The sequence below is a fragment of the Salmo salar genome, chromosome ssa16 (genome assembly GCF_905237065.1).
Source record: "Salmo salar chromosome ssa16, Ssal_v3.1, whole genome shotgun sequence".
Taxonomy (NCBI): Eukaryota; Metazoa; Chordata; class Actinopteri; order Salmoniformes; family Salmonidae; genus Salmo; species Salmo salar.
Genome location: NC_059457.1, coordinates 78,022,213 through 78,142,123, shown reverse-complemented (window position 1 = coordinate 78,142,123; position 119,911 = coordinate 78,022,213). Strand labels below are relative to the sequence as shown.

Here is a 119,911-nt window from a genome sequence, read left to right as displayed (position 1 = left end):
TATTGTCAAGTCTATGTCCCATTCCAGGGATATATAATATTATAACCTTTTCTATCACAATTATACTGTATCATTTGTATACTTATACTTTGAAGAAAGAAACAAACAGAAGACTTAATACTCGAATTTACCCTACACTCTTAGAAAAAAAGGTTCTGGATACAACCAAAAAGGGTTATATGCTTGCTTCATATATGGTACCTCTTATGGTTCTATATAGAACCCGAAATTGGTTCTATATAGAACAGTATATGAAACCCAATGGTTCTATATTACCCAATTTTGGTTCAGGAAGAAGAACCCTACAAAAGGGTTTTATATAGAACCTTTAGGGGTGCCATATATGAAGCAAGCATATAACCCTTTTTGGTTCTATCCAGAACCTTTTTTTCTAAGTGTAGGGTAAATGCGAGTATGAAGTCTTCTGTTTGTTGCTTGTTGCTTTCTTCAAAGTAGAAGTACACAAAGGATACAGTATAATTGGGATAGAAAATGTTATAATATGATCTATCCCTGTAATCATTGGGACATAGTCTGGACAATATGCCATACCCAACACTGACAGCAAAACACATATTCAGGCATATAGCATAATCTATTGGCCAGGCCTATAACCACAGATCTAGGATCACCTGACCCCAAATCAATCCTAAATCTAAGGAATAGAATATAATGGAATTTAATGGAAACAGACTAGAGAGATATACAATACTTGGCGCTGTATCATGAGAAAAACTACCTATTTCGTTTAGAACTGTGCAAAAGGAAGCATCATAATAGCTCAAACCGGGTCCGCGTAATTGGATTGCCGTTATTAATGACAGACAACTCTCCCCTACAGTCCCATGGGAACTAACCCGTGGGGTTATGCCGCTTCATTGCGCTCTACACCGCGATGGATTTCACATGAGCACGATGAATTCACACACAGTAAAGGCATTACATGCGATCGATACGCAGTGGGGAAACGGTTGTTGAATAGATAACGGTTCCTTTCATAAAAAAAAAAAAAAACGTTTTTTCTACCGTCACATAGGCCTAACTAAGAATCACTGTCAACCGAATATGAGGCAACATTGCAATTAGTTGGCCTATGAAGTTAAATCCAAACGTGTCAAATGTTATTAGATTAAATTGTTGACTATAATGAAGTACCTGGAGAATGGACATGTTTAATTTATTCTGAGAATTTACACACCGATGATGAGATGGGCGCGATCCGCGAAGGGGGTGAGTGTCGAAAAAAAGGCAAAGCCCTTGTCAGCAATACTCAGCATCAAAGCCAAACTTGCTATTGACAGTGAGTGCATTTGTAGATTGCTTGTGAACATGCCCTCTGGACCTTTTATGGCACATTGGCTACAGGTCTGGAACTATATGGCACTGCCAGTGCGCTCGACACAGGCCTGTGGTCGCTTGCTCAAGTTCCATTTCCCCTCAGGTACTGTAGGTTTAGGCCTATGGGATTTATAAATCACGCCAGAAAAACGGTGGTGTAATGGTTTGTGTTGCTTTTACATACTAAGGCGAGGCTGTGTATCTTATTTGTCAGTGCATTTGTAATGGCCTACGCATTAAGATTCGTGCGTCATCCTAATGGTTTGTGTCAGACGCTTGTTGATTCTTTCCAATCAACACCTAATGAAGGAACCTGTAGGCTATCCGTGTATTTAGCCCTGGTTACATGTAGGCCTACACGTGTGAGCGCTATCAAAATGTAATATTCCCTTTTTATCAGATGGTGCTCCCTAAAACACTGAGATGACACTGGACCAACATCAAGCGCATGGTAGTGGTAATGCGCTTTGGCACTTCGAGACAGATGGACGCCTTGCAATGGAAAACCGGTCGCAACCCAACACCAGGTTCAAGCGAGCCCGTAATGGTGCAAACCATCTGTGATGGTGCATTACTGCCACCGTCTGGACAGTTGTGTTCATTAAGATTTGGCACACAAAGAAAAGAGCGCAACACCTTAGTCTTTTACCCGTATAGTGGCACTGCTATTACACCGCATCAACATTGTATAATTACTTGCCCCCAATCCCCCCTTCCCCAAAACACGTGTAAATATTGGACTATAAAGTGTGCCTTCCTCTATTATACTTATGCTAAGATGTTTATTCTATTCAACTGAGCCATTTATTTCTTTATTATTCTTGTATTTTCTTATTTCTTATTGTTTTGCATTGTCGAGAAGGAACCTGCAAGTAATCATTTCGTTGGACAGTGTATACTATGTGTATCCGTACACAAGTCTAATACAACTTGAAATAAGTGGCCTAACTGGCCCCTTAATCATAGTGTCTTAGTGCTGATCTGTGATCAGTTTTAGCTTTTGGATGATAATGAACAAGATCACATGGACAGGGAGGACCTGATCCTGGATCAGCACTCCTGCTCGGAGATCCTTTATGAATATGGCCCCTGGAGAGCAGTGGAAAGGGAGAACCCCCAAAGACCCAAGACAGTGACTGAGGGGAAGATGTCACAGGGGGTATTTGGATGAAGCCCAGTAGAGTCCCTGTAGATAGAGCCATTTTCCTGATACGTAGAAACTAGTCTGAAACCTATCCCTAGGCAACACAGTGGTGTGGTTTCAATGAAGGATTCTTTTGGCATAGAGGAAATACGTAGTTCCTCTTTGCCAAAAACGTCTATCGTTGAAACCAGACCCTAGCCACTGTGTTGCCGAGGGTCGGTTTCCAAGACTATGTAGACCCCATAACACCAGGCAGTGTCACACCTTACCTTGCCTGTCACATTCTCCAAGATAGCAGGAAAGGGGTAAGTCAGGCGCAGGAGACTGAGATCCGTTGAACAAACGTTAAATCAAGCCCAGAGCAAATACAGCGACAAGGCAGGGTGCACAGTCAACAAAAAAAAAAGGAAGGAGAATATCTCCAAACTCCAAATAGACGGGGCGCAGCCCGGCAACCCTAATGCCTATCCAAATACGTTGCGTAATACATACGTTTATTGTAGTGGGCAGGATTTATGTAACACGAAACAATCCCGCACGAATCACAAACGAAAACAGACAAACTAAATACCCCCTACTAATGACAAACAAGGAACAGGTGCAGACTAAAACAGACATAACCAACAGACACTGAAACATGTATCGGTGGCAGCTAGTAGGCCGGCGACGACGACCGCCGAGCGCCGCCCGAGGCGGAGGCTGTGGAATCTCTGCATCAGGGCTGGATCCAGAATGTCCCCCACCGGGACCCAGCACCTCTCCTCCGGGCCGTACCCCTCCCAGTCCACGAGGTACTGCAGGCCCCCCACCCGACTGTGTACGCCGGGGCCCCCCCCGATGTCCAGGGGGGGTGGAGGGACCTCCCGCAACTCAGCGCCTGCAGCGGACCAGCTACCACCGGCCTGAGGAGAGACACATGAAACGAGTGGTTAATACGGTAATATGAAGGAAGTTGTAACCTATAACACACCTCGTTTATTCTCCTCAGGACTTTGAACGGCCCCACAAATCGCGAACCCAGCTTCCGGCAGGGCAGGCTAGTAGGGACAGGTTCCGGGTCGAGAGCCAGACTCTGTCCCCCGGTTTGAAAACGGGGGCCTCACTGCGGCGGCGGTCAGCGCTCTCCTTGTGCCGTCCTATAGCTCGTTTAAGGCACTCCTGGACGGCACTCCAGGTCTCCGAGCGCTGGACCCATTCCTCCACCGCAGGAGCCTCTGTCTGGCTCTGATGCCATGGCACCAGGACCGGCTGGTACCCTAACACCACCTGGAAGGGCGACAAGTTAGTAGAGGAGTGGCACAGAGAGTTCTGTGCCATCTCGGCCCATGGCACGAACCTCGCCCACTCCCCTGCCCGGTCCTGGCAATAGGACCACAGAAACCTGCCCACATCCTGGTTGATACGTTCCACCTGCCCATTACTCTCGGGGTGGAAACCCGAAGTCAAACTGACCGAGACCCCCAGCCTCTCCATAAATGACCACCACACCCTGGACGTGAACTGGGGACCCCAATCAGAGACGATGTCCTCGGGCACCCCGTAGTGCCGGAAGACATGCGTAAACAGGGCCTCCGCGGTCTGTAGGGCCGTAGGAAGACCGGGCAAAGGGATCAGACGGCAGGACTTAGAGAACCGATCCACAACGACCAGGATCGTGGTGTTCCCCTGAGAAGGCGGGAGATCCATAAGGAAATCCACCGACAGGTGGGACCACGGTCGCTGTGGAACGGGGAGGGGCTGTAGTTTCCCTCGCGGCAGGTGCCTAAGAGCCTTACACTGGGCGCACACCAAACAGGAAGAGACATAGCGCCTGACATCCTGAACCAAAGTGTGCCACCAGTACTTCCCTTTCAGGCCCCGCACTGTCCGTTCAACACCAGGATGACCCGAGGAGGGTAGAGTGTGCGACCACCGGATCAGATGATCGCGAACACCGAGCGGGACGTACTTCCGACCCGCGGGACACTGAGGTGGAGTGGGTTCAGACTGCCCCGCCCGCTCGATGTCCGCATCCACCTCCCAGACCCCTGGTGCCACCAGACAGGAGGCAGGGAGGATGGGAGTAGGATCGATGGTCCGCTCCTCGGTGTCGTGGAGACGCGACAGTGCGTCGGCCTTCAGGTTCTGGGAACCTGGAATGTACGACAGAGTGAATTGAAACCTTGTAAAAAACATGGCCTACCTGGCTTGACGAGGGTTAAGTCTCCTCGCTGCCCGGATGTACTCCAGGTTACGGTGATCAGTCCAGATGAGGAAAGGGTGTCGTGCCCCCTCAAGCCAATGTCTCCACACCTTCAGGGCCTTGACCACGGCTAACAACTCCCGGTCCCCCACATCATAGTTGCGCTCCGCCGGACTCAGCTTCTTAGAAAAGAACGCATAGGGGCGAAGCTTCGGAGGCTCGCCAGAGCGCTGCGACAGCACCGCTCCTACCCCAGCCTCGGACATGTCCACCTCCACCATGAATGGCAAAGAAGGGTCCGGATGCGCCAGCACCGGGGCGTCGGTAAACAGAGCCTTCAGCCGACTAAAGGCCCTGTCCGCCTCGGCCGACCACCGCAGCCGCACCGGCCCCCCCTTCATCAGTGAGGTAATGGGAGCCGCCACCTGACCAAAGCCCCGGATAAACCTCCGGTAGTAATTGGAAAACCCCAAGAACCGCTGCACCTCCTTCACCGTGGTTGGAGTCGGCCAATTACATACGGCTGTAACACGGTTACCTTCCATCACAACCCCGTTGGTGGAAATGCGATATCCCAGAAAAGAGACGGCTCGTTTGGAGAACTCACATTTCTCAGCCTTGACGTACAGGTCATGCTCCAGCAGCCGCCCAAGCACTTTAGGCACCAGAGACACATGCGCGGCGCGTGTAGAGGAGTAGATCAGAATGTTATCGATGTACACCACCACACCCTGACCGAGCAGGTCTCTGAGAACCTTGTCTACAAAGGATTGGAAGACGGCAGGAGCATTCTTTAACCCATACGGCATGACGAGGTACTCATAATGGCCAGATGTGGTACTAAATGCAGTTTTCCACTCGTCTCCAGCTCGGATACGCACCAGGTTATACGCGCTCCTGAGATCTAGTTTTGTGAAGAAGCGCGCCCCGTGAAAAGACTCCACTGCCGTAGCGATGAGAGGTAGCAGGTAACTGAAACCCACCGTGATGGAATTTAGACCTCTATAATCAATGCACGGGGGCAGACCTCCCTCCTTCTTCTTCACAAAAAAGAAGCTCGAGGAGACGGGTGACTTAGATGGCCGAATGTATCCCTGTCTCAAGGACTCAGCGACATATGTCTCCATAGCCGCTGTCTCCTGAGACAGAGGATACATGTGACTCCTAGGAAAGGCCGCGTCAGCCTGGAGGTTTATCGCACAATCCCCTCGTCGATGAGGGGGTAATTGAGTCGCCTTCGTTTCACTGAAGACGATAGCCAAATCGGCATATTCAGAGGGAATGTGCACGGTGGAGACTGGGTCTGGACTTTCCACCGTGGTCGCACCGATGGAAACTCCTATACACCTGCCTGAGCACTCCCTCGACCACTCCTTAAGAGCCCTCTGCCTCCACGAAATCTTTGGGTTGTGAGTGGCTAGCCAGGGAATTCCCAGTACCACCGGAAACGCCGGGGAATCAATGAGGAACAGGCTGACACATTCCTCATGACCCCCCTGCATCACCATGACCAGTAGCACTGTGACTTCCCTCACTTGGCCGGACCCTAGTGGTCGACTATCTAGGGCGTGCACGGGGAAGGGTTGGTCCAGCTGAACCAGGGGAATCCCTAACTTATTAGCAACCCCACGGTCCATAAAACTCCCACCTGCGCCTGAATCGACTAGTGCCTTATACTGGAAGTGAGGGAAAAACTCAGGAAAACAAACAGAGGTGTACATGTGGTCGACAGGGGCCTCTGGGTGTGGCTGGTGCTGACTCACCTGGGGGGTCGATGTGGTGCTCTGCCTGCCATCTGAACTCCCGGGTGGACCTCTCCAGCACCGGTCCGCAGTGTGTCCTCTACGACCACAGTGGGTGCAGGAGAGGCCCCCCCCCCTCCGGTCCTCCTAGCAGCAGCCCCTCCTATCTCCATGGGCGTTGGAGCAGGAGGGCTGGGAGGTGGAACAAACAGGCCCCGACTGGAACGCCCCCGGGTAGCCAGCAGGTTGTCCAGCCTGATGGACAAATCGATGAGCTGGTCCAGGGTGGTAGTATTGTCCCGGCAAGCCAGCTCCCGGCGGACGTCCTCACGAAGACTACATCTGTAGTGGTCAATCAGGGCCCGCTCATTCCACCCCGATCCTGCGGCGAGAGTCCGGAAATCCAGGGCAAAGTCCTGAGCGCTCCTCGTCTCCTGCCTCAGGTGGAGAATCGGCACTGGTGGGGGTGAGGGAGCGACTCTCTCCCAGCTCTCCAAACGGGTCAGCACCTGATCCATGGCCGTGCCCAGGCGGTGGAGGAGGCTGGCATGTTGGGATAGTTGTTCAGCCATGGATGGTGCTTCGGCTCCTGCTGACTCCATCTGGTTGGTGCAGGATTCTGTCACGTTCTCCAAGATAGCAGGAAAGGGGTAAGTCAGGTGCAGGAGACTGAGGTCCGTTGAACAAACGTTAAATCAAGCCCAGAGCAAATACAGCGACAAGGCAGGGTGCACAGTCAACAAAAAAAAAGGAAGGAGAATATCTCCAAACTCCAAATAGACGGGGCGCAGCCCGGCAACCCTAATGCCTATCCAAATACGTTGCGTAATACATACATAAATCCTGCCCACTACAATAAACGTAACACGAAACAATCCCGCACGAATCCCAAACGAAAACAGAATTAATTAACTACATACCCCCCCACTAATGACAAACAAGGAACAGGTGCAGACTAAAACAGACATAACCAACAGACACTGAAACATGGATCGGTGGCAGCTAGTAGGCCGGCGACGACAACCGCCGAGCGCCGCCCGACCGGGGAGAGGCGCCACCTTCTGTGGACGTTGTGACACTGCCATAACACTGGGTAACTGAAGTGTCATCAAGGACAGACCATTTGAGGAGTTTTGTTAATATCAGGGTGGGGATCAATTCCATTTTAATTCCAGGCAATTCAGAAAGTAAACCAAATTCCAATTCCAAATTTTCCTAATTGAAAAGCATAGAAGATCATTGGAATTTCAGTGCACTTCCTGAATTGACTAGAATGTAATTGGAATTGACCCCAACCCTGGTGAATATTGTGTTAATGGTCCAAAAGCTACGTCTAAATCATTCTGCATGATTTACTCTACACATCTAATAGTGTTCATATCTACAAGGTAGGCCTGTGTTTCTTTGAGTTTAAGACCATGTTGTTAGGAAATCATTCAATATAGAAGTGTATTGCAACAGACAACCTCTTGCCAGACTAATTCTTTCACAAGCATCACTGGAACAAATACTGTTATACAACCACAGCCTGTGACCATTTACATGATCTGTTTATGTGGTGGTGTGGTGTGTTACTTTCCACTGTGCAAGATCTTTCTCACAACTGCTGCTCTACTTTACCTTCAACTGAGTGGCCATGAGTCATACCTTTCTTTTGTTCCTGTGATCTTCACTGCAATTTCATTTAACATTTCCACAGAAGTCACAGAGCTTTAGAACAAAAAGGAAGTTAAGCAGCTGATTACTGTAATCATGACATTTTACTAGAAGATAGTTACACTAATGGATTGACGGTTTATGTATACAATTACACACTAGTCCAGCGTTTCCCAAACTCGGGACCCCAAGGGGTGCATGTTTTGGTTTTTGCCCTAACACTGCACAGCTGATTCAAATCATCAAATATTGATAATTAGTTGATTATTTGAATCAGCTGTGTAGTGCTAGAGCAAAAACCAAAACGTGCACCCTTTGGGGTCCTGAGGACCGAGTTTGGGAAACATTGCACTAGACCTACATCATGCATGTATTTTAGTACAGGGCCTTCCCTGTGGCTCAGTTGGTAGAGCATGGTGTTTGCAACACCAGCATGGTGTGTGCAATGCCAGGGTTGTGGGTTCGATTCCCACGGGGGGCCAGTACAAAAGGAAAAAAAAGAAATGTATGCACTCACTACTGTAAGTCGCTCTGGATAAGAGCGTCTGCTAAATGACTAAAATGTAAATGTAGTACAAATAAATGTCAAAGTAGGGGGAAATGAAGAAAAATATGTATTTATTAATTACTGACTAGTGGTAGAAGGGGTGATAGGATACAGGCATATTCACAAGAGTATTTTAGTAATATGTTCCCGGTAACATTGTCACATGGCTTGCATCATTCTCCAGGAAGTGATTCAAAGAATTGACCTATTGCAGGAGTTGTTAGCTTGCGCTTCTGGAAGCATGCACTATACTGCAATAGTAATTATTGATACAAGTTCAGGATGTAATCCTCTTGGTGGTGCTGTGATCTGTGTCACTGATTTCTGGAAAAAACAATGAATCTTTTACAAAGACCTTACCTACAGACAGTTACATCATGATATGTTGTATGAGTTACAGTATTTGAAACTGTTACATTTAATCAATTGGTGAGGAAGAATCCTGCAGTTGTTCAGGTGGTGTACAACAAGTCTCTTACCTCTGGTCTGCATGTTGAGGTGGTGTTAGTTTTATAAGACAGTTTCTGTTCTGACATGACAAGGCCACGATATGTACTGAAAAATACACCAACAACACAGGATATGTCAATATCAACATTACATAAGCAACATTGGCTACTCAGCAAACATTAAAATGTTAAACTATTTAAAATGTTTACATTTTGATATGATCTAGTATTTCCATTTACACACCCAGGATCATAACGATCAGAATAACATTCAGAACACTGTAAATGGACAGAAGACAGTTCTCCCATGATGACCTGCCGTTGGAGGGCTGGTTTAGATAGTCAGCATAAACCTCTGGGGAAAACAAAACAGATTTACTGCACATACAATGTCATATATCCTGAGTTATTCTTAACCACATCTAAAACTGAAAACCAGTGTTTTACATTATTGGGAAGATACCCAAAAGGTAGCTCATCTGTACACCATACATATCTTAAAGATATTCATAATTTAATTGAATTTCCACTTACCAGTGGTCATGAGTCTGGTGCCATTGCTGAATAGGAGATATTCGTATTCTTTCTTTGCACAACAGTACACTCCACAATCATCTACTGTTACATTCTGTATTAACAATCTATGTCCTGTTTCTAATGAATATTTCTGTCTAAAAGTATTATTGTAATAAAAAGTAGCAGGACTACTACTAGAGAAAGAGCAGAGTAGGGCCAGTGGAGGCTGTGGTTGGTGCGTTTGGTGCTGTATGTACCAGTATGCACTTCCTATGTTAAGAGAACAGTTTATGGTGGCGTTCTGTCCAAGTTCCATCAGTGTCTCTGTCAAGCCATCAGCTCCTAGACAGCATATAAAGAGACCAAGAAACAAAACAGGTCCTTACAGATTTGATTTGTTTCTTAAGTGATTAAGTACATGCAGTAACAAAACAATTGTCTTACACAACAGATGTCCAACAATTCTCAGCATCGTCTTAAATGTGTGTTGTTGATTGGGTTGGTTTCCTGCTTGTGTAGCAGCTGTCTGTTTGAGAGCTCTTTGCTGCTGTACAGACAAACCACACATATTTTTTTAAAGGGTGCTAGAGGTCTAAATCAGACCAATCATAATCATGTCCAATTCACTTTGCCTTCATACTCATTGTAGGGATACATTATTTGCTATCACAAGTTTAAAATTCAAGAACATCATTTCAATTCAAGACCTTCATACAGTAGCCATGTCTAGATTGTCATTTTACTTTCAATTTACCTTACTTGTGGATCAGCTATCAGGACCGTCGTTATTGGCGGGCCTTATTTTCTATGGGCCTGGCCCGCCGTACTGTAACTCCTTGCCCGTCCAAATAAATGTGGATAATTTATTTGACAGAGACGTGCGCCGACAGAAAAACGTGAAACAGTGCCCCTCTGTCTCAGTATGTGTAGACCATGTATCTGATGTTGTCTGGACAAAAATAGCATGACATGTCATGTGCTACATATAGTAAGACAGAGGAGCGCTGTTTGGCTCGTCGGATGTTTTCTCCGGTGATAGTTTCAGCAGTGAGGAAGAGGTCGAAGTGAGAGGGCTCACTCCTCCTTTGGCTGCCTTTCCTTCCAGTTCTCTGCAACTGTACATAGCCCATCTGTAAATAGCCCACCCAACTACCTCATCCCCATATTCTTATTTGTTCCTTTGCACCCCAGTATCTCTACTTGCACATTCATCTTCTGCACATCTATCACTCGTGTTTAATGCTAAATTGTAATTATTTCGCCACTATGGCCTATTTATTGCCTTACCTCCCTAGTCTTACTTCATTTGCACACACCGTATATAGACTTTTCTATTGTGTTATTGACTGTACGTTTGTTTATTCCATGTGTAATTCTGTGTTGTTTGTGTCACGCAGCTTTGCTTTATCTTGGCCAGGTCGTAGTTGTAAATGAGAACTTGTTCTCAACTGGCCTACCTGGTTAAATAAAGGTGAAATCTTTTTTAATTTTTTTTAAACTCGCCAAAATCGATCCAGAATATGCCCAATGCAGACCTAAACTGGTAGCCTGCCTTCCCGCCTTTGGGACAACTCCCACTGTTAGGGTGGAGACACGACAATATCCCATATTGGAAGAAGTACTCAATTGTCATACTTGAGTAAAAGTAAAGATACCTTAATAGAAAATGACTGAAATATAAGTGAAAGTCACCCAGAAAAAAATACTACTTGAGTAAAAGTCTAAAAGTATTTGGTTTTAAATATAGTTAAGTATCAAAAGTAAAAGTATAAATCATTTCAAATTCCTTATATTAAGCAAACTAGACGGCACAATGTTTTTATTTTTATTGATGGATAGCCAGCGGCACACTCCAACACTCAGACATAATTTACAAACAAAACATTTGTGTTTAGTGAGTCCGCCAGATCAGAGGCAGTAACGATTACTAGGGATGTTCTCTTGAAAAGTGTGTGAATTGGACCATTTTCCTGTCAAAATGTAACGAGTACTGTATGGAGTAAAAAGTACATTATTGCCTTTAGGAATGTAGTGAAGTAAAAGTAAAAGTTGCCAAAATTATAAATAGTAAAGTACAGATACCCCCAAAAGCTACTTAAGTAGTACTTGAAAGTATTTTTACTTAAGTACTTTACACCACTGAGCATATCCTCATTATATACAGATCTCTGGTTTCAGCCTCTTGCGAATTGGAAAGGAAAGTTGGCGAGTGCACTGTTCTGATGCTGGTTTCCCCTAAAGTAAATGGATGTTTTTCCAACATTATTTAATTACTTCTGTCTAAATAAAATCATTCAAAAATACTTATCCAGAGAGCATAGGTGAGGGAAGTAGGGGTGCTGAGGGTGCTGCAGCACCCCCTAAAAAAATCGGAATTTTATATATCAGTACCAGTCAAAAGTTTGGATACGCCTACTCATTCAAGGGTTTTTACATTTATTTTTACTATTTTCTAGATTGTAGAATAATAGTAAATACATCAAAACTACGAAATAACACATATGGGATCATGTTGTAATCCAAAAAGTGTTAAACAAATCAAAATATATTTTAGATTCTTCAAAGTAGAAGGGGTGGCAGATAGCCTAGTGGTTAGAGTGTTGATCCAGCAACTCGAATCCCCGAGCTGACAAAGAAAATATCTGACGTTCTGCCCCCGAACAAGACAGTTAACTTGCTTAAAGCTTCCACATGAAGCGCAAGTCTGTGCAAAGAGGAAGTGGTGAGTTTCAATTCGTCTCTTGCTTAGTGACCATTTCTCACTATGCAGAAGGTCAAACATTAAAAAAAATAGAGCAGGAAATTCTATTGAAAAGGGCCTTTTCAAAATATCCCTGGTACTAAAGCTAGAATCCTTACTTGCTACATCCAATTTTTTTACTTTTATATACTGAACAAAAATATAAACGCAACAAGTTACAGTTCATTGAAGGAAATCAGTCAATTTAAATACATTAGCTAGGCCCTAACCAATGGATTTCACATGACTGGGCAGGGGCGCAGCCATGGGTAGGCCTTGGAGGTCATAGGCCCACCCACTTGGGAGCCAGGTCCACCCACAGGGGAGCCAGGCCCAGTCAATCAGAATGAGTTCTTCACACAAAGGGCTTTATTACAGACATAAATACTCCTCAGCACTAAATTTGATAGCCTATATAAGCACAATATATTTACAATAATTAAAACACTTCCCAGACTATTAAAGTTACTGTTAAATCAGTTGGAAAATTAAAGACATAATCACTTACGAAACATCGAACTTGGGTTTGTTGTTTCATTGATGGATTCAAGTCCTGCAGTTTTATGGGAAATATGTGTACCCTACATCCACTTTGAGTTATGGTACATTTCTGTAGCTGTCTTGCACCTTGCTGCGTAAAACATGAACAAAAACACTTTTCAAATGTATCTTGTAGAAAAAATATAGTATATTGATCATTGAATGAAATGTGCCCTTACCAGTTGTCATGAGTCTGGTGCCATTACTGAAAAAGAGACTATCGTTTTCTTTCTTTACACAGTAGTACACTCCACAATCATCTACTGTTATATTCTGTATTAACAATCCATTTCCTAATGAATATTTGTCTAAAAGTATTATTGTAATAAAAAGCAACAATATTACTTTTAGAAAGAGCGGAGTATGACCAGTGGAGGTTGTGGGTGGTGCTGAATGTGCCAATGTACATCAGTTACATTTAGAGAACAGTTCAGGGTTGCATTGTGTCCGAGTTCTACAAGTGTCTCTGTCAAAGCCTCAGTTCCAACACACAGTCTTAAGACACCAAAGAACAGAAGAATCCATGAGCCACTTCATTTATTGTAAAATGAATGTAAAATAAATAGCATAAAAATAAATGGTCAGAACATTACAGAACAGACTGGCAAGAATCCTCAACATCCTCAGAGCTGTGATAAATCTTTGAGACTGAACTGACTTCCTCCTTCTAACAGACATCTGACTGAACACACAGTGCAACCACATGATCAAACCATAGTTTACAAAAAGCTAAAATAAACACTCTTTAATAAAGAGCATTGAGGAAGTGAATATGTTTCCTTTAATAACACTGTGTCAAAGTAAAATACTTTCTAATTGAAAGGTTGACTGAACTAATAAGCTTTTACTGTGGAGCACATGTTCAATCTCAAGATATCAACAAAACGTATGTCATTCGGTAGTACAATATTAATAACGGATCTGGAAATACTTCAATATCTTAGTAAGTAAAGCTGCATCTTGTTGACAGGAGGGGCACATTGACTCAATCCTATTTCAATCCTAGTTCAAATTTGATTTTACAGATGGCCCTGGTTTTTAAAAAACACCATGCATTTAATCAGCAACAAATACTGTATTATAAGTGCATTAAATATAGTTCACAAAAGCAAAGCTAAAATGTTTGGTATTTTACTAGGATCCCCCTTAGGTGTTGCAGCTGTCCTATCAGTAAACACTAACTTTTTTTACTCACCTCTAGGAAGGTGGTTCAAGCACGATATATATTTGCAGTCACTTATTACATACATTAAAGAAAAAAATAAGTATTTCAGCAGTTTAACCACTCAGAACTTGTCAACAGTCTCATAAGCAGTACAATGACCAATTTCTGTGATGTACATCAAAGGAAATGGAGAGCTGGACTGAGGAGGAGAAACAGGAAGGGGCTGAGGTTCTGTCCTTTGATGCTCACGCTGCTGCTCTTTGGACCAACTTTAGGCTCAGGAGTTGGTTTCTCTGTAAAATAAAGAGGGACATTTCCATAGTGTTATCATACTGTATCACCAACTTCTTAAAACTGTTAATGGAAATTCCAAAAGTATAGATAAGAGGCTGTTACACTTGGTTGTAATACAAACCTTGAACAGAAAGTTCCACTTGATGATGAATGTCCTTTGTTGGTATGAAACATGAATAACTCCCACTATCAGAGTCCTTGAGATCAGTCAGTAGGAGAGAGAAGTCGCCGTTTGCCCATTCCTCAGGGAAAATCCTGATTCTGTTTCTGAACTGACGGTCTTGGTCTGTCATGTCTGCTTTTCCACTGACAATATTGTAGACATTACGGTCATCCTTATATCGCCAAAATATGGTGACCTCTTCAGTAGGCATTGCATTGTACCTACATGGTAAAATAACCTCCCCTCTTGTAAAACCTTCAACTCTCTCCTGTGAAGAGACTACAAAACAGAGAAAATGAGCCTCCAATGAATCCATCTGACACTGTCATCAATATGGCATATTGCACATGTAGAATAAGAACAAACAATATAAAGCATGACTGATTAATACCTTGGAGTTCCATCAACAAGATCACACAAACCGGCAACCAGCATCTGTGGAGTAGTGATAGAGCATGTTATGGTTAGGAACGAGACTAGCAGGGTTATAAACACAGTGGCCTGGCAGAATATGAAAGAAAGGCTGAGCAACCAATCATAATACTGATGTGAATGGCCCATACTGGCACTGACAGGTGGGTGCATTCCAAAGGGGTAGAGTCAACCTAAAGGACATGTTGCAACAGATGTGATGTTCCTCCCCATTGCGCATTTTCCATAGGCCTAGTTTTTAATCTGCCTAAGGAACTGATAGGCCTAGTTTTAAATCTGCCTAAGGAACTGATAGGCCTAGTTTTTAATCTACCTAAGGAACTGATAGGCCTAGTTTTAAATCTGCCTAAGGAACTGATAGGCCTAGTTTTTAATCTGCCTAAGGAACTGTTACTTTACTGTACTTGAAATGCCTTCAGACTAGACTGCATCCATATGTAAAAGTATGTGTAAAGCAAAAATGTAGTCTATGTATTAACTAGCCAAAACAAAAGACGCAGTTAAGTGTGTTTTATAGGCTAACCTGTGAGTGTAGGTAACAAATGGTAAGAGGTCTCTGTAGTACAGGTCTATCCACCTTATTTGAGATTGCAGGGACATTCCTCACTACCTAGATAGGTTTACTTGCTACATGTTTAACATTAGGCTACCGAGTTACATTTGTTGAGTGGACTAAGGTCGTGGGAGGGACAACTCAACGCATGTGCCTTGGTTGGGTTGGCAAGCTAGCTAATGATTAATGTTTGCTTAGCCAGGATCCATCTCTGCCTAACAGGCCAAGGTCAGGCTTGTCACAGCCATATGAACTAGTAGCTAGCTAGATAATTGACCACGTTTAGGCTACTTCCGCTAGCTAGCTCCTGGCAATTTAGAATTCGACAGTTATGTTCTTATAGATAAGTTCAGGTGGCCAGTTAACATAGTTAGCCAAAGCTAGCTAACTTACTGTTATTTGCTCAAATAGCTAATTTACATAGATGTAAAATAAAAGCAGGACTAATGATTTTGATAATTTGTTAGCTAGCCTAGATCTACCACTTCTACAAAACTAACTCTTTGTCTTGTAGCCAACGCCTTATCTAGCAACAGCATACGTTTAACTGGTAGGTAACGTTAGCTAGCTACCTACGTCGTTAGTTCACAACACCACTCGTACAAATACATCTACCTTTTATCCATGTCTTCTTAACCTTACGTATATGACACGTTATAGGTGCTTAGCTAGCTAGCAGTTACTAATTGTGATAGCTATTTAATTAGGCTATAGTCGGATACGGAAGTCTTACACAGCGCAATCGCATAACGTACGTCACATTGAACGTATTCTCTTTGGTTGTCCAGTGTACACGTTTGCAATTCATTATCCACTTATATCACCAGAGCTGTTTTTGTGGCTTAATTGGCTTTGCCTACGCCACTTGTAGGCCTATAAATATACCAGACCTGTTTTTCGCACCAAGAGCACAAACAGGTTGGGCGTGAACACGCTTTCTCCAATTTCCTGTTACCACTGGAGTGGGTCATGTGTTCTTTTTCTTCTTCTTTTGGATTTCGTTGGCGGATCGCATCCAACTTTTAGTTGCTTACACCGTCACCTACTGTACTGGTGTGTGAGGCCATTCACGGCCTACCTACATTATATTCTTTGATACAATAATACAACATTGGGGAAAAGGAGAATTGCCCTATCACCTATTAGTCCTAAAAATCCACCACCCATTGTACTATTTAACCCTATCTAGTCCTACTCCAGACCAACGGTCTTAGAGGACATATCACTACCACTCAACACCCCCTGCAGCTGCCACCACAACCTCTATTTTCTGTGACTTTCAATCCATTTCTACAGTACAATGAACAACCATGGTTTTAAATGCTAAAGATCCCACTTTACTGAAGCACATATTATTCCCATCATTCTCTGTTGATCTCTACCTACTCATATGAATCCTCTCAGGATCCCTCACCCTGTACCATCTTCCTCTACCACTCTTAAACTTTAACGTCAATTATCTAAAAACGTGTTCAAAGATATATACATATTTGCAGATGTTTTACCTTAGATCCTATTCCACATCATCTGAGTTTTTGTTGTGTTGTGCCTGCCACGGTTGAGAAAACATGCTCTTGAATACCGGGTGGGTGCTATTTCATTTGGTTGTTAGGTAGCCTAGCGGATAAAGCATTGGGCCTGCAGCAGAAAGGGCGCTGGTTTGAATACCTGAGCAGACAAGTTGAAAAATCTGTAGATGTGTTCTTGAGCAAGGCACTTAACCCTAACTTGCTCAAAGGAGCACCGTTCTACTATGGCTGAACCTGTAAATCAACACATTTCACTGCACCTATCCAGTGTAGTGACAATACAACATAATTGTTTTGAAATGTAAATTGAATTGATTCTTCTAATTACTATCACAAAGATGACCACCGGTCCATCCACTATTGAATATCAACTTAAATGCTAATGTATATTCTATTATCTATATTTCTATGATTTCAATAGGTTTCCTATGGAGGCTTGACAGTATAATTTAAAACAACAGATATTCCCATTCGTGTCACCGTTTTGATGTGTGGACCTCCAACCATCTTTGTGGTTCCATTTTATTTATATTTTAGTAGATTTATCAGCCGAAACATGACACCCACCCTGTATTCAAGAGCCGATGGCGGGCACATCACCAAAACATCAGATGATGTCAAATGCGGTCTAAGCTACAACATGCGTGATTGCGAACATGAAAAGAATCAGAGTTAATTTACATTAAAGGTTCAAATATTTCATTTTTATTTAAAAAAAAAGTTTTATTATAGAACATTTTGACAGCCCGGTTTCTAAGCTTTTCATTTATTTCAATCTCAACCGTTTATCTTTTCCAGTGATTAAGACAAGGTTTCATTCAAATCAAAAGTGGTGCTGTCAAATAAAGATTGAATTCAAGTGGTTTACCCATAGGCATAGCTGGCAAGTATACACTATACCTAAAATACTATACAAGTCCCATCATCATGCTAATGAAACCTTTTGAGTTGGACATTGTCTGTCACACACTCTCCAAAAGTGTGTCCCAAATGGAACACTATTGCCTATAATCACTGCAATTCCTTTGACCAAAGCCCATAGGACTCTGGTCAAAAGTAGGGCACTAAGGGGAATTGGGTGCCATTTGGGACGTAACCCCAGACTCTTCTCTAATTTAAACCTTTATCATTCTCAAGACACGTTAAAAACTGTAGCCTATGGGTTAATAGTTATGCTGAAACAATAGTGTGTGTCATTTATTAGACAAGCTGAACAGGATGGCTCTCTGAATGGACACATCTCCAGAGCAGGGAAACAGAGGTATGTATAGAGATTATCTGTACATGGCTCTGGTCCATAGCGTTCATTGACGTGATGTACTGGACCAGATCTTATTTGTACGTGCTCAAAGACAATGTGCTGCTGGATTATGAATGTCAAATATCTCTCCTAGATAATTTACTTGATATACCGCTTGACTCCCTTGGGAGCATAACGTGTCCACCTCTTTTCTGCGCTAGGGCTTTTGCCTCTTGCCTGGTCTCTGTTGGTTATTTGTTGGGTTGCCAGGATAAAATGTGGGAACACCTGCAGTGCTTACCATTTTCAGCAGATGGTGCTGTTTAACCAGTTAAAATGTAACCGGTCAAAATGTGTTGGACTGTGTGTATCACTGAAAATCATGATGACACATAAGGACTAAGAATTGCAGGTTACATTATACAGATGATATTACCGTTATATTATATTGATGTGATCCTTGAGATGTTATAGAGACTTTGCTGAGATGTTTGTGTACACTGCCTCACCTCAAATCCCTGACTGCAGTTTGTTTGGTTGCATCACACCTAACCAGCCTGAGAGGATGATGTCACAGGGGGTATTTGGAAGCCCAGTAGAGTCTCTGTAGACGGAGCCATTTCCCTGATATGTAGACCCCATAGCACCAGGCCCTGGAACCTGCCTTAACTAACACCTGTACCCTGTCATAACACACACACACACACACCTTGCTCTGCCACATCCAGGAAAATTAAGTGTTGTCAAAGACAGACACTCTGAAGAGTTTTGTGATTATTGTATCATTGGTCCAGAAGCTACACTAAGTTGACTCTGCCTTTAAACAGCTTGGAAAATTCCAGAAAATGATGACTTGGCTTTAGAAGCTTCTGATAGGCTAATTGACATAATTTGAGTCAATTGGAGGTGTACCCGTGGATGTATTTCAAGGCCTACCTTCAAACTCAGTGCCTCTTTGCTTGACATCATGGGAAAATCAAAAGAAATCAGCCAAGACCTCAGAAAAAAAATTGTAGACCTCCACAAGTCTGGTTCATCCTTGGGAGCAATTTCCAAACGCATGAAGGTAACACGTTCATCTGTACAAACAATAGTACGCAAGTATAAACAACATGGGACCATGCAGCTGTCATACCGCTCAGGAAGGAGACGCATTCTGTCTCCTAGAGATGAACTTGCTTTGGTGGGAAAAGTGCAAATCAATCCCAGAACAACAGCAAAGGACCTTGTGAAGATGCTGGAGGAAACAGGTACAAAAGTATCTATATCCACAGTAAAACGAGTCCTATATCGACATAACCTGAAAGGTCGCTCAGCAATGAAGAAGCCACTGCTCCAAAACCGCCATAAAAAAGCCAGACTACAGTTTGCAACTGCACATGGGGACAAAGGCCGTACTTTTTGGAGAAATGTCCTCTGGTCTGATGAAACAAAAAGAGAACTGTTTGGCCATAATGACCATCATTATGTTTGGAGGATAAAGGGGGAGGCTTGCAAGCCAAAGAACACCATCCCAACCGTGAAGCACAGGGTGGCAGCATCATGTTGTGGGGGTGCTTTGCTGCAGGAGGGACTGGTGCACTTCACAAAATAGATGGCATCATGAGGGAGGAAAATGATGTGGATATATTGAAGCAACATCTCAAGACATCAGTCAGGAAGTTAAAGCTTGGTCGCAAATGGGTCTTCCAAATGGACAATGACCCCAAGCATACTTCCAAAGTTGTGTCAAAACGGCTTAAGGACAACAAAGTCAAGGTATTGGAGTGGCCATCACAAAGCCCTGACCTCAATCTTATAGAAAATGTGTGGTTAGAACTGAAAAAGCGTGTGCGAGCAAGGAGGCCTACAAATCTGACTCAGTTACACCAGCTCTGTCAGGAGGAATGAGCCAAAATTCACCCAACTTATTGTGGGAAGCTTGTGGAAGGCTACCCGACACGTTTGACCCAAGTTAAACAATTTAAAGGCAATGCTACCAAATACTAATTGAGTGTATGTAAACTTCTGACCCACTGGGAATATGATGATAGAAATAAAAGCTGAAATAAATAATTCTCTCAACTATTATTCTGACATTTCACATTCTTAAAATAAAGTGCTGATCCTAACTGACCTAAGACAGGGAATTTTTACTAGGATTAAATGTAAGGAATTGTGAAAAACTGAGTTTAAATGTATTTGGCTAAGGTGTATGTAAACTTCCGACTTCAACTGTATATAATAACGCACTAGGACTAGCTGGTGGTGTTAGCTTGCACTTGTGGAACCATGCACTATTTTGCAATATGTAATTATTGATTCCATTTCAGGATGTAATCCTCTTGGTGGTGCTGTGATCTGTCATTCATTTAATAAAAAAAGACCATACCTACAGTGAAAGTCACGTCATGACATGTTGTATGCTTTTCAGTATTTGATACTGTTAAGTCATTTGGTCCGTGAGAATGCTGCAACTGTTCAGGTGGTGTACAACAAGTCTCTTACCTCTGGTCTGCATCTTGAGGTGGTCTTAGTTTTTAGAGACAGTTTCTGTTCTGACATGACAAGGTCACGATATGTACTGAAATATAAACCAACATCATAGGAAAAGTCTATATCAATTTTACACAAGCAACATCTACATTCTCAGCATACAACATTCAAATGTTAAACTACTTAAAACGTTTACATTTTGATATTATCAAGTATTTTTATTCACTCAACCAGGGTTATAACGATCAGAATAACATTCAGAACACTGTAAATGGACAGAAGACAGTTCTCCCATGATGACCTGCCGTTGGAGCGCTGGTTTAGATAGTCAGCATAAACCTCTGGGGAAAACATAACAGATTTACTGCACAGCCAATGTTATATGTCCTGAGTTATTCTAAACCATCTTTACATTTACAAGACATCATACATTTGTAACAGAATAAGGAAGACAGTAATAAACAGAGGAAGTTAAAATTGGTCTGCATCCCACATTGGTGGGAAATTGGTCTGAATCCCACATTGGTGGGAAATTGGTCTGGATCCCACATTGGTGGGAAATTGGTCTGAATCCCACATTCAACATATGTTGTGAGGATAAATCCTCAAAATGTGATATATATAAAGATGTATATGTTGATGAATTATATTGGTAATGAGTCTGGTGCCATTGCTGAATAGTAGACCCTTGTCTTCTTTCTGTGAACAGTAGAAACCTCCACAATCATCTACTGTGACATTCCAGAGGTCAGACCAATCATAGTCATGCCCACTTTTCCTATAGACTTACTCATTGCAGGGACACATTATTTCCTTTGACAGTTGTTAAATCCAATAACTGAATTTCAATTCAAGTCCCGAATTGAATAGCAATTTATTTGATTTACCCTCCCCCCCTTCATATAGGCATGTCTTTATGGTCAGTTAGCTTTCAGCTTACATTACTAGTGGAACACCTAACTTAAGTAGTCAAGTTAAGATAAAACTAAAAACACAAACATAACGATGTGGAAGGTCATTGTTAACTTGCTTAAAAGTTTCCACATGAAGAGCAAGTCTGTGCAAAGTGCGAAGAGGAAGCGGTGAGTGTCAATTCGTCTCTCATCTAACGACCACATTCTCATTATGCAGAAGGTCAAATCTAAAAATATACAGAGCAGGAAATTCTGTTGAAAAAGAACCTCTACCTGGTATTAAAGCTACAATCCTTTATTGCCACATCCATTTTGGGACATTTATTATAAATGACCGGTAATGACATACCCATTGATGATTGAGGAATATAACTTACAAATTCCTCATGAGCTTGTTCAACTTTCCTACCCCATCAGAACTCAAAATATAAACAAATACTGTGTAGCCTCAAAGCATGGTTAAAACTATAATGTTGGATGAACTGACAATAGTTCTGTCTACGAATGTGAGTGGTTACATTCTCCAGGCTCATCCCTCAGCTTATTAGGAAAATTGAGGCGGGGTGTCCACTTTGTTACTGTTTCAATTAAGGATTCTAACTTTAAGACACCTTGTGACCTTGATGACCATTTAGTGACAGGTGACTGGTACCACTGCCATTACAACATGCTGTTTATAAATGCTTTGTTTTGTGCACACTCTTACTTTGAAGGCAATGTAGGTAGAGTACCTCAGATAAGAGATGGTTGATTCCAAATAGAGATTTTATGTTTTATTTTCCATGAAGAGTGAACACTGAAATAATGTGCAATACACTGACATTACCTTTCTTACAGTGGTCTGAACTTAAACAACTAAAATATACAAACCACTACCTTCTACTCAGAAATACACAAAACTCTTCCTAGCTGCTTCACAAAAAAAGAACTTTCAAGACTGGCACAAATGAACTTATTTCCAGCAATGAACAATAAAAAACATGAATCAAGACACAAAGTAACAATTTCCTTAAAATATATTGCTAACTGGTATATAGACGATAGTGACGAAGAGCAGCGTTATACATAGAATACAAATATATGAACATTCAGAGTGGATTCACATGATCTACCAAAGTCATATTGTGGTTCACATTATCCACCAGTCATATCTATTATCACAATAGCCAAGGTATGTTAAAACAGATTGAAGAGGAAGGGTAGATACAGATGTGGCACCTTATTAAGCAGTAGTTGTGAGTTCAGGATTTGGAAACTGGACTCTGGAGTAAATGGTTGGGGCTATGCGGTCGGGCCTTGGTCCTCTTGGTGTCTGAACCAGCTGTATCACTTCATACTGAAAAACAGTGTGGATATGAGTGAAAACATCCCTCATAAAGATAAGTATGATATAATATTCATATACTGTATATATATATATCCATATTCCCACTACAGATACTGACCTCTGGCCTGTCTGCCCTTTCAGGTGGTTCAGGGGTTGGAGGAGAGTCATGGTTCTTCTGGCAAGCAGCTCTCTTCCACAGCACTGAAATGGCTAAGATGACCCATTCAGATGGAATTAGTATAGACTATTATGATCACACAACACTGAGTAACATCTTACGTATTGCATTGGGTTTTGGGCCTGCACGCAGACAGAACTACAGCAACAGAAAGACCTAACATTGCATGTAAAGGCAGAGAAGGTTTGCCTGGTATCCAGTCTAAAGAAAAGTTTTAGTAAGATAAAAAATATTATAACAATATGCCATTTAGCAGAAGCTTTTATCCAAAGTAACTTACAGTTATGCGTGCATACAGTTTACATATTGGTGGCACGGGGAATCAAACCCACAACCCTGGCAGTGCAAGTGCCATGTTCTACCAACTGAGCCTCACAGTACCACCCAGATGTTACTAGGTTACTAAAAAACGTATTTTAAGAGTGTAGAAACACACCTGACAGCAATAAAATGAGCACTGCATTTAAGACCCCGGATCCAATGAGAAGACCCTTTAGCCATGTTGTGTTGAAGTCTCTGGGTTGCTCTGAAGCTTTAGGATCAACTGAAATTGGCAAATGTATTTATTTAACATTTCTGCATTTTATTTCAACAAACTGTGATAGCCTAAATAAACACAATGTGTTTAAAATCATTAAAATACTTTCCAGATTATTAAAGTCACTATTAAATCAGTTGAAAAATTACAAACACATAATCACTTACGGAGCTTCAAACTTGTGTTTGTTGTTTCATTGATTGATTCAAGACCTGCAGGGTTAAGGAAAACATGTATAGCCAACATTCACTTTAGGTTATGTTACTCAAAGTGGATGTAACATTTCTGTAGTGGTTTTGCACCTAGCTGTGTTAAACGTAAACAAAAACACTTTTCAAAAGTATCTTTTAAACAAAATATAGCATGTTGATCATTGAATGAAATGTTCACTTACCGGTTGTCATGAGTCTGGTGCCGTTACTGAAAAGGACAAATTCCTTTTCTTTCTTTGTACAGTAGTACACTCCACAATCATCTACTGTTACATTCTGTATTAACAATCTATTTCCTGTTTCTAATGAATATTTCTGTCTAAAAGTATTATTGTAATAAAAAGCAATAGGACTACTACTAATGAAAGAGCGGAGTAGGACCAGTGGAGGCTGTGGGTGGTGCTGAATGTACCAATGTACATCAGTTACATTTAGAGAACAGTTCAGGGTTGCATTGTGTCCAAGTTCTACCAGTGTCTCTGTCAAAGCCTCAGTTCCAATACAGAGTTCTAAAACACCTAAGAAGAAAAGAAGAAGAATCCAATAAATAAGATAAGAATAAGAAAAGGTCTTACAGAACAGACAGGAAACAATCCTCGACATCCTCAGAGCTGTGATAAATCTTTGAGACTGAACTGACTTCCTCCTTCTAACAGACATCTGACTGAACACACAGTGCAACCACATGATCAAACCATAGTTTACAAAAAGCTAAAATAAACACTCTAATAAAGAGCATTAAGGAAGTGAAAATGTTTCCTTTAATAACACTGTGGTGTCAAAGTAAAATTGTTTCTAATTGTAAGGCTGACTGAAATAACTACGTTTTTACTGTGGAGCACATGTTCAATCTCAAGTTCTCAAAAAAACGTCTGTCATTTTCTAGTACAATATTAATAACTGATCTGGAAATACTTCAATATTTTAGTAAGTAAAGCTGCATCTTGTTGACAACCAATCATAATAGTGATGTGAATGGCCCATATTGGCACTGACAGGTGGGTGCATTCCAAAGGGGTAGAGTCAACCTAAAGGACATGTTGCAACAGATGTGATGTTCCTCCCCATTGCGCATTTTACATAGGCCTAGTTTTTAATCTGCCTAAGGAACTGATAGGCCTAGTTTTTAATCTGTTTAAGGAATTGATAGGCCTAGTTTTTAATCTGCCTAAGGAATTGTTACTTTACTTGAAATGCCTTCAGACTAGACTGCATCCATATGTAAAAATGTATTTATTTATATAAAGTTTGTTTATTTTAGCTAACCCTAACCCATTTCCTAACCTTAACCTACTTCTCCTAACCTGCTATGCTAATTATCCTAACCTGCTGCATAAGTTCTCCTAAACTTGCTGCAAAAAGTCACTTTTGACAAAGCTGTATCCCTTCTAGACAAACCCTAGGTAATGAATGACATAAGGAAGAAAAGCTAAGAATGCATGAAGATATATACCCTAGTACCGGTTAGTTAAAAACAAATCTTTGGTAATAATGTATGTGTGATTCTGGAAAGTCACTGGATGCTGAATTCACCATGTCTGAAATAACGAGGGCTTTGGATGGGGTGTGTTGTCCTGCTCCAGGTGAGAATTGATTATGCTACATTATGTTTAAACATCTGCCTGCAGAAGTTTTGGGAAAGATAGAGTTTATTTAACAAAATATGGAGGACAGGAGCGCTGCCATGATGGAAAAGTGCTGTGGTGTTGCCTTTTGTGAAGCCTGCTAAAGATCCGTCAAGTCCTGCTAGCTTTCGACCTATTGCACTTACATGAAATCTCTGTAAACGAAAGGAAAAGTTAATTGTAGGTAGATTAATGTATTGTCTGGAATATAAGGGTCTATTAAGTCCATACCAGAGTGGATTCAGAAAAGGAAGGACAACCCTTGATACATTGGTTTCAGTTAGTAGTGAGGTGACCAAAGCTTTGGCAAGGAAGTGATGTCAATAGTATATTTTGACATTTAAAAAGCATATGATACAATGTGACGGGAAGGTTTACTGATTACATTGAATGGGTATTAAGATGGCGCTGAAGAGGATGGCTGACGTTTTACATGCCCATAACCAATTGTGCTTTTTTGTTAGTTTTTTTGCATTGTTTGTAACTTAGCTTTTTACTTATTTTGTACATAATGTTGCTGCTACCGTCTCTTATGACCGAAAATAACTTCTGGACATGTCACAGTTGTCGTAGGAAGGAGGAGCGGACCAAAGTGCAGCATGTGTGTCGTTCCACATTTTATTTACACTATGAAACTATGCAATACATAAACTAAAGAACAAAACAACAAACCATGACGCAGCGTTGAAACATACACCACTCAAAAAACAATCTCCCACAAACCCAGGTGGGACAAACACCAACTTAAACTTGACCTCCAATTAGAGACAACGATGACCAGCTGCCTCTAATTGGAGATCACCTCAAACAAAGCCTAACATAGAAATACAAAAACTAGAACAACCCAACATAGAAATACAAAACTAGAACATAACATAGAAAAACTAAACTAGAAAACCCCCCTGTCACGCCCTGACCTACTCTACCATAAATAACAACTTACTATGGTCAGGACGTGACAGGACATCGGAACTGGGATTACTCACCACGAATTGAAGAAGCTTTTTCCTTCAATGAGTCCGACGAGAAAGATATACTGCTCTCCTGGGAACAGGCCCAGATCCCCGTCATTTGTGTGAAGAGAAGACGGAGGAAAAGAGGACGCAGACTGGGTTGCCTTCTGAGAATCCGTAGGCGAGCTCTCACTGCCATCAATTATACTTGCTAACATGCACTCATTGGAAAATAAAATTGATGACCTACGATTATGATAATCCTACCAACGGGACATTAAGAACTGTAATATCTTATGTTTCACTGAGTCGTGGCTGAACGACGACAAGGAAAATATAGAGCTGGAGGGATTTTCAATGCACCGACAGAACAGAGAAGCTACGTCTGGTAAGACGAGGAGTGGGGGTGTGTGTCTTTTTGTCAATAACAGCTGGTCCACAATGTCTAATATTAAAGAAGTCTCGAGGTATTGCTCGCCTGAGGTAGAGTACCTTATGATAAGCTGTAGACCACACTATCTACCAAGAGAGTTTATTTACCACCACAGACCGATGCTGGCACTAAGACCACACTCGACCAACTCTATAAGGCCATAAGGAAAAAATAATGTGTCCATTCTCTCTGAATGGACACATCTCCAGAACTGGGAAAAAGAGGTACGTATAGGAGAGGTATGTATTGAGATTAGTTGTACATAGCTCTGGTCTATAGTGTTGAAGTGCCATTTTTACTTGCTGACTAGACCGGGCGAGAATGTTGATTTTGTCCATCCACACCAGACGCGATCAGGAAACACAGGTTGAAATATCAAAATAAACTCTGAACCAATTATATTAATTTGGGGACAGGTCGAAAAGCATTAAAAATTCATGGAAATTTAGCTAGGTAGCTTTCTGTTGCTAGCTAATCTGTCCTGGGATATAAACATTGGGTTGTTATTTTACCTGAAATGCACAAGGTCCTCTACTCCGACAATTAATCCACAGATATAAGGGTAAACCCAATTTGTTTCTAGTAATCTCTCCTCCTTCGGGCTTCTTCGTCTTTATATGGCGGTTGGCAACCAACTTTAAGGTGCAGTACCACAACCAATTGGACTGGAGTGTTGACCGCAGTTTGTCTTTCAATCACCCACGTGGTTATATGCTCCTTAAAACCAATGAGGAGATGGGAGAGGCGGGACTTGCAGTGCATCACGGGTCACAAATAGAACCAAGTTATATTTTAGCACCTGGCTATGCAGACACGCACAAGCAGTTTGGATGCAATGGTTGAATAACATGTACATTTATTTTGCAACGAGTGGAGTGGTCAGCATGCCATGAACAGGATCAGCAAGTGACGTGACGCAACGCACAGGACCAGAGTTTATTTGTACAGTGTTGAAAGAAAATGTGCTGCTGGATTAAGAATGTCAATAATCTCTCCTAGATAATTTACTTGATATACCTCTTGACTCCCTTGGGAGCATAACGTGTCCACCTCTTTTCTGTGCTAGGGCTTTTGCTTTTTGTCTAGTTTCTGTTGGGTTATTTTGTTGGGTTGCCAGGATGCATTGTGTGAACACATGCAGTGCTTACTATTTTCAGCAGATGGTGCTGTTCAACCAGTTAAAATGTAGCCGGTCAAACTGTGTAGGACTGTGTGTATCACTGAAAATCATGACGACACAAAGACTAAAAAGTGCAGGTTACATTATACAGATGATATTACCGTTATATTATATTGATGTGATCCTTGAGATGTTATAGAGACTTTGCTGAGATGTTTGTGTACACTGCCTCACCTCAAATCCCTGACTGCAGTTTGTTTGGTTGCATCACACCTAACCAGCCTGAGAGGATGATGTCACAGGGGGTATTTGGAAGCCCAGTAGAGTCTCTGTAGACGGAGCCATTTCCCTGATATGTAGACCCCATAGCACCAGGCCCTGGAACCTGCCTTAACTAACACCTGTACCCTGTCATAACACACACACACACACACACCTTGCTCTGCCACAACCAGGAAAATGAAGTGTCATCAAGGACAGACCATCTGAAGAGTTTTAGGAATATTGCATCATTGGTCCAGAAGCTATGGCTAAATCATTATACATTATTTACTGGACATGTGTAGGCTATACCTTATCTCAAAGTATATTTTTTCATTGTTACTGTTTAAGATAACTTTGTTAAGGTAGGGTAACAACCCCTGTGAAGGTGCTCATTACAAAACTGTATTGCAACAGACAAATTCTTGCACAAGCATCACCGGCAAAAATACCATTGTAAAACCACAGCCTGTGACCATTTACATTAGCTATTTGTGTTGTGGTGAAATGTGTTACTTTCCACTGTGCAAGATCTTTCTCACAACTCCTGCTGAGTGGGTCATGAGTCATACATTTCTTTTGTTCCTGTGATCTTCACTGCAATTTCAATTACCATTTCCACAGAAGTGACAGAGCTTTAGAACAAAAAGGAAGTTAAGCAGCTGATTACAGTAATCATTAAATTTTACTAGAAGATAGTTACACTAATGGATTGACCATTCATGTATACAAAAACACACTAGGACGAGCTGGAGTTGTTAGCTTGCACATGTGGAACCATGCATTATACTGCAATAGTAATTCTTGATATAAGTTCAGGATGTAATCCTCCTGGTGGTGCTGGGATCTGTGTCACTGATTTTATGATAAAACACCTACATGTCGTGATATGTTGTATGCTTTTCAGTATTTGATACTGTTAAGTCTAATCAATTTGTGAGGAAGAATGCTGCAACTGTTCAGGTGGTCTACAACAAGTCTCTTACCTCTGGTCTGCATCTTGAGGTGGTCTTAGTTTTGAACGACAGTTTCTGTTCTGACATGCCAAGGTCACGATATGTACTGAAATATAAACCAACATCATAGGAAAAGTCTATATCAATTTTACACAAGCAACATCTACATTCTCAGCATACAACATTAAACTATTTAAAACGTTCACATTATTTATCTATTTTTTTATTCACTCAACCAGGATCATAACGATCAGAATAACATTCAGAACACTGTAAATGGACAGAAGACAGTTCTCCAATGATGACCTGCAGTTGGAGGGCTGGTTTAGATAGTCAGCATAAACCTCTGGGGAAAACAAAATAGATTTACTGCACAGCCAATGTGTCACACTTGTCATCGGTAATGGAGGACCAAAACGCAGCAGGTATGTGTATGCTCATCTTGAGATTTATTAACTTCCAAAATGAACGTACAAAATAACAAAACAAGTCACCGAACGAAATACAGACAGTCTGGTAAGGCACAAGGCTAAACTCAGAACAATCACCCACAAATCACACACACAAACACACCCTAATATATGGGACTCTCAATCAAAGGCAGATAGACAACACCTGCCTTCAACTGAGAGTCCCAACCCCAATTAACCAAACATAGAAACACACACACCAGACTAACCATAGAATACAAACACATAGACCATCAACCAAAAACCCGGAAATACTAAATCAAACACCCTTTACACAAACACACCACCCCGAACCACATAAAACAAATACCCTCTGCCACGTCCTGACCAAACTACAAAAACAATTAACCTTATACTGGCCAGGACGTGACACAATGTGTTACATCTGCTCCTGCCACACCCTCTATTGGTCTGTCTGGTCTGGTCTTGTCTTGTCTTGTCTTGTCGGAGACAGGTGTGCTGTAGTTAGGGCAGATTCCCACCAGCTGCAACCTGTTCCATAATCAAGACCTCTACAAATACTCAGCGCTGCCAGCTTGTAATCTCTGCTCAGTCAGTCTACGCTTCTAGCCATTTGTTACTGTTAGATCATGTTGTGCCTGTTTTCCTTGCCTGACTCTGTTTTCCTCTCCGCTACAGTTTCTCCCGCTCTGACTCTGGTCCCTGTCTCCAGTTCCACGTCTCGTCATCTTGCTACTCTGTAATGGATTCTCCACTCTAGTACTCCCTTGGATTCCCCTTCGGACCTGCTTACCCTGTCCCAACCCCTCTCGCTCCAGCCTCAGCCTCCGCACCTGGTTTCCTGCAACCCACCCGAGCTTCCCCTGGCCTGCACTCCATCTTCCCCCTGTGTTTCAATAAATACCTTGCTTACTTCATCCCAGTCTCCTCGTCTGAGTCTGCTCTTGGGTTCCCCAAGAGCTTCCCCTACTCCGCGTAACACAATGTTATATATCCTGAGTTATTCTTATCCACATTTGTAACAGAACAAGGAAGACCGTAATAAACAGGATGTTAAAATTGTTTTGCATCCCACATTCAACATATGTTGTGACAGGTTTAATACTCAAAATGTGATATTTAAATAAAGATGTATATTTTGATGAAATATATTTGTAATTTAATTGAATCTGCACTGGTGGTCATGAGTCTGGTGCCATTGCTGAATAGTAGACCCTTGTCTTCTTTCTGTGAACAGTAGAAACCTCCACAATCATCTACTGTGACATTCCAGAGGTCAGACCAATCATAGTCATGCCCACTTTTCCTATAGAGTTACTCATTGCAGGGACACATTATTTCCTTTGACAGTTGTTAAATCCAATAACTGAATTTCAATTCAAGTCCCGAATTGAATAGCAATTTCTTTGATTTACCCCCCTCCCCTATGTCTTTATGGTCAGTTAGCTTTCAGCTTACATTACTAGTGGAATACCTAACTTAAGTAGTCAAGTTAACTAAGTTAAAACTTAGTTAAAATGATGTGTAAGGTCATTGTTAACTTGCTTAAAGTTTCCACATGAAGCGCAAGTCTATGCAAAGTGGTTACATATCTCCAGGCCCATCCCTCAGCTTTTTACCAACATTGAGGCGGGGTATCCACTTTGTTACTGCTTCCATTAAGGTTTCTAGTTTTAAGACACCTTGTGACCTTTATGACCATTTAGTGATCGGTGACTGGTACCACTGCCATTACAACATGCTGTTTATAAATGCTTTGTTTTGTGGACACTCTTACTTTGAAGGCAATGTAGGTAGAGTACCTGAGATAAGAGATGGTTGATTCCAAAACAGAGATTTTATTTCCATGAAGAGTAAACACTGAGATAATGTTTGAAAAAAGTGCAATACACTGACATTATCTTTTTTACAGTGGTCTGAACTTAAACAACAAAAATATACAAACCACTACATTCTACTCACAAAGGTGTTATGGGGCACATGCAGTAGGCTTTTTAATGAACTTCAAATTCAAAACTGTAGTTTAATGTTTGAAAAAGTCATTATTAAAAAAGGTAAATTGTACAGTAATTGGGACATGCGTGCTGCTCAGTAAGCTTTAAGCTCTCATACAGGATGTGTGGTTGATGCTGCATCAATACACTACAAAATGCTTGGGGGCTTTTTCTACAGAAATACACAAACCTCTTCCTAACTGCTTCACAAAAAAAAGCAACAATTTACTTTCAAGACAGGCACTAACGAACATGTATTTCCAGCAATGAACAATGAAAAACATGAAACAAGACACAAAGGTAACAAGTTCCTTCAAAGATATTGCTGACTGGAATATAGACGATAGTGACGAAGAGCAGCATTATACACATTATACAAATATAGGAATATTCAGAGTAGATTCACATTATCCACCAAAGTCAAGATGTGGCACCTTATTAAGCAGTAGTTGAGAGTTCAGGATTTGGAAATTGGACTCTGGAGTAAATGGTTGAGGCTATGTGGTTGGGCCTTGGTCCTCTTGGTGTCTGAACCAGCTGTATCACTTCATACTGAAAAACAATGTGGATATGAGTGAAAACATCCCTCATAAAGATAAGTATGATATAATATTCATATACTGTATATATATATATCCATATTCCCACTACAGATACTGACCTCTGGCCTGTCTGCCCTTTCAGGTGGTTCAGGGGTTGGAGGAGAGTCATGGTTCTTCTGGCAAGCAGCTCTCTTCCACAGCACTGAAATGGCTAAGATGACCCATTCAGATGGAATTAGTATAGACTATTATGATCACACAACACTGAGTAACATCTTACGTATTGCATTGGGTTTTGGGCCTGCACGCAGTCAAAAGTACAGTAACAGAAAGACCTAACATTGCATGTAAAGGCAGAGAAGGTTTGCCTGGTATCCAGTCTAAAGAAAAGTTTTAGTAAGATACAAAATATTATAACAATATGCCATTTAGCAGAAGCTTTTATCCAAAGTAACTTACAGTTATGCGTGCATACAGTTTACATATTGGTGGCACGGGGAATCAAACCCACAACCCTGGCAGTGCAAGTGCCATGTTCTACCAACTGAACCACACAGTACCACCAAGATGTTACTAGGTTACTAAAAAACGTATTTTAAGAGTGTAGAAACACACCTGACAGCAATAAAATGAGCACTGCATTTAAGACCCCGGATCCAATGAGAAGACCCTTTAGCCATGTTGTGTTGAAGTCTCTGGGTTGCTCTGAAGCTTTAGGATCAACTGAAATTGGCAAATGTACTTATTTAACATTTCTGCATTTTATTTCAACAAAATTTGATAGCCTAAATAAACACAATATGTTTACAATCATTAAAAGACTTTCCAGATTATTAAAGTCACTATTAAATCAGTTGAAAAATTACAAACACATAATCACTTACGGAGCTTCAAACTTGTGTTTGTTGTTTCATTGATTGATTCAAGACCTGCAGGGTTAAGGAAAACATGTATAGCCAACATTCACTTTAGGTTATGTTACTCAAAGTGGATGTAACATTTCTGTAGTGGTTTTGCACCTAGCTGTGTTAAACGTAAACAAAAACACTTTTCAAAAGTATCTTTTAAACAAAATATAGCATGTTGATCATTGAATGAAATGTTCACTTACCAGTTGTCATGAGTCTGGTGCCGTTACTGAAAAGGATAAAATCCTTTTCTTTCTTTGTACAGTAGTACACTCCACAATCATCTACTGTTACATTCTGTATTAACAATCTATTTCCTGTTTCTAATGAATATTTCTGTCTAAAAGTAGTATTATTATTATAATAAAAAGCAAAAGGACTACCACTAATGAAAGAGCGGAGTAGGACCAGTGGAGGCTGTGGGTGGTGCTGAATGTACCAATGTACATTAGTTACATTTAGAGAACAGTTCAGGGTTGCATTGTGTCCGAGTTCTACCAGTGTCTCTGTCAAAGCCTCAGTTCCAACACACAGTCTTAAGACACCTAAGAACAGAATAATTCATGAGACACTTCATTTATTGTCAAATGACAGTAAAATATTTAAGATAAGAAAAATAAATGGTCTTACAGAACAGACAGGAAACAATCCTCGACATCCTCAGAGCTGTGATAAATCTTTGAGACTGAACTGACTTCCTCCTTCTAACAGACATCTGACTGAACACAGTGCGACCACATGATCAAACCATAGTTTACAAAAAGCTAAAAGAAACACTCTTTAATAAAGAGCATTGAGGAAGTGAATGTTTTCTTTAATAACACTGTTGTGTCCAAGTAAAATACTTTCTATTTGAAAGGTTGACTCAAATAACAATGTTCTTCCTGTGCAGCACATGTTCAATCTCAAGATATCAACAAAACATGTAATTTGGTAGTACAATATTAATAACTGATCAGGAATAACTAGTTTTGTAGCACCTAGACTACTTTTCAGTAGTGTGGTCATGTGCCACAAAGAGGGACTTTGGAAAATTGCAGTTGGCTCAGAACAGGGCAGCACGGCTGGCCCTTAAAAGTACACGGAGAGCTAACAATGATATGTATGTCAATCTCTCCTGGCTCAAAGTGGAAGAGAAATTGACATCATCACTACTTGTTTTTGTAAGAGGTGTTGACAAGCTGAATGTACCGAGCTGTCTGTTTAAAATACTAGGACACCCATGCATACCCCACAAGACATGCCACCAGAGGTCTCTTCACAATCCCCAAGTCCAGAACAGACTATGGGAGGCGCACAGTACTAAATAGAGTCATGACTACATGGAACTCTATTCCACATCAGGTAACTGATGCAAGCAGTAAAATCAGATAAAACAGATACAAATACACCTTACGGAACAGCGGGGACTGTGAAGAGACAAACACAAAGGTACAGACACACGCATACGTTGTAATATTGTTGTATGGCGGTACTATACATTTTGTATTGTAAGTGTTTTATTTTAGATATGTAGTGGGGTAATAGTGTTATATTATGTCATGTTTTATTTTTTGTTTTATATGCAATGTAAGTGCTTTAATGTGTTTGGATCCCAAGAAGCTGTTAGGGTTCGTTTCCTTGGTCCTTGTAAATCATTGGCTCATTGGTGAAATTAGCATTATGACTATATCTTTAATTAAATCATTCAAAAACCTTTATTAATGCAATTGCAGACAGAAGTTGACAATCAGGAACATAGCACGCATGTTTCCGAGTAAGTTCTGCATCAAAGAAAAGGTCCCATAACCCCTCCCCTTCTATTAATACAACATAAGCATAATCAATTATTCTAATACATCAATCATTTGGTACAGCCCCAATCATGACCCCTAGGTGAACCTCTAACAAAGCGTAGCTGCTGCCTTTGCAGTAGCTAATGGAGATCCCTAAAAAATACAAATATGTATTTTTTAAGAATACAACTTCTTACAAATATTTTAAGAATACAACTTCTTAAAACTGTTAATGGAAAGTCCAATACTGTTTAGACAAGCAAAGGCTGAATCATGACCATTCTCTTTGAATTGTCTGTTACACTTCGTTGTAATGGAAGCCTTGAACAGAAAGTTCCACTTGATGATGAATGTCCTTTGTTGGTATGAAACATGAATAACTCCCACTATCAGAGTCCTTGAGATCAGTCAGTAGGAGAGAGAAGTCGCCGTTTGCCCATTCCTCAGGGAAAATCCTGATTCTGTTTCTGAACTGACGGTCTTGGTCTGTCATGTCTGCTTTTCCACTGACAATATTGTAGACATTAAGGTCATCCTTATATCGCCAAAATATGGTGACCTCTTCAGCAGGCATTGCATTGTACCTACATGGTAAAATAACCTCCCCTCTTGTAAAACCTTCAACTCTCTCCTGTGAAGAGACTACAAAACAGAGAAAATGAGCCTCCAATGAATCCATCTGACACTGTCATCAATATGGCATATTGCACATGTAGAATAAGAACAAACAATATAAAGCATGACTGATTAATACCTTGGAGTTCCATCAACAAGATCACACAAACCGGCAACCAGCATCTGTGGAGTAGTGATAGAGCATGTTATGGTTAGGAACGAGACTAGCAGGGTTATAAATACAGTGGCCTGGCTGAATATGAATGAAAAGCTGAGCAACCAATCATAATACTGATGTGAATGGCCCATATTGGCACTGACAGGTGGGTGCATTCCAAAGGGGTAGAGTCAACCTAAAGGACATGTTGCAACAGATGTGATGTTCCTCCCCATTACGCATTTTACATAGGCCTAGTTTTTAATCTGCCTAAGGAACTGATAGGCCTAGTTTTTAATCTGCCTAAGGAACTGATAGGCCTAGTTTTTAATCTGTCTAAGGAACTGATAGGCCTAGTTTTTAATCTGCCTAAGGAACTGATAGGCCTAGTTTTTCATCTGCCTAAGGAACTGTTACTTTACTGTACTTGAAATGCCTTCAGACTAGACTGCATCCATATGTAAAAGTATGTGTAAAGCAACAATGTCGTCTACAGTATGTATTAACTAGCAAGGCTAACACGTGAGTGCAGGTAACAAACGATAAGGTCTCTGTAGTACAGGCCTATCCACCTTATTAGAGATAACAGGGACCTTCCTCACTACCTAGATAGGCCTACTTGATACATATTGAACGTTAGGCTACCTAGCTACATTTGTTGATGGGACTAATGTCGTGGGAGGGGCTCCTGAGTGGCGCAGTGGTCTAAGGCACTGCATCTCAGTGCTAGAGGCGTCACTACAGACACCCTGGTTTGAATCCAGGCTGTATCGCAACTGGCCGTGATTGGGAGTCCCATAGGGCGGCGCACTATTGGCCCAGCGTCGTCCGGATTTGGCCGGTGTAGGCTGTCATTGTAAATAAGAATTTGTTCTTAACTGACTTGCCTAGTTAAATAAAAGGTTACACACACAACAATCAAAGCATGTGCCTTGGTTGGGTTGGCAACTTAGCTAATGATTAACGTTAATGTTTGGTTATGTGGTATCCCAGGAGGTCAACCCCGGGGGATGGTAATAGAGGGGAGATATGTGAGGTGACGTTGGCTCCCTCTGATGGGAATACGAGAGCTGGGCAGGTGGAGGTAATTAGAGGAAAGTGCCAACCAGCCGTGGAGGCCAAATAAAAGGAGCACGGTGGCACACCAGGAGAGAGAACAGGGAGAGACCAACACCAAGTGAAAAGAGAGAAGAAGGACCAAGCCAAACCTCAGTGATTTTCTTTGTTATGTTCATTTTCTGTCTTAGTAAAGTTGTTTTTGCGGAATAAAGCCTCCCTGTCTCTATGTCAATCTGCACGCTCAACCCAACACCCCACAGTTTACCAGTTAGCTATGATCCATCTTTGGCTAACAGGCCAAGGTCATGCTTCTCACAGCCATATGAACTAGTAGCTAGCTAGATAATTGACCACGTTTAGGCTACTTCAGCTAGCTAGCTCCTGACAATTTAGAATTCTACATAGTTATGTTCTTATAGATAAGTTCAGGTGGCCAGTTAACTAAGTTAGCCAATGCTAGCTAACTTACTGTTAGTTGCTCAAGTAGCTAATTTACATATCCAATTTAAAATAAAAGCAGGCTTAATGATTGATAATTTGGTAGCTAGCCTAGATCTAACACTTCTGCAAAGCTAACTTGGGTCTTGCTTTTTTTCCCCACACCTTTATTTAACCAGGTAGGCCAGTTGAGAACAAGTTCTCATTTACAACTGCGACCTGGCCAAGATAAAGCAAAGCAGTGCGACACAAACAACACAGAGTTACACATAGGATAAACAAATGTACAGTCAATAACACAATAGAAAAAATCTATATACCGTGTGTGCAAATGTAGTAAGATTAGGGAGGTAAGGCAATAAATAGGCCATTGTGGCAAAATAATTACAATTTAGCAATTAAATACTGGAGTGATAGATGTGCAGATGATGAATGTGCAAGTAGAGATACTGGGGTCCAAAGGAGAAAAAAAAAATAACAATATGGTGATGAGGTAGTTGGGTGGGCTATTTACAGATGGGCTGTGTACAGGTGCAATGATTGGTAAGCTGCTCTGACAGCTGATGCTTAAAGTTAGTGAGGGAGATATAAAATTCCAGCTTCAGTGATTTTTTTGCAATTCGTTCCAGTCATTGGCAGCAGAGAATTGGAAGGAAAGGTGGCCAAAGGAGGAATTGGCTTTGGGGTGACCAGTGAAATATACCTGCTGGAGCGCGTGCTACGGGTGGGTGCTGCTATGGTGACCAGTGAGCTGAGATAAGGCGGGGCTTTACCTAGCAAAGACTTATAGATGACCTGGAGCCAGTGGGTTTGGCAACGAATATGAAGCGAGGGCCAGCCAACGAGAGCATACAGGTTGCAGTGGTGGGTAGTATATGGGGCTTTGGTGACAAAATGGATGGCACTGTGATAGACTACAACCAATTTGCTGAATAGAGTGTTGGAGGCTATTTTGTAAGTCAAGGATCGGTAGGATAGTCAGTTTTACGAGGGTATGGTTGGCAGCATGAGTGAAGGATGCTTTGTTGCGAAATAGGAAGCTGTAGCGTCTTGTCTGTGGTGTGGCGGAAAGAAGCGCAGGAAGCAGCGAACACTGTGTGGTAATTTTAATTAAGAACCACCCGTACAAAATAAGAGGTCTCCCAACAACAGGGAAAAATACAATGGACAAGCACAGTCAACAAACGCAGTTGACATACAGAAAAACAATCCCGCACAATAGGGTGCGGGCCAGCTGAACTAAATAGCCCTCTTAATTACCTAACTCAGGGCAGGTGAGAAAACATAAAAAAAGGGAAAAAACAAAAAGGGAATCGGTGGTAGCTAATAGGCCGGTGACGACGACCGCCGAGCGCCACCCGAGCAGGAGGGGCGCCACCGTCGGTAGGAATCGTGACAGTACCCCCCTCCTGACGCGCGGCCCCTGCAGCGCGCCGACACCGGCCTCGAGGCCGACCCGGGGACGAGGCGCAGGGCGATCCGGACGGAGGCGGTGGAACTCCTTCAACATGGATGGGTCCAAGACGTCCTCCGCCGGCACCCAGCACCTCTCCTCCGGACCGTACCCCTCCCAGTCCACAAGGTACTGCAGGCCCCCGCCCGGCGTCTCGAGTCCAGAATGGCCCTTACGCTGTACGCCGGGGACCCCCCGATGTCCAGGGGGGTGGAGGGACCTCCGGCACCTCATCTTCTTGTAGGGGACCAGCCACCACCGGCCTGAGGAGAGACACATGAAACGAGGGGTTAATACGGTAATAGGAAGGGAGTTGCAACCGATAACACACCTCGTTTATCCTCCTCAGGACTTTGAAGGGCCCCACACACTGCGGCCCCAGCTTCCGGCAGGGCACGCGGAGAGACAGGTTCCGGGTCGAGAGCCAGACCCTGTCACCCGGTGCGAACACCGGCGCCTCACTGCGGTGGCGGTCAGCACTCCTTTTCTGCCTAGCACTGGCCTCCTTCAGTGAGTCCTGTACTGCTTTCCAGGTCTCCTTGGAGTGCTGAACCCAGTCCTCCACCGCAGGAGCCTCGGTCTGGCTCTGGTGCCATGGGGCCAGGACCGGCTGGTACCCTAGCACACACTGGAAGGGTGACATGTTAGTAGAGGAGTGGCGAAGTGAGTTCTGGGCTAACTCTGCCCAAGGAATATACCTCGCCCACTCCCCTGGCCGGTCCCGGCAATACGACCTCAGGAACCTGCCCACCTCCTGGTTCACCCTCTCCGCCTGCCCATTGCTCTCGGGGTGATAAGCGGAGGTTAAACTGACCGAGACCCCCAGCCGCTCCATAAACGCCTTCCAGACCCTGGATGTGAACTGGGAACCCCGATCAGAGACAATATCCTCCGGCACCCCGTAGTGCCGGAAGACGTGGGTAAATAGGGCCTCCGCAGTCTGCAGGGCCGTAGGGAGACCGGGCAAGGGGAGGAGACGGCAGGACTTAGAAAACCGATCCACAACCACCAGAATCGCAGTGTTCCCCTGAGAGGGGGAAGATCTGTCAGGAAGTCGATAGACAGGTGCGACCATGGCCGTTGCGGAACGGGGAGGGGCTGTAACTTCCCTCTCGGTAAATGCCTAGGAGCCTTACTCTGGGCACAGACCGAACAGGAAGAGACATATGACCTCACGTCCTTAGCCAAGGTGGGCCACCAATACTTCCCCCTTAGACTCCGCCCTGTCCTCTCTACACCAGGATGACCCGCCGCAGGTAGCGTGTGCGCCCACCGAATCAACCGATCGCGAACATCGAGCGGCACATACATGCGCCCCACGGGCACCTGCGCAGGCGCAGGATCCAACACCAGTGCCCGCTCGATGTCCGCGTCCACCTCCCACACCACTGGTGCCACCAGCCTAGACGCTGGAATGATGGGAGTTGGATCGATGGGGCGGTCATCCGTGTCATACAGACGGGACAGCGCGTCGGCTTTAGTATTAAGGGAACCCGGTCTATATGAGATGGTAAACCTAAACCGGGCGAAGAACATGGCCCACCTTGCCTGACGTGGATTCAGTCTCCTCGCTGCCCGGATGTACTCCAGGTTTCGGTGGTCGGTCCAGATGAGAAAGGGGTGCTTAGCCCCCTCAAGCCAGTGTCGCCACACCCTCAAGGCTTTGACTACCGCTAGCAACTCCCTGTCCCCCACATCGTAGTTACGCTCCGCCGAACTGAGCTTCCCTGAGAAGAAAGCGCAGGGGCGGAGTTTCGGTGGCGCACCCGAGCGCTGTGATAGCACGGCACCCACCCCAGCCTCGGATGCGTCCACCTCTACTACGAACGCTAAAGATGGGTCCGGGTGCGCCAACACGGGCGCGTCGGTGAACAGGGTCTTCAACTTCTTGAAGGCTCCGTCCGCCTCCGTCGACCATCTCAAACGCGCCGGCCCCCCTTCAGCAGTGAGGTAATGGGAGCCGCTACCTGGCCAAACCCCCGGATAAACCTCCGGTAGTAGTTGGCAAAGCCCAAGAACCGCTGCACTTCCTTCACCGTGGTTGGAGTCGGACAATTACGCACGGCCTTAACGCGGTCACACTCCATCACCACCCCCATGGTGGAAATGCGATAACCCAGAAAGGAGACGGCTCGTTTGAAAAACTCACACTTCTCAGCCTTAACGTATAGGTCATGCTCCAGCAGTCTACCAAGCACCCTGCGCACCAGGGACACATGCGCGGAGCGGGTGGCGGAATATATCAGAATGTCATCGATATAGACAATCACGCCCTGCCCGTGCAGGTCCCTGAGAATCTCGTCAACAAAGGATTGAAAGACGGCTGGAGCATTTTTCAACCCATACGGCATGACGAGGTACTCATAATGGCCTGATGTGGTACTAAAGGCGGTTTTCCACTCGTCTCCCTTCTTGATACGCACCAGGTTATACGCGCTCCTGAGATCCAATTTTGTGAAGAACTGTGCTCCGTGAAATGATTCCACCGCCGTAGCGATAAGAGGTAGTGGGTAACTAAACCCCACCGTGATCGCGTTTAGACCTCTATAATCAATGCACGGACGCAGACCTCCCTCCTTTTTCTTCACAAAAAAGAAACTCGAGGAAGCGGGTGAGATGGAGGGCCGAATGTACCCCTGTCCCAAGGATTCCGTGACGTATGTCTCCATAGCCGCCGTCTCCTCTTGTGACAAGGGGTACACGTGACTCCTGGGAAGCGCAGCGTTAACCTGGAGATCTATCGCACAATCCCCTTGTCGATGAGGTGGTAATTTAGTCGCTCTCTTTTTACAAAAGCGATCGCCAAATCGGCGTATTCAGGGGGAATGCGCACGGTGGACACCTGGTCTGGACTCTCCACCGACGTGGCACCTATGGAAACTCCTAGGCATTTCCCTGAACACTCCTCCGACCACCCCTGGAGAACCCCCTGTTTCCATGAAATGAGGGGATTGTGACCAGCCAGCCAGGGGACCCCCAGCACCACTGGAAACGCAGGTGAATCAATAAGGAAAAAGTTAATGCTTTCCCTATGATTCCCCAGCGTTACCATGTCCAGCGGCACCGTAGACTCCCTGACTAGCCCTGACCCTAATGGTCGGCTATCTAAGGAGTGCACGGGGAAGGGGGAATCTATCGGCACCCGTGGAATGCCCAGCTTAATGGCAAGTCCACGGTCCATAAAGTTCCCAGCTGCGCCTGAATCGACTAGCGCCCTATGCTGGGAAGAGGGAAAATTTTTTGAAAATGAAACAGGCAAAAACACATGACCAACAGGGGGTTCTGGGCGAATCTGGTGCTGACTCACCTGAGGTGACCGAGAAGTGTTCTGCCTGCCTTCTCGACTCCCAGACTGGCTCCTCCAGCACCGGTCGGCCGTGTGTCCTCTCCGACCACAGCTGGTGCAGGAGGAGCCACCTCCTCCGGTGCCCCTTGGCACGGCCCCCCCTACCTCCATAGGGGTAGGGGCGGGGGTGCACGGGGGTGGAACGGGCAGGACCCTCTCCGAACGCCCGCGGGCAGCCAGCAAATTGTCCAACCGTATGGACATGTCAATGAGTTCGTCCAGGGATAGATTGGTGTCCCTACAGGCCAGCTCCCCTGCGGACGTCCGCCCGGAGACTACACCGGTAGTGGTCTATGAGGGCCCTGTCATTCCACCCCGCTCCAGCAGCCAAGGTCCTAAACTCCAGCGCGAAGTCTTGAGCGCTCCTCGTCTCCTGCCTGAGGTGGAACAGCCGTTCACCCGCCGCTTTACCTTCGGGGGGGTGGTCGAAAACAGCCCGAAAGCAGCGGGTGAACTCTGGGTAGTGGTCCCTCGCCGAGTCTGGAGCGTTCCAGACCGCATTAGCCCACTCCAGAGCTCGGCCCGTCAGGCAGGAAACGAGGGCACTTACGCTCTCCTCTCCTGTAGGAGCAGGTCTGACGGTGGCCAGGTACAACTCTAGCTGGAGAAGAAACCCCTTGCACCCAGCCGCCGTCCCATCGTACTCCCTCGGGAGTGCCAGGCGAAGCGCGCCAGAGCCAGACGTCGTAGGAGGACGAGATGGTTGTATTGGGGGGGGTGTAGGTGGAGAGAGGATACCACTCCTCTCCCATCGTTCCATCCTCTCCATCATCTGGTCCATGGCGGATCCGATGCGATGCAGGACCGATGTATTGTGCTGGACACGTTCCTCCATGGAGGGTAGTGGAGTGCCCGCTGCTCCCGCTGATTCCATGCTCCTTCTGGTGGTGCGGGATTCTGTAGCGTCTTGTCTGTGGTGTGGCGGAAAGAAGCGCAGGAAGCAGCGAACACTGTGTGGTAATTTTAATTAAGAACCACCCGTACAAAATAAGAGGTCTCCCAACAACAGGGAAAAATACAATGGACAAGCACAGTCAACAAACGCAGTTGACATACAGAAAAACAATCCCGCACAATAGGGTGCGGGCCAGCTGAACTAAATAGCCCTCTTAATTACCTAACTCAGGGCAGGTGAGAAAACATAAAAAAAGGGAAAAAACAAAAAGGGAATCGGTGGTAGCTAATAGGCCGGTGACGACGACCGCCGAGCGCCACCCGAGCAGGAGGGGGCGCCACCGTCGGTAGGAATCGTGACAGAAGCCGATTCTAGATTTAATTTTGGATTGGAGATGCTTAATGTGAGTCTGGAAGGAGAGTTTACAGTCTAACCAGACACCTAGGTTTTTGTAGTTGTCCACATATTCTAAGTCAGAACCGTCCAGAGTAGTGATGCTAGACGGGCGGGCGGGTGTGGGCAGCAATCGGTTGAAGAGCATGCATTTAGTTTTACTTGCATTTAAGAGCAGTTGGAGGCCACGGAAGGAGTGATGTATGGCATTGAAGCTCGTCTGGAGGTTAGTTAACACAGTGTCCAAAGAAGGGCCAGAAGTATACAGAATGGTGTCATCTGCGTAGAGGTGGATCAGAGAATCACCAGCAGCAAGAGCGACATTATTGATTTATACAGAGAAAAGAGTCGGCCCGAGAATTGAACCCTGTGACACCCCCATAGAGACTGCCCCGGGCTGAGGAGCGTCGCTGGAGGCTCCGGACTGGAGAGCGTCGCTGGAGGCTCCGGACTGGAGAGCGTCTCTGTAGGTTCCGGACTAGGGACGTTCGCTGCAGTCTCCGTGCCATGGATCATCACTACTGGTTCCGTGCCATGGATCATCACTGGAGGCTTTGTGCCATGGATCATCACTGGAGGCTCCGGGCCATGGGTTATCACTGGAGGCTTCGTGCCATGGACCATCCCTACAGGCTCCGGGCCATGGGTTATCACTGGAGGCTTCGTGCCATGGACCATCCCTACAGGCCCCCGGGCCATGGATCATCACTGGAGGCTTCATGCCATGGATCATCCCTACAGGCTCCGGGCCATGGATTATCGCTGGAGGCTTCGGACCGTTGATCATTACTGGAGGCTTCCTACGGGGAGCTGGAACCGGTCTCACCAGACTGGGGAGACGCACAGGAGACTGGGTGCGCAGAGCAGGCACAAGGCACACTGGGCCGTGGAGGCGCACCGGAGGTCTGGAGCTCAGGGCTGGCACACCCCGTCCTGGCTGGATGGTCACTGTAGCCCGGCACGGGCGGAGCGCTGGCACAGGGCGAACTGGGCTGTGCTGGGGAATGAGGGCTGCCGTGCGTAGAGCAGGCGCAGGATAAACTGGGCCGAGGAGACACACTGGCGGCCAGATGCGTTGAGCCGACGCACTTCTTCCTGGCTGCCGGCCAACTCTCGCCTGGCAATGCTGCAGAGCCCGTACCAACCGCACCGGACTGTACGTGCGGATGGGCGAGATAGTGCGCATCACCCCGTAATGCATTTTTCGCCCCTCTGCACGCCCGCTCCGCAGTGCCCTCTCTGCTAGTACCATTTCCCGGAATCTCAGGGCTCCCCCTGACCTAGCCAAACTAGAGGAAGGGTAGATACAGATGTGGCACCTTATTAAGTAGTAGTTGTGAGTTCAGGATTTGAAAACTGGACTCTGAAGTAAATAGTTGAGGCTATGTAGTCAGGCCTTGGTCCTCTTGCTATATCGCGCCATACTGAAAAACAATATGGAAATGAGTGAAAACCACCTGTCTCTACTATAGTGTACACGTTTTTCTCAATGTATACAATTTCTTGTCACTACAATTTCAATGTTTTATAACATTTATGTCGCCGCATCATCAACCCTTACAAAAAAAGATCGCACTTTTGAAACTGTAGTAACTGCAGTCCTCTGTGGTATTTCAGACCCAGTAATTGCAGAATATAATGCACTCTAACTGCAGTTACTCTACAAAACTACTGCAGTAAAAAAAAAACAGTGTTATTTTGGATGCAGTATTTGCAGCATACTGCAGTTATACTGCACTCTGACTGCAGTCCTTGCTGGTTTGTGTGCATAATAAACATGATAAAGGGCCTATTAAAAATATATTACAGACAAAATGTTATCATTGAATACTATGTGCGCTTACTAATGGTGATGAGTCTGTTGCCATTGTTGAACAGGAACTGTTGTTTTTCTTTCATTGCACAGTAGTACTCTCCACAATCATCTTCTGTCACATTCTGTATGACCACTCTAAATTCTGTTGGGAATAAATATGTTGGTTTTAACATAATGTATCATGGAAATAAGTACCATGAGAACTCACACAGAATACGGCCAGTGGAGGCTGTGGCTGCCGCTGTATGTACCAGTATGTATTTTCTGCACTAGTGGGTGGAAAAGTACAATTTATAGTTATTGTGTCCAAGTTCCACCAGTGTGTCTGTCAAAGCCTCAGCTCCAACAGTTTTAAGACACCTAAGGACAGAAGAATCCATGAAACACTTCACTTAATATGTTAAATGAACAAGTCAATCCACATAAAAAGTAAAGATCTTACAGAACACACTGGCAACAATATGTAATATCCTCAGAGCTGTGATATTTGAGACAGAACTGACTTCCTCCTAAGGCAGACGTCTGACTGAACACACTGTGCAAGTGCTAACCACATGATCTAACCACTGATTATGGATGTGTAACATGTGTGTGTCTGATTGACACTTGTGTGACCTTTGTACAGTATGTGGGGGTGCATGAAGAATGACAAAATGCAATGTCAGAGCTCTAGTGCTAAATACTTTAAAATACTTATATGAAACAATAAATAACGAAGGTGGGAGTTCAAAAAGTGTGGCACTAACAAATGCGTTAACAATGGAACAATGCCATTTTCAGATGCATGTACTGTAGCTTACTTGATTCCTATGATACAGTGTATGTGTCGCAGGAGGGATCTGAATCCTGGTCTCCAACGTCTTGACCATTAGACCAAGAGGAGGGCTCTCACATCACCAGAACTTGAACCAGACTCATGTCTGCTACATATGTATTGCTCAAGGAATGATATTGCACTTCTTCTAAACATTTATGCAGAAACAGAGTGCTCCTTTTGCTTTATTTGTTGAAGTTTGTTGAAGTGCCAAATCCAATCAAATCAAATATTATTTGTCATATGCACAGGATACAGCAGGGTGTAAACCATGATTAAAAAAACGATCTATAAAGAAAATGTAGGAAGCGGGATAAAGTGGGATAAGGGGAAGCTCGCATTCTGTCCAGAACTGGGCAGGAAATAGTTGTATTTGTAGTTTATTTGAAAATACCAACTTTTCACTAGAGTTTTAAAAACATATATTTTCTTTGATATTCAAATACGTCTCAGAAAACCAAATAATATTTGAATATATTTTGAATACCTCTCAGAAAACAAAATAATATTTTAAGTTATTTGAAAGCCAAAAAATATTAATTTGATGGCTGCCAAATATTTTATGAAGTTAGCTAGTTTCTCAAGTCCATATCAGATGAAAACAAAAGCAGGCCTAATGATTTTGATAATTAGCTAGCTAGCCTAGATCTAACACTAAGCCAGCTAGCTGCTAGCAACAGCGTCTGTTTAACTGGTAGCTAATGGTACGTGGTTAGTTCAACACCAACGGTTGATCGCACAAATACATTCAAATGTTATCAATTTCTTCTTGGCCTTTAGTATACGACACATTCTAGGTGCTAAATTGTTTGGTAGTTACTAAATGTGATAGAAAGTTATTTGTTGTAACGTTATTTACAGTAGATAGCTAGATACGGAAGTCTTGCACTGCGCAACCGTAGCATTACGCCGTCCCACTAGTAGTATATTTAAATGTGCAATGTACCCATTTGCAATTCATAAACCTCTTATGTATCACCAGAGCTGATCCATAAATAATGATTTTGTGGCTTAATTGTCTTTGCCTACACATGACACACCAATTTTAGGTCTAGTAATAAACCTACCAGACCTGTTTTGGGCTGTAATAAGAGTGCAAAAACAGGTTGCGCGTGAAAATGCTTTCAACAACTTCCTGTTAACGCTAGAGGCGCCTCTGTTGTTGATGGCTTACTGCTGCTAGATTGATGTAGCATTTTACTAGAAGCAGTCATCCCTTGCTTGCTAGCCAATATGATAACATTTAATTGGTTGCAAATGACAACGTAATGGCGTCTTTACAATGATTCTTGTTTTCGTTCTTTAGCCATCTTTCCGTCTGATTCAGCACCATTGACAGTTAAGTAAGTTGGCTTGTTGGCTAACTATGTTGGCTAACCAAAGGTTTTTCATATTACAGGTAGCTAGCTTACTAGATAGCTACCTAACCGTGTCACGTCTTTCTGAACATAATCTGTGCATTGTTGTTCAGGCTAACTTGATTAGGAGGTGTTGGAAAATAGTTAGATCTGGTCCAGTAACGTTAGTGGACGGATGCGCACTAACGGCCTGGACCAGAGCTACAGCATAGTTAGCTACAAGCAGGTCAGCGTAAGTGGCACCTCCGTAATACAGTAATTCTTCATTTCAGATGGCAGTTCCCTTCAAAATCCCCAAGAGAAAACAGCCACCCGAAGCTGACAACATGCACATGCAGTCCCCTCTCTCACGTCTCCAGGATACCTCCAGCCCATTCGAGGTATCCCATATAATTTCCATTTGAAGTGGACATAACCCCAATGAACTGCATATTCACACGGTGACTCATTATTTGTGAATGAATGTTGTGCTTATATTTACTCATGGTGATAAGTGAGATCGGCATAGCTAGAAGGTATACACTGGGTGTACAAAACATTAGGAACACCTGCTCTTTCCATGACAGACTGACCGTGTGACTCCAGTTGAAAGCTATAATCCCTTATTGATGTCACTTGTTAAATCCACTTCAGTGTAGATGAAAGGGAGGAGACAGGGTAAAGAAGGATTTTTAAGCCTTGAGACATGGGCCAGCACCCCTGTGGAACACTTGACACCTTGTAGAGTCCATGCCTCAACGAATTGAGGCTGTTCAGAGGGCAAAAGAGGGTGCAACTCAATATTAGGTGTTCTTAATAAAATACTACATAAGTCATGCTAATGAAACCTCCCAAAGTGCTTCCCAAATAACTCTACATGTACATATTACCTCAATTACCTTGACTAACCGGTGCCCCCGCACATTGACTCTGTACCGGTACCCCCTGTATATAGTCTTGCTATTGTTATTTTACTGCTGCTCTTTAATTACTTGTTCCTTTTTATTTCTTATTCATATTTTTTAAACTGCATTGTTGGTTATGGGCTTGTAAATAAGCATTTCACTGTAAGGTCTACACCTGTTGTATTCGGCGCATGTGACTAATACAATTTGATTTGATTTTGAAATGGCACCCTATTTCCTATATAATCAATGCACTACTTTTGACCAAAACCCACATGGTGGCTAGTGCACAACAGGGACAATGGCAGAGGAGGCTGGTGGGAGGAGCTATAGGAGGATGGGCTCATTTTAATGGCTGGAATGGAATTAATGGAACGGTATCAAACATATGAAAACTACATTTGACTCGGTTCTATTAATTCCATTCCAGCCATTGCAAGGCGCCCATCCTCCTATAGTGCCTCCAACCAGCCTCCTCTGGAATAGGGTGCCATTTGCGACCCAACCCCAGACTAATTTAAACCTATCACTCTCAAGACACTTTAAAAGATGTAGGTCAATGTACTATGTAGCCTATGGGTTAATAGTTAAGCTGAAACAACACTGTGTGTCATTTCAGACAAGCTGGTGCAATGGTTCTTCAAATGGAAAAAGGCCTGAACAGGATGGCTCTCTGAATGGACACATCTCCAGAGCAGGGAAACAGAGGTATGTAAAGAGATTATCTGTACATAGCTCTGGTCCATAGCATTCATGCTGCTGAGAATAATGAACAGCATCAACAAGTGACGTGACGCACTGGACCAGAGCTTATTTGGACAGTGCTGCTGGATTAAGAATGTCAATTATCTCTCCTAGATGACTTACTTGACTTACCTCTTGACCTCGTTGGGAGTGTAACGTGTCAACCATGACACTCTCTCCACCACTTTTCTGTGCTTTCGCCTCGTGCCTGGTTTTTGTTGGTTATTTTGTTGCCAGGATGCAGTGGTCATGGATATCTGCAGTGCTGACTATTTTCAGTAGATGGTGCTCTTCAACCAGTTAAATGTACCTGGTCAAAATGTCTAGTACAGTGTGTATAGCTGGAAATCATGATGACAAAAAAAGTGCAGGTTATATTACACAGATGATATTACCGTTACAGTTGAAGTCGGAAGTTTACGTACACCATAGCCAAATACATTTAAACTCAGTTTTTCACAATTCCTGACATTTAATTCTAGTAAAAATTCCCTGTCTAAGGTCAGTTAGGATCACCACTTTATTTTAAGAATGTGAAATGTCAGAATAATAGTAGAGAGAATGATTTACTTCAGCTTTTATTTCTTTCATCACATTCCCAGTGGGTCAGAAGTTTACATACACTCAATTAGTATTTGGTAGCATTGCCTTTAAATTGTTTAACTTGGGTCAAACGTTTCGGGTAGCCTTCCACAAGCTTCCCACAATAAGTCTTTTGAATTTTGTCCCATTCTTCCTGACAGAGTTGGTGTAACTGAGTCCGCTTTGTAGGCCTCCTTGCTCGCACATGCTTTTTCAGTTCTTCCCACAAATGTTCTATGGGATTGAGGTCAGGGCTTTGTGATGGCCACTCCAATACCTTGACTTTGTTGTCCTTAAGCCATTTTGCCACAACTTTGGAAGTATGCTTGGGGTCATTGTCCATTTGGAATACCCATTTGCGACCAAGCTCTAACCTCCTGACTGATGTCTTGATGTTGCTTCAATATATCCACATAATTTTCCTGCCTCATGATGCCATCTATTTTGTGAAGTGCACCAGTCCCTCCTGCAGCAAAGCACCCCCAGAACATGATGCTGCCACCCACGTGCTTCAGGTTTGGGATGGTGTTCTTCGGCTTGCAAGCCTCCCCCTTTTTCCTCCTAACATAACGATGGTCATTATGTCCAAACAGTTCTATTTTTGTTTCATCAGACCAGAGGACATTTCTCCAAAAAGTCCGATCTTTGTCCCCATGTGCAGTTGCAAACCGTAGTCTGGCTTTTTTATGGCGGTTTTGGAGCAGTTGCTTCTTCATTGCTGAGCGGCCTTTCAGGTTATGTCGATATAGGACTCATTTTACTGTGGATATAGATACTTTTGTACCCGTTTCCTCCAGCATCTTCACACGGTCCTTTGCTGTTGTTCTGGGATTGATTTGCACTTTTCCCACCAAAGCAAGTTCATCTCTAGGAGACAGAATGCGTCTCCTTCCTGAGCGGTATGACGGCTGCGTGGTCCCATGGTGTTTATACTTGCGTACTATTGTTTGTACAGATGAATGTGGTACCTTCAGGCGTTTGGAAATTGCTCCCAAGGAGGAACCAGATTTGTGGAGGTCTACAATTTTTTTTCTGACGTCTTGGCTGATTTCTTTTGATTTTCCCATGATGTCAAGCAAAGAGGCACTGAGTTTGAAGGTAGGCCTTGACTCAAATTATGTCAATTAGCCTATTAGAAGCTTCTAAAGCCATGACATCATTTTCTGGAGTTTTCCAAGCTGTTTAACGGCACGGTCAACTTAGTGTATGTAAACTTCTGACCCACTGGAATTGTGATACAGTGAATTATAAGTTAAATAATATGTCTGTAAACAATTTTGGGAAAAATTAGATAATGTTCTTACCGACTTGCCAAAACTATAGTTTGTTAAGAAGAAATTTGTTGAGTGGTTGAAAAACGAGTTTTAATTACTCCAACCTAAACTTCCAACTTCAACTGTATATGGTATTGATGTAGTTCCTGAGATGTTAGATAGACATTGCTGAGACTTTGGAACTCCAGCCAGTCAACAGGCTTCCAGAGACCAGCTCAGACCCCAGAACACCGTCCAGTTGCCAGCCAGAGAGGGAATTCCCCAGAGCACAGCAAATGGAGAGAGACCCACATGCCCAGCACACTGTGGAGATCATCCCCTCGCTGTCAGCTAGCAGTCAACGGAACACCTAGGAAGCAGACAGAGTCTCTGACTCATAAGAAGCCACCTCACATCCAATCAAGCCCTGTGACATCATCAACACACAAAGCTGAACAAAGACTCCCAGCAGCCTCTCCTCCCTGCTTCAAAAATGGGTATGTCATCAGGGCGGCACGTAGCCTAGCAGTTAAGAGCGTTGGGCAAGTAACCGAAAGGTTTCTGGTTCGAATCCCCGAGCCGACTAGGCGGAAAATCTGCCAATGTGCCCTTGAGCAAGGCACCTAACCCTAATTGCTCCTGTAAGTCGATATGGATAAATGTAAATAAAATTACAACGTAATAGATCTTGAAACACAGATAACTTTAAGTCTAGGAATTAGAACGTAGTTGATATTTTAAATGTGAATTCACGTGTGATTCTGCTTGTTCGGTTCACACTTGGTGTCTGTCACTCTGTCAGAACTAGAAGTGACACGACCATAGAAATCTGCTTGGAATCATTTGAACTGACTGTACCATTGTCCTCCACTAGATGGCGCCCTAAGAGGGCATCAGACACACTGTGCCGGGACAACAATCAAGAGACCGGGTGTGTATCGCCACTGCTCAAGACGCAACGTGCAGAGTTCAGTGGTTAGTGTCTCTCTCACTCACACACACACACACACACACACACACACACACAGAGAGAGAGTTCATTGAGGTGAAATCCTAGCCAACCATTCAATCTTTCTCACACAGTCCAAAACAATCCCTAGACAATGTGCTCAGCTTAGGGAGGCCTGATGAAGACAATCTACACTTGTGGATGCTACGCTATTTTTGTGAAAATGTATTATTTGTCTAAAAACATTTGTCTTTAATCTTGGTGTAGATCCACTGCAGTTAGAGGCTGCTTATATCTACATAGGCCTAACCAATTAAGGTTCAAACATACTTGTGTAATCAGGAGTTTTCCTCGTTAAGTGTTTTGTTGGTGTTTCATGGAGCAGTGGGGGTTAACATTTAGCAGGTGTTGCTGTGTGTAACCTAACCTCCCCCTGCGTTTCCCTCTTCTTCTATATTGTGTTGGCAAGCCTGACCATTTTCCTGGTTGGATAAACAAATGCTTAACTTTATGGCCTTGTTAAAAATGCCTGCAGTAAACAATCTCTTGCCGTTAGACTGCTTTTCTTTTAACTCTTTCTCGTTCAGGAGACGTCACATTTAGCTGTGTGCTCGCTGTCATGTCATACATGTAGACACCCAGGCTACTGTCTCTTCAACAAGGGTGAAAATGGAACTGTTGTGTTTTACTAGCTTATTTCATTGTTTCGGTTCCCGCTGGGGCCACCCATACAAAAACGTTTATCAAAGTCACTTTGGGTAAAAGTGTCTGCTAAATGGCATATATTTTATTCCTTTTCTGTTTTAAATCTTCCCCAGAAGATTCCCAAATGTCTGTGAGATGCAGCCCAGTGGAGTTGGAGCAGGATTCTGCATCAGAACCGTCTCCAGGAAGAGAGGTGGACACTTCCTCAAAGACGGACGACAGGCGCTCTGTCTCCCCGGGAGACTCAACATGGAGGAGACGTGACACTGGGATGAATGGATCTCCTCCACAAAACACAGAGGTAGCATTATGGTTGTCTCAAGTGGGACCCTATTCCCTAGATAGTGCACTATAGTTAATAGGATGCCATATGGGACACATACAGTTGACTGGCCTCAGGACTCACATAAAGATGTCTAGTAGAAAACAATTGCTTATACTTACTAGTCTGGTCCATAGTTATTGGTCGTAACCATACTTGTTAGCTAGCTAGGTTGAGCGTTGGCTAGCTTTTTCAGGCATTGTTTGTTAGTGTTGGCTAACTCAGTGTTGCTAGGTCTATTCCTCACAGTGAAATGACAACAATGACCAGACAAGTTGATTAACTTCCACCCTATACAGATAGTCCTAATTCAGCTGAGTTGGTAGCTCCATATCTTGCTACAGGATAACACCCCAGGGTAGCTTGGTCTATAGAATAGTATTGAGTCTTGTAAAGTGTGGCCGTTGAAAACAAAGTGTAGGGAATTATATGAGAACAAGCTGGTTAGTGTAGGGGCATATGCAGGCTCATATGTTTTCTTTTAGGATTTATTTTGTATTTTTCTAGTTGATCGTAATCATTTCTAGGGGAATTTCTGTTCGGTTAACCCCTGTGACTAGTAGTCCTACCTGGTGTGCTTTCAGAAGGAGAGGAAGGGGAGCTCAGGATCACTGCAGAACCAGATCAAGAGGACTAGTGGTTCACCAGGGACGGGCCCCAGGGGAAGTGTCCCAGTCCCAGCAGGCCACCGAAGCCAGAGCCCAGATAGTGACGACCCTCCCGACCGCCCCTTGACGTCAGGGGCCAGAGGTGCATCCACAGGGTCCCCGAGACACCCCCTCTCCGCTGTGGCTTCAGTGACCCAGGCCACACAGGAGAAGCGTTTTTCCTTTAGCAGGCCTCCCCTCCGAGCTAACCTCACAGACAGAGAGAGGAGACCTCCAACCAAGTGTCTCTCCCTCCATCTCAGGCTGAGGCGGCCCAAGCCCACCTCCACAGAACCTAGTAAGTTGACCCACTGTTGAACCCTTCATAGCATATTGATCAGAACATACCACATCACGCACAGACTGGCGGTTTGACGTCACATACTACTCTGTAATATGAGTGTTGTTACGCTGAACCAACATTCTAAACGAAGCAAAATGCCCTCCTCACCCAGTGGCGTCAGTATAGAATATCATCCGACACCAATGGATGAACAGGCGAGGAAGCGGTTTCAGCTGTATGTCTTAGTGGGGTTCAGGGCCATTACATAACAGGCTGGCTAGTATCACCATACTCGATACTAAAACGTTACCACAACAACAACAGAAAGAAGGCCTATTAGCCAAATTCCCAGAATGTCACTTGATCCAGACAGATAAACTCAGCTACTATTATGCAATCAGTTTGACTTTGTTTTTACTAGTCTAAGTACCAAACAACATAATGGTCATTTATTTCAATGGTAAATCTGCGTTGATAAACCGGGTAAATCAAGATGTAGCCTAGGTCTAGTCACAATACAGGTGAATGCATATTATTCAACAGGAGTGTGTGCCTGCAGTGAGTTATTGAGCTTGTTTTAGCTGATATTATGGGGCTACAGATGATAAACAATCCTTTCTATTTAGGACTTATTTGATTGGCAACTGTTAGAACATATTTTATTGTACTCATCAACATTTGCATAGAAGAAGCAATATATTTTATCAAAGTGTGCGGTGTCTCTTTAAGAAAGTAATGAGGTCATTTGCAAGGCAGAATGTGTCTGTGGAATCTGACTTGGTGGCTATGCAAACCAGACTGGAGGTGAGGGAGACTAAGGGTGCGTTCGTAAATTCACTCTGGCTAGAGCAGATTTAAAAACGGATGAATTTACAAACGCGCAACACCTGTTGAATATTACCGGTGTCAGTGAACGTTGGCAAAAAAACACAACTAAATTGTTGCCAGCAGCACAGTTACAGTCACCAACGCTCTAGATAACATGAAAACAGCCTAACCAGCTCTGCTAGGGTGAGTAACATGGTCAGAGTGAGGTGTTCTCTCATTTATGTCTGGAAGTAGCTAGCATGCTACAGAACGCTCGGATCAACCTTTCTCCTCGGCCAGAGCGTCCGGTGTACAATCTGAACGCTCCCGAGAGCGAAACACTCTGAGTTTACGAACAACCCAGAGCACATTCTGACACACTGGAAGCAATTTACAGGGAAGCTCCCTCTGTTGGCAAGGTGCACCACCACCGTGGCGTTAGAATGGATCCTCTGGAAGGACCTAAGCTCCACCCCTATAACCAACACTAACCTTAACTTCTAGGCAACTAAGCCACGCCCATAGCCACTGATTGGATCTGTGGTGAGCTGCATCCTTAGCGAGGACCTGTCCTAGCAGAGACCCATGGGCTTCCTCTCTCTAGTGGAGTCTTGGCCCTTCAAATCCCCAGTGATTAGGTAGTAACGAGTACAGGAGCCTTCATAATGATGACGACATGGGGACCTGGGGAGCCAAGAAGCAGTTGGAAGAGAGAGGAAACTCAAGCTTGGGTTTGTAATTTTTGGTACAGGCAATATTTGCCATTAAAATATATTTTTGTCAACATGGGGCTGGGGCATCACCAGGGGAATGATGAGGACACAACATCCGATGAGGATCCTCATCTGGTCTGCATTTGTTCTCTCTTCTAATGGGTCCTAGTTCCAGCTTTACAAGCTCTTTGTGTTCAGAGATGTGTAGCCAGAGGGGGGCATGGGAAACCATCAGCTGTCAGCGGTGCTGAGAGATTAATGCCTGGCTCCACCACAGAGGGGTGGCTCACTGTTTTTGAGGTGTGTGTGTTTGAAGATGTGTGTGTCTTAACGTGCACTCAAAGTGCTGACAAGGAAAAGACCATAGTGATAACGAGAGCAGACTTGGTTATTCTCAGTCCCCTTTGTCCCTCCATGTTAATGTACCATGAATAATGGTGGTGGAGAGAGAGGGAGAGAGAGGGAGAGAGAGGGAGAGAGAGGGTGAGAGAGAGGGTGAGAGAGAGGGTGAGAGAGAGGGTGAGAGAGAGAGATGGATGTAGGGCCCGTGTGGATCAGTTGGTAGAGCATGGCGCTGCAACACCAGGGTTGTGGGGAATATGTAGGTCCCGTGTGGATCAGTTGGTAGAGCATGGTGCTGCAACACCAGGGTTGTGAGGAATATGTAGGTCCCGTGTGGATCAGTTGGTAGAGCATGGTGCTGCAACACCAGGGTTGTGGGGAGGAGGTAGAGGAATATGTAGGTCCCGTGTGGATCAGTTGGTAGAGCATGGCGCTGCAACACCAGGGTTGTGGGGAATATGTAGGTCCCGTGTGGATCAGTTGGTAGAGCATGGCGCTGCAACACCAGGGTTGTGGGGAATATGTAGGTCCCGTGTGGATCAGTTGGTAGAGCATGGTGCTGCAACACCAGGGTTGTGAGGAATATGTAGGTCCCGTGTGGATCAGTTGGTAGAGCATGGCGCTGCAACACCAGGGTTGTGGGAGGAGTGAGGAATATGTAGGTCCCGTGTGGATCAGTTGGTAGAGCATGGTGCTGCAACACCAGGGTTGTGGGGAGGAGGTAGAGGAATATGTAGGTCCCGTGTGGATCAGTTGGTAGAGCATGGTGCTGCAACACCAGGGTTGTGGGGAGGAGGTAGAGGAATATGTAGGTCCCGTGTGGATCAGTTGGTAGAGCGTGGTGCTGCAACACCAGGGTTGTGGGGAGGTAGAGGAATATGTAGGTCCCGTGTGGATCAGTTGGTAGAGCGTGGTGCTGCAACACCAGGGTTGTGAGGAATATGTAGGTCCCGTGTGGATCAGTTGGTAGAGCATGGTGCTGCAACACCAGGGTTGTGGGGAATATGTAGGTCCCGTGTGGATCAGTTGGTAGAGCATGGTGCTGCAACACCAGGGTTGTGAGGAATATGTAGGTCCCGTGTGGATCAGTTGGTAGAGCATGGTGCTGCAACACCAGGGTTGTGAGGAATATGTAGGTCCCGTGTGGATCAGTTGGTAGAGCATGGTGCTGCAACACCAGGGTTGTGGGGAGGAGGAAGAGGAATATGTAGGTCCCGTGTGGATCAGTTGGTAGAGCATGGTGCTGCAACACCAGGGTTGTGGGGAGGAGGTAGAGGGAGACAAGTAGTCAGCCAGATTACTGTGGATAGCCAAAGCTCCCTATAAAGCCCATTAGTCCTGTGTCTGTCTACTGGCACTTGACCCTCACTGACCCAATCCCCTTCCCCCCTCCGACTCTGGGTCCTTCCGCTGCTCCCAGGAGCTTCTAGTCCCCCTTTAAATTAACCCATTGACTTTGCGTGAGCAGCTAACAGCCATCTCCAGCTAGTTCTGTGGTCCTATGTCAGGACCTGGACAATGTAGGCTAATCTGTATTTATGTCAAAGGTATTGGTGAACAACAGGATATAGGCTAATGTTGCGTACTTCATCATAATCAATGTGATATATTAAAAGGGGAGGTGCAGTTTAAAAATGTGATTATTCTTAAAAAATGATGATGCTATCACTGAAATTATGATAATTATGATAATGCCCTTTTTGTGTAAGAGATGTTAGAAAACAATGCCTTGAATTTCAGCTTGTTCAGGTGGGATGGAACTTTTGGCCCACATCATGACATCACAATGTGATCTGATTAAAATAGACCAATGACTGTTCATCTGGGTAAGGGGATGGACTCTAGACCATCCTATCAGCCAATCAGGGCTGTCTATGTAAATGTCTTCACATTTGTTTCCTAACGCCCACACGATCAGACAGTGTTTGAAGGGCGAACGGAGGCTCAGGGACATGCACTCAGTTCCTGATGTTTGGTCTACTCAGTGTAAATTATAAAAAAATATATGTTGCAGTTCTTTTCATTAAATAAACAGACAGTGGTTTATTAGACATACAGTGACTTAAAAATAAAATTACAAAGACTGCTTGGGGGCTTTAAAAATCGTGATAATGGCTAATCATTCATCTAAGTAGTCATCATGAATACAAATAGATACCACTCCAATCCTCTTACACTGACTGTTAGTGTGCCAGCATCTGACACACTCATTAACACACTGACTTGAAAGTGACAGTCTCAGTCGGTGGTAGAGCACAGAAAGGACCTCCTGCTCTCAACTTCAGTGACAGCCAGTGTGCCAGCAGCTCCTTCGTGAAGCCACCCCATTGACACACTAACTAACGGTGTCAGTGTCACTTCAAGGTGCCAGTCTCAATAGGTGGCACCATAGATGTACAACAGTTATGGGTGGTACAGCAGGACAAGGTGCTCCAGTTCTGGCTAGCTCAGTGCTGAGCGTCACACTCCAGATTACTCCCTGGCAAGCCTATTACCCTGGGCCCACCAACCCCAGCCTTTGCATGGACCAGCCTTAGTGTGTGTAGGCACCTTAGTATATACAGTACAATCCCCTCACCTACAGACTGGTGTATACACCTGTCTCTCTCTCTGTCTCTCTCTCTCTCTGTCTCTCTCTCTCTGTCTCTCTCTCTCTGTCTCTCTCTCTCTCTCTGTCTCTCTCTCTCTGTCTCTCTCTCTCTCTGTCTCTCTCTCTCTCTGTCTCTCTCTCTCTCGTCTCTCTCTGTCTCTCTCTGTCTCTCTCTCTCTCTGTCTCTCTCTCTCTCTGTCTCTCTCTCTCTCTGTCTCTCTCTCTCTCTGTCTCTCTCTCTCTCTGTCTCTCTCTCTCTCTGTCTCTCTCTGTCTCTCTCTCTCTCTGTCTCTCTCTCTGTCTCTCTCTCTCTCTCTGTCTCTCTCTCTGTCTCTCTCTCTCTCTCTGTCTCTCTCTCTCTCTCTCTCTCTCTCTGTCTCTCTCTGTCTCTCTCTCTGTCTCTCTCTCTGTCTCTCTCTCTGTCTCTCTCTCTGTCTCTCTCTCTGTCTCTCTCTCTGTCTCCTCTCTCTCTCTGTCTCGCTCTCTCTGTCTGTCTCGCTCTCTCTGTCTGTCTCGCTCTCTCTGTCTGTCTCGCTCTCTCTGTCTGTCTCGCTCTCTCTGTCTGTCTCGCTCTCTCTGTCTCTCTTCCCTCATTTAGAAAAAAAGGCTGGTATATTCTGGGTGTAGCTACCTTCCGCTTATCATTTAAGCCCAACTTTTTTACGCCCAGCTGCTGCAACAGACCGCTGGCCTGTAATATTATCAGTTCCCGTTGTTTGTATAACGACAGTGTATAATCACCATACTAAGTTGAGTGTGTCTGTGTGTCAGTTGTGCTTTCCAGTGAGGATGAGGAGGACATGAATGATGAAGAAGAGTGCCCCAGGCTGAAGACCCCACAACAGAGCCCCAGGCAAGGCCAACCCACCCCAGAGGAACAGGTAGGAGGGATGAGGAGGGGGCATGTGTTTCTAATGATCATGGTACCTCATCACATGTCAGAGGCCTATTCACTTTAAGTGAGTAGAATTCTAATGATATGGTTCTAATTCTATGGTTGCCTGGACAAATAACATATTGTCTGGTTTTGAAAAATATTATAGCATTTGACAGTCAGAGCATCAAATCAAGCAAACAAATCAAGACGGACTTTTTTATATGCAGTACTCAGAGAAGACAGTGCTCAGAGAAGCCAGCTATTTCAGACTTGGATTGAGAGGTCAGACTTGGAGAAGACAACATTGTAGCCTATATCACGACTGAGGTGAGGTTTGCCAGCTGTTGTCAGCTAACTGCCTGTCTGTAACACATGTAGAGGTTCAGCTAGCAGACAGTGGGGACTGGGAATGTGTAAGTAATAAAAGAAACTAGTCTGGTGCTGTGAGATAATTAGTAGTAGAAAGCCTCCCCAGTGGATGTTTTAGAAGAAGCAGGTAACTCTGGTTAAGATCCAACATGTTTGTTATTGTGTTTTGAGACGCTGAGCAGGAACAGATGTAACCCCTGTTGTTGAGCATCTTGAACAGAGCTTCCCATCTCTGTTGTAGGATTTCTATGTTGCTCAGTGCAGTGTCTCTTCTACCATTACTGTAGCTGGAGGGGCCTAGCTGAAGGGCCTCCACCTTAAACTCCATCCACTGTTACTTGTTGCAACTAAAAGACAAGACATCACCAATTGAAAACATTCTAGGAAATCGTGGTCGATTTAAAGCATTTGCTTCCAGGAAAGCCGTTGTTTCATGCCTGGGAAGAAATCTATTTAAGCAGTTGAGGTAAATATGAGGTTTTATGCAATATTGTGAATTATTTCCATGTGTGCCGGTGCCCCTGTGTTGTAATTGGCAGGCTGTGGTTGGAGAGAAGGTCACGGGGTTACAGAGCGTATCGCAGCACCAACCTGGCAGCACACAGCCACTGCCTCCTATCATGGAACTGTCCTTCTCTACACTGCACGCTGGGGTGGTCCGAGCACAGGCCAATGGAAACCTGGTGGTAAGACACTTTGGCTAGTGGTGTGTGTGTGTAGGTCACTCTTTCTTTGTGTACACACAGGCACGTGGTTGTGCTCCACATTCGAAATTAGCTGAGCATAATACCTGTGCGTTCCAAATTTGTGTCTCAGTTGAAGCCTGTATGAATGTAAGACAGAAACAACCAGGTTCTTTCCCCACTGTCCTGATTTCACATCAATATTTGCCCAGCTTCTTTCTCTCTTTCTTTCCATGCTCTCTTCCAGATAGCTTCCCCCTTAATGTGATTGGCCCATCACTAGTTTTTGTTCCTGGTTTAGATTTTAATAAAGGACATGTGTTGTCCAGCGTCTTAATGGGCCAGCCCTCACAAAATAGGGCTTACATATTACACTGATGGGACGGATGGAGAGAGCTGTAATAAAACAGAAGATCAAGTATGTGTCGCTACTTTGAACACTTCGAACACAACCTTGACTGGCAGTCTCACAAACCCACATGCCAGTCTCTTGCTGGAACAATGACATGATAAGCAACTCAAGACCATAACTGGCGAAACATCGGCAGTTTATCACCAGGTGTTCTCCAAACTCCCATCAAGTCCATTCCAGGGCCATAAAATCCTTTAACAAGCAATTAAGAAATAGTGTGGTGCTAATGACAGAGTCCCGGGGTGAATTAAACCGTGGTCAGTGAGTCTGGAGCAGTTGCCTTGTGGTCAAAAGATTACTGTGTCAAACTCCTGTTGTTTTCCACTGTGAGATCAGCAAAACAACATTGCCTATTTTATTTATTGATTTATTTAGCTGCTTTTGTCATGTCTGGAAACTTTCCTTCTGTTGTTGAACGAGGTCTTTTTTTTATTGACAACCCTTTTAAACAGAATATGTATTATTCTGTTATGATTGGTATTGTTTCCATAGCAACCATGCTAAATATGTCCAATGTGAATACCTATCCAATCCTTTCAGATCTACACAAGTGCATCTGGTCTGGCCTAGGGGAGTAAGGGCCTAGGGGAGTAAGGGCCTAGGGGAGTAAGGGCCTAGGGGAGTAAGGGCCTAGGGGAGTAAGGGCCTAGGGGAGTAAGGGCCTAGGGGAGTAAGGGCCTAGGGGAGTAAGGGCCTAGGGGAGTAAGGGCCTAGGGGAGTAAGGGCCTAGGGGAGTAAGGGCCTAGGGGAGTAAGGGCCTAGGGGAGTAAGGGCCTAGGGGAGTAAGGGCCTAGGGGAGTAAGGGCCTAGGGGAGTAAGGGCCTAGGGGAGTAAGGGCCTAGGGGAATAAGGGTCTAGGGGTTGGTCAAGACTGAGCATCAGGGTCAGGGGTCAGTCTACCCTCCTTAATATAAAAACCCAACAGGATGCTTTATAATATCCCTCCACCTGTCTTCAATCTCTTCTCCTTTACCTCTTCTCTAATTAGCTATTTTATTCATCCTCCCTCTTATTATATACCGTAATGATAACATGTCAGCATTTTCCTCCTGCTAATATATTTCATCTCCCTCCTCTTTTTATAGGTAACAGATGATGGCATCACTCTACCGCTGAAAGGTAATCACTGACAGCTTGACATTGCAGCTGTGTGTGTGGTGTGTGGTGGAGTATGACCTAGCCTAATGATCAGATGGGGAAAGATGATAAAAAGGTCTCAATAAGCCTCAGAGGGTGAAGTCACTGTGTGTTTTAGTCTTTACTGCAACACATGCAGGGTCCTTCCCTTCCCCAGGGGGATCATATGGGCTCCATAGCCTCCCTGATCCACCATCTTCCTGCTGGCGTCATAGATTGCGGCCTCAGTGTCTTTGTGATGAGACTTAGGTCAAGGTATACAGATGAGGAGGGCAGATGAGTGGCAGTCTGTTTGTGCCATCGTGCCAACTCCTTGGCCCTAATTGTCATGCTAAACATGTTTGGCTTGACAATGAGCAAATGAGTTGGCAAGAGCACAAACAGATCTGGAACCAGGCTAGTGAAGTCAGACTGGCAAACACACTTCTGTTCTGAAAGTGTAGTGCTGAAATCCATTGTCCAGGAAGGAAAGGTAGGCGGCCAGTACGATGCAAAAAACCTGTAGTTAATGATTTACAGGTATTATATACATGTAGAAGGATCAGATCAGCCTATTCTATATTTAAGCAATAAGGCCCGAGGGGGTGTGGTATATGGCCAAACAACTGTATACCCCGGCTAAGTGCTGTTCTTGAGCACGACGCAACGCGGAGTGCCTGTATACAGCCCTTAGCCCTGGTATATTGGCCATATACCACAACCCCCTGAGGTGCCTTATTGCTATTATAAACTGGTTACCAATGTAATTAGAGCAGTAAAAATAAATGTTTTGTTATACCCGTGGTATATGGTGAAATATACCACGGCTGTCAGCCAATCAGCATTCAGGGTTCGACCCACCCAGTTTGTAATATTAATTATGTGTAATGATTTAATTCCAGCCTGACGTTCCCTTAGATAACCCATCTTTAATCCTTTATATAAATCTCATTATGGTTACTCTTGTTATTGTCCCATGGCTTACCCTGTTGTTTACTGTAGGTGAGCATGTAACGACCCTGGTCAACTGTCTGTGACCCTGTGAGGGTCACACACGTGCCCCCATTCACACACTTACACCTGAACACACACACACACCTCTACACACTTACCTGTTTTTCTCTGGACTGGGTTAGGGTTAAGAAGCTCAGCTTAGGGTTCTATTTACGTTTGGCGACGGTAGGCCATACTGGTTTGCACGACTTTTTCACCCCACTTGACTCTGGGTGCATCTGTGGATCTTACTAGTGTCCTAAGACGCTTATGTTGAGCAGGAGGTGGTCAGTTAGTGAGAGCATGGTGCTAGTAACTCCAGGGTCTTGGAGTCGTAACCCCTGATAGTCAGTGTATTAGACAGTCTTTCTGCCTTCTCCAAAATACTGTATAAGACCCTTAAATAAATGATAGAAATAATCCAACAAAAAAGATTTCCCTGTCATCAGATATCCAGTATGATCAAAACAGAATTATTACACCTCGCCACCCCCCCCATCCTATCTTATCCAACAGATTCCAGGGTGTCATCCGAGGAGGAGGGGGGGGTGTCGGTGAGCCTGGTGGCGTCCCAGCTCAGGGGGTACGCGGTGTGGGACGGGGGTCTAGCCCAAGACGGGAGTCTCTTCCAGGGTTGTCCCGGCCGAGCGGCCCCCTCCCTGCTCTTCCTCTGGGTGTCTGAGGCCCAGGCCAACCTGGTGCAGACAGAGCTCTCAGCCCTCCACCCCGTTACCCTGCCTGGTAAGACTACCGTACCAACTGGGAGAATTAAGACAGAGAAATTCATTACAATGTTAGTTGAGACTTGAGAGTCCATGTTAGCTTTAAAAGAGCAGCCTTGTAAAAGAGATGTCAATCTCAGTGTGACGTCCCTGGTTAAATGGAGGATAAATAAATCTATAGTAATGTGAATAGTGGGTCAACATATTTTCACCAGATGCAGAGAATTTGATGCATGAGGCGGGATAAATTGGGACTGGTGTTCTGTCCGATCCAGAGGTGGATTAATTGAGTTAAAGGTTCAATCAAGCTGTGAAGGTCAACAGGAAAACAAACTTCTCAAGATTCTGCCTCCAAAACCTAAAGAAAGACAAGGAAGTGTAGAAGTGGTGTGTTGTCCTTAATGTGGGCCAGTTACTGAGTGTTAGTGGGCGGATCACAACGCAGCACACCGTCATGACTCAACCACACTTTCTAGAAGAAAGTATGTCATCACCTGCCAACGTGTGGAACAGTGTGTGTCTCTGTGTGTGCATCTGTCCGTGTGTTAATGTGTGTGTGTGTGTTCCCTCCTATTGTGGCTATATAGGTCAGGCCTGTCCATTCCTCCTCCTGGTCCTAAGAGAACAGCTGGGTGATCTGCAGGCTGCTCTGCTAGCCTCCATGCTGGATGTAGAGGCCTTCCGTCAGGGCCGCTCCTACGACCTGAAGAGCCCCCTGTCCTGGGCAGACGGCCTGGCACTGATACACAGCTGTCCCCAGGACGCCCACCTCCTCACCCTGCTGGGGCAGAGCCTGGTGGCAGACCCCGGCCTGGGGACAGCAAAGGTCAGTATAGTCACTCAGGAGCTCAGAACTGTGTGAATATATCTGTCTGTGTGTCTGTCTGTGTGTCTATATGCTTGACAGTGTGTATACCTCTGTGCTCTTTCGTCCCCTGTCCCCCTCAACTCTCCATCCCTCTAACTTAAGATGCAGGCTCGGCCTCAGAGGTATAAATTGAAAAACCTGTTATAATAATGTCTGTGTTATTCAATCCACTGTGAGGTCTGGGTGCTCAACATAACAGCAGGTTCTATGAAGGCCAGTTAGCAGCGCCAGCTAGAAGAAGTGGCCCTGTCAGCACGCACACACACAGTGTGAGTGGCCCCTGACTCAGTTTTGATGAAGTGGCAGTGTCCAGTGAGGGGAGAGATGGGGATTGAGGGATGAAGATGTGGAGATGGGGAGACTGAGGGGTGGAGATGGGGAGACTGAGGGGTGGAGATGGGGAGACTGAGGGGTGGAGATGGGGAGACTGAGGGGTGGAGATGGCTTGTTGGACAGAGTTAGGTGGGGTTGGGATCACACCCAACCAGCAGCAGAAGTGAGCTTGGTCTCTACTCCCTCACAGGTCCTAGAAGGATGGAGGAATTACACAGGCAGTAAGAAGGGATCTGGGTGGGCGAAGGTGTGTGTGTGTGGTGGGGATGATGAGTACGGCAGGTGTGTGTGTGTCCAGGGAGGGCCCAGGAACGTCAGGGTTTTTGGGGCCAGCTGGCATAGACCAAAGTAGGCCACCTCGTTGGGGTCTTTATGAGCTGGCTCCCTTGACCTCATCTGTGGACGTAGCAACATGCACGCATTTTGCGTACCAACTATGCAATTCTCTGTCCGTGTATGCAGGTAGAAGATCCGAGTTAAAAGTACGAATAAATGAATGGGCCTGATTTTTTTTTTTTTATTTTTTTTACATTTTAATAAAAATAAGTCCACTGAGTAAATCTAACATCCCGATTCTCGAGCTGCAACACACAGACGGAGTTTGTGTCAACGGACATGGAGATTATTCGACGCAGCTACCCGGTGTCTGCCCTCCTATTTGTTGTGATGATGAGTTATCCGACTGTCAGCTGTAGGTAAACACATGGACAAATCCCTTTTCAACTCCGTGTGTCGTGGAAAGGTAAACACGAATTGTTTCAAGCTAACGTTAGCGAACACAAGATGGACATTCAGTGGGCTCTAAAGTGCCAGCAGTTCACTCGCATTTCCTAGTGAAAGAAATTAAATGCAAATACGAAAAATAACTGGTCGCATTTGTGCGATTGTGCTATACATTTAATTCTGCGTCCCATTAGTTGTATTTTCCACGTAACATTACGAGGATCACGCAACCTGATTAGACTGTAACTGTAATTATGATCCACGTCACAAAAAGCAGTACAAAAGTATAATAAAAAATAAATATGAATATCTTGGCATTAAATGGAGTCGGGAGTTTAGAAGACTGCACGATGAGGAATGAATGAGTGTCCTGTATCAGCTATAGAGGCAATGCTTCTAAAATGCCTTTGCACTAGATTTGAGATTTTATAAATTTCGATAATCTGAAATGATGTATGCGCTGCAAAGAAATCCAATAGGCACCTTTACCTAGGCTGAAACAGCGGACTCTTCTAGCGAACAGCGTTCAGATTCCCTTTGAGGTAGCCTACTGAAGCTTTGTGTAGCCAGTTTGCGGTCTGTGTCGATGCGATCATTTGTTTTTATGTTTTCAAAATGATTTTGCTTTTAGTGTTGATTAGGAACGGTGTCTAAAAAGCCACTACTTGTGAGCTGGCCTTTGTGATTGGCCCTGTTTGAGAGGTGACCAACGTTCCTATACTATAGAGACTAAATTTGAGCGCATGTGCTAAGAAAAACGTTATAGATACAAATGTTTTATCGTTGATAGGACATTTGTACATTTTGTACCTAAACAAATAACCTGTTATTATTTGTTTAATAAAATAAAAACACTCCAAGAATAAAGGCCCTTTGTGTGTTTTTTCTAATTACATCTTGTTAGTGACTTTTACCATGTGTGTAAATGGAATGCTGTGAAGAAAGTATTCCAACCTTTTTATAGACTTGATTTGGTACAATTCTATAATTGCGATCAGACTCACAAACCGCGCGCGTGAGGGTGAAAAAAAAAACTAAACAATTCGGCTGTGCTATGCTCGCCAGTTGAATCTCCAATTTGCCGCGTGCGTCTGGTACTCTAAAAAGTTGGACAGAGTTGGCAGGTCTGCAGCATGTCTGGCCAACACACACACAGTGAGTGCCGTCATCCTCTTCCTCTCTGCTGTTCATCATCAGAGCAGACCTTGACTTTATCATCTCCATCCCCCTCATTCTCATCACTCACCAAAACGTTGAATTTGATCACCTGTTCCCCTTGTCCAAAATACATTTAAGGAAAATCCCCCATGCAGTCAGATGAATCTGTCGAGTAAAGTCTGAGGTGTTTGACTGGGGTGATGACTTCTGACGGGTGATTCTGTAATGTTTTTCTGTTCTGTTCTTGTTCCGATCAGGGGAGCCCCAGTCGGACCAGAGGGAACCACAGAAGCAGAGAGCCTTACTCCAGACTCAAGGGCCTGCTGCCCACCAGGTGAGGGCAGTACATCCTGCTGCTCACCAGTTTATTGTTATGGATGGTTTTCAATGTAGAATATACTACCTGTTAGTATTAGTTGTTGTTGTTTACACATGAACTATTGGATCTCTTCATCATCAGGTTGATCCAGTACCCACCCCTCCCTTCTAAAGGAGGAATCACCGTGACAACAGAGGACCTAGACTGTCTGGACAGTGGTCAGTTCCTCAATGATGTCATCATCGACTTCTACCTTAAGTGAGTTCTAGTGATCTGCCTGTGGACCAATGTTTTTCTCCTGTCATGTGAACATCTTAGCCAGCTGGCAGACGTGTAACCGGTGATTATACAACGGGTGGGTCTAATCCTGAATGCTGATTGGTTCAAACCACAACTAAGTACAATGAAGCAGGACTAAGTGGACATTTCCGACCAGCATTCCATTGACAGGCTGACCACCCAAAACCTAAAACTGACCATTATCATAACCAAACCCTAACATTAGCTTCATTTAACATATATGGAAATCAGCCACGTCCCCTTAGTTTAGCCCAGCCACACAGCATGTGACAGTACAGCAAAACCTCAGCATCTTCCTGTCCCCTCAGGTATCTTCTCCTGGAGCGGGCCCCGGGGCCCCTGGCAGAGAGATGTCATGTCTTCAGCAGCTTCTTCTACAAGCAGCTGACCCGCCGGGACACGTCCCTGGAGGAGGAGGCTGCCATCCCGTAAGGAGATCAGCACTCAGCGTCTTTTAACGGCTTAGTGGGTGGCTCGGCCGCGCGTCACATGGCGCCCCGCGGGGGGCTCATGTTTGGCCTTAGGCTCCTGGCGGCGTGCTCTACGTGTGCTGTTGGCTTAGTCACATGCTAACGATGTTAATGATGGTATTGACAGAGAAGTTAAGGAGCATTTTACTCTTGTTAAGAGTATTGTTAAGAGATATTCTACCTGGATTGTGATGGAAGGAGTAGTATGTGTTGCTGTGAAGTGTTTCCCCTCTCCTTCCTCTCAGGGCCCGGGACAGGAGACACCAGAGGGTGAGGACGTGGACCCGCCATGTTGACATCTTCAACAAGGACTACCTGTTTGTGCCTGTCAATCACAAGTGAGTGAGAATGATAGACACGCATGCACACACACACACACACACACACACACACACACACACACACACACACACACACACACAGAGAGAGGGTAGAGCCAAGACTTGGACCAATAACGGCACCATTTCTGTCGTCCTCGCAAAGTGGAACAGAATATTTCCTGAGGAGATGCGTGTGCCCAATTAGCCCATGGTGGTCCAGCACTGCACTACACTATAGAACCCTACTCTACTCAACACTACACTACACTACACTGTACTACACTATACTACACCACAATATACAACCCTATACTATACAACCCTACATTATACTATTCTACACTATACTATACTCCACTATACTACTCTACACTATACTACACTGCCCTACTATACACTACACTATACAACACTACACTGCCCTACACTACTCTACTGTACACTACATTACTCTATACTACACTACTCTATACTACACTACTCTATACTACACTATTCTATACTACACTACTCTATACTACACTACTCTACTCTGCTGTACACCACATGTCATGACATGACACCACACTCCCTTGATTGGGGAAAACAGTGCTCTTTTCTTCATCCTTCCCTCTAGCTGTCATGGCTCTGACAAGGAGACATGAAAACAGGGACATTAAACTGGAGCGGAGGCAGTGTCCAGGCAGGGCAGGCCTCCAGCATAGTGGAGATGTGGCCTGAGCTGTAGTCTGTCTGTCTGTGGGTGTGTGTACTAGTCTCAAGGCTGCACTGGTGTTGAAACAGCCTCTGTCACGCCTGACAGAGACAGGGCCGGATGTGCGTACCTTCATTCATATGGCTGTGGGTTGATGACGGCCTGGATGGAGTGCTGCACAGCGTCATGTTCCCTGTTCCCTCAACTCCCCACTTCACTTTAGGACCACAGTAGAAGGCTTTCAGTCCGTGGAGTGTGGCTCTTGCAATGCCAAGTGCTGTAGGTTCAATTCAATACACTAAGTCACTTTGGATATCAGTGTCTGCGAAATGGCATATACACTGCTCAAAAAATAAAGGGAACACTAAAATAACACATCCTAGATCTGAATGAATTAAATAATCTTATTAAATACTTTTTTCTTTACATAGTTGAATGTGCTGACAACAAAATCACACAAAAATAATCAATGGAAATCCAATTTATCAACCCATGGAGGTCTGGATTTGGAGTCACACTCAAAATGAAATTGGAAAACCACACTACAGGCTGATCCAACTTTGATGTAATGTCCTTAAAACAAGTCAAAATGAGGCTCAGTAGTGTGTGTGGCCTCCACGTGCCTGTATGACCTCCCTACAACGCCTGGGCATGCTCCTGACGAGGTGGCAGATGGTCTCCTGAGGGATCTCCTCCCAGACCTGGACTAAAGCATCCGCCAACTCCTGGACAGTCTGTGGTGCAACGTGGCGTTGTGGGATGGATGATGTCCCAGATGTGCTCAATTGGATTCAGGTCTGGGGAACGGGTGGTCCATAGCATCAATGCCTTCCTCTTGCAGGAACTGCTGACACACTCCAGCCACGAGGTCTAGCATTGTCTTGCATTAGGAGGAACCCAGGGCCAACCGCACCAGCATATGGTCTCACAAGGGGTCTGAGGATCTCATCTCGGTACCTAATGGCAGTCAGGCTACCTCTGGCGAGCACATGGAGGGCTGTGCGGCCTCCCAAAGAAATGCCACCCCACACCATGACTGACCCACCGCCAAACCGGTCATGCTGGAGGATGTTGCAGGCAGCAGAACGTTCTCCACGGCGTCTCCAGAATCTGTCACGTGCTCAGTGTGAACCTGCTTTCATCTGTGAAGTGCACAGGGCGCCAGTGGCGAATTTGCCAATCTTGGTGTTCTCTGGCAAATGCCAAACGTCCTGCACGGTGTTGGGCTGTAAGCACAACCCCCACCTGTGGACGTCGGGCCCTCATACCACCCTCATGGAGTCTGTTTCTGACCGTTTGAGCAGACACATGCACATTTGTGGCCTGCTGGAGGTCATTTTGCAGGGCTCTGGCAGTGCTCCTCCTGCTCCTCCTTGCACAAAGGCGGAGGTAGCGGTCCTGCTGCTGGGTTGTTGCCCTCCTACGGCCTCCTCCACGTCTCCTGATGTACTGGCCTGTCTCCTGGTAGCGCCTCCATGCTCTGGACACTACGCTGACAGACACAGCAAACCTTCTTGCCACAGCTCGCATTGATGTGCCATCCTGGATGAGCTGCACTACCTGAGCCACTTGTGTGGATTGTAGACTCCATCTCATGCTACCACTAGAGTGAAAGCACCGCCAGCATTCAAAAGTGACCAAAACATCAGCCAGGAAGCATAGGAACTGAGAAGTAGTCTGTGGTCACCACCTGCAGAACCACTCCTTTATTGGGGGTGTCTTGCTAATTGCCTATAATTTCACCCTGTTGTCTATTCCATTTGCACAACAGCATGTGAAATTTGTCAATCAGTGTTGCTTCCTAAGTGGACAGTTTGATTTCACAGAAGTGTGATTGACTTGGAGTTACATTGTGTTGTTTAAGTGTTCCCTTTATTTTTTTGAGCAGTGTATTATGATATACAACTGCAGACCTATTGTACATATCTTAATGGGTTTTCAATAGAAAAGCATCAATGACAATACCTCCCGACTGACGTGTAGCTGGAAAATGGGCTAAGCTCCAGATACGGATTTATATTCTGACACGGTATGTTCCAGTATGTTCCAATACAAGACAATCAGGCCAGGCTAGGACATGGGCCATGGCCAGGCTAGGACAGGGGCCACGGCCAGGCTAGGACAGGGGCCACGGCCAGGCTAGGACAGGGGCCACGGCCAGGCTAGGACAGGGGCCACGGCCAGGCTAGGACAGGGGCCACGGCCAGGCTAGGACAGGGGCCACGGCCAGGCTAGGACAGGGGCCACGGCCAGGCTAGGACAGGGGCCACGGCCAGGCTAGGACAGGGGCCAGGACAGGGGCCACGGCCAGGCTAGGACAGGGGCCACGCCCAGGCTAGGACAGGGGTCACGGCTGTTCCCGCTAGTGTCTTGTGAATGCCATTTACTCCACTAGACTGACAGGTTTCTATCTTTACACATTGAAACAACACATACTGCCGGTTGCTCTGTATTGCCATGATCAAATCCATCTAGATATCTAGATGAGAATGTAGATATGGTAACACAGATCTCTGTATCTCCAGTCCATTACGCTTTCTCTCCTAGGATAGGATGAACTGTAATGTCCCCGAGGGAAAGATTGTCTTAGACACAGTACTGCTGTATACAAAATAGACACTGTACATTACACACTGTACATAATATATACGTTACCCTTATCATACACATTGAACACTTCTCATATAGCCACACACATGATACATTGCACATTCCCTTGTCTGATTCCCTTGTGTCTGATTCCCCAGAGCCCACTGGTACCTTGTGGTGATCTGTTTCCCTGGCCTGGAGCAGGCCCAGCATGAGGAGTGGTCCGGCCCAGATCGAGTGGAGGCCAACGGGGGGAAGAGGAAATGCCAGCCCCAGGCTTCAACTGGGCCTTCTCCAGAGGCCAGCAACCCCAAACTGCAGAACGGAGCAGGTGCGTTGGACAGCGCCGATGCATTGTGTGTTTGTGATATTTACCTTGGCAGAATCTCACTTCTCTCACCAGGGCCCTGTAACAGCGTTTCTAATCCGCCTGGGTTGCATTCACACGCTTTGTTTAACTTTAATGATCAAATTAACGTTGGGTTAGATCGTTTTTATTTTGCCTCGATATTGTTGGAAGGTAGCTAGGGCGCTGTTTAGGCAGCGATGTCAGTCCCTAACTACCCGTTAAAACCCTATGTTAGGGTTATGTTGTTATATACAACTGCAGACCTCTGAAAATGAGGTCTCTCTAAAACAAACTGTTCTAGCCATACCTGGATGTGATGTTTGTGTTATGTGTGCATGTTCATGCGTGTGTGTAATTGAATCCCAACTGCAGATGGAATTATTTGGTTGGCCTGGTGGCTATAGCGCAGGTCTAGCGTGCCCTCCATACCCAGCCAAGAAACACTGAGAAACGGAGCATGCACATTTGGCCACAACGCCACAGAACAAAATCAAAGTAACTAAACATTTGCTGCTGATTTAAAAGGTGTGTGTGTGTGTGTGTGTGTGTGTGTGTGTGTGTGTGTGTGTGTGTGTGTGTGTGTGTGTGTGTACATGCATACGTACTTCAGGTGGAACAGGGGGAGCCAGTGGGAAACCTACATTGAGGCCCCACAACCCACCAGTAAATATCACCCTCTTTTGTAAAATAACCAAAAATATCAGATGTTTTGAGCATGTGTGCAACATTATAAATGACATTATCTCAATTTTGAAGGCGTGTACCCAAGATGGATGTCAGAGGGAGACCATCATTAAGAAGTGAGTGCATTAACTGTGAGTTAACTGGCTGTACTTCCTCCATCTATAAGTGTGTGTAATGCCACAGGGTTGTCTTCTCTCTGTAGACCCTGCATTCTCATCATGGACTCCCTGAAGATCTCTTACCATGAGAGCATCTATAAGCTCTTGCGGGAGTGAGTACTCTCTGTGTGTGTCTGTCGCGCTTGCATTGTTTTGTGTGTGTGTGTGGTTCATATATGTGTAGACTAGTTTCAATCTCTCCCGTCTGTCCTCTCCAGTTACCTACATGTAGAGTGGGAGGTGCGTAGAGGAACACGCAGAGACTTCACTGTAGACAGTATGAAGGCTTCCCACTGTACAGTCCCTCTACAGGACAACAGCAGCGACTGTGGCCTCTACCTCCTGCAGTACGTGGAGAGCTTTCTGCAGGTACGGCCCTCCCCCTCTAACCTCCCACGCTTAACAACAAGCTGACATCAACCATCCATTTCATTGGCATTTTTTTGACTCCACTACACTTGTCTAAAACGCTTGATCTGAAATGATAACTGCCTGTCCCATGCATGACATCACACCTTAATCCGAACCTCTGGTTGGCTCACTGACTTTCTCCAGAACCCAGTGGTGCACTTTGACCTCCCCCTGCGTTTGGAGCGCTGGTTTCCACGGCAACAGGTGTGGAGGAAGAGGGAGGAGATCCGGAGCCTGGTGATGGAGCTGCACGGTCATCATGGCAACGGCGGGAGCAGCTGCAGGTAGCCAAGGTACCTGATCAGCAATGCACTACTACTACAATACCCCCAAACTGTGAAGGACTTTTATTTTTCAAATGTACAATAAATGTAATATTTATACTATTTTTGTATTCCAATTTTTTTTATAGAATGTCACAGGATGTTTGTTTCTCACTTGTATGTAATGTGAATGTACAAAGTAATAGGATCGTAAAATTGAATAAAATTGTTCATTTGTAATGTTTAGTTTTTATGTAATGTTATAGAAGAGAGCATTTAGAATGGACATTATTACACAAGGATATGAGTGAACACGCATCTAGTTTGCTGAGCAAAAGCATAACTCATGTACTCAGAACAGGTTTCTTTTTCAAATGTCCTTATGACTCACACATAAAACCACTATAAATATTAAGTCAATATTACTCAGTTATTCCTGTTTCAGGCTGTTGTTTCTGACCATCAGTCATAGAGGTCTCAATATGCACATGATTGTTTGCAGCTGCTAAACAATCGTGTTATCACTACAGACAAGTCCACATGTTGGCAGTGTTTTAGTTTTGGCTCCTCATGTTGTAGCTGCTTAGTTCGTAAGAAAAACCCAATGTTCCAGTGGGGAACACCGAGTAAGCCTACACAATGACCGCTTATAATATGATGATTAGAACAGCACCTCTCCCCTGTTCTGTTTACAGGCAGAACTAAATCCCCCTCGAAGTTTGTGCTGTATGAAAGTCTAGGGACCTGACTCACTCTGTCATAAGAAACAGAAATAACATTCTCCCCATACAGTAACGGTTTCCATTTGGGTTTCTGTTTGTTTTCATGGTGTAAACATAGATTTTTTTTTAATGGCATGTTTATAATGATGTATTTATAATGTGGTATATTCCTGGATTAAAGATGCCCCCAAAGTCTACCTAGCAACAGCTGGACAGAACTCTCTTCTGTCACCATCACAATATTGTAGAGCGAGAATTCCAGATATTACCTTTAAGTTGTTATTGTGTTTTTTTCACACGGGCACGGTTAATAGGTTTTACAGTTTGGGTCGTTAACACTAAGTCTGATAGGATATGTGCTTAACCATATGTACTTAATTGGGTTAAGTTGGTAGAATGAGCGTTTTTGGATAATTGGAGTCTTTGGTGCAGCCTCTCACAGCATGTGGTCCCCAGACAGAGCCCTCTTAGACAGGACAGAGCCCTCCTCCTCCACCCCTACTGCTTTTGGAAGGGTAAAGGTCACCCTCCTACACCTCCCAAATCAGTTGGGCTACCACTTTCCTATTCGCCCCATCCAAATCTCTACTCCATTGATTTAGCCACTGTCAGAAAATGGCCCTGCTACTACAGTATAAAAACTAGTGTTTATCAATTCTTCCATATTGTTATCCTAATACTATAATTATGTTGGCTTTAATTCTGTCTTATAGTTCAGTAAAAGCCGTATAGTCAAATGCAGTAGCCGGTTTGAAGGTTTAAATTGTGCTGTTAAGGTAGCCATAGGTTGACTGGTTCACTATGGCTGGGCTTTACGGCTGGGTTCAAGGGTTCCGTAGAATGAACCAAGGACATCCATACTGCTTAACTCGTCTTATACCTTCCAGCCTACAACTACTGATGCATTGGTTTAGGGTCTGGAGATCAGGACTGAGATCAATGTCCTTCCAATAGACCGGTCCAGATAGTCAACAGGTAGTCTGGAGATCAGGACTGAGATCAATAGACCGGTCCAGATAGTCAACAGGTAGTCTGGAGATCAGGACTGAGATCAATAGACCGGTCCAGATAGTCAACAGGTAGTCTGGAGATCAGGACTGAGATCAATAGACCGGTCCAGATAGTCAACAGGTAGTCTGGAGATCAGGACTGAGATCAATAGACCGGTCCAGATAGTCAACAGGTAGTCTAGAGATCAGGACTGAGATCAATAGACCGGTCCAGATAGTCAACAGGTAGTCTGGAGATCAGGACTGAGATCAATAGACCGGTCCAGATAGTCAACAGGTAGTCTGGAGATCAGGACTGAGATCAATAGACCGGTCCAGATAGTCAACAGGTAGTCTGGAGATCAGGACTGAGATCAATAGACCGGTCCAGATAGTCAACAGGTAGTCTGGAGATCAGGACTGAGATCAATAGACCGGTCCAGATAGTCAACAGGTAGTCTGGAGATCAGGACTGAGATCAATAGACCGGTCCAGATAGTCAACAGGTAGTCTGGAGACGTGTTTATAGAGAATCGTGTTAAAGAAGTTTGAAGTTTTGTTTTAATTTACAGATAGCCCATTTAAATGAGTTAAACTAACATCAAATCTACTTTGTAATGACAATAAAGAAACTCCATCAAGTGACTGAGTGAAAGTCTTCATTGTGAACAATAATTGTTAACTTGCATGTTTAGATGAAAACACAATGCCGTGTTGGACAAAAGAACCATGTATCTTGTCATCTTGGCCACCTCAGCAGGTGGTCAAGGTCAAAGGTTATTGGGTTGCTGTAGAAGACGTTTAACCCCAGATATCTCTGAAAGGGGGTGGTCGTCTGCTGCTGTTATTTTCCCGAGGTCAGGACGTCGGGGGTGCGACCACGTGGGGAGAACAGCCGGGAACCTACTAACCATGTCAACAAAGACGGGAAACACCGAGCATATGGGATCTCTGATGGCAAGAGGATTTGGGGACTGAGGAGCTCTGCTGTTGGCTCTGGCCTTCATTCATTTGGCCGGCTTCCTAAATTGCACCCTATTCCCTAGGCCGTGCACTACTCTTGACCAGAGCCCTATGTGCCCTGGTCAATAGTAGTGCACTATCAAGGGAATAGGGTGCCATTTGGAACACACAGCTGGAGGGCGTCTGCTGAAATGCGTTGGCTGAAGGAGAGGTTCATCCCCAGGTAATTAGCAGGGTCCCTGCTGGGGCCAAGCAGGAGTACAGGTCATTGCCTGTATAAGAATGCTACTCATTTCATTAGATGGTGGGTCAGTGGGGTCGTTTGCTGAAAGGAAGTGTTCATTAAGAGGATTTTGTACAGTAAATTGTAGCCTATGTTGAAAAGAATAGAAGCACAATTTAATTGTGTTTAGTTTTCAAATGACTTGTGGCGCCTTGCCGGCATCAATGACGTTCATTTGATTGATAAGTATATATTTGACTTGAGCTGCTGTTATTTAGTATTAACGACAGCATTGTTATGATGAGTATGCCTCACACTCTCAACTGTATCCTTGCTTACTGTGAGTCACCATAGTTACAGACTGAATGGAATGGAGGTTGTGTCTGGGGCCGGTAGGATTGGGCACATTTCCGTTAATCACTGTTGACGTGTAGTAGTCCAGTTCTCTGGGCTTGGCCTTGTCTGTCTGCCTGTTTGCGTCCCAAATGGCACCCTATTCCCTATATAGTACACTACTTTTGACCAGAGCACTATATAGGGAATAGGGTACCATTTGGGATGCATGCTCTGTCTTGTAGGCTAGGCCATGATGAGGTAGCTGTGCTCCACTAGGGGCCACAGGAAAGCTAATCTGAGCCGGACTGCTGGATTAGACAGATTTAGCTAGTTCTTTGGACACGATGCCCCCTCCTCCCGTTCTTCTGTAGTCTCTTCATAGAAAACCAGCTTCTAATCCCAGCATTTCTGCAGGGGTCCAGACTCGTTGACCTTCGGCAACTTTATCATTCGCCTGACTACATTATAGTATTTGTCAAAGGCTGCTGGTAATTCAGTATTCACACGGTGAGAGACACCTTTTGATTAGGTCCACCCTGTCCATTCATTATAATCTACAAGGCAGAACTGATCCTAGATCAGCACTCCAATAATATGTGCCATGGTGTGTTGTAATCCTGTATGTTTATGTTTGACTTTGTCCTTACATGTCCTTATTGGTTCCATTAACTCATTGACCGGTGTGAATATCTCATTGTGAGGTTAGTATTACAGGTCTAATCAGAGGGTGTTGTTTTTCTTTGCCTTGCAGGACAGTGGTATCATCTTGATATCTGGACAGGAGCCCAGACCTAACGAAGACACTGGCCCATCTGCTGATCACATTATCCAATAAACCATGTTACCATTGTTGATTCACCGTTGCCGTAACGTCACCGTCATCAGCTGAGTGAATGTCCAACTGTAGTCTGGCAAGAGACTAATGGCAAGACAACGAAAAGCAACAGATTATTTCATTCTAGCATATATTCTGTGTATACTGTTTAAGTATAATTAGTTTGTTGGCTACCTACCTCTGTTTTTAAATGTATTTCCTATTCCCTGATCTGTTGATAATATGTCACCTGACTATAATGTGAAACAACAAAGTTAGCCATGTGACACAGAGAGATCTCAACTGTATACAGGTACTTGGAGAAAGCTAAGTCAATTCAAAAACAGCGATTCATTTCAATATCTGAAATGTATTGAGTTGAGATTGAATTGACCCCAAGCCCTATTATAGACAGCCTGAAGTTTTATTGAATCAGTGAAAATGACTGAAGCTGGCAACATAAGCACTCCAGGGAGAGTTTTGGGGTGAGAGTGAGTAGATGAAGGTGAGGTCATAAAGGCAGCCCTCTGAGCCTTTGTCCTTTTAAGACTCCACCTACCCTTCTAGTGGTAACTTCCAAACAAGCCTCAGTCTGTCAATCAGGCCTCACCAGAGAGAGAGACCACCTGGCTGCTTTGTTATTCCTTAGTCTCAGCCACCTCACCTCAGAAACCACCTACTCTGCTCTCTGAGAAGGCATGCAAGGCAGTTATCCACTAATGACCGGACGTGTGACAGGTCTCGACCCGATCCCAAGCCCAGCGACATGCACATCCTTATTGACCTGTTCACCGGATGTGCTACCTGTCCCAGACCTGCTGTTTTCAACTCTCTAGAGACAGCAGGAGCAGTAGAGATACTCTGAATGATCGGCTATGAAAAGCCAACTGACATTTACTCCTGAGGTGCTGACCTGTTGCACCCTTGACAACCACTGTGATTATTATTATTTGACCCTGCTGGTCATCTATGAACATTGAACATCTTGGCCATGTTGTGTTATAATCTCCACCCGGCACAGCCAGAAGAGGACTGGCCACCCCTCATAGCCTGGTTCCTCTCTAGGTTTCTTCCTAGGTTCTGGCCTTTCTAGGGAGTTTTTCCTAGCCACCGTGCTTCTACACCTGCATTGCTTGCTGTTTGGGGTTTTAGGCTGGGTTTCTGTACAGCACTTTGTGACATCAGCTGATGTAAGAAGGGCTTTATAAATACATTTGATTGATACTGGAATGAATCCAATGCTCTATTCCAAACACTTGCCCTTATTTGAAGTCCTATTTACAGATGTCAATTGTCTGCCACAACAATGTTACACGTTGTGAATACATTAGACAGACGGACAATTCCGTTTGCTGTTCTGATTTCCTCGGTCCTGAAGGGAATAAGCACCTTTCCTGTCAGAAAGGATGAGTAGCATCTAGTCACCTTGGTCTTCCCCCCTGAGCTGCACTGTCCTGCTACAGGTCAGACGAGCTTATTGGCAGCAATGTTCATTACTCACCACCAAATCAGCCTCCCGGGAAGATTGTATGTCTGTGTTGTGGTACAGCAGGTTCAACAAACACTGACCTCTACTGACTCACCTACACATACAGATGTCATATCTTAATTTGAGCCAGTTTGCCACAGCAGGAAAATAATCCTGGAGAAACAGGACATTTTAATTATGTGGATTATAATGAATGGACATTTCTTCTAGGGTTTGATACATTTTAAAGTGGAAATTACGAACTTTAGAAGCCTTTTTAAAACTTGAAAACACTACAAGTTTGCATTCCCTGCTGTGCGGGAAAATTCTCAGCAACAAAAGAGTGATCAAATTAAGACCTACATCTTTACTCACCTGAATTTATACTGACCTACCTATACTTACTGCTGTGTGTATTGGCATTGGGCAGAGAGGTTTCAAGATTGCCCTGAAAGACAGAGACAAAGGACACATTCACAGACTCTCTCTAGCTTAAATGAAGGCCACAATCAATTTGTGGTGATTTTGAATGCATTTCACATTTAGTTGATAATGTCACCGTGAGAATCACATTTCACATTGTGAATCTCTACAATACTGTAAATATAAAAGGAATGAGTAAGTAATGAATTAATGTTTTAATCATTTAATAAACAGACCAAGCCAATCATATCACTTACATTAGCAACTTATAGGATATAAAGTGTGTCCAAGTAAGATAAGTTGTTATTGCATGTTTTGCAACTGTGAAAATATGCAATTATGTAAAAAATAAAATGACCATCACTATCCCTATTCCACACATTGGCCTACACAGATTATTCACAAGTTAAACAACCATGCACTGTTAGACTAAAGTCTTGCAGAGGCACCACTAAAGCTTATCAAATAGGATTAGGAAGGAGAAAAAAATCTCTCGCCAAAGTCCCATCTGCTTACCTGAGTAAGGCTGGGGAGCTGTCTTCAGCACTGTAACCACATCCCGTTACACTGGGGGGATAGCCTAGCCCCACGAGGAATAACCAGAGGAATAGCCCTATTTTTACACAATGCTATCAAGTGGATGGACAGCACACAAAACCCTCTTGTTGATGACCTGAGAAGGATTGAGAAGATTTAATCTAGACTGGGGCTGCATCTTGGATCTTGGCTCTTTCAGAAATGCCGGGGCTAATGAGGAACTGTGTTTTTTGGGTTGTGTCTGCCATCCTTCTGACAGGATACTTTGACACAGGTAGGTACAGTAGAGGATTTAATGATGACTGTTTGACTTCTGATCACATATATAACTGTCTCATGTACTTTTACAGATGCGTCGCATGGGGATGCTATGGATAGTGGTTTGGTAGTGAAACACTTGAAATCTCAAGACCCCTCTGGGATTTCAAGCCAACTGGAGTCAGATGGAGGTCTGGAGGCTTTGACCCACAAGACATACAAAGGAAAGGGTGCTATTTCTAGAAGAAAGCGGAATATTCTTTTTCCCAGTGGAGTGAAGCTTTGTTCTCAAGAGACTGTAGACCAAGCGATAGAAAACCATCTGAAGTACTTTCACCAGCGAGGTAAGCTTTTTCTGTATCTCATGGGCGCTGGGGATTCATTATGACCTGGATTCTATTCACCTACAATCTTTGTTGTTCAGCCAGATGAATTGAATTCCTGTGATGCGTACACTCTTATGCAAAAAGATCTTCGGGTGTCCCCATAGAATAACCCTTTTGTTTCCAGGTAAAACCCTTTTGGGTTCCAGGTAGAACCCTTTTGGCTTCCATGTAGAACCCTCTGTGGAAAGGATTTTACATGGAACCCAGAAGGGTTCTACCTGGAACCAAGAAGGGTTCCTCAAAAGGTTCTCCTATGGGGACAGCCGAAGAACCCTTTAAGGTTCTAGATAGAACCTTTTTTTTCTAAGAGTATGTAACAGTAGGCTACGCTCACTCCTTTTATCATATGGCCGGCTATGACTTATTACAGATTTATAAGCATTTAATGTAATAACACAACCATTATATACCATCAAAGTGAGTACAACTTCCTGTGATGATCTCATATTTAATTGGGAATGGACAAGTGGGGAAGATAAATAGATGTTTGTCATGTAAATGTGTGCTCTTGAATCACCTCCAACATGAACCATGCAGTAACCAGTACTTTTCCAGCCTCTTTATTAAAGCCCTATGGTCATCCACGTGCATGACTTCAGCCGTTGAAATACAGCCCTGTGTTATCAGTCGTTTGTTTGAAACAATGGTTCAGAACCTTGTTGCAACTCAAGGGAAATTACTAGAAGTCAATCAACAACAGTAACTAATCTATCATGATTCAAGGGCTATAGTTATAGTAGTCAGTCATGGAGGCTGAGAAACGTTTAAGGTCAAACGTCCAACCTCATTTTGGTATAGACTGATTGATACAGGTAAGGGACAGATTTCAGATGAGGCCAGGCAGAGAGCCTGGCACCAGACAGCCTTGCACCAGGATGCCCTTCTGTCAGTTCAACCCGAACACGTGGTGCTCCACCTGGGGAAGCTTAGAGAGAAAGCCCCAGTCCTCGGTCTGAACCCTGCCTCGCTACCGAAATAGTAGTCCTCTAGACATTGATCAGATGAGCCATGCTGCCAGGAAAATATGAGAGCCCTCAGGCCTGCTCCTCTACCAAGGGATTTCTGGTTGTCCTCAGCCTCCAAACCTGAAATGTAGCCTACAGATGTGGCCGCAGATTGAGAGAAAAAAAAAGGGGGTAAACGTTTTTTGCCAGCTTTTTTTGTTCCAAAGCAGAGGTACTGGTACATTGTGAAAATTACGTGCAATACCACATGTCTTGAACTGAGAAGTAATTTCAATGTCAGCAGTGGTGGTGAAATGGTGATGCTGTCTGGAACGTGGGAGTGTATGTGTGTATGGATCAAAAAATGACCTCACATTTCCCTGATTGCCTTCATTTTTCATAGCTGTCCATTGGAGAGATTTTTCCTGTCAGGATCGCTGGCTAAATGTCAGCTAAATGACAATGTTTGTTTTGGTTTCCATGTCCTTGTACTACACGGTATTATTTAAATCTAGATTGAATATTCATATACGTAAAGCGGGTCTTCTTCTACATCCATCTGTGTCGCAGAGTGCGACCTCTGTGTCACATGTCTCTGTGTCAATCAGGGTTGGGATCAATTCCATTTCAATTCTGTCCAATCAGGAAGTACACCAAAAAAGTCTGGGTGTGAACGCTAGTCTCTGACCCAGTCCTGTGTCTGTGTGCTGCCAGTGTGTCAGGAGACGGTGTGGGAGGCGTTCAAGATCTTCTGGGACCGTCTACCTGAGAGAGACGAGTACCAGGCCTGGGTTAACTTATGTCAGGATGGAGCCGTCAGCGTGATGGAGATCGGCAGCAACTTCAGCCGATCAGAGGAGCACGTCTCTCTTGTTAGGGCTGTGAGTGAGAATTTTGCACAATTTGATATGTAAAACATTACGGATATTGATGTGTGTGCGTGTGTGTGTACAAGTGTGTGTAGTTCATTGGTATGTGATTGAGAAGCTTTATTTATCAATGGATTCTGTTTTTATTTCAGAGAGTGGTGATGACTGCTGCTCCGAATAGGTGAGCTCCAAACTATGCAATGTCTCTGTGAGATACTAGCACTTGCATTCTGTCACAATGCAAAATAAGTACATGCCTGGGTCACGTTCAGCAGGGTGCAACGTTACAGAACGTTCAGATCACTTAGAGCAGACGTACAGAATGTTGCATCCCGCTGATCGTCACTCAACCTCAACCCCTCATCAACCACATTGTATTTACACCACTTCCATGTTCTCCTCATCCCCATCCCATCCACGTCAGCGAGCCCACAAGCTCAGGGTCCAAAGTGTGCAGGTAGGCCTGTACACAACACTAAAGCCTGCTGTCTTGGTGCCCACACAGCTCTATAGAAACACTGCTTTGTTGTATGCTATCCATAACAGTGATGTAGTCCCGTGTAGCTCAGTTGGTAGAGCATGGCGCTTGCAACACCAGGGTTGTGGGTTCGATTCCCACGGGGACTAGTATGAAAATGTATATAAGTCGCTCTGGATAAGAGTCTGCTAAATGATGAAAATGTAAATGTGACGTGACGGCAGCCTCTGTGCACCACACAGCTCTGCAGCCTGCTCAACCTTTCCCCCCTCGCTTCAACCAGCTTCATACAACTGCTACATTGTTGTATGATCATAGCCACTGCTGTAGACAGCTTGCTGTGCCTGTAAGCTACATGCATGTAGACAGTAACAGCAAAGTATTATAGCAGGTCTGCTTTTGTAATACCTGGTAGTTCCATACAGAGGTACAGTGTAACAACATGTAATACCTGGTAGTTCCATACAGACGTACAGTGTAATACCTGGTAGTTCCGTACAGGGGTACAGTGTAACACCTGGTAGTTCCATACAGAGGTACAGTGTAATACCTGGTAGTTCCATACAGGGGTACAGTGTAACACCTGGTAGTTCCATACAGAGGTACAGTGTAATACCTGGTAGTTACATAGAGGGGTACAGTGTAATACCTGGTAGTTCCATACAGGGGTACAGTGTAACACCTGGTAGTTCCATACAGGGGTACAGTGTAATACCTGGTAGTTCCATACAGGGGTACAGTGTAATACCTGGTAGTTCCATACAGGGGTACAGTGTAATACCTGGTAGTTACATACAGGGGTACAGTGTAATACCTGGTAGTTACATACAGGGGTACAGTGTAATACCTGGTAGTTACATACAGGGGTACAGTGTAATACCTGGTAGTTACATACAGGGTTACAGTGTAACAACATGTAATACCTGGTAGTTCCATACAGGGGTACAGTGTAACAACATGTAATACCATGTTTTGATTTGCAAAATGTTAAAGATTTGCAAATGACATCACAATAGCATGAAAGCCATTTGAACAGGTATTACTAGTTTTAAGTACTATGTAATTATTGTAATGACGCTGTACATTCCTGCGTAACTGCCATTTTATTACACAGGTATGAGGGGTGCTTATTGTAAAGTGGGAGCTTTACAACCTACAATCTTTTGTATCACATGTGGAAGTTACTGATTGATTGTCTCTCTTTTACACAGTCCAACATGTTGAAGTTACTGATTGATTGTCTCTCTTTCACACAGTCCAACATGTTGAAGTTACTGATTGATTGTCTCTCTTTCACACAGTCCAACCGCGGCAACTCCACCAGAATTGGCCACCACCCAAAAAGGTTTACCTCTTAACCTCAATTCAGTGTCTGGGCAAAATTCATCTGTCTTTTATGCCATCTGTTGATCAGTGATAGTATAGCTAGACTATTAGCCCCTGTCTGTAGTGTAGTACTGTCTTGAGGTTATTGTGGGTGCTGCATAGGACTACTGTAGCCTGATCAAGACACACGTTGCTCCCAGAATAGGCCTTTAATCCTTCTTAATGACACACCACGTTGTCAATGGACAGTGGATAGAGGGACCGTTAGACTTTCCTAAGAGATTGTCTGAACCGCTTGTCTGAACACACTACTTTTCAATTTCAGTGCCAGACATATTCAGTAGCAATTCATTGATGTCATGTAGAATGTTTTTATTATAAATGTATTCTGTGTCACGTATAATACACCCTCTTTTTATTTATACTTATATATTCTTTGTTTCTGGGTCCCTTCTTGTTTTCTTCTGTAGATAATGAAGTCATTGTCGTACAGCCAGACACCTTCCCAACCTTGCGAGGAGATGTTGACGTCATTCCTGTCACTACTGCAGAGCCAGCTGAGGAGGTCACAGAGATGGTCCCGCCAGGAACTACTGACTATGTGACTGAAGATGCTGACATCGACGTCACCTCAGAGACCGACGAGACAATACAGGAGATAGGAGAGGACGCCACTACCGAAGCTGCCTTTGACGTCAACTCCGAAACAGCAGTTGAAGTCATTGCTGAGACTGGTGATGAGGCTGTCCAGGAGGTTAATATGGCTGCTGTTGAGGAAACGTCCGATGCTACCTCAGATGACACTGTGGAGATCACACCTGAACCTATTGTCACTGTCATCCACGAGCCCATTGATGAGGTAATTGAGAAAATGGTTGAGGAAGTAATCTCAGATACCACACACAATACTGTGGAGGAGGCAGAAGAGGCCGCTGCAGAGGTCCCACCAAAAGCTGACATTCAGATCCCTATAGAGGTCCCATCAGAGGCTGCCATTGAGATCCCTGCAGAGGTCCCTTCAGAAGCTGCCATCGAGATGCCTGTTGGGTCCACAGACAAGGATATCCCAGAACCTGAAATAAAATTTATTCCAGAAACTTCTTTGGAGGACATTTCTGAAACCACTTCTGAAGCGCCTTCGGAGGCTGCCACAGAAATCACTTCAGATACCATAGACAAGGAGATCACAGAGGGTGCTACAGAAATCACTTCAGATACCATAGACAAGGAGATCACAGAGGGTACTACAGAAATCACTTCAGATACCGTAGACAAGGAGATCACAGAGGGCGCTACAGAAATCACATCAGATACCATAGGCAAGGAGATCACAGAGGGTGCTACAGAAATCACTTCAGATACCATAGACAAAGAGATCACAGAGGGTGCTACAGAAATCACATCAGATACCATAGACAAGGAGATCACAGAGGGTGCTACAGAAATCACTTCAGATACCATAGACAAAGAGATCACAGAGGGTGCTACAGAAATCACATCAGATACCATAGACAAGGGGATCACAGAGGGTGCTACAGAAATCACATCAGATACCATAGATGAGGAGATTAAAGAGGCTGCCATAGAGGTCACTTCAGATACCACAGATGAGGAGATTAAAGAGGCTGCCATAGAGGTCACTTCAGATACCACAGATGAGGAGATCACAGAGGCTGTGGTAGAAGAAAACGTCACTTTGGAGACCACTTCAGACATTGCTACCAAGGCAACGTCAGAAGATACTACAGATGAGGATATTCCAGAGGATGCAGCAGAATTAACTCCAGATATTTCTCCAGAGGACACTTCTGAGACTACAGATGAGGAAGCTGCAGCAGAGTTGATTCCAGAAGTTTCTCCAGAGGACACTTCAGAGCCTGAAGCTGCCATGGAGATCCCTTCAGAGGGTTCAGATGGAGATGTTCAGGAGCTCCCTATGGAGGTCACCTCAGAGGATTCAGATGGAGACGTTCAGGAGCTCCCTGTGGAGGTCACCTCAGAGGATTCAGATGGAGGCGTTCAGGAGCTCCCTGTAGAGATCACCTCAGAGGATTCAGATGGAGGCGTTCAGGAGCTCCCTGTGGAGTTCACCTCAGAGGATTCAGATGGAGGTGTTCAGGAGCTCCCTGTGGAGTTCACCTCAGAGGATTCAGATGGAGGTGTTCAGGAGCTCCCTGTGGAGTTTACCTCAGAGGATTCAGATGGAGGTGTTCAGAAGCTCCCTGTGGAGTTCACCTCAGAGGATTCAGATGGAGGCGTTCAGGAGCTCCCTGTAGAGATCACCTCAGAGGATTCAGATGGAGGTGTTCAGGAGCTCCCTGTGGAGTTCACCTCAGAGGATTCAGATGGAGGCGTTCAGAAGCTCCCTGTGGAGTTCACCTCAGAGGATTCAGATGGAGGCATTCAGGAGCTCCCTGTGGAGGTCACCTCAGAGGCTACAGTGAATGTTGCCCCAGAAGACACTGAAGAGGAGACCCCTGAGATTTTAGAGGACGTTATCTCAGACGCCACAACGCATTTGATACTTGAAGCTACGGAGGAGATCACTCCAGAGACTGTACTAGAGGATACATTGGCCACTACTACTAATGAAGTGGTAATAGAGATTGGTCCTGAGGAAGAAGTCACTCCAGAAACTTCAGTAAAGGCCATTCCAGAGGATGTATCAGAGATCACCTCAGAAGCAACAATAAAGGCTGAAGTCACTCCTGAGGCTGAAGTAGAGATGAAGGAAGTTATGGTGGAGGTCACCTCAGAAGCCACTTTGGAGGTCACTCCTGAGGTTGAAGTAGAGGTAACTCCAGAATATGTAGTGGAGGAACCTCCAGAGGCTGAGGAGATTACAGAAGAAACTGCAGTAGAGGACAATCCCGAGGTGGAGATAGAGGTAACTCCGGAGTCTACTGAAGAAGTTCCTGAGGAAGCAGAAGAGGTCCCTTTGGAGACTGCAGTGGAAGACACTTCAGAGGCTGTAGAAGAAATCACCCCAGAGACTGTAGAGATAACTCTGGAAGCTGCTGAAGAAGACACAATAGAAACTGTAGAAAAGATCGTTTCAGTGACTCCAGAAGAGATAACACAAAAAACTTCAGAGGAGGAAATTCCAGAAACTTCAGAGGAGGAAATTCCAGAAACTTCAGAGGAGGAAATTCCAGAAACTTCAGAGAGGGAAATTCCAGAAACTTCAGAAGAGGTCCCATCTGAGGCAGTAGACGAGATCATTCCAGAAGCTCCAGAAGAGGCTTCCAAAAAGATAATTCCAGAAACTACAGAAGAGGCTTCCGAAGAGATCATTCTAGAGCCTTCAGAAGTTGCAGCGGAGATAACCACAGAGGCTGCAGGTGAGTCCACTCCAGAGGCGACACCGGAGGCTGCCGTGGAGATTACTCATGAGGTCACCACTGAAACTGGAATTTTTGTGGGCATAGAGGAGAACAATAATGGCGATCGTTATAGGGATGCAGAGGAGAACAATAACGGTGATCGTTATAGGGTCACAGAAGAACCAGAAGAAACAAATGATGACTTCCTAGGGATTCAAGATATCATAACAGAGGTGGAAAACGCGGTAAGCAATGAGGTTATTATTATTGCAATCAATGAAATACAGAATCAATAATCAAATTGTTACATCATAAAGGATAGAAGCCTTCTTAAACACACAATAAGAGAGGTGCATCAGCTATAGATTAAAGACACTGAAATGAATGAGAGTGAAGTGATATTGTAATGATGTGAGCTGTTTGTGAACTGTTTTTGTGTCCTGTGTTTAGCTGGGCAATGAGATCGAGGACATCATGACGAGGCCGTCCACACCCATGAAGGAGCATGTGGTGGAACTCAGCATCCAGCTGAAGGGAGAGAACTACAACGACGCCCTGAGAGACCCCTCTAGCTTCTACTACCAACGCGTGGCCAAACATTTCACCCATAAGGTACAGTAGAGTTGGTATTCTACTGTCCCCGTGCAGGCTCTTGATAAAAGCAATTGTTTGGTCCCGTCCTTTTTGACACCCGCTTTTGTTTTTGTTTCCTTACTTTTGACATACAGGATGTACACTGAGTGTACAAAACATTAGGAACACTTTCCTAATATTGAGTTGCACCTCCGTTTGCCCTCAGAACAGCCTCAATTCGTCAGGGCATGGACTCTACAAGGTGTCGAAAACGTTCCACAGGGATGCTGGCCCATGTTGGCTCCAATACTTTCCAGTTGTGTCAAGTTGGCTGGATGTCCTTTGGGTGGTGGACCATTCTAGATACACACAGGAAATTGTTACGTTGCAGTTCTTGAAACACTCAAACCGGTGCGCCTGGCACCTGCTATCATACCCCGTTCAAAGGCACTAAAATAATTTGTCTTGCCCATTCACCTTCTGAATGGCACACATACCCACTCCATGTCTCAATTGTCTCCAGGCTTAAAAATCCTTTAACCTGTCTTCTCCCCTTCATCTATGCTGACTGAAGTGGATTTAACAGGTGACATCAATAAGAGATCCATCTGTCATGGAAAGCAGGTGTTCCTAATGTTTTGTTTGTACAGTGTATTTTACATGATTAACTTTTGCGTGTACAGAGTACAAACAGAAAGTTCGGAAGAGGTTGAAAGATATATATGTATTCTACTGTATCTATTTTCTGTAATCAGCTTTCGAATGTTGTACTGGTTGTCCGGGCTTGCCAGCTATATACTGTATTCACTACAGAGCGAACAGGAAGAAAGCTGCCTGGAAAAATCAGAGGTACACCAGTCAGTGTGACAGCTCTGGAAACATGTCCTCTGCTGGGAATGTCAGGGATTTCTTCGTCGGAGGACGATATAACAAAATCATCGTCGGAAAAAGATGACCAATACGCAGCAGAGTCGATATAGTTCATTTTGAACATTTAATAAACTCAAGATGGATATACAAAATAACAAAAACAAACTCACGATAAACTGACAGTCCTGTTAGGCTTGACGCTATACACGGAACAATCACCCACAAATAACAAACACAAACACACCCTAATATATGGTACTCTCAATCAAAGGCAGATAGAGAACACCTGCCTTCAACTGAGAGTCCCAACCCCAATTAACCCAACATAGAACCAGACATACTAGACTAAACATAGAATACATGGAAACCAAACAGTGCCCAAAAACCCCGGAATACTAAATCAAATGCCCCTTCAACAAACACACCACACCGAACCACATAAAATGAATACCCTCTGCCACGTCCTGACCAAACTACAATACTAATTAACCTTTATACTGGCCAGGACGTGACAGTACCCCCCCCTTAAAGGTGCTAACCCCGGAAGCACCTTAAAACAAAAAACCAAAAAAAAACAACCCCAAACAACAAAACCAAAATTCCCCCCTACTAAAGGGAGGGAAGGGAGGGTGGCTGCCGTCAACGACAGCACTGTGCTACACCCCCCCTCCCCAACCCACCTATATCTGGCGGTGGCTCTGGTTCCGGCCGTTCCAGGCTGTCGGGCCACTCTGGCATCGCCGGGGGGCAGTCGGGGCAGTCTGGCAACTCGGGACAGTCTGGGCAGTCTGGCAACTCGGGACAGTCTGGGCAGTCTGGCAACTCGGGACAGTCTGGGCAGTCTGGCAACTCGGGACAGTCTGGGCAGTCTGGCAACTCGGGACAGTCTGGGCAGTCTGGCAACTCGGGACAGTCTGGGCAGTCTGGCAACTCGGGACAGTCTGGGCAGTCTGGCAACTCGGGGCAGTTCAGGGCAGTCTGGCCATTCCGGCAGTTCAGGGCAGTCTGGCCACTCCGGCAGTTCAGGGCAGTCTGGCCACTCCGGCAGTTCAGGGCAGTCTGGCCACTCCGGCAGTTCAGGGCAGTCTGGGCCACTCCGGCAGTTCAGCGCAGTCTGGCCACTCCGGCAGTTCAGCGCAGTCTGGCCACTCCGGCAGTTCAGCGCAGTCTGGCCACTCCGGCAGTTCAGCGCAGTCTGGCCACTCCGGCAGTTCAGCGCAGTCTGGCCACTCCGGCAGTTCAGCGCAGTCTGGCCACTCCGACGACTGTTGACTGGCGGGCAGCTCCGACGCCTGTTGACTGGCGGGCAGCTCTGATGACGACTGTTGACTGGCGGGCAGCTCTGATGACGACTGTTGACTGGCGGGCAGCTCTGATGACGACTGTTGACTGGCGGGCAGCTCTGATGACGACTGTTGACTGGCGGGCAGCTCTGATGACGACTGTTGACTGGCGGGCAGCTCTGATGACGACTGTTGACTGGCGGGCAGCTCTGGTGACTGTTGACTGGCGTGGCTGGGTTGACGCACTTGAAGGCTAGTGCGGGGAGCAGGAACAGGACGAGTCGGACTGGGTTGACGCACTTCCGGGTCCGCACGAGAGACAGGAGCTGGAAACCCAGGGCTATGGAGGCGCACAGTCGGTCTTGATCTTACCTCCTGCACAACCCGTCTTGGCTGGATGGAACTAGTAGCCCTGTACGAGCGGGGTGCTGGTACAGGGCAGACTGGGCTGTGCAGGGGCCTGATGGTAGCTGTGCGTAGAGCGGGAGTTGGGTAGCCTGGTCCTCGGAGGCGTACCGGCGACCAGATGCGCTGCGCAGGCATCCTCCTACCAGGCTGGATGCCCGCTCTAGCACGGCACCTGCGAGGGGCTGGAATAACGCGCACCGGACTGTGCGTGCGTATGGGTGAGATAGTGCGCTCCTCAGCGAAACATAGCACTCTCCACCCCATACGCTCCTCCATATAACCACGGGTAGCTGGCTTCCGGCTCTTCCTACGCCTAGCCAAACTACCCGTGTGCCCCCCCCAAAAAAATTATTGGGGGTGCCTCTCGTGCTTCAACGCCAGTCTTGATCCTCGTAAACGTTCCCGGTCCTTACCAGCCATACTCCATGGGCCTTCTCCGGCCATAACCTGCTCCCATGTCCATCTCTCCACATAGTCCGTATCCTGAGCGTGCTGCTCCTTTCTCCGCTGCTTGGTCTTGGTTTGGTGGGTGATTCTGTCAGGGATTTCTTCGTCGGAGGACGATATAACGAAATCATCGTCGTAAAAAGATGACCAATACGCAGCAGAGTCGATATAGTTCATTTTGAACATTTAATAAACTCAAGATGGATATACAAAATAACAAAAACAAACTCACGATAAACTGACAGTCCTGTTAGGCTTGACGCTATACACGGAACAATCACCCACAAATAACAAACACAAACACACCCTAATATATGGGACTCTCAATCAAAGGCAGATAGAGAACACCTGCCTTCAACTGAGAGTCCCAACCCCAATTAACCCAACATAGAACCAGACATACTAGACTAAACATAGAATACATGGAAACCAAACAGTGCCCAAAAACCCCGGAATACTAAATCAAATGCCCCTTCAACAAACACACCACCCCGAACCACATAAAACGAATACCCTCTGCCACGTCCTGACCAAACTACAATACTAATTAACCTTTATACTGGCCAGGACATGACAGGGAACCCACAGTGACGGACGGTGTATTCCCATCGATGGATGTTGCCACCTCACATTTTGGCCTTTTCTCCAGCAGAGCCAGAGTTTATGTCAGAGCAGAGGCCATTAGTTATAGACATGGGCTGTGTCCCAAATGGCCGCCTATTTCCCAATATAGTGCTGTGCTTTTGACCAGGACCTGATCAGAGCCCCTTGGGGCCGGGTCAAAAGTAGTGCACTAAATAGGGAATAGGGTGCCATTTGAGATGCAGAGAGGATGAATAAGTAAGAGGACAGAGCCTTACTGCTCCTGGCCAAGAGGGGAAAGAAGGGAGGTGGCACAGATCCTAGAGGATAGCTTTAGCACACAGACAGCACGACACAGACTTGGACAGGGGACTGACTTGATTTTTGTCTATACTGCAGTAATTGATCATACTATGTGGTCCTGGACTGAGAATGATATTACTAACTAGTGGCGTAAAGGATTCACAGTACTGCTGTAGACCCAGGCATGACTGGCGAACATTCATTCTCTTGAGAAAAACATTCATTCTCTTGAGAAAAACTCCAACTTGACGTGGTAATTAACTAAGTGTGTTTTCTTTTCATCATTCTCATCTAGATTGAAGATGCATTTGAAAGGTTACCAGGATTCAAGAAGGTCTTTGTAGTTGAATTCAGGTAAGCGTCATTAACAGCTATACATCCATTGATCTACTACCTATAAATCATACTATTTAATTGAACAGGCAATATGCTATTTCAATATCAAGTTCTAATATTTCTTTGTCTTTTCCAAATGTGTCCAGGCCTCAGAAGGACCTCCAAAGGTAAGCATATTTTCTTTCTTCTGACCCAAATAACGGTCTCACAAGGTTTACATCCAATTGGCTACAGATGTTCATGCGAATACTCTAAAATCTGCATAAAAACCACATGCTTGGTGAGGATAAAACGCTGTGCGTGATGATGTAGTGCACATGGAAATAACTTTTGCGGTTAAATTCCCATGTACTGAATAAAAAATCCAAGTTAAATGGGTTTCCCTCACACAATGATGTTTTTTTCACCACAAATAGTGAATTATATAGTGAATGTGCCCACTATGGTTTTGGCATGTGCGCTCTAGCCAACAGATAGCATATACAGCAGGCTACTTTAATGATGAGATTGTTATGATAATCATTTTTATTTGTCAAACGGCAGCCAGCCAAGCATCGATCATCATGTCTCCAGAATAAGACCCTCAATATTTATCAATATATGCACATAAAGGGGTTTCCGCCGCCATATCTCGCATAATTAATTCCCACCTTGTCTAGCGGATTTGTTTTGTCGCCAGATTTGCTGTTCCCATCAGGCCTGTCGTGACATTTTTAAATCCAACATGTACTTTACTCTCATAAAAAGGATGGCTGGAAACCTGGTTACTGTTAATGCATTCACATGTCAGGATTTATGGCTCCTTAATCCATGACAACGACCACTGACACGCACATTACAGTTGATGACGTCCTGGATAGTGCTGTAATAACAGGCTAGATACCTGTGTGAAAGTGCACTGGAGCATGATAAATCCATCTCATTGCGATGCTATCACTCCAAGTTCAACCATTATGACTGCACAGTTGAGCTAAACCAAATCCCACTGAGTCTATCTCACATGTATATCTACTAATGGGATATGCATGTGTATCTGTGTCTGGCTGAGCCAAAGAACCAAGCCTTTACTGTACTTACTGCATGGTTAGATGTTTTCTGCTTGCTTGCCACAGTCTTCAGGTCAGTTGTTACACACTATGTTTACCAGCATTACAAGCATACTTCCAATGCCTGTCAATCATTATAGCTCAGTGCATCGGCACCATTGCAGACACAAAATTTCAGGCGGTCTTTTCAAACAGCTCTTATACTTAAAGGGCATTATCATCATTTTCACAATTTCACAGTAAAATTCCAACCTCATTGTGTGGAAATATCTATAAAACACAGGAAAATCACATTTTTGACTGCACTGTGCCTAAACTAGGACCTCTTTAAGCTAGGACCTCTGTAATAATTAAGCTAGGACCTCTTTAAGCTAGGACCTCTGTAATAATTAAGCTAGGACCTCTTTAAGCTAGGACCTCTGTAATAATTAAGCTAGGACCTCTTTAAGCTAGGACCTCTGTAATAATTAAGCTAGGACCTCTTTAAGCTAGGACCTCTGTAATAATTAAGCTAGGACCTCTTTAAGCTAGGACCGGTTTAACCAACCCTGGTGGGTAAACTCACACAATCACTAATTATGTTTTCACAGCACTTTCCCTAATTTGTATGTCTTGTTTTAAGTGTTTTTTCAGCTCTTATAATGTTTTATTACGTCCAACATGACATGTCTTACTATTTGGCATCTATTCATCAGACTGGGAATCACTTGTGATCCCTATGAGAGCATTATGACTGCATTATAATTCGTTATACCTGTGGGCTCAAAGTAAAGTGTAACAATCATTTCTACTTGAGACATTTGAGCAATGCAACCTTATCCAAGATGAGGGCACCCCTCTCTGTTCCACAATGTGTCTCTCGGTTCCTTATTGTATCTCTCTGTTCCTCAATGTGTCTCTCTGTTCCTTATTGTGTCTCTCTGTTCCTCAATGTGTCTCTCTGTTCCTCAATGTGTCTCTCTGTTCCTTATTGTGTCTCTCTGTTCCTCAATGTGTCTCTCTGTTCCTTATTGTGTCTCTCTGTTCCTCAATGTGTCTCTCTGTTCCTCAATGTGTCTCTCTGTTCCTTATTGTGTCTCTCTGTTCCTCAATGTGTCTCTCTGTTCCTTATTGTGTCTCTCTGTTCCTCAATGTGTCTCTCTGTTCCTTATTGTGTCTCTCTGTTCCTCAATGTGTCTCTGTTCCTCAATGTGTCTCTCTGTTCCTTATTGTGTCTCTCTGTTCCTCAATGTGTCTCTCTGTTCCTTATTGTGTCTCTCTGTTCCTCAATGTGTCTCTCTGTTCCTTATTGTGTTTCTCTGTTCCTCAATGTGTCTCTCTGTTCCTCAATGTGTCTCTCTGTTCCTCATTGTGTCTCTCTGTTCCTCATGTGTTTCTCTCTGTTCCTCAATGTGTCTCTCTGTTCCTCACTGTGTCTCTCTGTTCCTCAATGTGTCTCTCTGTTCCTCAATGTGTCTCTCTGTTCCTCAATGTGTCTCTCTGTTCCTCACTGTGTCGCTCTGTTCCTCACTGTGTCTCTCTGTTCCTCAATGTGTCTCTCTGTTCCTCAATGTGTCTCTCTCTGTTCCTCAATGTGTCTCTCTGTTCCTCAATGTGTCTCTCTCTGTTCCTCAATGTGTCTCTCTGTTCCTCAATGTGTCTCTCTGTTCCTCAATGTGTCTCTCTCTGTTCCTCAATGTGTCTCTCTGTTCCTTATTGTGTCTCTCTGTTCCTCAATGTGTCTCTCTGTTCCTCAATGTGTCTCTCTGTTCCTTATTGTGTCTCTCTGTTCCTCAAAGCGTTTCTCTCTGGTCCTCAATGTGTCTCTCTGTTCCTTATTGTGTCTCTCTGTTCCTTATTGTGTCTCTCTGTTCCTTATTGTGTCTCTCTGTTCCTTATTGTGTCTCTCTGTTCCTCAATGTGTCTCTCTGTTCCTCAATGTGTCTCTCTGTTCCTCAATGTGTCTCTCTGTTCCTCAATTTGTCTCTCTCTGGTCCTCAATGTGTCTCTCTGTTCCTCAATGTGTCTCTCTGTTCCTTATTGTGTCTCTCTGTTCCTCAATGTGTCTCTGTTCCTCAATGTGTCTCTCTGTTCCTCAATGTGTCTCTCTCTGTTCCTCAATGTGTCTCTCTCTGTTCCTCAATGTGTCTTTCTCTGTTCCTCAATGTGTCTCTCTCTGTTCCTCAACTTGTGTCTCTCTGTTCCTCAATGTGTCTCTGTTCCTTAATGTGTCTCTCTCTCTGTTCCTCAATGTGTGTCTCTCTCTCTGTTCCTCAATGTGTGTCTCTCTGTTCCTCAATGTGTCTCTCTCTCTGTTCCTCAATGTGTCTCTCTGTTCCCCAATATGTGTCTCTGTCTGTTCCTCAATGTGTTTCTCTGTTCCCCAATATGTGTCTCTCTGTTCCTCAATGTGTCTCTCTCTTTGTTCCTCAATGTGTTTCTCTCTGTTACTCAATGTGTCTCTCTCTCTGTTCCTCAATGTGTGTCTCACCCTGTTCCTCAATGTGTCTCTCTGTTCCTCAATGTGTGTCTCTCTCTCTATCAAATGAATGTTGTTCCTCTAGGGGTATGTTGTCTGTGGTAGTCCACTACGCAGTGACTCTGGAGGTGGACGGGGCAGGCATCAGTAACGAGACCATGGACTACATCAACCTCCAGTCCAACGTGGTGGAGAAGTCTTACCGTGACGCCGTTGAACGCCCCACCGTGGTCTACACCATAACAGACTTCCGAAACTACATCACTGAAGCCCTGCACAAGGAGAACTTCATGAGCAACACCACTCTGGATGTAGACCCTGACTCACTGCAGCTAGAGCGAGGTAGGTCTACAGACCGGCTGAACTGTACAACAGGGGGTCATGAACTTTGATCCTAGAGAGAGCTACATTATGAGAAGGCTTTTATTCCAGCACAGAACTAACACACCTAACCAGACTAGTAATAGTATTGAGGATTAGTTGATCTAGTACTAGCTATATATCTAGTTATATCTAGTTAAGTGTGTTAGTGCTGAAACAAAAGCTTGCTCAGAGAGGAGTGCTCCAGGAACAGGGGTGGCGACCACTGCTAAATAAGGGTTTAGTCCTGGGATTTGTGTGAAAAGGGTTCTCCAGTTGATTTGTGTATGACTGTTTTATTTTCCAGTTGATCACTTGTTTCTGGGAGGGAGACCCACCACCAAACCAGAAGAGTCCAATGACATGATGGTGAGTGAGTGTCAGTTCACTGCTCCACATTGTCCTGAGGAACATTGTGTATCGCATCCGTTTAACAATATAGTCAACTGAATATGTAGATGATGACATTGCTAGTTCAATGTGTGTTGGTGTGGAGGCTACACTAAAATGAATGCAATGAAAGTCATTTGTTGCTAAAGTTGCTTTGGAAAATGGAATTCATACCCAGCTGTCTCAGTTCAGTAAAAGTCTGTAAAAATAGTCAAGTCCATTTTCCACAAAACTAGTCTCAAGACGCAAGTCAGCATGCCATATTAAGCAAACAGTTGTGTTCAATCACTAAGAAATATAGAAAGAAATCTGGTTTGAGTGGAAATATGACATGAATTTATTACGCCGAATGATCCGCTTTTCTCATAGACGGCACTGTAATTACAAAGACACATTTGACTGGAAACAAACTTAATAATCTCAGAATTTACTCCCTCATTTTTTTCCTATTTTTTCTCATCCTTTTATTAAACTGATTTACAATCTTGTTTTGGCTGAATGGCGTTGTCCAATTTGTCTTGACTACCATATGTTCTCTCTCATTCTCTCAGGTAATGGCAAGCTTCCTAGGGTCTAACACAGGCACAAGGCAGTTACTGGTAGTTAAAGATAAGCACATATGAAGTCCATTCGTCATTAAATGGGTCCACTTTGACCAAACAGAACTTTATTGTTGTCCTTAGGGCATAACACAACATTTTGTTTATCCTGTGGTGAAAGACAATGACGCTTTGCTCATTTGTGTGAACACAACCCGGTTTGACGGTCTCACTGAGTAACATGGCTGTTTGCAGGAAGCCCACTTTCATTGTGGAAGATGAAGTGTGTGTGTGTGTGTGTGTGTGTGTGTGTGTGTGTGTTTCTCTGTCCCTTGAGCAGGAGATACTAATACAGAACATATGGTGAGGTTAAAAGGCCTGTGCTGTTGCATTCATTCATATAGGGCATCTGTTGCTAGCGATGTATATGTGAATTTCACTCAGATTTAGTTTATCGTGAGGTATTTTGTGTTTCTGAATATTTACTTTGTGAAGTACACATATCAAGGGCAACATCTGTATCTGTTACAACTCAACCTTGTGAGAGAGAAAAACACAACTAATCTGCAGCTGCAGCTAGGGAGGCACAGAGGGCTGGCTTTCGTGTCCAAATGTATCTTCTGCGTGCCAGTGCAATTTCTTTCCACTGAAGTTAGTCCGGATAGAAGAAGGATGAATTTCCACTGTAATTCATTGAAGATGTTGAGGATCATTTTTTTTCTCCACTTTGACTTCTATAAGGACTGTTGAATGTATGCGTGATCATGTCTGTCATCCTATGCATGTGCTTTTTGATCTGTGCATGGGAAATTTATGTATTTTTGAATTTATGTATGCATGGGTGGTGTAGGTCTATGTAGGTCTATGTAAGTCTATGTACTGTAGTTGCGTGTGTCCATCCTTGGGGCATGGCCAGCCCAGGTGTATCGTCTGGACAATTCCTGTATAGATAGAGGATTTAGGATTATCTTTCCTCTAGCCAGCCTAATCCAGGTATATTCTTGGCATTTTCTATGTCTGCCGTGTCTGCCAGCCTCCCGTTTGGGCTAAAGGTAGACAACAATACACTTGGACGTTAATTTAAGTGTGAGTTACTAGACATACATTTCTCATACGTTAGTAGAATGTAAGAATAATGTCATTGCACTTTTATCAACCTTTGTCTTTTCTTCCTGGTGTGTCAGGACAATGTTCTGGCTGCTGAGAAACCACCAGATGCTCCTGGCCAAGACTTGGATGTCAGCAACATCTTTCTGAAGAAGGATGATTTCCTGTTTCCTGTGGACCCTTTGAAGGGCTCCGGGAGCATTGTGGCCAGTGAAAATGATGTGTTCGTTCTGGATGAAACCACCTTGCCACCCAGCACCACTGCTGTCCCTGCAGAGAGTGAGCAGTCCGGTTTCTACCTCCTAAATCACGACACGACATTCACATCACCTTGTATACTGTCAACCACACAGTAACAAACAACACAAAAAAACACATTCAAATCTGATTTAATAGAGTTTTGAAACCATTTATCCATTGTTAATCTCATGGATTCTCCTCTATTCTGTGTTTCACCCTGTTTACCTTCACTGAAGAGAAGGGAGATTCCATGTTCCAGTAACAAACCATGTGTTTTTCCTGTTTTTCTAGATAATGGAAATATTGAAGAAGAGGGATTTCTTCTCAGCAACACCCAGCAAGACTCTCATACTCCCGATGGGGATGGTGTGGTCGGTGCTGGAGGCTTCTCTACCTCCTCCCCTTCACAACCACAGACCACAGAGGCCCCGGTCCCGGCACTTCCCAGAGTAGACCCAGATTTGGATGCTGGCTCTGGCTCCGGCTTCTCTGGGGATGACCAAGGGGCTGACGTCTTCCCATGGTTTCCCGTGACAACTGAGGAGACGGACTACATAGAGGAGGAGGAGGAGGAGGAGGAGGATTCTGTGGTGGGGGAGGTGCATTTACCAGATCCAGAAGTGGAACCGAAGGAGGAAGAGAAGAAGGAGGAGGAGAAGGGGGAAGAGATCACCGAATCTGTCCCGACTGAATCTCCAGAGGACATGGGTCCTTTTGAGTCCCATCCAGAATCAGCCCCAGTTGAGGATGAGCCACAACGGCCTTTCTTGGACAGACTGCCTGTGACCCAAGACATTAGTACCCGACCTGACTACACGACCACCGCTGAAGCCCCTGTGTTCTGGACTGCAGAGACCCTGACCGTGGAGCTCTCCATACAGACGCTGGAGGCCTCTGGGATGTATGACGATTATTACCCAAGCGAACCATTCACCATCATAGCACCAGTCACTGATCATCCCTATCCTCAGTTTTACACCACTGAGGCCCTCGTGTTGGAAGGGCCAGCAGCTGAGACCCATGGTTCTGTTGAGGAGCTGTCGGAGCAAACCAGTCCAATAGAGGTTGAACTCCCCACAGTCACAGAGTCACCTACCTTCATAGACATGGAGCTGTTCACAGTCAAGGAGTCCATCTTCGATATGATCACCGCCAAACCACCAGAGATCGAAGCCTTCACCGACAGACCTTTGCTCTTGGTGCCCGATCCTGAGGATGAAGACGGAGAGGTGGAGATCTTGGAGGAACAGGGGGCGAAGGTCACAGAGCCCTTGGCCACACAACTCCCAGCCCTTGACATCTCAGAGGAGGACCTAGCTGAAGATGAAATATTTGTTGTGGCTGCAGGTACAGCAGCCCCGGAAGTCATAGAGTCTCATAGCATCGTATCCCCCGAGAAGGAATCTCCCTTCACTCGTATATCGGACTCTGTACCGGAAGAGGAGGAAGCCACACACCATCCAGCCACCACCGAAATAGCCCCACATGATGACATTGACATCTCTGAGACACCTGAAATTGCCCCAATGATCCTACCTCCATTCTTCCAGCCAACATTCAGACCCACAGAAAACCTGCTTGAGGCAGCAGAAGAGTCAGATGTTAGCATTGAAGAAGGAGATGTTAGCATGGCGCTAGCACCCCCTTCCCCAGCTCACGACACATACGAACTAGAAATCGGCACTTCAATCCAAGCGGTTGGAGACTACGCACCGGACTCCCCCATGCCGGAAATTGACCTCACCTTCGATGTGTATGGCGGGGACAGCAGCGGGTACTCCAGCATCGCCCACGGATCAGACGTGGGCAGCATCGCCATGGCGATGAGCCCTGGCAAGGATCTGATGGTGTTCTTCAGCCTGAGGGTGACCAACATGATGTTCTCTGAGGACCTCTTCAACAAGAGTTCCACAGAGTACAAAGCCCTGGAGCAGAGGTTCCTCGAACTGGTAAAGGATATATGGGGTTAGCTGCAGTAACATTGGGGTATGGGGGCCATAAATTAATGTTCAGTATGCATAGAGACGGCCTACTCAAGTCCATTTTACCATTTTCATTGCGGTGAATATTGTAATATGTTGCTTATAATGGATTCTGTAGTAGAACTTTCTAATGAACTGTTTCCATTGTTATTGGATTTGTCACAAGTCGTACAGTACCTGTGGGATACAGTATATCTCGGTATTTTGGGAAGCATAAAGTAACAATGTCTCTTTCTGTAGCTTGTCCCTTACCTGCAGTCCAACCTCAGCAACTTCCAGAACCTGGAGATCCTGAATTTCCGTAACGGCAGCATCGTGGTGAACAGCAGGATGAAGTTCGGGAAGCCCGTCTCTCGGGGGGTCACCAACACTGTCTACCTTATCCTAGAGGACTTCGCTAACTCAGCCTTCCAAACCATGAACCTCTCCATAGACAAATACTCACTGGATGTGGAATCAGGTAAACCTCAGCTGCAAACAAGTCATACTTGAGTCTTGAGTGATGTTATTCTGCAGTGAGAGTAGGAAATGTATGAAATCATGTCAACAAGTGCTCATTGTTGTGAAGCATTTCCTGACAGTAATGTCCGTTTGGTGGATGATCTTCTATAGCTGAGGTTTCATTATTGGATCTTGAAAGATGTGAAAGTCGACAACAGAAGCAATGGCACGCTGACCTAACACAAACTTCTCACATTAACACATCAGCAGGAGATTGCTGTATTGATTGAGTCATTGAAGATGACTCTCTGGTTATGAATCATGTTGTTTTCGCAACACTTTGTAACTCAAAGAGCCCACGAAAATAACATAACAATTTCAATGTGTCAATGGCTTTGATACTGTGGCCCCGTGGATGGTGATCTCATGTGGTTGACACTTCTGTTTGTGCTAGGGTTGCAAAATTCTGGGAACTTTCAATAAATTCCTTGGTTTTACCAATATCCCCATTGTTTAGGATTCCAGGAATCAGGAGGGATTAAGCAGGAAATCCAGAATCCTCCAACCAGGTCTTCTGGGAATTTTGCAACCCTCGTCTGGGCAGACGTAAAATGTGACCAGCAACAGTACTGTACAGTATGTGTGATAATGAGGATGAGTCACCATGGTGTTATTCTTTAAGGCCGGCTGGGTCGTTACAGTATAATCTGTGTTGTAATCTGTCTGAGCCAATCATAATCATCTACTGTAACACTGATGCTTAATCATGTCACACATTACTGTAAGGTCTCCACAGGGCGTCGGATTAGAAAAAGACAAAGGTATTTGTTAAGGGTTAAGGTTAGAGTTAGAGAGTTAAGGTTGGAGTCAAAGTTAGGGTTAGAATACTTCGCTCTTTTCTCGAATGGTCCGATAGTGACAACTAAAGTGCTCTGGGCACATCATCATCAGCCAATTTACGACTAAAGTCTGAAACATTCTAACATATATTTTTTGTGGTGTATTTATGTGTTATTTTAGAATTAGTGGGCTTCAACCAGTCAAACCCCCATCCCTGAGTCACCATGTTCTCTGATGGTGAAACTGAGGTCTCACACAACACTTTTGTTTATGTTTTATTTGTTGTTGCCAGGCAACCAGGCAAACCCCTGCAAGTTCCAAGCGTGTAATGAGTATTCAATGTGCACGGTGAACCGCTGGTCCGGGGAGGCGGAGTGTGTGTGTGACGCGGGTTACTTCAGTGTGGACGGACTGCCGTGCCAGAGTATCTGTGACCTGCAGGAGGACTTCTGTCTCAACGATGGGAAGTGTGATATCATCCCCGGCAAGGGAGCCATCTGCAGGTGGGTGGGAGTTTAGTTAAGGACACTGACATGATTAATTCACTATAGGGTTGTGTGTGTGTGTATGTGTGTGTTTGAGATGCATATGGTTCTAATTCTGTTCTGTGTGGTTCTAGATGTCGTGTAGGAGAGAATTGGTGGTACCGCGGGGAACACTGTGAGGAGTATGTGTCAGAACCTCTGGTGGTGGGCATCGCCATAGCGTCGGTGGCTGGCTTCCTATTGGTGGCTTCTGGGGCAATCTTCTTCCTGGCCAGGACTCTAAGGGACGGTTATGACAAGGAGGATTCAGAGGATCCTCTACGGTAAGCAGCAGACTCATAAACCCAGAGGGAGAAGGAGTAAATCAGATTATTTACCTGACCTCTTGTATATACAGATGAATTACGATGTGTAATGGTTATTTAAGATATCACTGCAATGTTGCTTGTAGAGTAATGTTATCTGATAATATTTTGGCTTGCCTAATAACTGTAGTACCAGTCAAAAGTTTGGACACACCTACTTATTCAAGGGTTTTTCTTTATTTTTACTATTTTCTACATTGAAGAATAGTAGTGAAGACGTCAACACTATGAAATAACACATATGGAATCATGTAGTAACCAAAAAAGTGTTAAACAAATCAAAATATGTTTTATATTTGAGATTCTTCAAATAGCCACCCTTTGCTTTGATGACAGTTTTGCATACACTTGGCATTCTCTCAACCAGCTTCACCTGGAATGCTTTTCCAACAGTCTTTGAAGGAGTTCCCACATATGCTGAGCACTTGTTGGCTTTTTCCTTCACTCTGTGGTCCAACTCATCCCAAACCATCTCAATTGGGTTGAGGTCAGGTGATTGTGGAGGCCAGGTCATCTGATGCTGCACTCCATCACTCTCCTTCTTGGTCAAATAGCCCTTACACAGCTTGTCAGATGGGATGGCATATCACTGCAGAATGCTGTGGTAGCCATGCTGGTTAAGTGTGCCTTGAATTCTAAATAAATCACTGACAGTGTCACCAGCAAAGCACCCCCACACCATCACACCTCCTCCTCTATACTTCATGGTGGGAACCACACATGCGGAGATCATCCGTTCACCTACTCTGCGTCTCACAAAGACACGGCGGTTGGAACCAAAAATCTCAAATTTGAACTCATCAGACCAAAGAACAGGTTTCCACCGGTCTAATGTCCATTGCTCGTGTTTCTTGGCCCAGGCAAGTCTCTTCTTCTTTTTGGTGTCCTTTAGTAGTAGTTTCTTTGCAGCAATTCGACCATGAAGGCCTAATTCACGCAGTCTCTGAACAGTTGATGTTGAGATGTGTCTGTTACTTGAACTCTGTGAAGCATTTATTTCGGCTTCAATTTCTGAGGCTGGTAACTCTAATGAACTTATCCTCTGCAGCAGAAGTAACTCTGGGTCTTCCTTTCCTGTGGCGGTCCTCATGAGAGCCAGTTTCATCATAGCGCTCGATGGTTTTTGCGACTGCACTTGAAGAAACTTTCTTGAAATGTTGCATTTTGACTGACCTTCATGTCTTTTAGTAATGATGGACTGTTGTTTCTCTTTGCTTATTTGAGCTGTTCTTGCCATAATATTTGCTTGGTCTTTTACCAAATAGGGCTGTCTTCTGTATACCAACCCTACCTTCTCACAATACAACTGATTGTCTCAAACGCATGAAGAAGGAAAGAAATTCCACAAATGAACTTTTAAGAAGACACACCTGTTAATTGAAATGCATTCTTGGTGACTATCTCATGAAGCTGGTTGAGAGAAAAGCTATCATCAATTGAAAGGGTGGCTACTTTGTAGAACCTCAAATATAAAATATATTTTGATTTCTTAACCTCTATGTGCTAGGTGGGACGCTAGCGTGCCACCCGTGGTGCACTCCATCAACAGCAGGTGCATTTCAAGAGCGGCAAATTTGAATCCAAATAAATGTCAAAATTCAAATTTTTCAAACATACAACTATTTTACACCCTTTGAAAGATAAACATCTCCTTAATCTAACCACGTTTTACGATTTCAAAAAGGTTTTACGGCGAAAGCATAAATTTAGAGTATGTTAGGACAGTACATTTACAAGAGTTGTGTGTAATGTTTTGTCAATTCAAAGACAGGGTAACCAAAACCATAAAACCAGCTAAAATGATGCACTAACCTTTTACAATCTCCATCAGATGACACTCCTAGGACATTATGTTAGACAATGCATGCATTTTTAGTTCTATCAAGTTCATATTTATATCCAAAAACAGCGTTTTACTATGGCATTGATGTTGAGGAAATCGTTTCCCTCCAATAACCGGCAGTCAAGTCAGCGTCACAAATTAAATAATTAAAATTAGAAAACATTGGTAAAATATTATATTGTCATTTAAAGAATTATAGATTTACATCTCTTGAACGCAATCAACTTGCCAGATTTAAAAATAACCTTACTGGGAAATCACACTTTGCAATAATCTGAGCACTGCGCCCAGAAAAATACGCGTTGCGATACAGACTAGACGTCATGTTGGGGAGATCTAAAATCGAAAATACTAGGTAAATAATCCATTACCTTTGATTCTCTTCATCAGATGTCACTTCCAGGTATCACAGGTCCATAACGAATGTAGTTTTGTTCAAAAAAGCTCATCATTTATGTCCAAAAATCTCCGTCTTGTTAGCACATGATCTAAGCCAGCCGGACTTCTCGTCATGAACGAGGGGAAAAATATATATTTACGTTCGTTCAAACATGTCAAACGTTGTATAGCATAAATCATTAGGGCCTTTTTTAACCAGAACATGAATAATATTCAAGGTGGACGAATGCATACTCTTTTATAACGTATTGGAACGAGGGTACCCAACATGAACTCGCGCGCCAGGTGTCGAATGGGCCATCATCGTTCCATGGCTGTTGTTCGGTCAGATCTCCCTCCAGAAGACTCAAAACACTTTGTAAAGGCTGGTGACATCTAGTGGAAGCAATAGGAAGTGCCAAAATATTCCTCAGCCCCTGTGTTTTTCAATGGGATAGGTTTAAAGGCAATACAACACATCAGGTATCCACTTCCTGTCAGAAAATGTCTCAGGGTTTTGCCTGCCAAATGAGTTCTGTTATACTCACAGACACCATTCAAACAGTTTTAGAAAATTTAGGGTGTTTTCTATCCATATGTAATAAGTATATGCATATTCTAGTTACTGGGTAGGAGTGGTAACCAGATTAAATCGGGTATGTTTTTTTATCCAGCCGTGTCAATACTGCCCCCTAGCCCTAACAGGTTAAAAACTTTTTTGGTTACTACATGATTCCATATGTGTTATTTCATAGTTTTGATGTCTTCACTATTTTTCTACAATGTAGAAAATAGTACAAATAAAGAAAAACCCTTGAATGAGTAGGTGCGTCCACACTTTTGACTGGTACTGTATGTAGTAGTACTTAATTGGGTTACGAAATACTATACTGGTGTGTAGACAGACACTAAATGTTGATGGTTGTCCTAAAATGTTTTGGTTAAGTGAAGCTTTGTGCAATGTTAACGGGGTTCTTGACCGAGAATCTGTCTGAGAGAAAGAACTATGAGAGCGTGATCAGACTTCCTTGGCAGCCATGTTGTTTTTGATTAACCAATCAGGACATGTTTATTGAGAAGTATCAAAACAGTGCTGATTGTATTTAGAAGCCCCGAGTTGCAGTATCAACAGTGTGTGTGTGTGTGTGTGTGTGTGTGTGTGTGTGTGTGTGTGTGTGTGTGTGTGTGTGTGTGTGTGTGTGTGTGTGTGTGCATGTGCATGCATGTGTGCATGTGCATGCATGCATGCATGCATCCATGTGTAGGCCTGTGTGAATGTGTGTGTGATTGTTTTATGAATCAGTGTGTGCCTCGGCAGCTGCCCTGAATTTAGCCTGCCTGCTTCTAGTGACACAAGGCCTGGTCTCGACAGATAGACCTTGGGCAAATGCCCATGTTAGCACCATGGGCCCTTCTAGCAGCCCCGCCCTGCAGTCTCCCACTGTTACCAATAAACTGTCCACAGACTGCTAGATTGGACTCCTGACCAGTTCAGTGTGTTTCTCATATGAGTGTTTAGCTCATGGAACATGGCATACTGTATAATGTAAAGACTGTATCTGATGGAGCTGCAGTCCACAACACTTCCTGTTCAAAGGTTGGAATGTATAGTTAACAAAACATTTCCAAAAGGGAAATTACATTCATGTTTGTGCTGAAGGTTTTTTATTTAGTACAGCGCAGATTGTCAGATGTTGTTTATTACAGATATGGAGCAGCAGCTGGAGTGAGCTACAGGCAGTGGGGAACTCACAATGGAACTTCATCTGTGGTAGGAATGTGAGAGAGGGAGAGAGAAATAAAGAGAGATAAAGAGGGAGAGAGAGAAATAAAGAGAGAGGGAGAGAGAGAAATAAAGGGAGATAAAGAGGAAGAGAGAGAGAGAAATAAAGGGAGAGAGAGAAATAAAGAGAGGGAGAGAGAGAAATAAAGAGAGGGAGAGAGAAATAAAGAGAGGGAGAGAGAGAAATAAAGAGAGAGAGAAAAATAAAGGGAGGGAGAGAGGGGGAGAGGGAGAGGGGGAGGGAGAGGGAGGGAGAGAGAGATCGTTAGGTACAGAATAACATGCCAACGTAGGTTGATATCAGGTTGACATCCTGTTTAGAGTGGACAGGACACATTGTCACTTCCCACCCACTGGCATAGGTCATCACGTATCATGCCAACCCCATACGGCTGTGTTTGTATGTGTGACTCACTTGGCCGCACCGCAGGTACAGGCTGAAATGTTATTGTTCATCATTATTACCGGTAAGTAGACAGAACACATCATTCTCAGTGGTGTGACATCAGCCACCTTTCTATTGAACCAGAGAAAATGTTCCAGCTTCCATCGTTTTCAACAAACATATTTTTTTAACATTTATTTTATTTCACCTTTATTTAACCTCTCTGGGCTAGGCAGGACGAATTCGTCCCACCTACCTAACAGCCACTTTAAGCCTGTGGCGCGATTTTCAAAACCTTCAAAATCCTATTACTTCAATTTCTCAAACATATGACTATTTTACAGCTATTTAAAGACAAGACTCTCGTTAATCTAACCACACTGTCCGATTTCAAAAAGGCTTTACAACGAAAGCAAAACATTAGATTATGTCAGCAGAGTACCAAGCCAGAAATAATCAGACACCCATTTTTCAAGCCAGCATATAATGTCACCAAAACCCAGAAGACAGCTAAATGCAGCACTCACCTTTGATGATCTTCATCAGATGACAACCCTAGGACATTATGTTATACAATACATGCATGTTTTGTTCAATCAAGTTCATATTTATATCAAAAACCAGCTTTTTACATTAGCATGTGACGTTCAGAACTAGCATACCCCCGCAAACTTCCGGGGAATTCGCTAACATTTTACTAAATTACTCACGATAAACGTTCACAAAAAGCATAACAATTATTTTAAGAATTATAGATACAGACCTCCTCTATGCACTCGATATGTCCGATTTTAAAATAGCTTTTGGTGAAAGCACATTTTGCAATATTCTAAGTACATAGCCCAGGCATCACGGGCTAGCTATTTAGACACCCGGCAAGTTTAGCACTCACCATAATCATATTTACTATTATAAAAGTTTGATTACCTTTTGTTGTCTTCGTCAGAATGCACTCCCAGGACTGCTACTTCAATAACAAATGTTGGTTTGGTCCAAAATAATCCATCGTTATATCCGAATAGCGGCGTTTTGTTCGTGCGTCCCAGACACTATCCGAAATGGTAAAGAAGGGTCGTGCGCATGGCGCAATTCGTGACAAAAAAATTCTAAATATTCCATTACCGTACTTCGAAGCATGTCAACCGCTGTTTAAAATAAATTTTTATGCCATTTTTCTCGTAGAAAAGCGATAATATTCCGACCGGGAATCTCCTTTTCGGCAAACAGAGGAAAAAATCACAAAGACGGGGGCGGTCAGGTCACACGCCTAAGCCCACAGTCCCTTGATCGGCCACTTGAGAAAGGCGATAATGTGTTTCAGCCTGGGGCTGGGATGACGACATTCAGGTTTTTCCCGGGCTCTGAGCGCCTATGGACGACGTAGGAAGTGTTACGTTAGAGCAGAGATCCTTAGTAAAAGATAGAGATGGCAAAGAAGTTCCAGAAATGGTCAGACATGCCACTTCCTGTAAAGGAATCTCTCAGGTTTTGACCTGCCATTTGAGTTCTGTTATACTCACAGACACCATTCAAACAGTTTTAGAAACTTTAGGGTGTTTTCTGTCCATATATAATAAGTATATGCATATTCTAGTTACTGGGTAGGATTAGTAACCAGATTAATTCGGGTACGTTTTTTATCCAGCCGTGAAAATACTGCCCCCTAGCCATAAGAGGTTAAGAGCAGTTGGAGGCCACGGAAGGAGTGTTGTATGGCATTGAAGCTCATTTGGAGGTTTATTAACACAGTGTCCAAAGAAGGGCCAGATGTATACAGAATGGTGTCGTCTGCGTAGAGGTGGATCAAAGATTCACCCGCAGCAAGAGCAACATCACTGATGTATACAGAGAAAAGAGTTGGCCCGAGAATTGAACCCTGTGGCACCCCCCATAGAGACTGCCAGAGGTCCGGACAACAGGCCCTCCGATTTGACACACTGAACTCTATCAGAGAAGTAGTTGGTAAACCAGGCGAGGCAGTCATTAGAGAAAACAAGGCTGTTGAGTCTGCTGATAAGAATATGGTGATTGACAGAGTCGAAAGCCTTGGCCAGGTCGATAAAGACAGCTGCACAGTACTGTCTTTTATCGATGGTGGTTATGATATCGTTTAGGACCTTGAGCGTGGCTGAGGTGCACCCGTGACCAGCTTGGAAACCGGATTGCATAGCGGAGAAGGTACGGTGGGATTCGAAGTGGACGGTGATCTGTTTGTTCACTTGGCTTTCGAAGACTTTAGAAAGGCAGGGCAGGATGGATATAGGTCTGTAACAGTTTGGGTCTAGAGTGTCTCCCCCTTTGTAGAGGGGGATGACCGCGGCCGCTTTCGAATCTTTAGGAATCTCAGACGATACGAAAGAGAGGTTGAACAGACTAGTAATAGGGGTTGCGACAATGGCGGCACATACATTTAGGAAGAGAGGGTCCAGATTGTCTAGCCCAGCTGATATGTAGGGATCCAGATTTTGCAGCTCTTTCAGGACATCAGCTGTCTGGATTTGGGTGAAGGAGAAGCGGGGGGGGGGGGCTTGGGCCAGTTGCTGCGGGGGGTGCAGAGCTGTTGGCCGGGTTGGGGTAGCCAGGTGGAAAGCATGGCCAGCCGTAGAGGAATGCTTATTGAAATTCTCGATTATTGTGGATTTATCGGTGGTGACAGTGTTTCCTAGTGGGCAGCTGAGAGAAGTGGGCAGCTGAGAGGAGGTGCTCTTATTCTCCATGGACTTTACAGTGTCCCAAAACCTTTTGGAATTAGTGCTGCAGGATGCACATTTCTGTTTGAAAAAGCTAGCCTTCACTTTCCTAACTGACTGTGTATATTGGTTCCTGACTTCCCTGAAAAGTTGCGTATCACGGGGACAATTCGAAGCTAGTGCAGTGCGCCACAGGATGTTTTTGTGCTGGTCAAGGGCAGTCAAGTCTGGAGTGAACCAAAGGCTAAATCTGTTATTAGTTCTACATTTTTGAAAGGGGCCTGCTTAATAACGATGCCCCTCTCCTACCTGTTTCACAGAGATCGGGACAGTTTGCCATCCTTAGAGAGAGCCACCAAGTTCAACCCCATGTATGAGAGTGATGTGGCCACAGCAGAGTACTACAGGCGGTACGAAGACGACGTGCCGCACCACAGTACAGGCAGCGCAGACACCTCTGTGGACTTCTGCAGTGACGAGATACTCCAAATCTACGACAACTCCGAGCTCACCAGAGAGGTACGTAGAGGCTGTCTGAGTGGTTGACTGCTGGGAGGACTGTAAGAGAGAGACAGAGACAGTTGGCAACAGACTGGCTCTCTGGGGGATTTCTAGAGACATCATTCCAGATCATTCCAAGGGTCTTAACATTGTTAAAGATCTTTTTCAAGTAAATACAAGAAGGTTAGAGCTAAAGTGTAAAGTACTGTGAAACTGTTAGTACTCATATGGTAATTATACACTGGAGTACATTATACATACATGTAGTATTGCGGCATAGGACCTAGGTAACATGAAGTGTTACCAGAGAGCTTTATCAACAATCAACTTTAGGTCTAAATAAGGCACCGTAACACGTGTGTATGAGATTCTATTTTCACCCTGAGTCTTTAGCCTCAGTGCTTATGGTGGAAGAGGAGTGCTAGCCCAGACAACAGCATTGGGCAGGCAGTATGGAAACCATCACAAATCCATCCGGCCTTACATCAACCCCTAATGTTACATAACCGTCTCTCTCTCTCTCTCTCTCTCTCCTCTCTCTCACACACCTCTCTCCTTTCTCTCTCTTTCACTCTCTCTCTTACCTCTCTCTCTCACACACCTCTCTCCCACCTCTCTCTTTCACTCTCTCTCTTACCTCTCTCTCTTCTCTCTCTCACACCTCTCTCCCCTCTCTCTTTCACTCTCTTTCCTCCCACATTATTCTCTCTCTCTACCCCCACATCTCTTTCTTTCTTTCTTTCTTTCTTTCTTTCTTTCTTTCTTTCTTTCTTTCTTTCTTTCTTTCTTTCTTTCTTTCTTTCTTTCTTTCTTTCTCATTCCCTCTCCCTCTCTCATAGCAAATTCAGGACCGCCTAAGGATAATTGAGCTGTGTGCCAAAGACCGTCAGTTTGCAGACTTTGTACGGCAGCATCAAGTGTGAGTTGCTGCTGCTGTATTCTTAATGTCTGTCTGTGTGAATTCTGTCTGTCTGTCTGTCTGTCTGTCTGTCTGTCTGTCTGTCTGTCTGTCTGTCTGTCTGTCTGTCTGTCTGTCTGTCTGTCTGTCTGTCTGTCTGTCTGTCTGTCTGTCTGTCTGTCTGTCAGACAGACAGACAGACAGACAGACAGACAGACAGACAGACAGACAGACAGACAGACAGACAGACAGACAGACAGACAGACAGACAGACAGATGGTAAATTGAAGTGGGTATAGCCAGACTACAGTAGGCTGGCCCACCTGATACACTAAACCTCCTGCTAGCTGGAGATTATGTACTTTCAGCGTAGTGCTGAGTGGTTAGTGCTGAGCGGTGAGCCAGGGTTCAGACTGTCAAATCTCTCCTTACCTTGGGGCTGGGAGGACAAGACAGGACACACGTCCTCTGTATGGTCATGGTCACCCCAGACCTTGGAAAGGGAACAGAGCAGACTAGAACGCAGCAGACTACAGGAGACCTTTCTGTCTGGCCTGGCCTGTCTGTTTGCCTGTGGTGTGACTGGAGCAGGATACACACTTCACACAGTATGAGAACCTCTATACAGGAAACGTCTCCAGTCCAGACTACCTGTTCCAAAACCATTAGTGGAGCTATTTAGACATTCAGTTGTAGTGTTTCTGTTTCACTGGCCTTGTGTCAGCTCACATGGTCTGCATCCCATATAGTACACTATCCCTACAAAGTGCACTATTTTTGTCCAGAGCCCTATGGACCCCAGTCTATAGTGGTGCACTTTATAAGGAATAGGGTGCTATTTGAGATGCAGACCATAGTCTGTCTCTTTCTATGGAATGTTCTAGATTATGGAAGGTTCTAGAGTATGGAAGGTTCTAGAGTGGTCAGTAAGTCAGAGACACAAGCAGCTGGGGCCGTGGGGGCGTCAGTCATTCACCTGTTCCAGGTATCAAGTTCCAGACAAAAACACCACTGCAGGATGGCCAAATACTCAAATCAAATGACATTTTATTTGTCACATACACATGTTTAGCAGATGTTGTTGCGGGTGTAGCGAAATGCTTGTGTTTCTAGCTCCAACAGTGCAGTAGTATCTAACAATTCACAACAATACACACAAATCTAAAAGTGAAAGAATGGAATTAAAGGAATATATAAATATTAGGATGAGCAATGTTGGAGTGGCATAGACTAAAATCCTGTAGAATAGAATACAGAATATGAGATTAGTAAAGTAAAAATATGTAAACATTATTAAAGTGACTAGTGTTCCATTATTAAAGTGGCCAGTAATTTGAAGTCTATGTATATGGGGCAGCAGCCTCTAAGGTGCAGAGTTATGTAACCGGATGGAAGCTGCCTTGTGATGGCTATTTAACAGTCTGATGGGCTTGAGATAGAAGCTGTTTTTCAGTCTCTCGGTCTCAGCTTTGATACTAGTTAAGTTCCTTCCCAGCTGTAAACAGTGGAAAAGGAGAAGAGTTGGGCCAGTCAGAACCGGGACAGCTAGGACGGTCAGTTCAGGTACACTTCTGATCTAGAGATACTACGTCCAGTCTGCTGTACAAAGAGAATAGACAGAGTCTTTGTGAAAGGCAGATGGAAGGAAACCCAGTAAGGATAATAGTCTCTGGGCCTGTGTAGAGCCAGTCAGAGGAGGCAAACAGACCAAGAGAAGGGAGTGGGTTGGAGACGGTTCATAGGCCGCATCAAACATCCCTCTTCGAGGCAGAAAAATAAAATTTTAAAGTTGACAGGCATCCCCAGGGTTTAAGTGTTGGGTGGTTTAAGTGTGGTTTGTGTGCAATTTTGAGCCACATCGGTCACTGTCAAAAGCCTCAATCTAATCTACTCCTGTTGTGTGTGCTGACAGAGCGCTGGACAGAAGAGCGAGCTCTGAAACATAGGAATGCTGGAGAGCCAGCTGATCACTGTGAACCTCAAGGTACTTTCTCTTTGATTCCTGACATGTCTAGAATGGTCATAGAATAGGCCTAACCTTAGCTTGTCTTAAATATACTTTTATACTATATTGTCATTGATAGGCAATGTGTAGTTGTTGCGATATTGGCTGTAGATGGTATTAAGCCACAGTGTGCTGTCATAACTGGGTTTGATAGCTACAAACCACCTACATTTAAATTGTAAACCTCCCTTCTGATACACTACAAACTATCTACATTTAAACTGTAAAACTCCCTTCTGATAGATTACAAACTATCTGCATTTAAGCTGTAAACCTCCCTTCTCTCTTTCCATTCAGAAACATGCCTTTGTCTTTGACTTGAGAAAGAGGAAAGTGTCTTTTGTTGCCATGGTGCTTCTGATGGACTCTGCAGAATGACCAGATGAAGAGGATGGATATTTAAAAGTCTTCTCTATGAGGCGTGATGTGTTGTACTGTTGCAACGTCTCACTGACTCTGTTTCTATGACCTAATATTTTTCTAAAGGTGTAAATACTTTTATTTTTGTTGTTTAATTTTTTTCTTCTGTTATCACAGCCATCACCTTATCCTATGAGCTAGCCTCCTGCTCAGCTAGCCATCAAACATCTAGATACAGTTACTGTCAAAAAGGTTTGCTGCATTGCACCTCTTACTTGCACAAATCTGTGAACAAACAACAAACAGACTTCAATTGTTGTGTCCTTAGTTAGTTTGGACGTGTGGGTCCCTTCCTGCTCTGTTCTCCCTAAACATGGTCTTCCTCAGTGCCTTCACTTGGTTTCAGTTAGCATTGTGGGGTGTTGTGTCCTGAAACGTAACGCGGCTGCTGGCAGGACCCTTGAAGTTCACTGGATGTCACTGGAAGGCTACTGTCCTGCATGGAAACTAACTAACTACTGGTTTAATCAACTTTGTTTCCACGTAATTTCAACGCCCAAATTCAATGTGATGAAGTTGAACTGTTTGGAGTAGAAAAGAGAAATCAACGTAAGAGAATTTCTGATTTTTTCACCTAACTTTTAACCTAAATCCAATGACTTGGTGACATTTTTTGTTGATTTCACATTGAATTCACGTTAGTTGACAACTCAACCAAATGTAAATCAAAACTATACGTAGAACTGACATCTGTGCCCAGTGGGTACTGACTGGTTGGCACAGGCTAACGCTATATAGCCTCCACTGAAATGACCAAATATCCTGGTTGCTGTACTTACTTGAACATGATTTTGGCAAAAAGTTGTAGATTATCAATTGTGTAGACATGAATTGATAGTGTATTTAACTGTTGGAATGAGTATAGATTGATATACTGGAATTGTGATTGTTAGTAACCCCTTTTGGCCCTAGCCAATAGCCCATGAAGACATGTTTCTCTGAGTTTTCTCATTTCTGAAATCTGATATCTGCTGGTTAGTCCACGTATCCATGACGATCCCAAGCAACCATGACGATCCCAAGCCTTTGTATATATCAGGAGTCGACTATATTCATCCATATGTTTTGATGAACCAAATGTCCTCAACCCATTGAAAAAGGGGTTAAATGTGTACGTTGTCTCTGTTGATGTGTTTTCTATGTTTTCTCATAGTTCAGAGATTAACAAGACACTGGAGTTATGATCTGTGTTGTGTATGTTAGACTTACTGGTTGAAAGCCAACAGACACTTTTTGTAATAAAATGTCAATATTTTTTACAATATTATAATGCATGTCATTTTATCAAGCAAATCTATACAGTGAGGGAAAAAAGTATTTGATCCCCTGCTGATTTTGTACGTTTGCCCACTGACAAAGAAATTATCAGTCTATAATTTTAATGGTAGGTTTATTTGAACAGTGAGAGACAGAATAACAACAATAAAATCCAGAAAAACGCATGTCAAAAATGTTATAAATTGATTTGCATTTTAATGAGGGAAATAAGTATTTGATTCCTCTGCAAAACATGACTTAGTACTTGGTGGCAAAACCCTTGTTGGCAATCACAGAGGTCAGACGTTTCTTGTAGTTGGCCACCAGGTTTGCACATATCTCAGGAGGGATTTTGTCCCACTCCTCTTTGCAGATCTTCTCCAAGTCATTAAGGTTTCGAGGCTGACGTTTGGCAACTCGAACCTTCAGCTCCCTCCACAGATTTTCTATGGAATTAAGGTCTGGAGACTGGCTAGGCCACTCCAGGACCTTAATGTGCTTCCTCTTGAGCCACTCCTTTGTTGTCTTGGCCGTGTGTTTTGGGTCATTGTCATGCTGGAATACCCATCCATGACCCATTTTCAATGCCCTGGCTGAGGGAAGGAGGTTCTCACCCAAGATTTGACGGTACATGGCCCTGTCCATCGTCCCTTTGATGCGGTGAAGTTGTCCTGTCCCCTTAGCAGAAAAACACCCCCAAAGCATAATGTTTCCACCTCCATGTTTGACGGTGGGGATGGTGTTCTTGGGGTCATGGGCTGCATTCCTCCTCCTCCAAACACGGCGAGTTGAGTTGATGCCAAAGAGCTCCATTTTGGTCTCATCTGACCACAACACTTTCACCCAGTTGTGCTCTGAATCATTCAGATGTTCATTGGCAAACTTCAGACGGGCATGTATATGTGCTTTCTTGAGCAGGGGGACCTTGCGGGCGCTGCAGGATTTCAGTCCTTCACGGCGTAGTGTGTTGTTTTCTTTGTGACTATGGTCCCAGCTGCCTTGAGATCATTGACAAGATCCTCCCGTGTAGTTCTGGGCTGATTCCTCACCGTTCTCAGCCTTCCCTGTAGCTCAGTTGGTAGAGCATGGTGTTTGCAACGCCAGGGTTGTGGGTTCGATTCCCACGGGGGGCCAGCAAAAAAAAAAATCTATGAAATTGTATGAAATGTATGCATTCACTACTGTAAGTTGCTCTGGATAAGAGCGTCTGCTAAATGACTAAAATGTAAAAATGTAAAAAATGTTCTCATGATCATTGCAACTCCACGAGGTGAGATCTTGCATGGAGCCAAGGAGACAGTTCTTTTGTGTTTCTTCCATTTGAGAATAATCGCACCAACTGTTGTCACCTTCTCACCAAGCTGCTTGGCATTGGTCTTGTAGCCCATTCCAGCCTTGTGTAGGTCTACAATCTTGTTCCTGACATCCTTGGAGAGCTCTTTGGTCTTGGCCATGGTAGAGAGTTTGGAATCTGATTGATTGCTTCTGTGGACAGGTGTCTTTTATTTACATTTTAGTCATTCAGCAGACACGCTTATCCAGAGCGACTTAAAGTAGTGAATGCATACATTTCATACATGTTTTATTTTTGTACTGGCCCCCCGTGGGAATCAAACCCACAACCCTGGCGTTGCACACACCATGCTGGCGTTGCAAACACCATGCTCTACCAACTGAGCCACAGGGAAGACCTTTAAGAGTGTGCTCCTAATCTCAGCTCGTTACCTGTATAAAAGACACCTGGGAGCCAGAAATCTTTCTGATTGAGAGGGGGTCAAATACTTATTTCCCTCATTAAAATGCAAATCAATTTATACAATTTTTGACATGGGTTTTTCTGGATTTTTTTGTTGTTATTCTGTCTCTCACTGTTCAAATAAACCTACCATTAAAATTATAGACTGATCATTTCTTTGTCAGTGGGCAAATGTACAAACTCAGCAGGGGATCAAATACTTTTTTCCCTCACTGTATTTATCAAGCCTTCATATCACTGAGTATACCAAACACTAGGAACACCTTCCTAATATTGAGTTGCTGTACAGTACAGTATTGGTTTGTTCTGGGATGAAAGTAAAGTGGCCAATGTCAATAACATTCCTTTGTTTGCACCTCAAATATACAGAGAAAAAGCATTCTTGGCACACAGATCGCTCCATGCTGAATGAAGTTGACGTTTAGGTAATCTTTGAGATTGGCAGTCTGCCTGCGTTGGACACAGCCAGTAGCTCACTTAAATACAGAGTGACAAGTAACCTTACCACACAGCTAAGGTCACACTTAAGAAAGATATTTGCTCAGTGTAGAGGCTTACAATGATTTAAAGTAACAATGACTTACAGTGATTAAAGTCCAACGTTGTTGGTGTTTTTGGACAAAACATGTCTATCCCTAGCCTAACCCTTGCATGGAACACCCATATCCCCTCTGAGATGTTTCAGTGGTTTTACTCCACCCCCCTGGAAACAAGGATAACCCTCTGATTTCTCCTTCTTCTCTGTACAACTCCACTATTGGGTGTCAACTTCTTGTCTAGATAATTTATGGAACCTTCAAACAAGTGAACCCATGCGTGGACGGGAAAATTACGGCATATTCAATGGACTCTCCAATGACATAGAACATGACTTCCACTGGATGATTTGCTAGCTATGCCATTCTACTTCCAAAACCACAATGGCTTTAATAACAGCTCTCCCCCACGCATAGTCTCTAAGTATCCATAGCACCGATAGAAAACAGTGCTATCAAGTCTTACTAAGGGGTCCCAGTTGGGACACAGTCGAGTCACTGAACTACATGCACGTCAGTTGTGTTACCATGCAAAGAGGAGATTTATCAACCAGCTGTGCATTTGCTTGGGATTCAGGACTAATGGAAAGGTCATCGGGTGTAGCTCAAATCTGATCATGTAGTACTTCTCCAATGATGTGAATGCTATGACGCCAATAGATAAGTGAATCATCCCTTTGATGGGCCAGATCACTTCCTGTTTTCTTCTCCTTGTGTTTTGAAACACAGGAAGACATAGTGGAGTGACTAGAGTTCTTTATAATAAAGAAGTGTTAGCTTAAAGTTGCACTATGCAGAAATCGCTCCATTTCCTTGTTGCTAAAGTTCTAATAGTTTGCCTAATTTCAGTTTATGTGACAAAACAAGCAAGTATAGTGTAGAGAATCATTGTACCATCTAAACCGCTGTTGAAATATATTTTCCATAACCAAAAATATTGTATTTTCAGCTGTTCGAAGCTGGTGTGCAAAACCGAAAGTAAAAGATGCAAAACCTAAACTTAAGAATAGGAAGCATAGAAATAGCGCACACAAAACAGACCTACCACTTCTTAGACTTTCTTTCAATGAGAATGACGGATCTATAACTCATTTATATGTGAATTTGGTTGTGTCGCCCACAAACTTACATATTGCAGCTTTAAGTGTCTCACTCCCTTGAAATAATGCCATACCTTTAATTTAAAGCAATATCCTGATGACCGTGGCCACATAAAAGGTGTTCCCTTGTCACAATTCATTTTGACCCAATTCCCTTTTTGCTTGTCCTACCCAAAGTGATATTGAGTGGTGTAGCATCCTTGCTTGCTTTGACGGTGCTGAGGTTTAAGAGTGGATCGGTGTTAGAAGCACCGCTCAGAGCCTCTACCCATGGCTAATCACATCCTGGCTCTAGGCCTGCCCAACATCATCATCAAAGTACTTCCCTGTAGCTCAGTTGGTAGAGCATGGTGTTTGCAACACATGGTGTTTGCAACGCCAGGGTTGTGGGTTCGATTCCCACAGGGGGCCAGCGCAAAAAAATATATATATATATGAAATGTATGCATTCACTACTGTAAGTCGCTCTGGATATGAGCGTCTGCTAAATGACTAAAATGTAGATGTCCATAGAAGTTGTACACACGCACAGACACACAATGTAAAGACAAGTCCTTGCAGTGGATTTCCAAATTGTGACGCTATAATCACAAACATTGTCTATGTATTATCCTTAAAAGGAGGAAGCACAGTCAGAGAGGAATGTTTAGTATTCATTTATTCAGGATAATGTAAAGCACACTCAGAGAGGAATGTTTATTATTCATTTATTAAGGATAACGTAAAGCACACTTAGAGAGGAACGTTTATTATTCATGTATTCCGGATAATGTTTGAAGTAAAGATACAAATGTGTTCTCTGTGAGCATTCCCCTTTCAAGGATTTGGCCACGAGTGTGGAGGTGCTGAAGGAGATGGTCCACTCTTACAGCACTGCTGCACAGTGTCCTCTGAAGTACATCCTTCTCTTCCTCCTCCTCCTCCTCCCGAGTCTCCCGTGGGCAGATTCTCCTCTAAAATTGTCAAATAAACTACATATCTCACAATGGATGTTACTGACCTTTGACAACTGACCCATGTCGTGGAATATTCTAATCAAGTAAGAGAGACTTTGTAATTTCTTCAAACAATCATCTTTATTCAATATCGATTAATTATTGCAATAATGAAACCGTCAACCCAACAGTCTTGACTTGGGCCGAGAGCCTAACTGAAAATGAATCTTATATAGGACCTAAAAATGCTTAGTCAGACTGGTTCCAACCTTCCTTTAAGCCACCTTGGTCCATCACCTGGTTATCTGCACGGGATGTTGTTTTACTTCCAACCCGGCTTAGTTTCCCAGATGCCAGGATGATGAGACAATGAGGCATTGTTCTAAACTCTTCCAAGCTATCTCTATCTCGGGTCACACACACACACCACATCTTGTCTAAGGAATGCCAACTTTAGGTTTTTATCACCAAGTCATTGTCAGCTCAAGCTATCTCTAGCAAAAGCCATTTTTTCTTGATCATATGCCCAGACTAACTGCAGGAAGCTAGAGTGGAAACCATCTCTTTACAGAAACACAGAATTAAACAGAACAGAAATGTCTTCCTATTTGTTAAGTATTAATTGTTAACTATTAATATCAAACAAACCAGCTAAATACGCAATTTTTCTATCACACCCATGCTACTTCTTAATCACAAAGATTTGAAAACAAATCTGACCCTGGATGTAGAGTCATACACTACATGACCAAACAACACATCCTAGATCTGAATGAAATAAATAATCTTATTAAATACTTTTTTCTTTACATAGTTGAATGTGCTGACAACAAAATCACACAAAAATAATCAATAGAAATCCAATTTATCAACCCATGGAGGTCTGGATTTGGAGTCACACTCAAAATTAAAGTGGAAAACCACACTACAGGCTGATCCAACTTTGATGTAATGTCCTTAAAACAAGTCAAAATGAGGCTCAGTAGTGTGTGTGGCCTCCACGTGCCTGTATGACCTCCCTACAATGCCTGGGCATGCTCCTGATGAGGTGGCGGATGGTCTCCTGAGGGATCTCCTCCCAGACCTGGACTAAAGCATCCGCCAACTCCTGGACAGTCTGTGGTGCAACGTGGCGTTGGTGGATGGAGCGAGACATGATGTCCCAGATGTGCTCAATTGGATTCAGGTCTGGGGAACGGGCGGGCCAGTCCATAGCATCAATGCCTTCCTCTTGCAGGAACTGCTGACACACTCCAGCCACGAGGTCTAGCATTGTCTTGCATTAGGAGGAACCCAGGGCCAACCGCACCAGCATAAGGTCTCACAAGGGGTCTGAGGATCTCATCTCGGTACCTAATGGCAGTCAGGCTACCTCTGGCGAGCACATGGAGGGCTGTGCGGCCCCCCAAAGAAATGCCACCCCACACCATGACTGACCCACCGCCAAACCGGTCATGCTAGA

The 119,911-nt window shown here is 44.3% G+C and overlaps 2 protein-coding genes and 4 long non-coding RNA genes across 15 annotated transcripts; 2 read left to right on the top strand and 4 right to left on the bottom strand.

The window, feature by feature from the left end:
- Positions 1 to 13,374: 13,374 nt before the first annotated feature.
- Positions 13,375 to 16,362, bottom strand: LOC106574691 (uncharacterized). The gene is made up of 4 exons (XR_001321572.2): positions 16,077 to 16,362; positions 14,868 to 14,911; positions 14,435 to 14,755; positions 13,375 to 14,312 (listed from the first exon to the last, which is right to left on the bottom strand). It is a non-coding gene; the product is annotated as an uncharacterized lncRNA (long non-coding RNA).
- A 4,573-nt stretch (positions 16,363 to 20,935) lies between these two features.
- On the bottom strand, positions 20,936 to 24,620 carry LOC106574728 (uncharacterized). 3 transcript variants are annotated; one of them, XR_006759843.1, is made up of 6 exons: positions 24,450 to 24,620; positions 24,057 to 24,082; positions 23,830 to 23,874; positions 23,561 to 23,668; positions 23,065 to 23,156; positions 20,936 to 22,955 (listed from the first exon to the last, which is right to left on the bottom strand). It is a non-coding gene; the product is annotated as an uncharacterized lncRNA (long non-coding RNA). The 3 variants fall into 3 exon arrangements; XR_006759842.1 differs by having other exon boundaries at positions 24,057 to 24,620; XR_006759841.1 differs by having other exon boundaries at positions 23,830 to 24,619.
- A 6,851-nt stretch (positions 24,621 to 31,471) lies between these two features.
- On the bottom strand, positions 31,472 to 33,854 carry LOC123727883 (uncharacterized). Its single transcript, XR_006759840.1, has 6 exons — positions 33,728 to 33,854; positions 33,301 to 33,642; positions 33,074 to 33,118; positions 32,805 to 32,912; positions 32,309 to 32,400; positions 31,472 to 32,199 (listed from the first exon to the last, which is right to left on the bottom strand). It is a non-coding gene; the product is annotated as an uncharacterized lncRNA (long non-coding RNA).
- A 924-nt stretch (positions 33,855 to 34,778) lies between these two features.
- LOC123727882 (uncharacterized) lies at positions 34,779 to 45,197 on the bottom strand. Its single transcript, XR_006759839.1, has 3 exons — positions 45,073 to 45,197; positions 35,627 to 35,670; positions 34,779 to 35,514 (listed from the first exon to the last, which is right to left on the bottom strand). It is a non-coding gene; the product is annotated as an uncharacterized lncRNA (long non-coding RNA).
- Positions 45,198 to 46,971: 1,774 nt separating this feature from the next.
- On the top strand, positions 46,972 to 75,204 carry LOC106574751 (sentrin-specific protease 7). Of its 8 annotated transcripts, XR_006759838.1 has the most exons (23): positions 46,972 to 47,201; positions 47,489 to 47,596; positions 48,720 to 48,808; positions 50,889 to 51,176; positions 51,554 to 51,654; positions 52,447 to 52,634; positions 53,240 to 53,600; positions 58,809 to 58,918; positions 59,823 to 59,969; positions 61,464 to 61,497; positions 63,004 to 63,228; positions 63,797 to 64,035; positions 66,549 to 66,625; positions 66,752 to 66,868; positions 67,219 to 67,338; positions 67,626 to 67,718; positions 71,142 to 71,314; positions 71,943 to 71,995; positions 72,089 to 72,132; positions 72,219 to 72,287; positions 72,393 to 72,543; positions 72,730 to 75,013; positions 75,066 to 75,204. XR_006759838.1 is itself a non-coding variant. In XM_045697988.1 (22 exons), the coding sequence occupies exons 2-22, from the start codon at positions 47,489 to 47,491 to the stop codon at positions 72,871 to 72,873; spliced, it is 2,928 nt and encodes a 975-aa protein (XP_045553944.1). In that variant the 5' UTR covers positions 46,972 to 47,201; the 3' UTR covers positions 72,874 to 75,204. The 8 variants fall into 8 exon arrangements, 7 of the variants coding, with proteins under 7 accessions (XP_045553944.1, XP_045553943.1, XP_045553941.1 ...); XM_045697988.1 differs by having other exon boundaries at positions 52,450 to 52,634; positions 72,730 to 75,204; XM_045697987.1 differs by having other exon boundaries at positions 53,243 to 53,600; positions 72,730 to 75,204.
- A 4,118-nt stretch (positions 75,205 to 79,322) lies between these two features.
- Positions 79,323 to 114,129, top strand: LOC106574795 (interphotoreceptor matrix proteoglycan 2). Its single transcript, XM_045697984.1, has 21 exons — positions 79,323 to 79,597; positions 79,674 to 79,925; positions 81,626 to 81,792; positions 81,933 to 81,961; positions 82,205 to 82,237; positions 83,560 to 83,603; positions 84,055 to 87,152; positions 87,358 to 87,519; positions 91,669 to 91,727; positions 91,856 to 91,876; positions 95,299 to 95,555; positions 95,881 to 95,942; positions 97,687 to 97,888; positions 98,141 to 99,798; positions 100,072 to 100,291; positions 101,405 to 101,615; positions 101,732 to 101,920; positions 109,362 to 109,560; positions 110,382 to 110,461; positions 112,353 to 112,424; positions 112,743 to 114,129. The coding sequence occupies exons 1-20, from the start codon at positions 79,525 to 79,527 to the stop codon at positions 112,384 to 112,386; spliced, it is 7,050 nt and encodes a 2,349-aa protein (XP_045553940.1). The 5' UTR covers positions 79,323 to 79,524; the 3' UTR covers positions 112,387 to 112,424; positions 112,743 to 114,129.
- The last annotated feature ends 5,782 nt before the right edge of the window (positions 114,130 to 119,911 follow it).

Coding starts and splice junctions, on each gene's coding strand:
- LOC106574751 (XM_045697985.1), top strand. CDS start 47,489: ATGGCAGTTCCCTTCAAAATCCCCAAGAGAAAACAGCCACCCGAAGCT. Junction 63,229..63,796: donor CCACCCCGTTACCCTGCCTG/GTAAGACTACCG, acceptor GTGGCTATATAG/GTCAGGCCTGTCCATTCCTC. Junction 67,339..67,625: donor GAGGAGGAGGCTGCCATCCC/GTAAGGAGATCA, acceptor CCTTCCTCTCAG/GGCCCGGGACAGGAGACACC.
- LOC106574795 (XM_045697984.1), top strand. CDS start 79,525: ATGCCGGGGCTAATGAGGAACTGTGTTTTTTGGGTTGTGTCTGCCATC. Junction 81,793..81,932: donor ACGTCTCTCTTGTTAGGGCT/GTGAGTGAGAAT, acceptor TTTTTATTTCAG/AGAGTGGTGATGACTGCTGC. Junction 101,616..101,731: donor GGCAAGGGAGCCATCTGCAG/GTGGGTGGGAGT, acceptor GTGTGGTTCTAG/ATGTCGTGTAGGAGAGAATT.